Consider the following 144,179-nt stretch of genomic DNA (forward strand, 5'->3'; position numbering starts at 1 on the left):
TTATTCAATTACGTTTTTGGCTTTCCTATCTCTCAGTAACGATCGACCGATTAGATAAACAAGAGAATGAATGAATGGATAAGGAAAAAAAACTTTTTCTCACCACCTTGGCTGAAGCCACCGGCAACTATTGCTTGGACAACCCCTCAGGAGACTCTGTTAAGGCCATGGCTGCCTATAGATCATTTCCCCATAGCCACTAGAGGGCTCCTTCTAAGCTAATAAATCAGGCCATGTCCCACTTAGTCTCTCCTGTGTCTCTGACGGGATCTGTCCCCTCTGGTCCCCATCCCTTCACCCCTCGTGCCACTCCTGGATTGCACCTCAGGGCCTTTGCACTGCCTGTCTCCTTCTTCAAACAGACTTCACCCCCCCATTCCAAGCGTCCCCCAAACCCTGCTCAGTTACATGGCCATCCTGAGCCCTCTGTTCAAAACCCAGCTGTCCACTCCCTCCTCCCCTCCCCCCTTCCCCCTGCTTACCCCCAGCACCCCTCCCATCCTAACATGCAATAACATGCAGCAAATCCCCCTCCTATGGGATCCAGAGAAGTGGAGGTTTTGGGGGGTGTTCATGACAGACCCTCCTGGTTCCGAGAACACTCTGCACCATGCAGTAGACACTGTCGGTAATGTGTGGTGAATGAACGACTAAGGGACTTTCCAAAGCTGGTTTCTTCATATGTTTAGAGTTTAATTAACTAATTAGTTGTGCTGGGAATGGGTCCCAGGGCCTCATACACTCCAGGCCTGACTAAGTTGCTCAGGTTGGTCTTGAACTCACTTCGTCAGCCGAGCAGGGATTTCACAGTGGGCCTTTGCAGCTGGGTCACAAGAATGGGAACGGCCAGCCTGCACAGGACCTTGGCAGACCTCAGGACAAACTCACCAGACAGCAGGCCACTATTGTGCCTTAAAGAATGAATAGATGGTTTTTCAGGAATGCCTCCAAAGTTCTCTTCAGGGTCTGTGAGACCTTGGAATAGGATTCACAACTGGGTTCCATCACTTACTTGATTCCTGTGCTTCAGGCATATCAATAAGCGAGCAGAGGGGGCCACACCTAAGTAAACAGCAGATAAGCAATAAAGAAGTAAAGCGCTGAGCTTCAAGCCAGACTCACAGTAAGCACCCTATTACAGTAGCCGGAATCAGTGTGGTCAAATGACCACAGGACCCACTTTTTCTGATCCACATGATAGCCCAGGGCTCCCCCAGGAGCACATTGCTAGCTGCTAGGGAGATTTTCCCCATGTGAGCAAAGATGAATACACCCTATATGTTGGCCATCCTAGTCAGAAATAAGTGAGCTCTGGGGCCCAGGCGCTACCTGTCAGCGGGTTGTCTTCACCTTCCCCAAATACCTTTCACTTGTCTTTTCTTCCTTTGCTCACCCTCCTTTCCAGTGCTCACCGTCCTCCCTTCCGACACTCACCCTCCTCCTTTTTGACACCTCATCTCTGCTTCAGCAGCAGGCTGACCCTCCGCAGGCATCAATAGGACCTTCCTCATCCAGCAGGGTCAGTTAACATCAGTTGAAGCACTTAGTAAGTCCTGTGTGCTCAAACTCCTTTTAGAAGCTTCCATGGCTTTGTATATGTTGACTCTGGCCCCTCACAGTGTTACCTTTCTTCCTCTGCCCTAATCCACTATGAAACAAGGTCTCACTCTGTAGACCAGGCTGGCTTCAAATGCAGAGATCTGCCTGCCTCTGCCTCCCGAATGCTGGAATTAAAAGCGTGCACACTCCAAGGCTCTCCTAGCATTTGAGTGTGCTGCCCCCCACTACTCAAGCACTGGCTTACCTCTTCTTTTGAGGTCCTGTCTCATGGGGTCCCCTGACAGCCTTTCTGCCCCAGTCTCCAGCCTTGGCTCTCTGCTCAGAGCTTCCTCGGGGCTGTCAACTGAAACACCTAGCCACAGCTCTCTCCTGGATACTCCATCTTGTCTCTCTCCCAGGGTTCCGGAGCAAGCAGGAAACAAGCCTTGGGCTCTTCATTATGGCTCAGCATCCGGAGTCACAGAACGTCAGATCCATCGGTACTCACAACTGTGGTCCATGTTCAAGTGAGCACAGCACACCCCCAACTGCTCCTCCATATGTCCATCCTCTCTGCAATCTGGGGGAGTGCTGAGGCAGAAGGATTGCCTATTCGGGGCCATCCTGGGCTACACAGTGAGTGCCCTGCCTCAGAACAGATAAATAGATACGTATTTTTTAAAATGGCCTCCGCTTTGAAAATACAGGGTGGCCCAGACACTGTCACCCCTTCCCCGTTTCTCTTCTGTAAGAATGGAGCTGTCCACGAATGAATGCCCCTGGGTTCCTGGAGAAGAAGGAGGGTGTGCGTACAGTTGGCCCTGCTACTTGCACTCCAGAAACTACTCAGATCACAGATAAGCTGGTGGCGTCAGTACCCGGTTGTCACTCAATAATTGTTTCTTCGATGTGTGAACGTCTCCGGAATGGTACGATGCAGAATCCAACCCCCTGGCTCCATGTGACCCACGAACTTGGCTTGGCAACCAGTGCCCTCCTTGAACCACCTCCCAGAGTAGGGTCTTGCGCTTGCGCAGTAGATACTTTCCCTAACGAGCTGGCTTCCTGGGCCCCGCCAGAGTCTTGGTCTTGTCTTTTCTTCTGGACACCAAGCAACGTGTGAGGAGCGGTTGCCCTTGATGATAAATTTGTTGACCCTCCCAAGCTGGGATGGACTTTGGCCGGCTTGAGGCTGTCTGTGGATGAGGCCTGGGAAGCGGGGTTCTGGACTCAGCCCACCCCACCTGTCTGCAGCCACCTCCTCCGTGAGGCAGAAAGTGTTTTCTTTCTTCACCCAAACAAATCTTTATATCGATTCCCACACCTCCACCTCCTGCCGCAGCCCATAGGCGTCAAGAGTACCTGAGTGTGCTAACTTTACCCACAAACTCCAGTGTGACTGCCATTGTCACCAGCTGCTGCAGTAGGGACCAGGCATCCTGGCCCGAGCACCTTCTGGGCTCTGGAGACAGGCCACAGACTAACCCCATTCTCACAGACAAACCTCATTCTCTTCTAGGATCCATTTGAGAGAGAGGTGAGTCATTTATACTTCAGCACTGTTTGAGCACCTACTGTGTACCAAGTCAAACCCAGGCTGGGGAGATGCCTCGGTGTTAAAGGTTTTACTATGTAGGTTGAGGACCTGAGTTCAAATCCTCCAGATGCCACATAAGTGCCAGGTGGGTGTGGCACCTCACCTGAAATTTCAGCCTGGGGGGAGGTGCTGGTGGAGACAGGGGACCCCTGAGAGGGCTGGGCAGCAAGACTAACGATTTCCTCAAGCCTTAGGTTTGAGAGACTCTGCCTCCATGAATAAGGCGGAGAAGCAATGAGGGACGTAGCCACATACACATGGGAAAATAAAAAAGGAAACTAAAGTCAAGTCACATTGGTTCATCCAAGTAACACAGGATGAACTCCTGGGTTGCCATCAACCCTCAGGAACCACAGGTTCAGCATCTTGTAGACCCAACTGGTACCATATCAAAAGGCTGGAGTGCAGCATGGGTGCCTTCCCAGCATGCCCTGGAAAAAGAAATAAATTAAATAAATAAAATTAACCACACATCCTCCATCTATGTCTCCCACTTTCCCCTATCCTTATTCCCCAGATAATAGAGTGTAGCTGTCTCTATGCACTCACGCTGAGGTGGTGGACACTTCAAACCCAGCACTCCAGAGGGCTCAGGCACAAGGATCAGGAGTTCAAGGTCAGCCTGGTTACATAGCAAGACCCGGTTTCAAAAGAGAAAGAGGGGCATGGGAAAGGACAAGGGGGTACATGAGGTATGGTGAGAGCAGGTTTGCAAATCGTTCTTTCTAATCTGTTTCTGGGTGTGATCACGCATGCACCAGTGCATGAATGGACATGTATACAGGGAGTTATGTGCCTGTGTATGTGTATGCAGAGATCAGGGCGGGACATTAAGTGTCTTTTATCACACTCAACCTATTCCCTCAGGATGGGGTTGCTCACTGAATCAGAAGCTTGCTACTTAAACTGGGCTTTCAAAATCCACCTGTCTCCACATCCGAGTACTGGGGCGGGGGAGGGGCGTCCGCAGGCACATGCACCATGCCAGAATTTTTCTGTGGGTACTGGGGTTTTGAACTTGGCTCTCTTGAAGATTTTCTTCCAGCTCCCTGTTTTATTTCTCAGCTTTTAAACTGTATGCACAACACCCAGAAGCCCCAGAAGCCCCAGAAGATAAAATGAATGAAACCCTCATTTCCATCTTCCAAAGCCTGACAGCCTCATCCCTAGTCAGCAGTATTCACTCCTTCATTCTTCTCCAGAATATTCGAGACTATATAAATAAGAATGGATACACTGTTGCTCAACCCCATCCACGGTTTCTACGCCCACAGAGCCAGCCAATAATAGGACAGGGATATTCATAGCCAGAACTACATCTATACGGGACACATCCAGACTTTTCTTGCTTCTCATTGTACCCTAGACCACACAGGATGATAATATCCCTTTTTATATATTCTATTGAAACAGTGTGCTACATGCATCTCCAGCAGTGTGGTGCATTTCTGTTTTGTTTTACATTCTCTACCGTGGCAAACCTCCCACCCTTTTATACGATTGCATAGTATTCCATCAGGTGGCAATACCAATGTTTATTATCCTGGATCCTCTATCTATAGGCACATGGAACTTTTTTTCTTTTTTAATTGTGAAACATTGTTGGTCGTACCATCCTTTGAAAGACCATGAAACAGAACCCAGCCCTTCTGGAGAGATGAGTGGAAGAGGAGGGGGCCTCTCTCGTCGCTACCCACAAAGCATCATTAAGCCCTGTGCTTCCCCACTCAGCTTTTATTAAATTATCCCAATTTGTCCTTTCAAATAGATGTCTTTTCTTAAGTAGTGATTTACCACAATTAAGCCCCCCAAAATTAAATTAAATGAATTACGCCTCTCAGGTTGGGTGTCTGCAGGACCTGAAGTTAGATGCAGCAAGGGTCTAGATGCTATTAAAAGCGAAGGCAGGGGGGACTGTGTGCTGGGTTAGAAGGGAAAATTCATGGCTCCACTGATACGCCATGATAAATAATTATGAGTTATTAATTTTAAATTACATCTTTAATGCGATGCATGATTTTAATTCCCCTTACAGTATTAATATCGGACTGGCTTTGATTAATTTAAGGCAGAACAGAAAGGTGCCAATTAAGGAAGCTGGTTGGGAGCTTGAAGGTGTTCAGAGCTGTCTCCTGGTACCCCTCGCTGGGGGCCCAAGGTCACTGCTCAAGGGAATCTTCAGATCGTCCCCAGGAACCCAGGCTGGGCCATGTCAAAAAGAATGGGAGATGGATGTTAACCCTTGGTGCATCTTCAGTGGCAGACGGAGAGAAAGGAGGCCTGATCCTTCCGCAGCCAGAGGAAAAGCCACACAGCAGCTAGGTGGTTCCTACAGTGTGCATAAGAAGAACACTTGACTGCAGTTCCTAGTATGATATTCTGAATGCCTTTTTACCAGTAAAGCTTGGTCTAACAAACTACAGAAAGAAAGAAAAAAAAAACAAAAACCCAAGGGATGGGCTCTGAGACAGAGCCCTGCTCTGTAGACCAAGCTGGTCCTCAAACTTGCAGCGGTCCTCCTGCCTCTGCCTCCAAAGTGGTGAGATTACAGGCATGCACCACCAGGACCCACTTTAAAAAGCAATCTGTATCAGCCGGGATGGCCCATACTTGGGAGGTTGAGACAGGAGGATTGTGAATTTGAGATCAACCTGGGTTACAGAATGAGACTGGTGCTCAAGAAGGGAGAGAGGAGAGGGAGGGGGGATGGAAGGAGGGAGGGAAAGAGGGAGTGAGAAGGAAGAGAAAGGGAGACTGAAATCCATGATTTAGCAGCCAGGACTTCTTAGATCGAGGGAAATTTTAAGCAGAAAGAACAGACATAAATAAATAAATAAATAAATAAATAAATAAATAAATAGTCACATAAAGCCTCCTTGTCTTTTTTTTTCTTTTAAAGGTTTGTTTATTTATTTTATGTATATGAGGACCCTTTAGCTGTCTTCAGACACACCAGAAGAGGACATCAGATCCCATTACAGATGGTTATGAGCCACCATGTGGTTGCTGAGAATTGAACTCAGGACCTCTGGAAGAGCAGTCAGTGCTCTTAACCACTGAGACATCTCTCCAGCCCCAAGCCTCCCTGTCTGGCGTGTGAGATTCAACAAGAGAAGCCATAATACTGATGGCAACGGAAGCTAGTGACCCTGGGGTGAACGTCATTCCAGCTCCAAGGGAAAGAATAGCAAGAAATCAATCCATGGTCTCCAGCTAGCTCGGGGGTAACTTTCATGTCAGCTCACGGTCATAGAAGATGCCTCAGGCCACCTGCCGTCAGAGCCTCATTTTAGGTTAATGTTCAACCCAGCCAAGACCTGCTTTCACAGACAGCAAAGCTTGGGTTAAAGTTATTTCTTGGAGTTTTAAGAGTGATCCCGGACCCTGAGAAATTGTTTCCAGGAGAAGTTGGGTGGGAAAAAAAAAAAAAGCCAGTTCTGGAGATGTACTCTACAACTGCAGGGACTGAGGCAGGAGACTTTCTCAGGCTTGCTGACCAGCCAGCCTGGTAGAAAGGTTCGGTGAGATATCCTGCCTCAAAAACAGAGGGAGAAAAGTTGAAGAAGATGCCAGTCACTTACCTCTGGCCCCCACATATGCAAGCATGCGTGCCCGCATGCACACACATACACACACACACACACACACACACACACACACACACGTGAAAATCCATCTCAAACATAGCAGTGGTGGATGCATGGATGCATAGCAGAAGGCGGCATGGGGCCCCGACAACATTCCTGGCTGTGATGATTCCACACAGGGACTGCAGTGGTAAAGATGGAATCACTGGCTCTCCGGCATCACCAGACAGACATCCCAGCCAGGGTTCCACACTCATGAAGCTCACTGAGACCAAGGTGTAATGGGAATGCTGTGCCCTGCCGTGAGAATTACCGTGGCTGCTGAGTGTCAGCGGGCCCCATTCAAGACTTGGCGTTTCTTAAAATAAGACCATAGAGCCTGGGAAACTGCCAGGTTTGGGATTGAAGCTGTGAAGGTGATCACGCTGTGAGGGGGGAAGGGGACGAGAAGGAAAGGACCAGGGCGAAGATAAAGAAGGGAAGGATCTGAAATCAAATTGCAGCTCACAGGAGGCTGAGGCAGGAGAATCTTGAGCAGAGTGAGACCCTGCCTCAAAATGGAACAAAGCAGAGGGAAAGGAGAAGGAGGTGAAAAGTCTGAGTCAATTTCTGCCCATGTCTCCTTTCAGACCCTCTACACATAGAGTTTTGATTTTTTTGTTTTTTAAGATTTACTTATATGTATATGAATGCTCTAGTTGCATATACACCTGCGTGCCAGAAGAGGGCATTAGATTCCACTATAGATGGTTGCAAACCATGTGGTTGACTGGGAATTGAACTTAGGACCTCTAGGAAGAGCAGCCAGTGCTCTTAACCGTTGAGCCATCTCTCCAGCTCCTCCACGCGTACTTCTAATTCTTACAGCAGTGCATTTTAGCTCGTGTCCTCCTGGGTCCTGATGCAAACTGAGGTTCCTGGAGATACAGCAGCTTGTTTGAGGTCAACCAACGCGATGGGGCCATGGAACAGGTCTTTTACAGTCTGATATTCAGAGATGTAGAAAGATTTTTGCATCAGGCCCAAGATCACACAGCCAACTGAATTTAAGGTGAGCTGGGCTGCCATGCCAGTCTTCTGGGACCATAGCTGGGTGTGTTGGTTCTCGGGGCATTCTGGGTGGGACCGTCACCATCAGTCCAGAGAGGGCCCTTCTGGGGCCAAGCAGAGAGAAGTGTGGGCGCTCTGTGGAGCATAGGGCGTGAGACCGTGAGGAGTGGCACATGGACTCTCTAACCCTGGCTCAGCCCAGCCTCCTCTGAGCATGCGCATTCATCATGCTCCCCCCTTCCTTGGGGCTTTGGAAGGCCAGCCAGAAGAAAGACAATCAGGCAAGGCCCCTGGGGTGGATTAGAAAGGCGAGATCTGCCAGGTGGATTGCACAGAGCTGGTTCATGGCCAAAGCTTGCTCCTCTAGAGGAATTAAAACTGGGTTCTAATTCCAAGTGAGAGAAGAGCCAGGGAGGCCAGCTCCCTGAGATAAGCCAACCAGCAGGTGCAAACTCCCTGGTCGAGGGCAGCGAGATTCAACCTAAATGCCCAGGACACAAACACTGCCGGTCCTCAGCTTCTTCCCTGGGCCAGGGTTCAAGGTCTGCCGCTGCAGACTACTGTCCTATATCACGTCTCACTGAAGTTGTGAGAGATGGGCAAAGATCCCATAAGGAGACCTGCTCACCAACGGAGGGAAACCAGACAGCTAGAGGGCTGAACTCGGACTCTAGCTCAGCACAGCTGGCTCCTGGCCCCTCACTAGCCTGACCACAGTGAATTATTTGTGTGTCAGCAAACTCCTGGTTTCCTCCTCCTTTGCTAGATCAGGGCTGAGACCATATCTATTTCACATTTATTTTAAGTCCAGACTCAAGCAGGCAGCGGCAGTAGGGCATGGCGCATTTTTTTGTAGAATAAGTTGGAAGAAAAGATGAGGGAGAGATCGCGTGGGAGGGAAGGATGTAAGATAGATGGATAGATGAATTGTGCAAGGATAGATGAGTAGATGTGTGAATGGAAGAGAGGAAAAGAAACAATGGGTGGATGGCTAGATGGATACATGGATAGATAGGTTGATGGGTGGATATTGGATGGATAGATGGATGGGTAGATGTAGATAGGTGGTTGGGTAGACGAATGGGTAAGTGGGTAGACAGACAAATGGTAAATAGGTAGATGGATGGATATTGATAAGTGGAGGGATGGAAAGTAGGTGGCTGAGGGGTGGATGGGTTGATGCAATAATGGATGGATGTTGGGTGGGTAAGTGGGTAGATGGATGGCTGAATGAATGGGTGAGTGGATAGATGAATAGATGGATGGGTGGGTAGATGGATGGATAGTAGGTGGGATGGATGGATGGATGGATGGATGGATGGATGGATGGATGGAAAGATGGACAAATAGAATAGGTGGACAGATGGATGGTTGGGTGAATGGTGGTGATTGGGTGGGTGGGTAGGTAGATGGATGGTTGGGAGACACATACATATAGAGCAAAGACACGTTAACCAGGCTCCACATGTCCTTGCTCAGATGCTGCCCGTGTGCTCTGAATAAATGGTGACGTATGCAGAGGGAAGATGCTGAGAAAAGGCTCAGAGGCAGGGGTGCAGACACTCCCAGCTTCTAGATCGACTCTAAGATGCACCATGCAGCAATAGACAGGTCAGTTCGTTTCTTGTTGATGTTCTCAGATGGTCCTGCCTCCCTCGTGGGACTCACTGATGCTTCTGCTCTGGATGATCCGGTGACAATGTCAGGCTCCCTGTCATCACAGCAGGCGAAATAACAGCACAGATGCCATCAGCCTCCACATTCTGTTTGGCTCTTAGCTTGGGCACGTGCCTGCTGTGTGGCCCTGGACAACTGTCTTGCTCTCTCTGATCTCAACTGCCAATCTGTCCCTTGGGGAAAACCACATAAGTGCACCTTGCCAGGGATGGCACTGACTGTAAACTGAGCTTATAGGGGGTGCCTTAGCATAGTGCCTAGTACATGGTTGGCACAAGCTGGGCAGTAGTGGCTTTTTGTAACCAGTAGCCCTTCAGCCACACCGGGCAATATGGCAATAGGAGAATAGATTGAGAAGATGGGGTTGGAAAAGACCAAATGAGAACTAGGGAGATGGCTTACTGGGTAAAATGCCATGGGTACCCAAGTTCAAATAGCGGGTGCCTGTAATCTCAGTGCTCATGGGCAAGATGGGAGGTAGAGGCAGGAGAATTCCCAGAAGCTCACTGGCTAGCTAGCCTGGGTACACAGCGGAGAAAAACTAGAGACTTTGTTTCAAAACGGTGAATAACTAGAGACATTGTTTCAAATAAGGCGGACGGGGAGACTGACACGCAAGATTGTCCTCTCATCTCTCATGGGAACATGTAAACACATACCCAGCACAAGCACACATGATTTAAGTGTGTGTGTGTGTGTGTGTGTGTGTGTGTGTGTGTGTGTGTGTGTGTGTTTAAAGAAAATGGCCAAACATAACAAATCGTCAACTGGGAAGGACAGCTGAGCTCAAACTGCCTCGTAAGCCTTAGCTAAGTCATGCTTTCTTTTGTGTGTTGGAAGAGGTCCTACATACAGCTCATATGTATCGGCTATCTGTACTCACGTGTGCTTTCTAACAAACATGTACACACACACACACACACACACACACACAGAGAGAGAGAGAGAGAGAGAGAGAGAGAGAGAGAGAGAGAAACCTCTTTACTCCTCCACCTGGATCTGGGGTCCAACAGGGACTAGTACCATGTAATTGGGTTCAATCTTTGGGTTCACCCACAGACACTAATTGCTTTCCTCCGCTAATCTTTCTTCCGTCTCTGTGAAATGGGAACAGTTGTGGGGACTTTGAAGAGTGACAGGAGGCTGGCATACACTTCATGGATGGAGTGCCTGGCTTGAGAAGCTACTGAATACATGCAGAGTCACACCAGCTACGATCTGTGTGGCATCCTGGGACCCCGTTCTTCCGGGCTCCAGGCTCTGCGTTGGGATTCCCCATAGGAAAGGGCTTTGTGTCCAGGTTGGGCCCTGGGCGCTTGCTGACCATCTGCTGGGGGGAGATTTCTGGTTAACAAGCCTGTAATCTTTGCTCTGATCACAGCTCCCAGCCGCCCTCCCTGGGCTCTCCCAGGGGCTCCAGCCTGTCTTGCTAAGCCCCTGCCACAGCTATGAATAGCTGAACACCTGACCCGCATTTCAATATGCTTGCAAGTAGCCCAGAAGCCAGGCAGCCCAGAAGATGGGGCAACCTCCCTAGCTGGCTGTGGCACCGGCAACGTTTACTTACTCAAATCTTTCACACAACAAACATGTAACGAACATGCCAACTCCATGCCTGGCCAGACTCAGACATGGAAACGTGCTGCTGCTTCTGAATCTCAGGACCTTTCAGGACCCACTGTGGAGACAGTGAAGACATTTGATCCAAACAGCAGTGAGGGCTGGTGAGCTGGCTCAGCGGGTAGAGGCACTTGTGGCCAAGCCTGACCAATCCCTGTGTTCAATCCCTGAACCCCACATAGAAGAGGAAGGAGAGAACCAATTCCTTGCAACCTGCTTGTTGTCCTCGTGTAAGACCCAGTGATCATGAGACTCTATCAAAAGCTCAGATGACATTGAGTAAGAAGTTCAGAAGTGACAAGCAGGGGAATGGGAACTCTGAGAGAAATCCTAGTGGACCTCGGAAGGGACACAAGAGGGCAGGGCAAAGGACCCATAATATTTAGTCTCAGCTGGATCCCACTTAAATTGGATTGCAGAATCTGTGACATTTTGAAGCAATGGAACAGGTTACTGTCCCCAGCAGGAACCTAACATTGTCTATAGGTCACCTCTAATGTGTTGGGGAGGCAGACCTAAGCCTCACTGTCCAAGGATAGGTGTATCAAGTGCATACTTAGCGCATACAGAAGCTGGACACAGATGCACAGAACCACGTGAACCAACCAGCATCCTCATTTCCTCCCTTGCCCCGCCATGGCCCCGCCCAGCCATTGCCCCGCCCTGACCCACCATTGCCCCGCCCCAGTTCAGGGTGACAGTGGCTGTGGGCTTCACAGAGCTGCATGGTGGTGGCTTTAAGCAGTTTCTGATTCTGCCTCATAAAATTTTGGAGAAACATCCTAAGTATCTCCAGGTCTCAGTTTTTCGTTGTTGTTTTGTTTTGGTGAGACAGTGTTTTCCCCCGTGTAGCCCTGGCTGTCCGGTAACTCACTCTGTAGGCCAGGCTGGCCTTAAACTCAAATCTGCCTGCCTCTGCCTCTGCCTCTACCTCTGCCTACCGAGTGCCGGGATTAAAGGTGTGTGCCACCACTCCTAGCTGTGCCTCTCTCTCTCTCTCTCTCTCTCTCTCTCTCTCTCTCTCTCTCTCTCTCTCTCTTTCATCCACAAAATGAGGTACTCACTCTTCTGTATGGTTCTTTAGGACCTCGGAGGCTCCAAACCCAGATTCTCAAGGCCCACAGCCTATGCCCGAACCCAGACAGGAACTCTGATTCCAGATTCCTCTCCTAAAATGAGGCTGCTCCTGAACAGACGTTCCCTGGGGAACTCTGAACAGACTACAGTCTCCTCTGGCCTCAGTTTCCCCATCGGTTGCTTCTAGCTATAAGCAACTCTGAAAAGCAGCCCACTGAGGAGGACATTGCTCTGGCCATCTTTACCCTCTTCCAGGGCAGCCCACAGCACACTGAATCCATTTTTACTCACCATTTTAGGAGTGAATACACAGTGCTTTTCCTTTAACTGGAAGGGGTTCGTTTCCTCTGCATCACTACACTGGCTTTAGTGTCCTCAACCCAAAGCCAGGACAGAAAGTGTTTTGCTGATGTTTCTTTCACTGATGCTCAGATAAAGGCAGGTTAGCTAGGATGGAAGAGATGGCTGTACCCATCTCCTCCTTGCAGACAGGTCACTTGATACAAAGCCGGGACAACTCTCGGGTTCCAGTAGAGTTCTGGAACCCTGAGGAGAACCGGACCTTGCTATAAACTCTTTCCCTATCCTGGCCTGTATCACCCTCACTCTGAGGGTTCCCTTTGTGTGTCCTAAATTAACCACTTTCCTGGTATCCCTGTCCCAGGCCTTTAGGCCCAACCTTCAGAATGATCCTGTATGATTTTACAGATAACAAAGAGTCCCCTTCCTCCATGTCTGCAAGGCACAGAGGAGTGTGTGTGTGTACATTCACAAACACAACACCTGCCTGGTTGATACTGTTAGCATCACTGTTCCCCAACTGGAATTCCAGGCATTTCTTCCTGGTAAAAGGTCGGAGTTGGATTGAGCCTGGGTCACAAAGTCCCTCACCAGCAAGGACACACGTCCTGCCCTTTGGGTGAGGCCATGGGGCACAGGAACAACAGAGGATGGAGAAGGTAAGCAGGAAGCCAAAGGAGGCAGCCATGACATTGGAAAGGGAAGGACTCAGAGCCACCCACACACCGCCTGTATGCTGGGTCTCAGGTGGCTGTCTGCTGGGGCCAGCCTCACCCTCCACTTCAGAGACACTCCAGCCATAATAGGGACATTGAGACCCGTCTTCCTGCAGCTGGGGCCCCCCAGCCACCAAGACAGCCGCGTTGAGCCAAGGACTTCTGCAAAAGGATAGGAGACAGAATGGGCCCTAAAGGTCGCATCCTGGTGGACAGGGCAGGCTTCTAGGAGCAGCAACCTCTCAGAGCCCTGGGCAGGAAGGAGAAACGCAGAAGGCCATTCTCCCTTTGCCTGTGGGTGAGAGGTCTGTGTCCATGAACCCTGCAGGTCCCAGCTGTGCCCCCTCAGAAGTCCTGTGCATGGTTTCCTTTGTCAGTGTCTCCCAGCTTGGAAATAGCCCCTGTCATGTTCCCTGCCCACCGCATGCATGACTATGCAGTAAAGGAGGGTGCCAAGCTACCTGCAGGACATTGGTAAACTGAACACCTACTTTGCGTAGGTACTATTTGACCCAGCAAATATAAAGACTGACAGGTCCCCCGGGTCACTGTGGGTAGAACCCACAGACCATCCCAAGCAAGTCCACAGCTGCTGTGTGTGGGGTACTGATAAGGGATTAACCCTGAAGAGGCAGAGACATCATGGACTTCTTAGACCCAATCAGGGGAGAGACGAGTGAGATGGGTCAGGGGATTAAGGTGTAGCCCTTGACAACCTCAGTTTGACCTCCCCAGATCCCACACGGAGGAAAGAGAGAAACGACTCCCACAAGTTGTCCTCTGGCTTCTACATAGACAGATGGCGTGTAAGCGTGGGAGTGCATGTGTGTGCAAGTGCACAATAAACATTGCAAATAAATTTTTAAAAAATCCAGGAAAGAGAAGCCTAGAGGTACATGCAGAAGAGATAAGAAGTGACCGGTAAAGGCTCAGAAACCTCCTGGCTCTGAGGCCTTGTGGGCTTCAAACTTCAAAAACGTAGAAAACATAGGCTTTGGGCGGCTGCAAAAGCCAGATGAAGCTGGGCACAGCACAAGCCTGAGCCTCCCTCTACTCTGGCTCCCTCCTCTCCAGGAACAGCCTTCTGCGCTCACGCCACTGCCTTCAGTCCATTAAAAGCCTCTTGGAGAAGTCTGGGGGGGGGGGGTGCACACCTTTCATCCCAGCATTCTGGGGGCAGAGGCAGGCAGATCTTTGAGTTCGAGGCCTGCGTGGTCTACAGAGCAAGTTTCAGGGCAGCCAGAGTTACACAGAGAAACCCCGTCTAAAAAAATAAAATAAAAATTTTGGAGAAATGACAGCCAAGATTGACCTCTGATCTCCACATACACACAAGTGCACACACATTTACTTGCACACGCATGAGCGCGCGCGCACACACACACACATGCACAAGCACAAGCTCCCGGCAAAGTTCAAGTACTACTGTTCACTGGCTGGCTTAGGTCACGTGGTTGCCTGGACGCGGCCAGGGAACCTTGTTGTGGTGGATTTCTCCTCTGCTTGTAAAGAAGTGTGGCCAGGAAACAGAGAAGAGGGGGTAACAGGGAGCGGAAAGAGGAAGGCCCACGGGGGAGAGACTGTACCCCTGAAACTTGGTGGCTCCTAAGTAGAACTTGGGTCAGAGCATAGCTATGCAGTGGGTTTGATCCAGCCTGAGCCACAAGTATCTAAATAAATGAATAGGAAAACCAGACTGGTGGGATAAGGAATAAAGGCAACTCCCCCACCCCCACCCCCGCCGCCCCCGGAGCCTGGTGACTCGAGTTCTAGCCCCAGGACTCTCACAAATGTCCTCTGACTTCCACAACGGCTTTGTAAGCACGAACATAAATAAACGTCATTTTCTAAAAAGGGAAATCTTCACCTCGCTACATTTAAGATATTGTTTCAACACATCATCTAAAAACTGTGCAAATAACCTATTTTTACATTCTTTTAATTTACTCCACTCTGGGAGCCAGCCTTTGATTATACCCCTGCCACCCCAGTCCTGAAACACATCTTGTCCTGCGTGACAAGTGGCTGTCCTGGGCCCTCAGATTACATAGGCACCAGTTATATTGTGATGTACTGACTGGAGAAGATACTCAGAAATGCAAAGTGCCAGGCTGAGCCCAGGCTGTCCAAAGCAAGCCCCCACTGAGCTCCATCCCAAGGGACTGTGCTGTCTGGGACACACTGGTCCAGACCAGCCCTGTCTTAGGAACATTCCACGGTGATGGAGTTTATCATGGATGTGGATAAATCTCCAGCCACTCGTGCCCCCCACAGCACTGGATATAGTAGTGTGTGTGTGTGTGTGTGTGTGTGTGTGTGTGTGTGTATGGTGTGTATGTGGGTATGTATGTGTGGTGTATGTGTATGTGTGTGTGTGGTGTGTATATGTATGTGTGTGTGGTGTGTGTGTGTGTGTGGTGTATATGTATGTGTGTGTGGTGTGTGTGTGGTGTGTGGTGTGTGTATGGTGTGTATATGTATGTGTGTGTATATATTGTGTGGGATGTGTATATGTATGTATGTGTGTGGTGTGTGTGTGTGGTGTGTATATGTATGTGTGTGTGTATATTGTGTGGGGTGTGTATATGTATGTATGTGTGTGGGGGGTGTGGGGTGTGTGTGTATGTGTGGTGTGTATGTATGGTGTGTGTGTGGTGTATATGTATGTGTGTGTGGTGTGTGTGTGGTGTGTATATGTATGTGTGTGTGTATTGTGTGGGATGTGTATATGTATGTATGTGTGTGTGGTGTGTGTGTATGTGTGGTGTGTGTATATGTATGTGTGTGGGGGGGTATGGGGTGTGTGTATGTGGTTTCAACTAGCTAAAATATACTTCTTGGAAAAAACAGGTATCCACCATGTTGGCTATCACTTTCTCTTCTTTTCTCTCTCTCTCTCTTTGTTGTTTGTTTTGTTTCCAAGACTTGTTTTTTTTTATTTGTTTGTTTGTTTGGTTTGTTTTGTTTTGTTTTGTCTTGTTTTGTTTTGTTTTCTGTGTAACAGTCCTGGCTGTACTGGAACTTGCTTTGTAGATCAGGCTGGCCTCAAACTCATCCACTTTGCCTCCTGAGTGCTGGGATTAAAGGTGTGTGCCACCATCGTGGATTTTGTCTAAGGGAAGAGGAACCAAATGCAGATGTATTGAGCACCATGGACAGCCATTTCTGCTTTATGTATTAAGTATTGTTTTTGCTGGTGGGGTAGCGGTGGTGGTGGTGGTGGTGGTGGTGGTGGTGGTGGTGGTGGTGTGTGCATGATGTTCCTGTGGAGATTTGAGAACCTCTTTGTGACGTGGGTTCCCTCTCCACATCTGTGAGTGTTCTAGAACAGAGCCCAGACTCCAGGCTTGTGTGGCAAGTGTTTTTACCTGCCTAGCCAGCTTATCTCATTTTTTTTAAAAAAATGTGTGTGCACATGTATGTGTTCTTATGTATATGGTTGTCTTCCCTGGGTTTCTTATTGCTGTGATAAAACACCATAACCAAAAGTAATTCGGGAAGGAAAGGCTTTATCTGGCTTTATGGTTCCATGTCCCTGTCCATCATGGAAGGAGGAAGTCAGGGCAGGAAGTCAGGGTAGGAACCTGGAGACAGGAACTGACACAGAAGGCAGGAGGAACAAGCCAGTCTCCCTTCATCACGTCCTCTGCCTCAGTTTCTGCTTTGAGTTTCTGCTCTACCTTCCCTGTCAGATGGGCTGGGACCTGGCAGCTGTAAGCGGAATAAACCTTTTCCCTAGGTTGATTTTGGTCCTGATGTTTTATCACAGCGATAAAAGCCTTAACTAAGACAATGGGTGTAGTTGTGTGTCGGGTGCCTTGATATGGAGGCCAGAGGACTATCTCAGGTGTCAACCTCAGGAGCACCGCTCATCTTCCTTGAGACATGGTCTCTCATTAGCCTGGAGCTAATGAGAGTTAGGCTAGGCTGGCAGCCAGTCCCTTACCTCCAGCACAGCGACTACATTGCAAGATGCCACCACGCCTGCTGTATCCAACTCAGGCTTGAGTTGTGACTTTGGAGTCACTTCCAAGACAGAACGGTATAAATAGTGACAGTCCCCACGCTATCTGTGAGGTCCATTTGTGAGCTTGGACTTTCACCTATTCTGACCACATAACGAACGTCTCAATGAGGAGATGCTGTAACCTGTATTTTACAAAAGGAAGGCCTGAGAGGCTCAGAGACGTGCTGACGCTTGTCAGGGGTCACATAAACCATACATACACAGTGGTCAAACACAGCAGTATCCCCAGGCTAGGCAGTAATAGACCTGATGTAAAGACGAGGCTCTATCTGGACCCTGGCTTTGGGGGGTTGGGGGTGGGGGAGTGTTTGAGGAGGAATGAGGAAGAAGCCACTACCCGGCTTGGAGATGCTCCTTGGAAACATGGGAACCACCAAACTTCCTTTTTCTGTGTGGAGGGGGTCCCTGTCTGTCCTTCGATTGGGCAGTGGCAGATGCCAGGCACACACCGAAGCCTCAGGGGTCTTACAGTTAGTTCTGCAGCAGTGTTGGATTGGCTGCAGCTGCAGGCACATGGAGACGTGAGTGGCTTCCTGAACAGCGAGTGAGCGGGATGTGTGGCCAGCTCTAGCCAAGGAAGCCCGAGGAAGCGCTCGTCCTTGTGCCTCGGTCTCAGGCCTCCGCTGTGCGCTTGTATTTAACGCCTCGCTCCATTTCCGAGCGAGCTTGGGTGCTGTGGGTTTGTTTGTCTAGCGACAGAAGGCAGCCTCCCAGGGAAGGGCCCTCCCTCAGCCCCCTCCATGCTCACACAGTCGGCCTAATGCTGCGTGGCGGGGCGCGCGCTGATTAGGAAGCAAGCTGAGTGTCTCCTGGCACCACCCATCGGATCAGGCTCTCCCCTGCCACGCGCAGCCAGCCTGAATCCCAAACTGGTAGACTCGGGGTGCTTCGCCCCACAGCGAAGAGCGCCCGAGCCAACCTCACAGAAAACGAATCTCTGAGAAAAAGAAGCCATTTCCTGTTTCCCAAACACCACGCGCGGCTAATTCAGTCCATGCGGGAACCTGTGAGACACGCATCACGGCTGGGGAGTCATCTCCTCAGAGTGCTAGTATTAAAAGCGTAAGGATTCGAGTTCGATCCCCAAGACCCACACAAAGAGTGGTTCATGGAGATACTATAGCATCCTAGCCCCAGCCCTGAAGAGGCAGAGACAGGAGGATATCTTGGGCTCACTAACCAGCCAGACTAGCCTATTTGGTGAGCTCTAGGTCTGTGAGAGACCTTCTCTCAGAGTAGGTGAACAAGTCTCTGATGGGGTCCCCTCCCACCTCCCCAAGCATGTGTACACAAAGGTACCTGCACACCTTTAAAAAAAATCTACCCAGTACGTTAAAAATAATCAGAATTAAAAACGGGAAAAAAAAATCAAACAGACTCCATCATATGCCAAGCTACATAAGAGCAGCTGAATCTCTGGGAGTGTCTTTAACCGAAGGATCCACATTACAGGTGCCTAGGAGAGGCAGGATTTGAATACAGCACTGCCTAGCAAACACAAAACAATGTAAAAATCCTGCTGTTGAGAGACAAAGGGACTCGGGGCTGTTAACTTCACATCTACAATGTCTTTGTCATGAGACTTTAAGGACCTCTTGGCCTCAGTTTCCTAATCTGTAGAATGGCGATGACAAGGCCAAGTTTACATGAACAGAGCAGAGTTGAGATGAGACAGTAGGTGGACAGGAAGCGGGGGGTGGGGGGGGACACGGGAGGAATCACAAATAGCTGGTGCTTGATGTGAGTCCATACCACAGAAGTCTCTTTCTGGTTAAGTCTCTAGAACCTAGTGTCTGGAAGCCAAAGGACTCTGTTCTCAAAGTGGGCAATGAACATATGTCTCTCTGGATATAGTTAGTCCATTTTAGAGACAGGCAAACTGATGCTCTGGCCAGTTTGTTGGCCCACTGCCAACAGCATAAAGATGGTGTGAAGAAAATACATTGTGGGATCTCTCTCTCTCTCTCTCTCTCTCTCTCTCTCTCTCTCTCTCTCACACACACACACACACACACACACACACACACAGCTGCTACTGTTCCTGATGCCAGTGTTGTCACAATGTCCTTGCCCAACTGCTGGGGCCAACCATCACCATGGCAACCGCCAAAGGCCAGCTGGCCTCAGGTGCAAGGATGGGCTGTGGCCACCTTGAGCCCTGGCCCTGGTGCCCTCCTTGACCGTGCATGATGATGTATCCAACCTGGTGGCCTTCGCAGGTGGATGGAGCTGGGTGGATGCTGGGTCCTTCCCTGAAGACAGACCCTAAGGTGTCCCCCCCCCCCATTCTCCTGCCCTGAAGGTGTGATGCCCTCAGGGTCTGAGGTCTCTGGTGAAGCAGGACTGCAGACCCCATTCCTTGCAAGCCAGCCAGTGAGAGCGCGGGCTGGAACAGCTTAGCAGCCGGCTCTGTGCTGCAAATATTAATTATCTGCTAACGACTCTCCAGGCAGTCATTAGACTCTGCTGCTGGCAGCTGTTCCCCAAACCTACCAGAGGCAGCACGAGGTGGAAGGAGCTGCCTGCGTCCATCCGGAGGGGTGGAAAGGACCCTGTGAGAAGGCATGAGGCTGGGCAGGAATGGGATGGGGAGCAGCTTCAGGAGTGAGTGATGGCCACTCTCTTCAAGAGAGAGTTAAGGAACAGAGCGTGGAGCAGGCTGGGTACTGGGGGAGAATCCAGACAGGCAGGAGGAGCGCAAAGCCTACAGATGCCAAATCTTTGAGTCTAGCACATCATGTACACTTATTGACCACTTTTGGTGTACCTCAATGACAGGGAATGCCAGTGGAGGCCTCTACCCTGCATATCTATTGTACCCTTCACTTATGAAGGCACAGCTGCCTCTACCCAATGACTGATGACTGTGACTCCTGCCCTACATCTGAAGATGCTGTCTGGTCCCTGGTCGCTGGTCACAGCTCCGCAGATACTAGGCTAGGGATGGAGCCAGGGATTCAAGGTCAAGGCCTCAGGATCTCCCCACTTCATCTGTTCCCACTGTGACTGAAGCAATGTCACTTTGCACAACAGTTGTCCTCGTGATCTACCAGTGAGAGAATGGGCTAGCTTTTTCCTCAGGCTCCCCATGAGGACAGATGAGCTTGAAGGGGAAGGGCATCTCCAGGAAACATATGAATGTCTGATGTATCAGGTGTAATGCAGTGGCCAAGGTTCTGCTGGCTGCCCCCAACCCCCAACCCACCCCAATTGTCCCTGAGAGGAAGACTAAAGAGTCCACAAGAATACCTTGCTCCACCAAAGGGTCTGGGAGGTCAAGGCAGAGGGGTATTGTAGAGTGTGGCTGGAGTTGGTGAAAACAGAGACCACCAGGCTAGGGACATCTCACGTGACCATCAGTGCTAGATATAGTGGCACATGCTTGTAACCCAGTACTCAGGAGGCTGAGACAAGAGGATCATGAGTTCAAGGTCTCAGGGGCACAAGGGTCAAAGAGAGTGAGAAGGAGCTGGAAGCAGACTGTTTTCTTTGTGGGGTGTGTTTAAAAGTGTCTAAACTGTGTGTGTAAAGACTCCCATGCCTTAGGGTGTGTATGTTACACTTCTGTGTGCCCCTGAGGGTGGGCATGAACTTCATGAGCTTCAGTCTAATTTTAGTACAGTCACAAGGCCATGGAGCCACCACCCCGATAAGTTGTACATACTCCATTTTGCCTTCTCAAGATGATGCTTGTTCTCCTCTGCCACCACTCTGGACACCTGGCCCCATCACCCAAATTACTGGCTACCCAAAATCTGCTTCACGGGTTTCCTCATCTAGGTCAGGGGAACCACACAACTCATCCTTTGTATCTGGTTCTCTCACTCAAGTCCTTACAATGACTTATCATGAAGCAGGGACTGGTCCTTTATTCCTCGTGTGGCTGTATAATATTCCCCTGAATGGACATACCACATTTTTTATTTACCCATTCCTCAGTGGATAGATAAATATATAACTTTTTTATTTGATTTCTTGCATTTGCTGTTAGGCCACTGGAACTCATATATGCTGTATTCTGTTCAAGGATTTTCAGTCCAGCACAATAGTCCTCGTTACCCATAACCTATGTCGCCATTTTGAGTGGTTTCCTTCTCAGAATAAAGCAGCCAGGGTTATTCATCTGGTAACTGTTTCCACTGGGCGAGTCCCTGTGTGGAGTTATTATAAGTGAGTCCCCCTGTGTTTGTTTAGTCGTTTTTTAAATAGAGAGCTGGCAGGGCTCCAGGGAGAGCACTGCCCACTGCATCTTTTGTAAATGTAACATCATCTCTTTCTTGCCTTGTGTTTAGTTACTCTGTTACTTTCTCTTTATGGAACCAGGATGTTCTGTGTAATGTTAATCCTAAAACTCTTTTAAAATGGTATGCTTAGTTCTGTCCCCAACCCCCTTGCATGTTAGGCCAGCTCTCTACCCATTAGCAACAGACCAGACTTCAAAACAGTGTTTTTGGGTGGGGAATAAAAAAGAAGTTAGTTCAAGGAATATTTTCAGCAGATAATAAATAATCAGGCAATCCAAGCTCTGGTCGTCTTGGCTCATTGAGTCTAGCCAGGTTGGAGTCTGAATGAGGTGGTGGGTGTGTACACAGGACTCCAGGACAAATTCTGAGGGTAGTGACTGCTAGGTGAGAGATGGGGGTGAATGAGAAACAGACCCAAGGAACTAAGGCTCGGCTCCAGTGGTAGAGTGCCAACCTACTGTGTGCTGGTGACACCTGAAATCCTTGGGAGAAAAAGGCAGGAAAATTAAGAGTTTAAAGTCACCTGGGCCACATAGAAGTTCAAAGAGGGAGAAAGGGAATACGGGGGAGGGAGGGATAAAGGAGTCACATTAAGGAGTTCTTAAGCCACCAGCAAAACTTTGACTTCACAATAGAGGACGTGGTTTTTATCCTACCATGGGATTCCCAAGCCTGGTGACCTTGAACAAGTTCTTATTTTCTTTGTGCCTCTGTTTCTTCATGCACACCAGGAGGGTCCTCCTATGGGCCCGTGCAAGCATTCCTTTTCTATTTTTATTATTTAATTCAAAATTATAAGAAAATTTATGTCAGAAAATGGTCTTCTTACCTAGTGGACGATATTCGTTGTGGTGCTGGGCTTCCTAAGGACAGCCTCAAACAAATACATATTGTATGCTGGGCACATGCCCTCATGCATCCCCTAGCTCTGCCCCATCTCCCAAGAGCCTCCTGTAGTCTCTGGGATGGTTTTGTTTGTGTTTTCTGGCCATCTATACAAACATGAGTTAATTTTCTTTGTCTAGTTATCTCCAGGTGCCTCCATCTTCCTGTAAATGACCCTGCTTTGTTTCTTATGACAGCAAAAGTCTTTTGTGTCTATCAACCATATTTTCTTACCCGCTCCTCTGTTGTCAGGCAGCTAGGTTAGCTTTGTAATGTTGTAACATTGTTCTTGTGAATTGTGTCTCAGTAACCATTGATGAGCAGAATGTCTGTGATTGGCTAGTCTGGACAATTTGGAGGCCTTATGTAAATACCCAGATATGGTACTGGCTGGGACATGTGATGGATCTATTTTCAGTTATAAAAGGAATCTCTGTGCTGATTCCTATGCAGTCTGGACTCACAGCCACCAGCATTGTTTAAGAGTCCTCCTTCCTACACACACACACACACACATACACACACACACACACACACACACACACACACAAGCATTTCTTATATTTTTTCAAAACATTTTTCATCTACTTATTTTATTTTATGTTTATTACATGGTTTTTCTGCATGTATGCTCTGCACCACATGTGTGCAGTGTCAGTGGAAGCCAGAAGAGGGTGTCAGATTCCCTAGAACTGGAGTTAGAGAAGGTTGTGAGCTGCTGTGCGGGTGCTGGGAATTGAACCTGGGACCTTTGGAAGAATAGCCAGTGCTCTTAACCACTGAGCCGTCTCTCCAGCCCCTGTAGTCCATTCTTTTTGTTCTTTCCTGTAAATTTTATAAGCCAGGGTCTCACTCTGCAGTCCAAACTCACCTTGGGCCGCTCTATTGCCTGGCCCTCCTAGTGTTGGGCTGAAGAGGAACATGCCACACTCGGCCATATGGGCTTCTGCTCACATACCCACAATAGATATCTGGGATGAGAGGTGCACAGTAGGCCTTCAGCACAGCCCAGGGATGACTGAGATTACAAGTCCCCTCTGGCCAGCCCTTCTCAGAGACATCCCCAGCAGCCAGTTGAGTCCCTGTCTCTTCTGGCAGAGAGTGGCTGGGAGGTGTGGCCAGTGAGTAGCTAGCTGCTAACCAGAGAAATGAACGAGGCAGGTCTATGCTGACATAAATCTCGGGGAGAGAACATTTAGAGGCTCTATACTTGGGCTGGCTATCATTTAAATTGCCAGCCTGCTGCCTCTCGGCCCACATTCTCTTATTAGCGTGTTTCTGAAGCTCAGGCCTTAATTTGCACATCACTGCAGACTTTGCCCACTGTGCCTGCCCACCCATTTGCAGATCCTCCACCCCTGGCTCAGCAGCACCAGGCCTGGGGTCTGGGCACCAGAGCAATACACAGACAGGTGCAGCCCTGTAAGAGCAGAGTGCAGAGAAAGCCTGTCAGTCATGCCTGCTTCCCTCTCTGCCCTCTGCAGGGCTGTTTTCCAAACAGAGCCCAGAATGACCCAGAGCTATGAATCACACCAACTTTGATCCCTCCTCTGGGTCCTAGTTAATGCTGGTTAAAAGCTTAACTCGGGGCTGCGGAGATAGCTCCATCAGTAACATAATTGCACATAAGCATGAGGGCTTCATTTAAATCCCCATACCCCACTCCACCTGCCAGCTGTGGCCCAGCCTTGTCCACCTTCCTGGATCTATCTCAATAAGTTCCTCATGCCGCAGGACCTTGGCACATGCTACAGCCTCTTCCTGTCTTTTTCTTCTCCCAGTGTTTGCCTGATGGACTCACTCACCTGCCTCAAAATTGTGGTTTTGTTTGTTTATTCTTTTTTTTTTTTTTAAGGTCTCACCTAAAACCCATCCCCATTCCCCACCATACCTTTTGAGCTCCTATGTTCCTGAATCCCATTCTTCGGTGTTGACAGGAGGGCACAGGTCACCTTGGACTCTCTGACAAACGGAGAAGTCAAGGCTCAGAGATAGGACTTCCTGAACCACACACTCATGTAAAAATAAATAAATAAATAAATAAATCTGGTTTTTTTTTTTTCCTCCCAGCCACGTAGTTCCCAACAGCAAGGACCCTGAGACTAATTATTTATTATTAAATACCTAGGCCAAAGCTTTGGCTCACTCCCTACTAGCTCGTAACTTATTTAGCCATTAAAACTATTCTATATCTACCATTTGGTTAGTTGACTCTCCCTCCATCCCAGCCTGCATCTTCCTCCATGTCTCCTCAGCATCTCCCTGAGTTCATCTACATGCTAATTTACACCTGTCTCCTTGATCCACCCTCTCCTCTCTGTCCACGTCTCTCTTATATTCTTACTAGTTTCTTAGAATCCTGTTTTTTCCTACCAGTGTCCCACCTATTTCCTGCCTCAGTTCATTGGCCATGGGCTTTTCTATTAACTGGTAGTGCTTATAAAATGATTCTACACACTCCTATTCTGTCTAGAGGTAGCATCTGCTGTCCACCCCAGAGCCTTTGCACAGGCTGTTCCCTGCCTAGTGTATCCCTTGTCCTACTTCCTTATAAACTCTTTGATGGAGCTCAGATCGTGACTGCTTTCAAAAGCCCTATGTGTGAAAGGCTTAATACCCATGTCTACAGGAAGGAAGTATATCTCTTGGGACCTAGGAACTATCAGAAAGAAGTTATTCCACAGGGGTATTGCCTTTGAAGGGGCTCTTCAGACCCTGACATTTTCTTCCTCCGTTTGCTTGTTATCCCACTAGGTGTTCCTGACATACTCAGCTGTCACAGTCCAGAAGTATCAGAACCATTGAAGGCTGAAATCATGAACTAAAATAACCTTCCCTCTCTTTAAGTTGAAAAGCTCGGGTAATTTGTTACAGCAACACAAAAAGCTGCTTGACACACTCTTAACCTCCACACACATCTCTTTTTAATATCCCTTCCTCAAAAGAATCCATTGCTCCCCATCTAAAGTATATATATATATATATATATATATATATATATATATATACTTATATATAATATATATTATATATTAATATATAATATATTAATATATATTAATATATAATATATAATATATTAATATATATTATATATAATATATATTTATATATTAATATATATTAATATATATATATTACAGTCTCATGTAACCCAAGCCAGACTTAGACTCACTACGTAGCCAAAGATATTCTTGAATGCCTGATCCTTCTGCCTTTATCTTTAAAGTGCTGGGATTTCTACTGTACACTTGATTTTATGATACCAATGATCCTTGAATGCCGGACAATCTAACCCTGAGCCACAGCCCCAGATCTCTATCTTCTGGAGGTTCTTAGCCTATCTCCTTTCCTTTATTTCTTTTTTATTAAATATTTATTTATTTCATGTATGCGAGGACACTGTTACTGTCTTTATTCACACCAGAAGAGGGCATCAGATCCCATTACAGATGGTTGTGAGCCACCATGTGGTTGCTGGGAATTGAACTCAGGACCTCTGGAAGAGCCTTCAGTGCTCTTAACCGCTGAGCCATCTCTCCAGCTCCACCTATCTCCTTTTGAATATAAAAATGTGAGGAAGTGGGCTTGCTCGAGGATGGTTTGCCAGAGGTGGGCGGGTGCTCCCTGGTGAGGCACAGAAGAAACCATTGTAGGGTGTTTGGGGAGAAGATGGTATCTTTAGATGTCTGGGTTTACTGTACCACTGGGATACAATTGTGGAAGCAGCCTGGGGACAGGGATGTTGGGCCATTTGTCTACAACTCCGCCCTCCTCCCAGCTGCCATTGGTTATAAGCTGCTCCTAGAATACAAACTTAGGGATAGTTCTGAGGTCAAGCTTATACCGGTGATGATTGTCAGCTCCCAGGAGAGGGGAACAGGTGTTAGAGGTAAGGTGCTCTCAGTAAGTCTAAGAACTGCCCACCCTTTGAACTTTGTCCAGTGAGGACAAAGCACTATGTGGTCACTGATGTCTCAGTCCCAGCTTCTTGAGCTCATGGCTATTTACACCGTGTGTCAACCAACAAACTGCTTAGTAACTTGGATCATGGGTCCAGCTCTGACCTCTGAAAGAGACCAAGAAACCTGTGACCTGTTCGCTGCTCATCAGTCCCTGGACCAGCAACTTCAGCTGGGGAACCCCAGAGCAACCCAGAGTGACAGACACATTCCATAGGTGCTATACAGAAGCCCAAAGAGTTGAAGTTATTTTCCTGAGGATGCCCAGCTAGTAAGAGATGGTGCTGAGATCTGAACCCAAAGCTCATGCCCTTCCTCCCACATCAGCACCCGGTCCCCAGAACCTCTCTTACATCTATATGACAGCACTGTCTCATCCCAGAAGTGCAGCTCTGCCCTAATCAAATGTATCTTCAGGTGAGAAAACCAAAGATCTGTGGATCCATGATCAAAGAGTGGAAGCCAGACGCAGGCGTTAGACAGTCAGTCACCATCCTGGAAGCCCACCTCAGCTACTGCCCCTCCATCAGCCCTCAGGAGAGCAGCAGCCAGAAGATAGACCAGAAGTGGTAGGTGCTATATCTTATTGAGAAGTACAAACGGGGGGGGGGGCGCTTTGGCATAACTCAAATTCACTCCCCCATCTCACAGCTAGAAAGACTGAGGCACAGCTAAGTGGCAGAGCTAGGATTCCAACCCAGAGCAGCAAGATCCCAGAATGGAGCTCCATCAAGGTATCCGAGCTTGGTTGCCTCCGGTTGGTGAGGAGGCTTTCTTCCTCACAGACATGCCAGGCCAGGACTGACAGCTCCAGTCATGGGTGCTTGCTCCCAGGAGTATCCCAAGGTCCAGATCCAGGGCCCCTGCAGCTTGGACTTTTCAGAGCCCTGAAGCTCCTGTCTGGACTTCCTGGAGCAAGCTATTCTCTGTTTAACACCACCGTTCTACAGAAGCGAGGACCTGGGCTGATCCCTTGGTATCCAGGCACAAAGGCAAAGAAATAGACTGAGACCAAATCAACATATAAGCCAAGTGAGATCAGACTTTCCCTGTGGAAGACGCATGCCCAGCTGGAGAGAGTGGGCTTCCCTATGGAAGTGTGTTACAGCAGTCTGCAGCGAGGGACGGGGGGGGGGGGGGGGGGGGGGGAACCTAAGTGTAGCCCAAGAGGTTCACAGCATGGGGTGGGGGAAGCTGTAGAACCTACATCCACCCCAGAGACTATTCTACAAGGAATCTGACATCCCACTAAGTCTGTGTTCATAAGTCACAACCAATCACTCCACTTTCCCCCCAGATGTCAGGTGCTCACGTGCCAAGGATTCAGACTGGGAAACTGAGTCATACCCAATAAGGCTTTTGCCCAATGAGATCCACTGAATGGTAGCTGAGATCCATCCCTCCCACAGATCCATCTGGAGACCTGCACCCCACTACCCAGATGGGGTGCAAAATAGCAGGAAAGGAGTTGGGTGGGCCCACAGAGGTCAGGCATGGAGGTGGAGCCTGGTCCAAGTCGCCCCCTGTGTGCCTGCTGTCCTGATGCAGCTCCCGGTTCAGGGCCAAGGCTTTGTGGAGTCTTATCTTTACCCTCACGATTTCTTCTCTCTGAGCATTGAAGTTCAAAATCCTCTCTTCGCCTCTCTGATGGGCGGTTTCCGTGTCACCACCATATCGCTGTTTAACATGTGCTGCTAAGAACTGGGGACAGTGGCCGGTGGTGCCTGCAGATTAGCTATTCCCACGGAGAAGTGATTTATCGCGAAGATCCTCCCCCCACCCCACCCCCAGAACACATTCATCAGAAATTAAAGCTGGAGGAGGAGGGAGGGTGTCATGGTGATGGGGAGGGAGGTGAAGAAGGGTGAGGAGACAGGAAGGTGGGAGAGGGAGGGGCCAGGTGGTGTGGGAAGGGAAAATAGTGGGGACTTGGGATCTGGAGAAAGCAAACGGGGTGGGGGCTGGTGAGTGGAAAGGGAGAATATAGGCTGGGACGGGGTGGGGGGAGGAAAAGAATGGAGGGAAAAGGAAAGGGGGAGAAGAGAGGAGAGAGGAGGAGAAAATACCGAAGGTGGAAAAGAGTCGAAGAGTCAGAAGATGAAAGACCCGGGGAGAGGTCATGGGGGAGGGAGAGGGGGGCGACCCTGGAGGCGCGGGGCGGGGGGGGGGGCGTAGAGAGGCGGGGGCGGGGAGAGAAGCGGAAGAGAGAGATTGCAAAAGAAAAAAAAAACCAAAAGAGCTTAAAAATAAAAAACAAGAAAGGCACACAAGGCTGTGAACATGGGAGCAGAGAGGAGAGAGAGGAACCCACAAGTGTGGGAACCTCAATGCCTGCGCCCCCCAGGTGCGCCCATGCCAGACCCCAAACCCAAGTCCTCTGTCCTCCCCCAAGGACTCTTTCCAGGGGAAGAGAAGACAGCCTGCTACTTTGGCTTGCTGTCTCCTTTGAGCAGGTTCATGCAGATACATGTATGCACTGCTCTAAACGGAAATATATCCATATAAATCTCTGGCTCCGTCCCGCAGGCCCTGGAGATGCGCAGTACTGGAGCAGAGGTGACAGCGATAAGCAGATTAGAGCGGGTTGGTTCATTTGTTGTAAGATGCTCCGGGAGGGGGGTTTTGTTCTCAGAAGACCAACCGGAAGGTTATCTAAATAGGCTACGTCTGAACTAACCCAGAGCCGCCCCCCGCTGGGACATTAATGGTACAAAGAGCGAAAGACAGGAGGCGGACATGAGTTACAATGATTATTTGATTATCTTGGGCTTTAACAAACCCAGCCAGTTCGTCTGAGTGTGAAAAATTAACTGTTCTCACAGTGGCAAATTTCACAGCGTTCTGAGTCTCTCTCTCTCTCTCTCTCTCTCTCTCTCTCTCTCTCTCTCTCTCTCTCTCTCTCTCTCTCTCTCTCTCTCTCTCCAGAGAGGCGGAGGGCCGTGGGCGAGGGTGAGGGGTGATAAGGATGCCCCAGTTTCTCTTGGATGGGGACCCATTGACGGGGTCCTCTGGATTGAGGAAATCACCCACACAATTTAGGGTCCCTTCAAAGAAGGTTCTGGATCAACAGTTTAAAATGTAAACATAGACTGGCGTCCATAACGAGGGCCTAGCCCTCTGCAGCTGAAACAATTTTCTTTCTTAAAGCGAGACGTGGTAGCCTGAAATCCTAGCATTTGCAAGAAGCAGGACGATTGCTGGGAGTTTGAGGCCAGCCTGGGCTCTAGATCAATAGCCAGTAACGAAGTGTGTGTGTGTGTGTGTGTGTGTGTGTGTGTGTGTGTGTGTGTGTGTGTGTGTGCTCGTGCCTAGGTGCACGTGCGTGTTCAGGTACACGTCCCCGTGTGTGCGCATGTGCGTGGATGTCGGAGGTCAACCTTGAAAGTTGTTTCTCAGGCATCACCCCCCTTTTCCTTTATAAGACAAGGTCTCTTGCTGGAGCTGAGTTAGCTGCCGCCTTAAGGCTGGCTGGCCACAGAGCTCCTGAGATCGGCAAGCCTCTGCTTCGCCAGCGCTAACCCACACCGTCTACAGGGGCTTGGGGTAAAGCTGCAATTCTTATCTTATACAGTAGACTGTTGATGAAACTTCTCCCTGCCCCAATAAAAATTATATGTACATCTGAAGAATTTATCTTCTTTATCGGGAGTCTGCGGGGGTGGGGGGTGGGAGTGCGGTGTGCACATGGGTGCAGATCACTACAGAATCCAGTAGGGGGCGTTGGATTCTCTGGACCTGGCGTTACAAGGGGGTTGTGACCCATCAGTGTGGGAAGAGGGAACCGAACCCAGTTCCCAACAAAAGCAGTAAGTTCTTTTAACCACTGAGCCATCTCTTTAGCTCCCCCCACCCCCCAATATCGATTCCTTTGTTTATGGTCCAGGCCATTTCTGCTTAGACCTGCATTAGCCAATAGGGCTGCCCTCTGCCTCACTGGACTGCATGGTGCCGGGCACTCTGTTTTTGGGCTTCAAACTACTAAACACCTAGAGTATCTCAAAGACTTAAAAAGGAAAAAGACTAAACTAGATTATGGTTTTTCTAGCTCTGAGACGGAGGCAAATGAGACGATATACTGGTTATTCAGAGAAAAAGAATGCTATTAATTTGGAGATTTAGAGATGGCTCAGATAGTAAAGTGTTAACCTGGGCTTAATTTCCAGAACACAGTTTTAAAAACAAAAATATATTTAAAAAAAAAAAAGCCAGGCATGGTGTCCTGAACCTATAATCCCAGCTCTGGGGAGGCAGACTCTGAGGCAGGTGTCTGCCCGACAACTCAGTTGGCCAGTTGATCCAAGAGACACTGTCTCAAAAATATCAAAGGTAGATGGTTTCTGATTCTCCCTAGATGCATGTACACACACACAAAGTTAATTTCACCTGTGTGAACTCTCTCTGTAGACCAGGCTGGCCTTGAACACACAGAAATCCAGCTGCCTCTGCCTCCCACGTGATGAGATAAAAGGTGTGTGCCACCATCACCAAGCTCATCTGAGTCTTTTTAAGGCCACGGGTACCAGCTCATGTTAACCTCCATGTGCAGCTGTTAGTTCTCTAGCGCCATCGAAAGCCACAGTGGGCACAGAAGGCTTGGTGACAGGATGTTTCACTAAGGGTTTCCTGGGGGCCAACCATGTGCTTTCAGTCAGTGTTAGAATTCTGCTTGAGGTACGATTGACCGGTCCCTGCATTGACCACCAGGGAAACTGAGGCTAGGCAGGTGAAGAAATCTGCCCCAGGTCCCTCCTGCTGATGGCATTTGTATCCACAAGGCCTGGCTCCTAGCTGCAGTTGTCATGAGAGACTACCACGTGTCCCTAAGTCATCAGAGAACAGGTATTCTGGCCCACTCCTGCAGCTCCATCATATGCATCTGAACCGGACACAGGGGACACTGAGGAACATGAGATGACTCGTCTGTAATGACATATGCAAGCTCTGTATGGGTTTCCTGTGTCTCAGGAGAAAACTGGAAAGGCTTCCTGGAGGAAAGAACATCGCAACAGTCTTGAGGAAAGAAGAGAGAGCTCTGGGAAGGGTGTGGAGCCAGAACACAGTTTATACCTCTCTTTTAATCATGCAGATGTCACCTCAGTGCCCCACTCCACATACCCTCAGAGTAACTGACATCCGACCCACCCCGGAAGTTTTGTGGGTGGCCAGTAAAAACCTGGATCCTGGAGCTGGGTTCAAGTTCTGTCCCTGCCATGCAGACTCTCAGATCCTCAGTGATCTCTGTAGAATGGGTACTCATCTTACTTCCTTACTGTGTGGTGCTGGGGGTGGAGCCCACAGTCCCCTGAGTGTCCTGGATCTGCCTGTGTAGACCAGGCTGGCCTCAAACTCAGAGAACAGCCTGCCTCTGCTCCCTGAGTGCTGGGATTAAAGATATGTGTTACCATGTCCAACCTTATTTTAAGGGAGGATCTCACTAAGTTTCCCAGGCTGACCTTGAACCTTCCTACCTTAGGCATCTGAGTAACTGAGATTATAGGCTTAAACTACCAGTCTTGGATTGTTTCTCCCTCCCTCCCTCCCTCCCTCCCTCCATTCTTTCCTTCCTCCCTTTATCTCCCTCCTCTCTCTCTCCTTCTCTTCCTATTCCTGCTTCTCTTCCTCTCTCCCCTTTCTCTCCTCTCTCTCCTCTCTCTCTCCCTCTCTCCCTATTCCTGCTTCCCTTCTTCTCTCCCCTTTCTCTCCTCTCTCCTCTCCTCTTTCTCCTCTCTCCTCTCCCCTCTCCCCTCTCCCCTCTCCCCTCTCCCCTCTCCCCTCTCGCCTCTCTCCTCTCTCCTCTCTCCTCTCTCCTCTCTCCTCTCTCCTCTCTCCTCTCTCCTCTCTCCTCTCTCCTCTCTCTCTCCTCTCTCCTCTCTCTCCTCTCTCTCTCCTCTCTCTCTCCTCTCTCTCCCTCTCTCCCTATTCCTGCTTCTCTTCCTCTCTCCCCTTTCTCCTCTTCTCTCTTCTCTCCTCTTCTTCCTCTCTCTCTCTCTCTCTCTCTCTCTCTCTCTCTCTCTCTCTCTCTCTCTCTCTCTCTCTCTCTTGCCCAGGCTGTCCTCACATCTCCATACCTTCTTCCTGCCTCAGCCTCCCGAAAGCCAAGCTTGTAGACCTGCACCACCAAGCCTAGCTAAAATAGTAGAATTTGACCCCTTTCCCTGGGCAGTGCTGGGATCCAGAAGGACACTTCCTTTGCTTTCCTCACAGTGAAAATGTTAAATGGGGTGTCAGTAGAGGCTGCTGAGCTCCTTCACAGGAGCCACCACAGACAGAAGGGGGTGCTTGTGTCTCCCTCCACCTTCCACCTTCTGTGAGCTGGTCTCCAGCTTGAGCTCATGGCCCAGACCCCACCCATCCCTGGAGAGCCAGGCAAGGAGCCTACTCAAGGCCGCTTGTCACATCAAGGACATCAAATATCAACTCAGCCTAAGCCACTGGTGCTGCTTGCTTCTCCTGACACAGAGATCGGAGGACAAAGCGCCTGGGATTCTCCAGAGCCACTGTCTCTGTCCTGCCTCTGCGATGCGCTCCCCCCACTCTGTCCCTTCCCATCCCCTGCTTCCTTTTATGTCCCCCACCCCCACCCCACCTCCTCTCCCCCCACCCACATCTCCTCTCTTCTTTCTCCTTCCTTGTTATTTTATCTCAACTTGCCACAAATCTGTCCCTCCACAAAGCAGCTGCCATCTTTGTTCTGGGCCATTATGTGTGGCAGTGCTGCCCGAGTGGGGCCGCCGGGCAGACAATCACCGGCTAATAGAGTGTCTGTGAGCTATTGTGGAGTGTGTCCGTGCTGATCCATCACCCGCTGCCTGACACCTTGCGCGGGCAAGCCACGGAAAGCCGGCCAGGCCACTCCTGGCATCTCCATTCTGACCCTGCGCACACAGGTCAGGGACTTGGGACAGGGGACACAGATGGGCCGCAGGCTCATTCTCGGGTACCCAAGGATCAGAGTTTCGATTTCACTGACCGCCCATCCACTCCAGCCTTAACAGGGAAGTGGGTTTATTCTACGATGTTTTAAAGGTGGGAAACAGAGGCTCCGAGAAGAAGTCATTTGCCTCAGCTCACACAGGGAAGTGGAAGGCATCAGTGCGGCTGAAATGCAGTTTTGTCTGCTCTGAAGCCCCCGAAGCGCCATGCACTGATGTTTCCAGAAACTGCTACTGCATATCTGGGACGCAGGACGATGTCCCACATAAAAGCGGAGAGAGTCGCTGTGGAAGTTAGATCATAGCCCTGTCTCCACCCTGGATTTTATGGATTCTTATGGAGTTTCTGGTGAAATGGGGAAAGCAGGGAGAACAGAAAAGAACCATTAGAACGGGAAGGGAGAGAGCGAGCACAGTGGCTACAGACACTCACAGAAGCCGCGGGAACAAGGCCAGCTCCCTTAGCTCCGCCCCTCCAGCTGCCACGGCCTAGGTTAAGCTGCTTCCCCTGTCTGTGACTCAGTTTCCCTGTGGTGATAAGTCGAGGTTATCCTGATAAGAGGGCTCACTGGGAAGGCTCAGTGCATCATGGGATGATGGGAGGGGCTCCACTTATTTTTTTTATTCCCAAGGTTGCCCAAGGTTCGTTTCCACTGGGCCAACTCCCGCCCCCCCCCTCCACACACACACTCCCAACAGAGCAAGAGGGCTATTTCAAAGATCAAAATCAGGCCCATCAAGGGGGTCCTCTGACCTCTCCACTTTACACATGAGAGAAATTAGGCTCCAAGATACCAAGTCCTTCCTTCAGAGTGAAGGTTCTCGGGTAACACCTCAAAGCAAAGCTGCCCTGTTATAGACTCTCCTAGAAGTCTGAGATGGGACATTCCTCCACAGCCACAGAGGAAATCCCCTCACCCTACCTTCTGGTGTTTTCACCAGGTCCTCTCCCCCAAGCCACAAGGATCAGCAAGGCCAGGTGTTATCTGTCTGCCAGCCAACTCCTAATCATCCTGCAGAGCCCAACTGAGATGTCTCCACCCCTAGGAACAACTCCATCTTGGGCCATTCTTTCTACGTTAGGGCCTCTGGACAGAAGCCCTTCTGGATTTCTTATCTGTTTGTTTTCAGTACAGCTCCTTGAGTAGCTCAGGCTGGCGCATAATCCTTCAGTCTCCCAAGTGCTAGGATCACAGGCATACGTCACCGTCACCGTCACCACACTTGGCTCTCCTGGAGTTCCTGTTAAGATCTATTGAGATGTATATACAATATAAATTCAGTATGCCAGGGATTTGTGTATGGCAGACATGACTCCGGGATGTCCCATGGACACCGACACCCAGGACGTGAGCAATGTGCTTACCCCGAACCAATGCATGTCCTCTTGCACACATTAAACATCCCTGGATCTTTCCACATCTGGGCCAGATCGAGTGGTGTACCCAGGTCACTGCCTTGTTCAGAGGAACTGTGGTTTAAAAGCCCTGACCCAGTCAGTGTGCACACACAACTGCCCCTGGATATTTTCCACGCTCCTGGTTGAACTTGCAGGCAGAGAACCCGCCAATATAGAAGCATGACATCCAATGACAGAAACCACAGCAGCTGCCCTCCATGGGGACCTGCCTGCTTGGTGCCAGGTGATGGCAATGCCAACTGCAGCAGTTGTCAATCACAGGGGCCCCGCCCACCATCCTCACGCTGCCTGGCAGCAGCAGGCTTAGTAGAGACGGTGCATTTCTCAGATAGGACAAGTGGTTTAGACAGAAGCCGGGCTGTCCAAGGAGAGGCGAAGGCAGGAAAGGAGCCATAGGGTAGGTGCACCATCCAACCAAGGGCCTCCCAAAGTGCTGGCCGGCTCCTCTCTTCAGCTCTCTTCCTTTATTCTCCAAAGACTCAGCTGCTCCCCCGCCCTCCCCCCACACACACCTGAGCCCAGCACACTTTGGTCCTGAGTGTGGTGGAGGGCACCGTGGAAGCCTGTCCAGGAAAGGCAGGAAGGATGTCTGGTGTCATTTCTAAGGCCAGCTCCTGTGAGGGTAGAGGGGACACAGGAGGCATGCAGCTCCAGTGAGATGCAAGGATCTCTGGGGACAGCAGAGGGGGCTGAAAGGCAGGCCTGGAGGGGGTGGGGTGCTGAAGAACAGACCGGCAGGGAGGTCCAACATGACCTGGGGTGATGGAGAGAAGGAGGGGACCCAGTAAGGGTCATGAGAGAGAGGCTCGCTGGATAGGAAGTGAAGGAGGGGAGAGAAACAGCTCAAGAATGGGCAGGTGTGTGTGTGTGTGTGTGTGTGTGTGTACAGATGTGACAGACATAGGAACTTTCCTTATTGCTCAGTTCCAAGAAACACACTAGCCAGACTCTGACCCAGTGGACTTCAAACACATCACACGCACGCGCGCGCGCGCGCACATACACACACACACACACACACACATTCATATACCCTTCACAACCCCAGCCCAGAGTTGCGGTGACTTTTGTGGGGAGCAGCTAGCTCCACTAGGAGCCGAGACCCAGAAGTAATTAACAAAGGAACCTCGATTTCCCCTACCCCCTCGCCCCGTGTTTACTGATCTCTGTGCGCGCACACGAGGTGAGCCGGGCTGAATGGCTGATTTCCCAGAGGCTTTAGCTCCGGCTTGCTGCAAAGTTGTGAACAAAATGACTGGCCATGCATTGAACTGGCTTACACAGCTCTCCATATGGAAATGAAGATAATCCAGGCCGAGCTTTGTGTCTGGGCTAAGGCAGGGGAGCCGGGAGGGGAGCAGGGAGGGAGGAGGTGAGGCTCCGCGGCCTTTCAGGATGATGTTCGGGCTCGCAAAGGATTGGGGGGGGGGAGTGCGGAGGTGGAAATTCAGCTAGATTTTGTTGGTCAAACACTTAGGAAGATGTCTTCCTCCTCCCCCACCCACCTCCTCTCTCCCCCACAAGCCCAGCACCGGCCACCCGGTCTCAGGACCTCAGTGCGATGTAAGGCTTGCTTGGGGTAGGAAGGTTTTAGGCAGCAGTACAAAAGAGGAGGGATTATGGGTAAGGTCAGAGGGCGCAGGGATTAGAGATATGAGGTTTTAAGAGGGCAAGGCTCCAAGAATGCTTCCCGTTTCTATGAAGCTTGTGTTAATTGATGGGGGGGTATCTCTCCCTGCCGCACCCCTCCCTCCATGCTGCGCTCCTCCCTCAATCTCTTCTCCACGCTTGGAATTCTGCCGCCCCTGACATCCGCGCGCACCTCTCATTCTCTTATTTGTTTTTACCATGGCTTTCCTGGGTGTGAAAGACAGCAGAGTGAGAAAGAAAAATGTCAAGCCAGGGAGCCTGGGTGTGATATGGACTCTGGGTTCAAATTGCGTCCCTTACACACACACACACACACACACACACACACACACACACACTTAGAGGACTTGATCAGTCTCTCTAAACCTTACCTTTCTAATCTGTAAAATGGAAATAAGATATTAACGCAGCTACTTGGTGGTGTTGGTTGTTAGCTTACAGGCGATTTCCCTAGGCTCCTCCCAGGGACCTAGCAAAAGCTTACATCCTTATCTGAGCATATGTCACTGTTGCGTCATCACCATGTGCAGGCAGTGGATAAAAGGACCGCTCGCCACCCCAGTTCTCTCTGGTCCCACGTGTTCCCGCCCCCTTCCCCCACCCCCACCCCACCCCGTCTGACCCATCCTCTTCTCTGCCCTCATGGATCTACCCCTTCCCTCGGCCCTCACTCCCCTCCCTTCCCCCAAATAAACCCCCTTTATACCCCCAGATGTGTTTCATGGCGTAACTTCTCAGGGGGACACCTTGGCATGGGCCCACCAGGTGCCCCCTCGCCACATCATATTTCATAGCATTGGTGGGGTTTTTTGTTGTTGTTGTTGTTGTTGTTGTTGTTTTGTTTTGTTTTGTCTCAGGAAGAGGTAAGGATGCTAAGAGATGCCCCAGAGTGAGTAAGAGATCCCCCAGGCAGCACAGCAAGGTAGGAAGAGGAGAAACTTGACCCCCAGAGAAGTGCAGAAGCCTCTTGACAAGAAGCCAAACCACCACCTATTTGTACTTTTTAAAGATTTGTTATGTACTCTCTCTCTCTCTCTCTCTCTCTCTCTCTCTCTCTCTCTCTCTCTGTGTGTGTGTGTGTGTGTGTGTGTGTAAGGGTGTGTGCATGTGATTGCAATTGCTCACAGCAGCCAGAAGGAGGCATCAGACCTCTGGAACTAGATGGACAGGCAGTACCCGATGTGGGTGCTGGGAACTAAACTTGCATCTTCTCACCAAGCACCCTTAACAACTGACCTTAGTGCCAGCCTCCGTTTGCATTTTGAGTGCTAGGTGGAGGAGGGACACAGGAGCTTGGCTGGGTGGCAGGAGGCAAGCTCTGGGGCCAGGTGACAGCCGTGCCAACCTCCCACCTCTTCAAAGAGCTCCAAGACCAGAATCCAAGGTGCATCTGCCAGGGCCAAGTAAACTTGAACAAATCAGTTAACCTCTATGGACCTCAGTTACTCTGTCTGTAAAATGGGGACTTGAGTAACTGAGCAGTCACAGAATTAAATGAGCCTGCATATGTAAAGAGCCCACTGATGGCTAAAAAGAAAAGCTTTAGTGGTGACAAGATCCAGCAAGATAAAGAAGTTAAAACAACAAGGTTCACGGGGAGAATAACAACTGAGAAGCTACTTATCTGACACAATCCACTTCTATACCCCTAATTTCTCAGAATCCCCCAAGGCCCCCATCTCCCTGCCATCTCCATCTCCGTGTGGTTAGATAGATCTCATTAAAATGAAAACTTGAAGGTTTCAACATCCAGGTCTGGGGCAGTTTCTAGCCCTTCCTCCCTTGCACTTAACTAAGCTGATGTCTTCAGGTTTTGAGCCAATTAAACAGAAACAAAAGCCTTTGCTTCCTGGTAAAATATTTTGTTGCCAATGTTCTCCTTGCTACTGTCATTTGCCCTAGAAACATCTGTTGTGACAGGAAAGTGATGTCATGATGACTGATCTTCAAGCAGGGCCCCTTGATGACCTCACTGAGCTGGGATGCCTCAGTGGTTAGCACCCGGCAAGAGAAATGAGCCTTCCCTGTCTTAACCACGAGGTCATTGGACTATTTGTTACACAGCATGAACCTGCCTGTACTGACTGTTACAACCCAGTCAATCCTGCCCAAAGGCTGCAATCAGAAGCATTCCCTGGTCTTGTCCCACCACAACACTGCTGAACAATCAGCTCTGGAGGCTACAAGAGCTTTCTCTATCTCTAGACCCTCAAACTCCTATCAGAATCCAGCACAAAGCAGAGGCTCACGCCCCGCCCCCCCCCCCCCCATGCTGGGAAATTCTAGAATTCTAGAAAGAACCCCAGAGGAGCCTCCTCCTCTCTGAGGCTCACTCATACTCATGAGTGACAAGCCAGACGCAAAAGGAAATGAATGACAGCAAATGTGAGACATCCCAGAGAACGCATCCTCTTCTGCTAATGAAGGGACATGTCACTCTAACCAACAGCCACCGTCTCTAAACGCAAAGATTCCTCGCTGGTAAGCACAATGAGACCCTTGAAAACTGTGAGCGTGTCTTGATTATTTTTTTTTTTTTAAAGAAGAATGAAGAAAATAATTATTCGATTCTAAAGGGTTTGCTCGGTGGCATTGTTCTTCGGGAGATGGTTGCCTCTTGAATTCCTTTGTTTTCTTCTCTCTCTCTCTCTCTCTCTCTCTCTCTCTCTCTCTTGAGTATTGTTCAGGGGCTAAAACTGTATTTTGTACTAACTGCTTCATTTGTGTGAGACATTCATCAGTCCCCTCAATTGGAAAAGCTAAGAATGTGTCCTTCTTAAATTTCCTAAGATGCTCTTGGGTCAGTGGGGAAACTGAGTGCTGGCTTGGGGTCCCAATAGCAGAGAGCTGGAGACCCAGGAGACTGACAGGGCAGTAGGAAGTTTCCAGAAAAATGAGCCTCACTGCCCAGCCAAGGAGCAGCCTGCTGGGTCAGCTCGTTGATCCACACCCAGCAAATCTGGCTTCCTGGGAAGCCACTTTCAGAATTCTCCTGCATGGAACCTGAGCAGGTCCCATCCCTCACAAGGAACACGGGACAACCACAAGTGACACTGTGTGACTTCCTGGTTGGGCCTTCTTTGCCTGGTTGTACTCCTTGAAACCTGTCCTGTCTGAGGACTCTGGTTCTCTTGCTAGAGAAACCACCACATGGAGAAAGAGCCAAGATTCTGTGTGGGAAGTGGGGGCTATGGGTACCAAACCATCCCTGCCATGGAGCATCCCAGCTGAGGTGCTAGCCTTCTCTGTTGCTATGTGAATCTTCCTAGCATCCTGAAGAGGAGAGGAGAGGAGAGGAGAGGAGAGGACAGGACAGGACAGGACAGGACAGGACAAGAGAGGACAGGAGAGGCAAGCCCTCCTGTTGGCCTCAGCTCCAGGTGGAGCTTACAAACCTGGGAACTGTTGAGGTGTTTCAAGCTGGGGCTGAGCTGCTGATCACAGGACATGGAAATGACCACAGCTGGGGGATCATGCTCACCACAGGTATGTACATACATGTGGAGGCTGGAGGAAAACCTGGGTGTCATCCCATGATTTCTATTCACCTTTTTGCATGTGTGTGCGTGTGCGTGTGCGTGTGCGTGTGCGTGTGCGTGTGCATGTGTACATGCATGTGTGTATGCTATGGCATAAAAGCAGATGTCAGAAGAGAATTTGGGGCAGGGCAGGCAGTCAGCTCTCTCCTTCCACCATGTGGGTCCTGGGGCTGGAACTCAGGTTATCAGGCATGGTAGCAAGCACTGTTACCCACTGAGCCATCTCCTGGGCCCTTACTTAGAATTTGGGACCTGGGTTTTTGAAGCTTGGTGAATATTTCAGGCCAGATCGTCACCCTGACTCAGCTCCTTCCCTCAGAAACCATGAGGATGACTGTTTAGCTGCACAGTATTTACATTGCCATTCGCCAGGCTTTGATGACTCAAACTCTCAAGGGTCCCTGTTATTACCTTGGGATATCCCGTCTTGATTCATTTTTACTCCTTATAATTCGATTTCAAGATCCTAAGTACAGCTGGCTTTCTCTTTATGCCACTGTCTGGCCATTGGCCCTGGCTGTCTTATTCTCCGATACAGGCAGATTTGAGAACAAGCTCTTGTAGACCCAGAGCCCGGGGTCCACTTGAGTTGGTCAGAATCTGTGGCCCATGGGCCCCAAATCCCTAGAAATCTCAAATCCATACATGACTTAGTCCCTGGGATTGAAGACCTTTGATCTTCCATCCTACCTAGCCAAAGAGACTTTGATTGGCAGAGGCAGAGGTAGGCCAGTCATGAGGAGTTCTTAAATCAGACCCCTGTAGCTGGAGTGTATGAATCCATAATCCCTAGCACAGGCTGGAGTGTGTGATACATCACCATCCATAACGGTAATGCAGCACCATATATCAGCCGCCTGTAATAAATAGCAGATCATCCGCTTATCATATTTTATAATATATGGTGACATCGGTTCCCAACATCATATTTTAAGTGATTGACACTCGAGCATCTCCCCCTGAGAGGAGCATCCTCAGGTGTGTTTGTCTAAAAAGTGCCGTGACTCTTGTTCAAAGATGAAGAGTTTCCCACAAGTCCCTGAGGCTGGGCTGGCCGGCACAATAGGCTCTGCGGTGAGAGTCTCAGTTTCAGCTAGACACTTGCAAAAGGAGCAGTGAGAGATGCAGACCCTGGGCTAGCTCCAGCTGACTCCATCTGATCTGGAAACAGATTCCTGTGTGAGGAATGAGGCTGAAGTCATGGTTCCTGTTCACTGGACGGCCTAGCAGGCCCGAGGCCCTGGTTCTATTCCCAGTGCTCCTGAAACCAGCATGGTGGATGGTGTGCTCACCCATCATGGTCACTCTAGAGGGGACTCAGGAGCTAAAGGTCAGCCTCAACTACATAGTGAAGCCAGCCTGGGCTACACAATATAGCCTCAAAGAAAGTGTTCTCCTGTGAGACTAGAGCCTGCCCCCCCCCTTGTGCTCTGTGTGGCCCACAGCATCAGAAATGTGCACAAGAATTGTGTGAGTATAAACGCATGTGCATGGAGATTTGTGAACCTCTCACAGGCAGGGGCACACACACTTTGAAGGGAGGATCTTGGGATCCCCTGGATTCATTTGTACTGGGTACCTACTGCACATTTCCACTCTGCTGTTTAGCTAGTAACATTTTAACACTCTCTCTCCCCTTCCCTCCTCTTCCCTCCTTCCCTCTCTCTCTCCCTCTCTCCCTCCCTCTTTCCTTCCCTCTCTCCCTCCCTCTCTCTTTCCCTCCTTCCCTCTCTCCCTCTTCCCTTTCCTCCTTCCCTCTCTCCTTCCCTCCCTCCCTCCGTCTCTCCTTCCCTCTCTCCCTCCCTCTCTCTTTCCCTCCTTCCCTCCTCTCCCTCCTTCCCTCCCTCTCTCCTTCCCTCTCTCCCTCCCTCTCTCTTTTCCTCCTTCCCTCCCTCTCTCCCTCCCTCCCACTCTCTTGCTATATTACCCAGAGACTGGGCTCAACCTTACAATCCTCGTGCCTCAGCCTCTCGAGTACTAGGATAACATGACCTGAGTCACTTTTTAATTCTGTTCATGTTTTTTAACATCTTGGTGCTTAAACCCATCTTCAAAAAGAAGAAGAAGGAGACGAAGGAGGAAGAGGAGGAGGAGGAGGAGAATATATTTACAGGCATCAAATAAACAAACATAAATAAATAACCACCTCTGCTCCTGAGATCTGAGCCTCAGCAGCATCGACTCTTGAGCTGGATAATTCATTTCTTTCATGCAAAGCTAGAATAAAATACGGGTCTTGCACAGGCCAAGCAAGACAGGCCCCTGTGCTGTGCACTGTGGGAGGATCAGTGACATCTCTGGTCTCTACTCGCTTCAGGCCATTAGCATCTCCTTCCCTCAACCAAAAACTGGCTGGGCCATTGCCACTGTCCTCTGGGTGGGATGTGTCAAAAATGGCCCCAGGATTCACATCTATTGTTTAAAAGCCAAGGATGGACAACAGGTTTGTACTGGTTTTCCCTGTAGGCACACATCATCAAACTGGGTGGAGCCGCAGTCCATCACCTCCCCCCCCACTGCCATGTGCCTTGTATGTACTGGTGGCTAAGCACATGTGTGCAAGGTGTACGTGTGTGTGCCCACAGTAATTCTTTTATCTTTCCCTCACACCCTGGGCATTATGGGCATTCATCAAAATAATTGACGCGGATGAAATTAGCACTTCTGCTATGTCGGCCAGATAAACTTTGGTGAATATTGATTCCACACAAAGAAAATGACATGTGCTTGGCTCTAACCCTTTATCTGGCCAGGCCAGGGAATGAGCCAGAAGGGGGACAGGGCTGGCCGCCTCTGGTGGAGATGCGGCCTCAAGACTTACTTTTATCTCCGCCTGAACCAGAGAACACGCTCAGATAAGAAACCGGAGGGAGAGAGCGCTGTGGAGATCTGCAGAAGTCCTGGGATCGGGCAGTCCTGGGGGACCAGGAAGGAAGCTGGTGCATTCAGAAGAGGGGGGCGGGGCAGAATGGAAGACAGCAGGCTGGTGTTGGGGGTGGGGCCAGTGAAGAGGCTGTGTGGGACACCGGGTCTCAGCCCGGTTTCTGCGAACAAGTAAGATAAGCAGCCAGACCAACTTGCCGGGGGCTGCACACATTCCCAGGATATGAGGGTTTGGATGTTATAACCAGACAGCCCAGATGAGCCCGGGAGGCCATTCATGTCTTAGCCTCGTGGCCTTGGGCAGCAGAGCCTGACTTCCCTGTAGGAATGACAGAGGTGAGGTGCCCCCCCAGCCTGGGCAAAGGGAGGTGAAAGCCCCCACTAGAACATCCAAGTAGTTCAACAACAGTTCTGGATCAAAGCTTCCATTTCCCAGAATTCCTCTCTGCTCACCCCTAGCCCCAGGCTCTCCTAAAATGTAGCAGCACTGGCTTGGTTAGCTTGGACACACAGGCCTCCTCCTCTCAGGCTGTTGTTTGGGAGCAGCATCAGTACCAGATGTCTGGTTAAAGGAAAACTGATTTATGGTCCTCAGGGTCCCAAATTCTCTTCCCCTGGCAGCTGACTGTGTTGTGGGTATGTCCATCCTATGTGATGTTCTGGGTTCCATCCCCAGTCACGCACAAAGTAGGCACAGTGGTACATGCCTGTGATGCCAGTGCTTAGGCAGTGGGTGCAGGAGGATCAAGAGTTTGAGGTCATCCTGGGCTACTTGAGGCCAGCCTGGGCTACATGAGACCCTATCTCAAACAGACTGGGGTACCCAGAAAGTGGATAAAGGTGCTTGCCACCAAGCATGACAGTATCAAGTCAAGCCCCAGGCCTCACATAGTGGAAGCACAACCAACCTCTAAAGGTTAAAAACAAGAACAAAACAGTTGGTCCAGGCCTTTAATCCCAGCACTCAAGAGGCAGAGGCAGGTGGATCTCAGAGTTCGAAGCCAGCCTGGTCTACAGAGTGAGTGTCAGAGCTACATAGAAAAACCCAAACCAGAAAGTAGTGGAGCATGCCTTTAATCCCAGCACTTGGGAGGCAGAGGCAGGTGGATTTGTGAGTTCGAGGCCAGCCTGGTCTACAGAGTGGTTCCAGGACATAGCCAGAGCTATACAGAGAAACCCTGTCAAAAAAAAAAAAGAAAGAAAGAAAGAAAAGAAAAAGAAAAGAAAAGAAAGAAAAACCCTGTCTCAGGTATAGGGGTGGGATAGGTGGTTTTCAGAGGGGAAACCAGGAAGAGGGATAAAACATTTGAAATATAAATAAATAAAATAACCAATAAAAAAAAGAAAAGAAATAGAAAAACTCTGTCTTGGAAACAAGCAAACAAAGATAGACAAATAGTAACACCAAGAAACACTTAAAACCTGGAGCGCACCTGGCCCTGGGCAAGTGTTTGCCACTTGCATGGAATCAGAGCCACTGGGCTGACTGATGGCAAAGAGTATTCATGACCATGTGAATCCATCATTCACAATGGGGGGGGGGCATACTTGGGACAATGTCACCTTCTCTCAGCTTCACTCCCTGATTGCCCCAGTCCCCAGAGAACTCTGGTTGTGAAGGCCCAAAATGCCAAAAGCCCAGCTTCTTCCAAAAGAAAAGGGGAATAAGAGGGTGGATGCACCCAACCTCCCTCACTCCTCCTCACGCCGCCATCCAAGGCCATGCGCAAGGCTCCATGGGGACAGGATGACGACACCATGAACCCTGACAGTCATAGGAGCCTTTCATTACCATGGTGATATTCTAGAGTCAGGAGCCCAGCACAGGGCTAGAGCACTTGCCTGGCACGCACAGGGCCACGTCCAGGTGACCCAGCAGGAATGCCTTCATTCCTCTAGGAGTTTCTTCCCCTACACAATACAGACTCCATCCCTGTCTCTCTGAGGATTGGGAGGGCTGACAAGCATACAGGGAGATGAGCTAAGTACTCACAGGGGTGGGGTGGGCACTGGGCAGAGCTGCTCAGAGGTAGGACTCAGCACCCTCTGCAAACAGGGAGACATGGTTAGCTGTGTCTAGCACTGCCCTGGCCTGACCAGGTCTTAGATTTGAGAGTCAGAGGCCCCCACGCCTTCTTCACTCCTATCCAGCACCCCCAGGTCAGAGAAGCCAGCTGTGAGAATAACCAGAAGCTCTCTGCCTGCCCCTGCCTTCTGGCAGTTGCTGGCAGTGGCTCCACCCCCTTGGCCATTTCCGTCTTGGTACCAGTACCTCGAGTCCCAGTGGGGGGCCGTGGGGCTGCAGCTAATTGCAAATTGCTTCTCAGAACTCCCCCGCTGTTCGGCTAAATTCACCGGAACTAATGTGTCCCGAAACAAATTTCACAGAAGAGCAGGGCAATTACATGATATTTAGCTCTCCTTCCACGTCCCCCACCCAAGGCTTGAGCCAGGGCGGAGGGGACAGAGTTGGGGGTGGGGGGTGGGGGTCAGACTGCTGTTTCTTCCCACCTTTGAACCCTACACATCCAACTCTGTTCTCTGTCCCTTCTACTCTCAGATCTTATCACCCCACCCCGGCTAACTGAGTCCCCCTCCTTACCACTAACAACTTCATCCCTGGATTTAAAAGCCAGTTTAATATCAGCGACATAAGAAATCACTGGCTCTGTACCCAAGTTCAAATACCAGCTCTGACCCTTCTCAGCTGTGTGTTCTCAGTCAACTCACTGGACCTCTCTGGGACATTGTTCCCTGATTCCTGAAATGAGGGTGTTGGCTACCTCGAAGAAGAGACAGAAAGACAGAGCTGATATATTCCTTGTGAGGGTCTAGCACGTAGTAGGCCCTCAGCACTTCAGCACATAGTAGGCCCTCGGTAAGCATTGAACACCTTCAATACCCACCTTGATGTGGTCTTTTCAAGTTCAGGGGAACCTGCACCCAGGGTGATCTCCCAAAGCAAAAAGCCAAGACGCCTCCCCGCACCCCCTTCATGTCTGTTACTCACCATCCCCACCCCTACTGCAGCGGGAACTGATGCTCCTCCAGTCAGCATTTCCCAGAAGGCAGTGCGAGAACAAGCCCTTTCACTTTCTTAGTTGACGACCAGCTTTCTAACATAGTTTTTTCACGATGGGCAGACTCAGACCTGCACTTGGCCAGCCCATGGGTTGGTTTCACTATGGCTGGTGGGGAAACCAGCCCTTTGCCTTCTGTACAAGGAAGCATGCCAGCCTGCAAGCAGGGGGTGGGGGTGGGGAGCAAGGAGACTCCCCTGCAGGAGGTTCACCTGATTTCATTTTCTACTTTCTCACCCACCTACAAAAACACTTATAAGAATCCAAACACCAAGGTCAAGGGTTAAATAAGACATGCCCCCCCCCCCAAACTCTCCAATGCAAGAACAGAAAAATCCAAGAGGGAATGGGAGAAGCCCAGCACCCCACCGTGTGTAGTCTCTGGGAGGGAGGTAGGTCAGAAGTCAAAGAACCAAACCAAAAGCAGGGAGCCAAGTCAAAGCACAGTTGGGATAAGAAAGATATGAGAGAGACAGTCTGGGGGTCCTAGACACCTACTAAAGGGGCCACCCTGAGAAGTGAACCTTGGGGTTATGACCAATCACTCCTGCTGGGACCAGCCCGTGCAAAGGCCCTGAGGTGGAGAGGCTGAAGTGAAGCATCTTGGGAGTGGTGCTAAAGGAGCTTGGCAAGGTTGGGGTTCTGAGGGCTAGGGGCCCTTTTGAGGTCAAATACAGAGAAGGGGAGGGAAGAGGGACCAGAGGCTGTCAGGGAAGCTGGTGTGCAGAGTGGCAATGGGGTGGGGGCGGACAAGGCCTACAGTGTTGAAGACATGTGACCCAGCATGGCCAGTCTTGGACCATGCCATCACTATTGGCTGCTGCTCACAGAGAGAACAGAGAGTCAATGGAGATGTCCATCCCAAACACAAACCCCAGAGCACAGCGTGTGTGCAGCTCATCATTTCAGGGGGCATTTGTGGGTGGTCTTTGCTACATTATGACTTCTTCTTCTTCTTCTTCTTCTTCTTCTTCTTCTTCTTCTTCTTCTTCTTCTTCCTCTTCCTCTTCCTCTTCCTCTTCCTCCTCCTCCTCCTCCTCCTCCTCCTCCTCCTCCTCCTCTTCTTCTTCTTCCTCTTCTTCTCCCTCTTCCTCCTCCTTTTCTTCTTCTTCTTCCTCCTCCTCTTCTTCTCCCTCTTCTTCTTCTCCCTCTTCCTCCTCTTCCCCCTCTTCCTCCTCTTCCTCCTCTTCCTCCTCTTCCTCTTCTTCTTCTTCTTCCTCCTCCTCCTCCTCCTCTCTTCTCATTCTTTATTCCTCTGGTTTCACCTCCTATCACTAGATAGGAGAGAAAAGAGAGAGGAGAGAGGAGAGAGAGAGAGAGAGAGAGAGAGAGAGAGAGAGAGAGAGAGATCTGTGAATCTGATTTCTTCTTATTGCTTCTTTCAACCCCCCTGAACTACCAACCACCAACCCTGCCTCGCAGAGGCCCTAGCATTTATACACCCTCTGAAAAGTTCCCAGAATTCCAAATATCACACAATTGTAGACAACCATCTGCAGCTGGCAAAACCAAGCCCCTGCTAGAGCACGAGGCAAATCATAGTCAGCTACTGTGGACAGTCTGAAGCAGGCCTACATCCCCCACACCTGGGGTTAAAATGAAAACATGTTCTTATGATATTTCTGTGCGGTTGGGTTTTTTGTTGTTGTTGTTGTTTTTGTTTTTGTTTTTTTTTGTAATAAACCAAAAATTCCAGAAATCTCAAAACTTGTCACCACAAGCTTTAGCTCCAAACTCATCCTCTTCATGAGTGTGGCCTCACTGTCATCCCTCGGGGTTGCTAAAGGGAGTCAGGCATAGCAGAGAGTACCCATGCGGGCAGGGCCTCTGTGTCCCACTGATGAACCAGGAACGGGAGATACATAAAGTAAGCGTGGGCAGCTACAATTCCACCTCCCAGTGTGCCAAGCAGCATGCCCAGGATATCTTTAGAAATTTCCATTTTATGCCCAGGAAGGAAGGGGTGAAGTAAAGGAGAAGAGGAGAGGGAGAGAGAGACAGAGAGGAAAGGAAAAGGAGAGAAGAAAGGAGAGAAAGGGCTACAGGAGATAAACTGGCTCCCCCATGCACCCTCAAGGCTCCACCTCTAAATCATGAAGGTCCTGAAGACAGAGGCCATCTAAGAACAGGCCACAAAGTCCCTGGCACTCCCAAATCCATTGTTAGCCAGGCACCGTGTTGTCACCAGTGTCCCCAAAGTCTCAGGGGGAACGGCGACTTCCCTCACAGCGCCCCCTCCCCATGAATCTGTGCACAGATGAGTGAGCTTCCTGTCTCCCACGACCCCACCTGCCCTTGGCTAAATGAATGCAGTGTCAGCCCAGATCATGCCACAGTCATAAAGATGATATATATGTAAAAAAAAAAAAAAAAAAAAAAAAAAAAAAAAAGTGGGATGTCACAGGGTGGGGATGGGGGCGGGGTGGGGGGTGAGAAGGTGATTGTAGAAACAGGGGCGGAGCTGGCTGCTTGCTTCTTATCTCCCCCCAGCAGGCCTGGCTAGGGGGCCTTCTGGAAGGGAGAGACCTGCCAGACCCTCCCTACCCCCACCCCAGTGTAGCTGTAGCAGAAGGCTCCAGGCGACCCACGTAGCTGAGTATAGAGTGGGTGGTGCTGGAGCCAACCAGGGGACAGGACAGCCAGGGAGTCATTTCTAGCTGAGGCGAGTGTTCAGGGATGCAGAAAAAGGGTCCCTATCTTCCTAGAGGGACCACAGACAGCAGAGATAGTAGAGGAGGGGGGATATACTGGTCCTGGGATGCTGAAAGCCACACTGAACAGCGGTGTGAGGTATGCGAATATGAACTCAAAGGCAGGGAAAGCCAGTGGTCCTGGCCTGTGCCAGAAACGACGGCAAGACAAGCAAGACAGGACCCCCCAAACTCCCCACGGGATCCCCACATGGCCCATGGGGCAAACCTTCACCTTCTACCCATAATGCGTTGCTCACACTGACCCCAGCTGAGGGAGCAGGAAAACAGAAAGGTCACTGGGGAATGGCTCTGAAGAGCCTGGGTCTGGAATCCACTGACAGGCTTTGGATGGCCAATAAGCACCCAAGACCTGTCTGGCTCGATCGCCTCAGCTGTGCCTCAGTTTCCCTAGTATGAAGTGAGAGTATTATTAGCCACCTCTTAGAATGGCATGAGAAAACGCATAAGGAGGGTGACCCAGGCCCTGAGATAGGTGTGAGGGTACTGTGTGAACTGAGGGGCAGGGGAATCTTGGCTCTTCCCACAAGGCTTTTGGGGGTGGTACAAGAAGAGGAGAGAGAGAGAGAGAGAGAGAGAGAGAGAGAGAGAGAGAGAAAGGTCCTTCAGGTTTCAGAGAGCTGGAGTAGAGCCTGGTGGGTTCTCCTGAGCTGGGTCATCACCTGAGAAGACACCATCCTGCCTGTGCCCCACTGCGGGATGTGATATTTGTTAAAGGGATGGTATAGGAACCTTCCAGCCACCAAGCCACCCACAAAGACAGCCACAGGCCCTGGAGTCAGAAGAACCCTAAGTGACCGCATGTGCACACACATGTGTGTCTGTGTGTGCATGCATCTCCTCCACACTCAGGAGCACACGCCTTAAAGGATAGCAATCGTTGACAGACGTGAAAGTAGAGGCCAAGAGGCAGGATCACAGAGGCAGGGATGGGGGCAAAGTGACGGAGAGATCCCTAGTGACAAGAGACAGAAGCAGAGGGAAGCTGAGCTGGGAAGAGGGAGACAGAGTCAACGGGGGAGGGGGTGGGGGACAGAAGACAGAACCGGTAAAGGAGGCAAAAAGAGCCATCGTGAGCAGAGGAGACCCCGAGTGCCTGGACCTTTGTACACCCTCCCAGAGCCTCTTCCCAGCACCCCTGCACTGTCTTGCAACTCACCTATGTCCCTGGACCCCACTATTACCCCTGCACCCCATCTCTACCCTTAACCCCACCCCTGCACCCCACTCCTACCCCTATGCCCACCTTGTGTCCCCGCACCCTGTCGTGCACCCCCGCTCCCCCGCTTCTACCCCCACCCTCACTGTCCCCTCTTGAAAGTCCACCCCCCACCCCCCACATCCTTGCCAACACGGCAGGGTGTTCTGGCGCCTTTGTGGCCGCCCTGAAGTGCGCGGCGACAAAGGCCGGGTGACAGGGTTAATTCGCGCGCGGCGGTGGGAGCGGCGCGGCGGGGACAATGCGGCGTCTTTGAGCGCGCGGCCTTTGTGCCCGTGTGAACAGCGAAATCTGTTCCTGCGCCCGGCGGGCGGGGCTGCGCAGTTTAACCCCCTCCCGGCCTCCGCGCGCGCGAGCGCGGCCTTGAACCCGGGCTGCGAGGGAGGTGAGAGGGGCAGCGACCGGTCAAAGTTCTGTCCAGGGGCCTCCGACCCGCAAGCTGACCCGGACAAAACCTTGGCCTTCCATCAGCCTCCCTTCCGAGGAGAATCAGGCTGCATGGCCACATGTGACCATTTCAGCAGCCTGGGGGGGGGGTCTGCTGTACCCCCAAGTGACCAGTCTCGGAGGTCACACTGCCTTTTCACTCAACCAAGCGACACAGGGTCAGCTGTGCATCCTTCAGGCAAGGCCTTACCCTCTCTGGTGTGCAGAGCCCACGGTTAGCAGGGTCTGTGTACATGGGAAATATCAACGCATCGCAGACCAGGCTGGGCCCTTCACTCTTGACTGGGACTAATCTTCCATTTGAACATTTACAGAAGTTTGTACCAAACATATATTGAACCCCATTATTTTTCTAATGACTCTTTGTTCACCTGTACACAGTGAACTCTTGCAAAGAGTCTGCTTCCAGAAGCTTCTGGGCTGGACCCTGACTGCTGCAGGCATCTTTTATCATTTTACACACACACACACACACACACACACACACCCCACATGCACACCCCCTCTGACCCTGGGGAGTCCCTAGCAGGAAGTTTCTATTGAGACTCTAGTCATAGATGCAACTTCGTGGGAGAAAAAGATCTCCCTGGATGCTGTCACCCCACTTGGACACCCTTATCCCTCCTGACCAGGTCCTTAGTGAGTGGGGTGGGGGAGGGGTCAGAACCAATATGGAGGAGAGCTCAGGGAAGGGTGGACAGCGCCTGTATGGCTGAGCTATTGCTTTTGTTGGGATTTGTGATCCCTTTTGCTTCTGGTGGGAAAGACTCGGAGGATCTTTCTAGAACAGTGGAGGAGGGACTCGAACCCCAGGGAAGCTAACCGGCAGCCTTTGGAGTTGCCCTGCCCTCTAAGATGTCGTAGAGGTTCTGGATCCCCTCTCGAGGAAAAGAACCACCCACTCAAAGGTTTGATTGGAAACTTCGGGTGACTTGGACCATTGTGTCCCATCACTCATAAACACGAGGACAGGAAGCAGTAGGAAGGCACTGAGCTAGAAGTCAGAACTGGGCTAGCCTGAGACTCATAACATCAAGTCACAGGTCCCCTTTGGTGAGATTTTTTTTTTTCCCATCAGGCGCTTGGCTTTAACTTCTCCAGGCAAAGGTCCCCACTGTTGAAAACCTGGCTCACACCAGGACGGCGTCTCCGTGGGTGTGAACCTTGTCTGGGTGACCTTCGCGTGTCCGACACACCACCATCCACGACACAGGTGTCCGCGGAACACATGCTGATTGATCCGCATTTCCCTGTCTCTCATCCTAGGACTTTGCGCTTCGGTTTTTATATTGTTTGTTTTTATGACCTGGGATCCCGTGTATCCAGGCTTGACCTTGAACTTCTAAATCTCCTGCCTCTGCCCCAAGCAGTACCGGGATCACCCGTGGGCACCACCATAGCCTGTTCCTCGCCACGCCGGGGATGAAAGCCAGGGCTTCACGCAGGCTGGGCGGTACTTTGCCAACTGAGCCACACCCAAGCCTTCACCTTTCACCGACCGGAAGTTGGAAAACCCTTTCCGGTAAGAAAGTCAAAACTAAGTTTCTGAACCCCTCCCACACCGTTCACGCTTCTCCGAGCTGAGGGACACGGAGTCTGGAAAACTCCAGAATTTCAAGAGGAAGCAGCCGGGCCGGGCGGAGCCCACGGGGACCCCACGTACAGGGTCCGCACAGATGGAGTGGCTCTGGGCTGGGGGCAAGGGGCAGATGCAACCATTCCCTCGGTCTCAGCTGCCCTCTCAGCTCCCTATTGTCTCCCACCCCCTCCCTCCCCAGCGCCCTTCTGTCATCTCTGTGCGCCCCAGACTCCAGAGGGAGCCCGGGCGGACGAGGGTCCTCTCAGGCCTCCTTGTGTCGGGCCAACTGGGAAGGCAGGTGGGGGGTGCGGCGGGAGGGGGTGCTGCATGAGGGCAGGAAGGAGGGAGGTGGAGAGGCCAGGAGCGGGGGGGGGGGGGTGTCAGAGTCTATAAATCACGGCCCACTGCGCTCCTGTTTAACACACTTCTCCAACGAGTTGTCAGCGAAACCGTTAATTAATTAGGTAATCCCGCAATGAAGTGGGTTCTAAATGGCTCCCCCCCTCCTAGCCTCCCATTTAGATAATTGCTGCAGAGGGATCTTTTGTGAGAGTCATTTTTTTTTCCAACAGGGATGGGCCTGGAACGGGAGGGAGATGAATTTAAAGGCGGGGTCAGTGTGCTCTTCCTGAGTGGTCTGTGAACGGAGACCTTTGGGGTAATGCCTGTGTTTTTTTTTTTTTTTTTTTTGGTTTTTGTCCGAGACGGGCTTTCATGTAGCTCAGGCTGGCCTCAAACTAACTATATAGCTGAGGATCATCCTCCAGCCTCAGTCTCCCCAGTGCCGGGTGGGTAGGGTGGGTACTAGGATTAGTAGTGTTGCCAAATCCAGCCCAAGAGCCCTTACCTCCCCCCAACTCTTTTTAAAGGTAAAAAATTGGAGCAGTGTTGTTGCTGGGGATGAGACAAGGAAGGCCAGGTAGTGTGACTGAGTTCTGGTGTTTGAGAACTAGGATGGCTTGTGAGTCTACGGATGTCTTCCCGGCAGGGTAATTATATTACCCTGGGGGTGATGGTGGCGATGATGGTGATGGTGGTGATGATAGTGATGATAATGGTGATGTTGATGATGATGGTGATGATGGTGGTGGTGGTGGTAATGATGATGATGGTGATGATGATGTCGTCCCTAACTAGCCCTTAGCCATTGTCAAGTCTATGTAACATCAACGGGACTGCCTCCACCTATCCTGACGAGCCAAGCGAGGGCGCTGCCCAGAATGGACAGTCAGAGTCTGTTTCCCAGCACAAACTCCGTCCCTAGATGCAATAGATTATTAGTAAGGTATAGACCTGTGACCCTAGTCAGGACACAGTACCAGAAGCCGTGGCTTCTCGATGGCATTGGAATCATCAAGAAAGACATGCTCTCGCTTCCTGGGTCATAAAGCAGCTATGAGACCCGTTGCAAGTTCCTGGGAGCGGGATCGCCATCAGGGAAGCCACAGAACCACATAGAGATGACATTAAAAAGCTCCTGTATACAGCTACACCTGATGGCCTCATACACTTCGAGATCTTCTCCCTTTACCTAAGTTTTTATTGGTGTGATATTTGCTACTTACTGGTCACCAGCTACCCTTCATTGTCTTCTTCCATCAGGATATCGATTTAGCTGAGAGACCTATCCAGGCTTCTCTGTAGCAGTAAGTGGTTGTACCATGTGGTCAGAGGCAATGACCCTAGGGACAGTGGTTTTTCCTTTTGCCCCCTCTGCCTGCATTGCATATCCTTCCTCCTCTCTATTTCTTGTTAATGTGGGAAGATCTCCCATCTGATTTATGTGTCTGACTCTGCAATGCCATTACTTGCAGCCAAATGCAGTCCTGAGAGACAGAATGAAGGTCCCCACATTTGCCACAGAGACCTCCCCATCTGGTGTGTGCCCCCTCTGAGAGATGGGAGGACCATCGGAAAGAGAAAATGGAGAGAGAGCAGCTTCAGACAGCCCCCTATATTACAAGATACACACACACACACACACACACACACACACACACACAACGTGTTCCCTCATCTCCATTTCCTAGCAAAGACAACAAGTAAGCAGACCATATATTGTACAGAGATGCAAACAAAACTGAGTTTTTAGCAAGCTCTGCTCCAGGTAGTATTTCAAGATGGAAAGAGATGCGGACAACACCTATCATATCTCCAGCCATACCCGGTCCCTGAGCCCACAGTTAAGAAACCTGCCAGTTACAGCACTCCCTGGTCCTGTGTCCGAGTCTCTCAGAGACCCATCATGGAGCTGGAGAGATGGCTACGCGGTTAGGACCTCTTGCTGCATTCTGTTCCCAGCATGCACAGCAGGCAGCTCACAGTCTCCTGTAACCACAGCTTCAGGATATCCAGCGCCCCCTCTGGCCTCTATGGGTAACTGCACTCATGTACACACACACACACACAAATAAAATATGCGCACATAGTTAAAAATAAATCTTTAAAAAAATAATAATGCCAGTCTGGGCATGGTGGTACCCACTTTTAATCCCAGAACTCAGGATGCAGGACAGGTGGACCTCTGTGAGTTAAAGGCCATCCTGTTCTACATAGTGAGTTCCAGGACAGCCAGAAAAACAAATAATAGAGTGAAATTCTGTCTCAAAAACAGTAGTGGTAGCAGCAGCGGTGGTGGTGTGGTGGTGGTGGTAGTGGTAGTAGTAGTAATACTTTAAAAATACAGAATTCTAAGTTGAGACATACCTGTAATCTCAGAATTGGGGAGGCTGAGGCAGAAGAATTTCTTTGAATTTGGAGCCAGCTTGGGGCTACATTGAAAGATTCCATCTTTAAACAAACAAACAAACAAAAAAAAGAAACAAACCCGAGTTGGGAGGGGGGATAAGAATTATAAAAAAATCTACAACATTAGACCTGGAGATTCTAGAATCATCACTTTATAAGACTCCAGATCCGTGGACTTACAGAATTGAAAATGTCCTTAAAAATGGAACCCGCGAAGCCCAGTAGCCGCCAGTTTGCAGACTCATGAAATGTTAACAGATGTACTGAGTAAAACCTTAGAATAAAAAAACTTCCAGCATACGAAGCTAAATAATTGATATGCATTAGATGTCGGGTAACAGATCATTGAAGTTTTAGAGTTATATAAGGTTGTGGGAATACAGAATATCAAATTAATAAATCTTAGGATAAAATACAAAGTGTGAGCATTGCTGGTTTTTAAAAACTTTAGAATGACAGAGATCAGGATAGCCCAGCCTTGTGCCTCAGGCCTGTAATGCCAACACTGGGGAGGCCAAAGCAGGAGGATTACAAATCCAAGGTCAACCTGGGCTACAGAGTGAATCCAGGTCTAACCTGGGCCATTTCTTGAGACTTTATCTGAAAGTGAAAAATGCCAAACGAGAGCTGGGGCTCTGACTCAGGGGCGAAGCGCTTGCTTAGCATGCTCAAGGCCCTAGGTCAGTGTCAAACACCCTAAGGTGTTAAGAGTTCTTGGACTTAAGAGCAGCCAAAGGCAACAGGTTCTTCTCCAGTGACTGGCAAGAGGCTCTGAGCAACTCAGGCAGCTGTGGGGACCCAGACTAGGGACTCTATACTGAGAGCAAATAAATGTACTTTTAAGCAGAATCACCAAAAGAAGGAAAAGACAGTGTGTAATTTCCCAAATAGCAAGGTGATGGCCATGATTTCTGTCTGCCCTACAGAGATGGGGGGAGGAACCCCCACACAGAATGTGCTCTTAAAGTTGCCAGAGTGAAAACTGAAATGGCAACAGTTACTTCATCTGTACAAATTACAATAAATGTAAATGGTTTAAATGTATCCCAAAAAGAGCGACTAAGGGGTTGGTTCTGGGGGGGTCGGAAGCTTGGGGGGGGAGGGTAAAAGTATTTTCTATAAAGCATTAAGACATGAGTTTAGGGGCTGGGGAGATGGCTCAGCGGTTAAGAGCACTGACTGACTGGTCTTCCAGAGGTCCTGAGTTTAATTCCCAGCAACCACGTGGTGGCTCACAACCATCTGTAGCACGATCTGATGCCCTCTTGTGGTGTGCCGGAAGACAGAGGCAGTGTACTCATATAATCTAAAAAAAAAAAAAAAAAAGCCATACATGGCAGTAAATGCCTGTATCCTGCTGCTGAGGTGGGATGAAGACAGAAGAATTTCCCCCCCCCCCAAAAAAAAGAATGGCTGGGGAGGTAAGAGCTCCTACTGCTCTTGCAGAGGGCCTGAGTTTGGTTCCCAGCACCTACATGGAGGCTCACAGCCATCTGTAACTTCAGTCCCAGGGTTCTGATGCCTCTTCTGGCTTTTATGAACCTGCATGCATGAATACTCCTGAACACACAGGCATACAAACATATACACATAAAATAACAACAACAACAAAACCTACAGTAGAGGTAGCTGAGCAGGCAAAGGTGCTTGCCTCAAAGCCTGGTACCCAGAGGGGGAACCCGAATGATGGAAAGAGAGAAGCAGTTTCTGCATGTCGTGCTTTGAGCACCACAAGTGTACTGTGGCATACACGGCCACTCACACACATGTAGTAATAACAACAACAACAACAACAATAATAATGATAACCTTAAATAAGAAAGGGTGCCATAAAGAAGGGTGCCTAGTGTTTATGGGTGGGTGAGCATACTTGCACACACATAGAATGAATGAATGAATGAATGAATGAATGAATGAGTTTTTCTAAAAGATCAGAGTTCTTGAATCAGATAAAATATAACATTGTTGACAAGAAATTTAAAAAAGCGTTAGGGTCAAAAAGGCAGGGGGATACTAACAACAACAACAAAAACTCAGGCTGATGTAGCCATATTTATAACATACACAGTAGAATCTAAAGAGAAAGACACTAGAAACATAAGGTGCCCGATAGATGTTTGTTGATTGATTGTTGTCAGCTTTGGATAATAACTCAGTCTATACTCAAGTTAGACATTTTGCTGCTATGGATAGGCTTAACAATCTCCTCACCTCCCACAAGTCTCTTCATTAACTGGTGCTCAACAATTCAGATGGGCTGGATGGTGATGTCCATGAATCCTCCTGCCTCTGCAGGAGATGCATGCCCCCACCATGCCCCTCCTTTTTACATATCAAACTCAGGTCCCCATGTGGACTTTAACACTGAGCCATCTCTTCAGCCTGGCATGAGGAGGTACTACGTGTGTCCTAGTTGTGAAAGAAAAGTCTGATCTCAGGGTCTGGATCACAGGATTTTACTTATGAGATGTCCTAGAACATACAAAGGCATAAAGACCATGAGAAAACCTCAAGCCTCAGTATGGCCTCAGGGCTCAGGCTGAGAGCTAACTCAAGCAGTAAAATTATTATTTTAGTACAATAAAATTATTCCATAGGATGCTAGGCTGGTGGCTAAAAGACACTGTGGCTAGGCAAAACCTGTGGAACTTTCTAGAACAAAACAGGGTCCCAGTGCACCCATGTTTTAAAGTTATTAGGGGTTAGGGGATGCATAAAGTGACAAAGTAATCCCTGTTAGATGTGTTTGAAACAACGCTGGAGGGCCTGGGGGGCGGGGGGACATGGCAGCCAAGTGACTTTGGATGTAAATGACATTCATGATGGCTGAAGGGACTCCCCATAAGCATAATCTTGTTTGATAATCGTGTTTCCCACAAGGGCATCAGGGATTGTTCTGAAGCTACTCTGTGGTGTACGGAGATTTAACAATAAAGGGAGAGGCAGATGGTGGGAGTCCGGGTCTCACCGCTGGGGGAAGGTTTCCCATAGCCCAGGCAAGAAGGCCAGAGAGACCCACACAACTAATGCCTCAGAGTCAGGGGCACCAGTGAGAACCCACAGTCAACTCAAACCAACAGAGCATGGAGAAAGTCACACAGCAGTTACTACAGAATGAGGAAAGACACACGCGTGGGTGGAGCCCTGCCATAGAGCTTTTGCCCAGAATCTATCCATGAGGAACTGGGTGATCTCAATGGTGTAATGTGTGCCTAGTATGCATGACATCCTGGTGTCTGCATGAAAATACAGATAGAAGATTATAGATAGATAATAGATAGATCAGTAGATAGATAGATAGATGACAGATACATAGATAGATACATAGATACATAAATAATAACATAGATCCATAAGTACATAGAGCGATAATCTATATATAGGTAGATAGAAGATAGATGATGATAGATAGATAGATGATAAATATATACACAGATGCATAAATACATAGACAGATGATTTATATATAGGTAGATAGAAGATAGATGATAGATAGACAGATGACAGATGGATTATGGGTATATAGAGGGTTGATGAATGGATGGACAGACAGATAGATACACAAATATATAGATACACAGACAGATGATAGATAGATAACAGATGGAATATAGGTGTACAAAGGGTTGATAGATGCATAGACAGATCATTGATAAATATGTAGATAAAAGACAAATCATAGATAATAGACAGACAGACAGACAGATGCTAGATAGATGTGGTCACACATAAAAACAAAGCATTGCTTGCCGTGGTGGTGCACACTTTTAACCTTCTCCCACCCCAGCACTCTTCAGGTAGAGGCAGGCAGATGGACCTTTGTGAGTTTGAGGCCAGACTTGGCTACACAGTGAAACCCTGCCCCACCCAAGACCCAGAAACACAGTAGAGACCCCTGTGTGTGCAAAGAGTTGATATTCGCGAACATTCCCCTGATCCGACAGTGAGGACGAGCTTTCTGCGTTATTAATTTACTTGCTCAGATTCTTTGGCCAGTGGGCTTTCTCTCAGGTGGACCTCGTGTCCTTTTGCCATCTCTGTTCTAACGTAACAAGAGGTTATGGGTTCATCTTGGGTATTTCCATTCCTAATCTGGCACCACCGACACACTCAGGAGACCCGACTTGGGTTCTTACCCAAGCTACAAGTTAAATGTCCATTTATATTGACACAAGGAAATGGTTGATCAAAAAGATTGGCTCAAGAGAGAGAACTGGGCAGCCCCTCATTCAGAGTCCTCAAGAACTGATAGCTTTGGGCTGTTCCCCCAGGAAGTGGATCTAAACACCCTAATCCTACAGCTGGGGGGGGGGGGGCGTGCGGAGCAGGAGTGAAGCCAGTAATTTCCATTCCCAGAATGCAGTGCAGGTCCAGGGACGCAGCTTAAGTGCTGAAGTGCTCATCAAGCATGCGCAAAGTCCTGACTTTGCTCTCCAGCGCCTTATGTGTATTGCATCTGTAATCCCACACCCCAGAAGGTGGAAGCAGGAAGATAGACATCCAAGACCATCCTTAGACACATAAGGTGTTCGAGGCCAGCCTCAGCTCCATGAGATCCCGTCTCAAAGGGGGATAGGGGGCGCTGCACCATGGAAAGGGGAAGGTAGGTTTACAGTGGAGATTACTCAGGAAATAAACTTTCAGTCAGACGCTCACTGTTGGTTCCAGCAGTTGTAAGACAAGGGTGTGGTTGGTGTTGGATGGTTAGGATGTGAGGCAGGAGCATCCTGTATTGTGGTCTCTATCCAAACCCACCACCCTACTCTGATCGTGGAGAAAACCCAAGGCGTGAGAACAAAGTGTGGTTTCATAACAGTGGACCGTGTTGACATGAGAGTTAAAGGCGGGGATGCTAGTGCGAATCTGGGGCCCTCTGTTCTATCTTTATGATGATTCAGTGCACGCACAACTCTTCTGACCGGAAACCTTTTTTTAAAGAAACAGAATGAATTTACAAAGGTCCTTCCTTTCCGAGTCAGTAACTAGGGTGATGTCTTTCGCAGCCATAGTATACAGATAGGAGCTGGAGGGCCGGAGAGACACCTCGGCTGTTAAGAGTAATTATGCTTGCAGAGAATCCAGTTCCTAGCGCCCACATGGAGGCTCATAACTACTGAGACCTACACAGCCTGGATCCTGGAACCCTGACTAGGGGCAATAAGGAAATGAAGAAAGAACTGACATGGACAGAAAATTCAAGTCACACCCTGATGGAATGACCTCCAGGACCTGGAACCTCAGCCAGTTTATTATGTCCAACATGGGAAAGGTTGGCTACTCTCCATAGGAGGCATCTATAGTTGAGCCATCTCAGGCTGCAAACATTAAGGAGAAGGCTTGAGTTGTTAGTGTTTGTTCACATTGATCGATCTTTGGTAAACATCCCCATACTTGGACAGAACAAGGCTTCGCTTTGCTAATTTGCCAAGGGTCAGAGGCTTGAGGATCCTACACAGATCCATGTCCGGGCTAAGAATGCACATTTACGGAGTCATTCACTAAGGCTTCCTCTATACCCTACAAGGTAACAATCTGTAATTCCAGTTCTGAGGAATCTGGCGCCCTCTTCTGGCCTCCATAGGCAACTGCATGCATGTGGTACACATAAACTCACAGAGGCGCACACACAGACACATAAACTAGACAGATCAGTCTTTATAAAGAAGCTGAGAGCATGGAGAGACACGACGGTGCTCTAGGTTCTGTCTGTGAAACACTTGCCACCAAAGCATGAGGAGCTGTGTTTGAACTCACATTTTTAAAATGTTGGTATGTACATTGCAAGATGGAGAGAGGCCCTGGGGCTCACTGGGCAGCCAGCCTGGCCTACCCTGTCTCAGGAAAACAAGGGGGATGGCTTCCTGAGGAAAGACACCCATGGTGACCTCTGGTCTCCACACAAATGCATACACGCATCTGTGTATACACGTGTGTAAGTAACAATATGCACAAACCCACGGCCACACATTGGAATTCTTTCATTCACATAAAGCTTTAACAAGTACCAACTCCCACCTAGTGACATAAAGACCCGTGGCCATGTTGGAATGGGGAGGGGCAGATTTCTGAGAGAGATTCACAGAGGGGTCTTTAGTGGGGTCTGGGTGTGGTGGCAATCTCCACTGTGGCCCTGGCTCCACTGTTGATTAGAGACAAAAATTGCCTTGGAAAATCTGCTTTTTCAACCAGACATGGGTACAGAGTGACGGCATTTGGGGCTGTGCCCCTGGGGACATGGGAAGGTGGCCTGGACCAGAGAATGGGAAGCTGAGAAGCTGAGAAGCTGGGAGCCAGCCTTCTCTGGTTCTGATTGGCTCTGGGAGCCAGTGGTGGCTAATTCCTCCTCCCTGGGGGATCCTGGGAAAGCAGGCCTCATTAGTTGAGGCCTGGCCCCGTGGAACTTCATGTTTCTTAAGAATTAATGGGGTGTCCCCAGAGTAAGAGTGGAGGGGTATCCCTCCAAGTCAGCCCCCTGCCATGCTCATGGGCAGTCGGGGGGAGCAGGCCACCGCCTGAGCGCCCAGAGGGAGGGACTGAGCAAGCTAATGGGCCTTGCCAGCCTCCCGCAGGCCTCAGGATTCTGCCACAGACCAGAGAGGAAGGAGCTAGCACTACTGAGTGTCCTGGGCTCTTTCTAACACAGCCCGGAACTCAGACATCCCAAGAGGTATGGTACCCTATAAGGGGTCATCATGTGGATATATATCCAAGATTGGGGAGCCACTACTTTCTTGAGGACACCTTCTGAGAGAGGTCTCCTTGGCACATCTCCAACTATAAAATTGTCTTCTTCTGATCCATGGTTTCCAGTTCCAAAAGTAGTCAAGGGATGGATAACGGCCATACCACCTGGCCCACATGTGTCTGTCGTACCTGAGTGTGATGTCTCTGAGCTGCACCTCTGTCTCCACTAAATCCTGGGAGTGAGCAGCTCTTGGCATCCAGTAGGTGTTCAATAGTTGTTTGATGCATGGACAGGTTAGAGGTTGGGTCCTGAAAGCCAGCTCAGTGTGTTTATTTCCACCTTGCTGCCTACCTTCCCACCTCTAAGAGCCTTAGCTCCTGGGCCAGCCCCTCCCAGGGTACCACTGAAGGGAAACAGAATCACACAATTTTGCCAACCCCAATCCGTCCAGAGCTTTGCTCAGTCAGAAGGTTCACACACTGCACTGGCTCACAAGGCCCCACACACATCCTTCCACCCCTGCCTAGTCTGCAGCTGCTCCTTCTCTGCTCATCTCACTGTGAGGAACTGAGGGGGGGGTTGTGTTGCTCCTTAAACACCCCTAAGCATGCTCCTGCCTCAGAACGCTTTCCTCTGCTTGCACACCACTTCCATACTGCCTTAAGACCCTCAGGCTCCCTCCCATTTCTTCTCTGAAAACACCTTACACAAACCAGTACAGCCTTGACAAAATTGTGTGTGTGTGTGTGCGCACAAGCATGTGTACTGTGTGCATATGTATTGTATGTGTGAGTGTGTATACACTTATGAGTATACTGCATGTGTATATGTATATATGTGTATGTGTGTACTGTGTGCATGGATGTGTATGCACTTACGAGTATACTACATGCGTGTATATGGGTATGTGTGCATGTATACTGTGCATGTTACTGTGTGCATGTGAACTATGTGTGTATTTACTGTGTGCATGTGTACTGTGTGCATGAGTGTATATACACTTATGAGTATAGTTCACATGTGTATATATGTGTGTGCATGTGAACTATGTGTTTATTTACTGTGTGCATGTGTACTGTGTGTGTGAGTGTGTATATACTTATGAGTACAGTGCATGTGTGTGTATATAACTGTGTGTATGTGTGTGTGTGTGTAGGTCAGAGGGCACCCTGAGATGTTGTTTCTCAAGAGGGTTCCATCTTTTGTTTTTGAGACAGAATCTCTCATGTGTCTAAAGCTCACCACACAGGCTGAGCTGGCTGTCAGGGGTTCTGCCTCACCAGTACTAGGATATAGGCATGCTCCATAAGGCTTGGTTCTTTTGTTTGTTTTAATGTTGGTGCTGGGAATCGAACTTGGGTCCTCATGCATATGTGGCAAGCACTTTACCAACTGAGCTATGTCTCTAGCTCTTATGTAATTTTTTTAAAAGTTATTCTTAGTGTGTGTGTCTGTGTGTGTGTGTGTGTGTGTGTGCGCACGCACACACACAGTGGGGTAGAGGAATGTATAGAAACCAGAGGACAACTCTTTGGTTCTTCTCTCAGTTGTATTCTGGTTGCAAAGGTCAAAACCAGTCCAGTCTGAGGCACAAGGACCTTCACCCATGAGCCATCTCGCTGGCCAGTGTCAGCATTTTAAATAAATACAAGGCCTGTGGCAGTACCACAGAGATCCTATGGCACTTGAGCTGATGAGAGAAGGGGTTTACTCTTCTGTGCCCCATCTTCCTGGAGTCTGGGCTCCCAGAGGCCCTTTTGAACATCCTCGCTCAAAGCACGACCTATTATCCCCCACCTCAGCTGGCTTGTCAGTTAATCTGCTGCCTGCTTCTGTACGTAAGCTCCAGGGGAACCATGCTCACGTAGGAGGCAGGGCCACACCACAGCCTTCCCACAGCCTGCCCTGCCTGACTCAAGCCATAGGCGAGCTAATGAAAGAAGGGAGGTATGATGTCACACTGGAACAGCCGTGATACCCAGAGCCCAGAAGGTAGATGCAGCAGAGACCAGCAGATCATCCAAGGCTGTGAGATAGACTAAAGGCCCTGCCTGGCACTGGAGCATGCTGGCCAAAGCCAAGAATGCCTCTGTCTTTCTCCTAGATCTTCCCAGGCCTTGGTGTGGGGAGGAGGTTCCAGCTGCCAAGGGAGCCGCTGAACATACTTTGCTCTGGAGACTCCCGGCAAGCAGGGAAGGGAATTAGTGTTGTTTGCTCAGCAAATACGGTAAGGTGGGGAAGTGGTCGTTAGGCTTTAACACATGTGGTGTCTGTTGGCAAATACTCCAGCCAACCAGGCCTGTGGATGGGGTGGCTGGGGCCAAATGGATGAGAGAAGGTAGACAAAAATGCCAATTCACGTCCCAGGATGGGATGGGGGAGGGAACGGGATGCAAGGCTCACGGATACCTACTGTCTAACACAGCCTGGAAGTCTGGCAGGACCCTCTAGTTCTCTCCCCATCCAAGGTAGCTTGAGGTCCAGATATCCCTAGTGTGTCAGACATACAGACTACCCCAAAGCCAAGCTTTACCCATTTCTTTGCTGTTTGAAAGTGGATAGATCACATGATGTCTCCAGGCCATGCTCCAGCATACACAAGTAACCCAATTGCCCAATAGTCTGGAGCATATGCCCCCAGAGCTGCTAACTTTCCTGCATCCCAGTTTCTCCAAAGTGGGGACAACAACATGGCCACATTTGGGGTGCTGTCTTTCCCTCTTACATAATTGTTTTAAGTGGAGCAGCAAGGAAGATCGGACATACGCACACAGATGTTTATGTTTCCCCTTCCTTCCTTCCTTCCTTCCTTCCTTCCTTCCTTCCTTCCTTCCTTCCTTCCTGTGAGGGTCTCGCTGTCCATCCTTGGCCCATTTATATTTTATGTCCTTCATTGGGCAATCTGTAAGTTGTAGGTCTGGGTGACTCAACCCCAGGATTTCTGTGAGTATTTCCTAACTACAAGGGCCACAAGGAGCCAACATACAGCTTTCAAGGACATTGACATCTCTCTCATTTGTTGTTCACAGACACTGCAGATGTTTTTAAAAATTAATTAATCAATTTATTTATTTATGTCTCTCTGTATATATATATATATCGTGTGTGTGTGTGTGTGTGTGTGTGTGTGTGTGTGGTACCCACAAAGTCCAGAAGAGGGCGTTGGATCCCCCAGAGCTTGAGTTATAGACAGTTGTGAGCACCTGATAGGAGTCTGGAGAATCAAAGCCGGATTCTCTGAAAGAACAGCAGATGCTATGAGGCAACTCCTCAAAGGAGGTTTCCTCTTCCTGGATGACTGTACTTTGTGCCATGTTGATAAAAACTAACCAGCATAGATGACAACAGCAGGTAGTGGCTCTTTTGTTCTTCAGGAATCATGGGACCTTCTTCTATGGGCCTCAGTTCACCTCCATCTTTAAATGCACCCCAGGCCACTGCACACTAAGGTGAAAGGGGAAACCCTCAGATGACCCTGGGAGGCTTCATGGATACATGAGACCAGGCTCACTCTAGCTATAGAGGACTCTTCAGAGGGGCTGCCCGAAATTGCTCTGAGATGGAGCAGCCACCTCAGGGGGTCAGCTTTGAATGGCTCTGCACAGTTGCAGTAGGCAGGGGGTGAGTGAGGCTGTGAGCTCACTCTACCTTCTTCTGGAATCTCCTCCAGCTTTAGAGTCACATGATCCTGGAATAGAGACACACCCCTTCCCAGGACAGGAAGCAACACCATCCCATTAGAACCCCACTAAACCTGCACTATACCCAGTGCTCTTGTGCCTTACCGACACCCACCCCCACAGGAACACCCAACAGCAGGTGCCTAGAGAGATCCCTCCCAGACCCCACCTTCTCCATGCCCACCCCTCAGGATGCACCCTGCTCCAAGTCAAGCCCAAGTTCTCTGAACAACACGTTGTTCAGTTTTCTTAAACTCCTGGCTCAGATTCCTTTTAGAATGTTTTCTCATGGGCTGGAGAGATGGCTCAGCAGTTTAGAGCACTGACTGCTCCTCCAGAGGTCCCGAGTTCAGTTCCCAGCAACCACATGGTGGCTTACAACCCATCTGTAATGGGATCTAATGGCCCCTTCTGGTGTGTTCTGAAGACAGCTACAGTGTACGCATATAGAGAAAAAAAAAGATGAATAAAAAAAAATTTCACTGAAAAAAAATGTTTTCTCATTTATCTGTATACTCAGATCAGTTTCTTGAATGTCTATGATGGACCCAGAAGTGTGTCTGTGTGGCTGTTACAGCTCAGGATGAACCCCACCCCCTCACCCCCGACTGGGAAGATAATGTCCTGCCTGGGGTAGGAGCTGATCAAACCCAATAGCAACAATACCAAGACATTGGGGAAAGCACACAGGTCAGCAGGCCATTCTTTGATCCACGATGAGACTCACAGGACATGTACATGACAGCAGAAAACCACCTTGAGCCAGCCTGGATATTGACAAAGGCCAGTAAAGAAAAGACTGGTGACTCGGTTTCCCAGTCTGTCAATGGGATGCAGTACCTGGATCTTCACAAGCCTGACCCACCATGTCTCAGTCTCTAGCCACTCTGTGCTCAACTATCTGGTGCCAGTTGAAAATCTCCTGGTTCTCTAGTCTCTGCTCTCCAAATCCCTGCCCCACTCCCCTGGCTGTGTGTTTAAATATTTCCAAACTTGGATTATTGATGAGGCTGCGAGAAGAACAAGGACTTGGTTTTTGTTAATTTTTTTTTTTTAAATTAAGCATTTACTGAGCACCTGGGCCAAGCATTTTGCTTGGAGTAAGTTCCATTAACACCCCAAACACAGAGCAAAACCTTCTTCTTCCCTGGAAACGTAGACATTTACCAAGTGCCTACTGCATACCAGACATGGAATGTGTTGCACCCATTCTGGAGAACCCATAAGCAGAATTTCAAATAAACTTAACAAGCCGGGTGGGAGGCAGCACCCTTTGCCTTGTAGATGCCCAGCCTTAACGGGGGTGGGGGGGGTCAGAGCTGGGACCGTGAACAAGCAGCTCTGAGCCTTAGTTTGTCTTATAGTTGGAGAGAATGCTCTGTCTCCTTTTTTTGAACAGCTGTGAGGAGTCTGGGGTGGATGACAAATGCAGATGGTGGTTACAAAAAAAGGAGCTGAAAGTCCTCTTATTTGTCCCAATAAATGGGATATTGTGCATACACCACAGACCCAAAGGGTAGGAGGAATGCAGAAAATGCCATCTCTGCTCTCCCCAGCCCAGAGATCCTGTGTGTGTGTGTGTGTGTGTGTGTGCTCTCCCCAGCCCAGAGATCCTGTGTGTGTGTGTGTGTGTGTGTGCTCTCCCCAGCCCAGAGATCCTGTGTGTGTGTGTGTGTGTCTGTGTGTCTGTGTGCTCTCCCCAGCCCAGAGATCCTGTGTGTGTATGTGTGTGCTCTCCCCAGCCCAGAGATCCTGTCTGTGTGTGTGTGTGTGTGTGTGTGTGTGTGTGTGTGTGTGTGTCAGGGGCATCTCCCAAGATCACTTCTAGGCTGGACCTATGCCAGCAACAAATCCCCTAGGGAATCTGGGCAGCCACACCTGATCCATATTATGGGGTTTGGCATTTGGCCATGGTTGGCCCCTAGTGTCCCAGAGAAAGTCTTGGATGGGCCTTTCTCTGGTACCAGCAGGGGGTGGCCAAGGCTTCCAAAACTGAGGTACTTACACCATGGCTGAAGGTACCATTCAGGCCGCCTAGAGCCAAGTCCTGCTTCCCATTTTTCAGTGTTCCACTCTGCCTCCCCCCGCCCCCTTCCTCCCTATCTGCCTCTTAGACATCAGTCTTCTCCTGGCAACCATCACTGTTGTGCCTGGTTAGACTGCATTCTTGTAAACAGAATCATATATGTGTTGGGTTTGTTTGATTATTTTTAAATATAGACCTATGGTTTGTGCTGGGAGGTTCTGCGTACCTATGGTATCAGTCTGCCGTCATTACTGTAGATGTACAGCCTCTGTAGTATGCCCCTCCAATTCTTCTTGACTATCAAGCAAGGAGCATTATGGGAACCGCAGGGTGGAATCTGACAGCTCTGTGATTGAGATTATTTTTTTAGGGCATTGTTGGGTACACACAAACATTTCACTTCCTAAAGATGTTCGTGGTGGCTTCAGATGCATGGTACTCTCTGTCCTCCGGTCCAGAAGTTCACTTAGGTGAGGGATCTTTGCTTTATTTAAGAGATATCTTGTGGCTGGACAGCAAACACAGCACAGAAAATGATGAACTCATCCCACAGCAACCAGGAGGGGGCAGAACCCACAGGAGCTCCTAAACCATCCCCCCATCGCCCCCCAGCCCAAACCCAGCCTTGAAGTTTAGAACGGTTAGACACTGCCCCTGCTAAATTCTCACAACCCCCTTTGATGGACTCTAATGACCTCATCATCTCATGCCCCATCCTCCCACATACTCACACACAGGCACACACACATGCATACACACACTCACATACATGCATACACACTCACACACACTCACGTACATGCACACACCATCACACACACTCATGTGCATGCACACACTCATGTACATGCACACACTCACACACACTCACGTACATGCACACACAGTCACACACTTATGTGCATGCACACACTCATGTACATGCACACATACACACACATGTACATGCACACACAGCCACACACACTCATGTGCATGCACACACTCACGTACATGCACACACTGCATCCTGTGGTCTGAAAAGGAGGTAGCAGTTCTTCGGCCCAAGAATGACTTCCCATAATTGGGGCTCCTGGTTGCGATTTCTCTGTCTTCTATTTTATCCGAAAAATGCCTGGCAGTAATTGCCCATCCTCGGACATGGAGAGGAGCCTCTCTTTTTCTCGTTCATACTCCCAATTGGACTATTACTGCCCTGGCCTGCTTTCCCTTAAATAGACCCTGCTCAATTTGTAGGCATTTTCTAGAAGAGAAGATTCATCTCTCAGGACTGTGTAGAAGAACAGGAAATAGCCAGACTTTGTCTGGGGATGGAAGGCAGTGTGATAGTCTTCTCTCTCTCTCTCTCTCTCTCTCTCTCTCTCTCTCTCTCTCTCTCTCCCTCTTAAAGAAATTAAAAACCTGGCCAATCTATTTGTTCCCATTTCATAGAGGGAGAAATCAAGGTTAGTGATTGTTCTAATCAGAAAAACAGGACTTAGTGTGGCAAGAGGTTCAGATATTCAGCAGTAGGTAGGGTTGACAAGACTCAGCCGGGAAGAGCATTTGCTGCCAAGCCTGACAACCTGAGTTCAATTCCCAGGGACCCACATGGTGAATGGAGAGAACCAACTCCCACAAGTTTTCCTTTGATCACTACTTATGTGTCATAGCCTGCATCTGTTCACCACACATACACACACACAAATAAATGAAATAATTATAAAATGATGGAAGGATATATTATAAATAGTATCAAGATGATATTGGGGGGGAGATTATATTTGGGAATCCAGTAACATTTGCAAGTACTGGAGGGGCTCAGAAGAGACCAGCAGAGACCACAGGCATTCCTAGAAATCCCTGGTGCTGCCTAGCAATGGGGTAAGGGGTTTGTTCACCAATTTATTCTTTACAGAATGGGACGGAAAGGAGCAGAATCCAGGGAGGTGGTCACTCAGGGCAGAGAAAGCAATGCTTCTACCCTGGGGAACTATTTCCCAGTTCCATGAGATTTTTACAAGCCAGTCTGAACATGACATAAAATACATTCCATTGCTGGGGGTGTGCTGGTGCCATGCTTGACATTCTAACTCGAAGAGGCTGAGGCAGGAGGATTGGAGTGAGTCTGAAGCCAGCCTAGACTACAATGTGAGAATTTATCTAAATGAAACCAAATAATATTCACAATAGCGATGTACATTTATTTGATATCTAGTGTCTACTAGTTTTGAAATATGAAATCTTTTTTCCTTTTTTGCAGTTTTGTGTTTTCTGCCAGGTCCCCCAAATTTTAGATTTTTCATTCATTCATCCATCCATCCATTTATCCATCAATCCATTCATCCATTCATCCATTCATCCATCCATCCATTCCATCCATCCATCCATCCATCCATCCATCCATCCATCCATCCATCCATCCATGTGTATGGTCATGTAAGCCATGGCCACATGGTAGGACATGGCTACATCATAGTAGGAAAACTTGCAGAAGTCTCTTCTCTCTTTCCACCGTTTTGATCCCAGAGATCAAACTCAGATCAGCACACTTGGCAGCAAGCACCTTTGCTGACTGAACCAACCACCTTGCTGCCCAAGTCAACATCTTTGATGGGTGCTCACAGTCCCAAGTGGGACCCCAGGCTCAGTGAATGATCCAGCCAGGATGCTGACCAGGAGCGTCCTTAGTTGCATTTGGAACATCTGAGTCAAGACAGAGGCCCCAATGCCTCCCCTGCTGGATGCCTCCCTGGCCTTTCATGGAAGCTGACAAAGCCCACACCCAGTGGTAACATCTCTATCTCCTGTCACGAGGCGCCTGTCACTCGGCCACCTTCACACCTGCCTTTTCCCTCCCCACCCACGCGCCACCTCTACAAAGCCACCTTAGGGCTGATCAAAAGAGGGTGCTGCCTTAAGTCAGCAACCTCCCCAAGGCTGTCGGGAATGGGGGGGGGGGAGTGGCTGCTCCCCAGGAAGGCCACTGTCCTCCTCTTCCCCTCCCCCTCCGGATTCTCCGCAGCCTCCCGGATCATCGCTGAAAGGAATACTTTGCAGCGTTGTTGGGTCTTTGTTGGGGCGGAGGAGGGCGCAGCATAAAGGGGCTGAGAGAGTGAACTGGGGGGCGCAGGGCGGGAGGGGAAGAGGACGGATTCTCTGTGTCTAAAGGGGAATTAAAGTGCTTTTACCGGAGTGAAGAAATCAGATGAAGAATGGGCTGAGAACAAAAGGCGAAAGTCTGCGCGCAAGGCCGGCTGAATAGGCTCCGATCCCCTTAAGTTTGTAAACCCCCTCCCCATCCCTAAGCCTCCCTTCCTCGCTGCTGCCAAGAACAAACGCGGGGGAGGAAAAACAGAGCAGGGGAGGGGGAAGGGGACGGCAGGACCAGGGCCCAAAACCCCTAAAATAAAAGGTAATCCCTCGGGCACTCTGCCCTCCTGGACCCTACCGGGGGTCTGATTAAAGGTCCCACATGAAGCCACCCTTCCATTCACATGCAAGGAGCAGGATTTACAAGAAAAGAGGCAGCGAAGAATAGGCAGACAGGAGAAAAGGGGAATTATTTGTGTCCCGTAACGCTTGTTAAGCGCTCTTCTTTGAGTGCACCAGACAAGACAAGGCTCAGAACTGGAAGAGAAATCCAGGGCACACACCCCCTCCACCCTCCCCCTCCAGCGCGCCACCCCCCCCCCCCCCAGCTCGAGCAAACCCAACCACCCAATGCAGACTGGGGGCCAACCACACACATCAGGAGTGCCCGCACATACATGCCCAAGCCCGAGGACACATGCAAGGGGCTGTGAGCAAGGCTATAGACTCAGAAGAGAACTGTAATTAACCTCGGGTCCCCTGGCTGACAGTGATCTAATCAAACCAGCCTTTCACATCCTCTCTGTGCCCTTAGCTGGGTGGCCGAGGTGGTGTAGGGGGATGTGGCCTCTGGGGATGGATGGTGGAGTGTGTAGCCCATCTCTTATGTAAGATGCCTCCCTGGCTCCTGCCTCAGGACCTTTTCACATGCCAGGCCTTGGAGTAGGGTGCTGTTCCCACCCCTTTGGCAGAGTTGGTTTGTAGCTCAGATGGGAGACAGCGAAGCCTTTCCTGTCTGGTCCCTCCTCTCTCTTAAACCACCGCACCTTGATCCCGACACTCCAAAGCCCTCCAGACCCAGCAATTTACAGTTAATGGGATGTTACAGTTTATGTGTGACACACTGTAAGGTTCCTAAGATATAAATAAATGTATGGCCATGGGTGTGAATGCATTAGGGAGGTGTGAAGGAAGGTGACATTTATTTCTTGTTGAAATTGTTCAAGATTCGTCTGATCAACCACACGATGGGAAAGGACAGTGGCAGCTTCTGCCGGAGGAAGTGAATCACTAAAGTCGGGTCTCTGGAGGCTGAACCTGCATCTTCATTCCCAATGTGCAATTTGGGTCTGCTCTATCATGAGGTAAACAGCCTCTACCTTGGGCTCTGGTTGCTGGCTGCTGAGATCCTTAACCAGTATCCCCTTCTCCTGGAAGCCATGATGGATTGAAACTCTCCGAGACTGTGAGCCCAAACCTTTCCCCTCTCAAGGTATTTCCATCAGGCGTTTTGTCAGAGCAATTTGAGGTTAACGTAGACAGCCAATATAAAAGATATTTACAGGACATATTGTACCTCATTCATTTACTTATTTCTTTGATTTAGAGCTTCTGGGCACCACGCATGCCCGTAAGCTCACTTCCACTGGCCTCCATCTCGAGTGTGTACGTCATTTAATACTAAGCTCAAGCAATTATCTTAAATCTGGAGTAGTTTTGACTGATTCTAAAACTATGTAAAGTCAGCCCAGGAAGCAAAAAATGCAAAAGATCTCAGTCAGGCTGCTCACGGGAGCACCTCAGCCAGTGTTCCCCACTCTGGTTGCTTGTTTTAGAAACTCATGTGATAATTGTGGCCATCTTTACTGCCTGGGTGGTTAGTTTCTCTAATTTCTTTTAATATTTATCGTGTGTGTGTGTGTGTGTGTGTGTGTGTGTGTGTGTGTGTGTGTGTGTGTGTGTGGTGGGAGAGTACCACACACTATGTGACACACTGTTAAGGCCCAGGGAGTGGCGCTATTTGGAGGTGTGGCCCTGTTGGAGTGGGTGTGGCCTTGTTGGAGTAGGTGTGTCATTGTGGGCGTGGGCTTTAAGACCCTCCTCCTAGCCTCCTGGAAGCCAGTCTTCCACTAACACCCTTCAGAGGAAGATGTAGAACTCTCAGCTCCTCCTGCACCATGCTCTGGCATTGACAAAACCAAAAGAGGTCAGTAGTTCCTGCTGGAGCTGGAGCTGGTTGTGAGCCCCCATGTGGTGCTGGGACCTGAACTGAGCCAAGTCTCCAAATTTCTCTAGCCTTAAGTCTTCATCAGTCCACCACCAGTGGGCTCACCTCCAGACTCGTGCCTTCCCCTTACCTCCACAGTGCTACCCCAGAGCAACCCTCCCTGGAGCTTGCTTAGACAGGCACAACGGCCTCCAGCCACGACACCCTTCAGTGATCAGGTCTGTCTTCCACAACCCAGATCAGCCATCTCTTGGCTTTAAGACTTCTGGTAGATTCTCACTGTCTCCCAGAGACTGACATCTGCCTTCCCGCTCCCCGGGGCATTTCCTACCTGGTGCCCTTCGTACAGCATCGCCCACTGTTGTGGTGGCTGCTCGCCTAGTTAACCCTTCCTGCAGATCAGTCAGTGCTGAGACAGGCGCCGACCATCACACACAGACACAGGCTCACACACTTATACACGCACACCATTGATTTCGAGGAGGAAATTTTCGAAGTTGTAAGATCTCTTAGACACTTTAACTACCTCCTGACTCTCGGGGTCTTCCGCAAAGGACAAAAAAAAAGGGGAGGGGGCTGGAGGAGACACCTGGGTGCCTTGAAGAGAGAGAGGTAGGAGCCTTGCAAGGCGATCCCGCGCACGCATGCGCATGCATGCACACCTCAATTATACCTCGGCAAGCTGAGCGGAGGAAAAGCTGGATTGATTCGAAGATAACAATTAGGGAAGGACTCTAATTCCTGCTGTGATTGCGACACTCGGTTTATTTTTAATTTGTATCCATAATAAAAATAATAATTACAAGGGCTGGCAAATTGTAGCTTTAGCTGAGAAATTAGATTGACGCCGCCCACCTTCCTCTCCATCAGGAACGCAGCCTCCTCTCCCTCCCTGCAGCTCTCCTACTCTGGAGCCACAGACCTCACTTTAAATATAGAGACTCATTAGTGAAGGGGTGGGGGGGCGACTGAACTTTCTTTAGGCTCCCGTGGGTGGGGCAGGATGCTAAGTACATTCCTGGAGACTGGTGCATTTGGCCCTCAGGGTGGCCTCTGAAGAGAGAACCCCAGCTTCTTCTTTATGGAGGGAGGTAGGACAGCTGAGGGCGCCCAGCTGGTAGTTCACTGGACTCTGTCTGAGGCAAGGTTCAGGGGCCAGATTCATTCCTCAAAGTCCTCTGGAGTTTGTGTTTGGCTTTCTTAGCCAGAGTGCACACTCTGTCCCACTGTAACCCAGAGTGGGACTCAGAGCCTATGGACAAGGGTACACCCAGACTCAGGTTTGGAGTCCCTGTCTGTTGGGGACCAATGAAGAAGAGATTAACCCAGACTGGGGACTGTGGTGGAGGAGGAAAAAGAAGGTGGGGGCGGGAGTGGGGGAGAAAAAAACGAGAACAAAGATGCAAACAAATCCAAGCCCTTTCTCTGGAATGCTCTGCCAGGATCATGTGTTTGGACATGTTCAGTTTGAGGCTGTCCATCCATGCAGTCTTCCGTGGGAGTGTGTCCATGTGTGCCCATGAACTCTGTGACAGTTTGTATATGCTTGGCCCAGAGAGTGGCACTATTAGAAGGTGTGGCCCTGTTGGAGTGGGCGTGGCCTCGTTGGAGTGGGCGTGGCCTTGTTGGAGTGGGCGTGTCGCTGTGGGTATGGGCTTTAAGACCCTTATCCTAGCTGCCTGAAAGTCAGTCTTCCACTAGCAGCCTGAGGATGAAGATGTAGAACTCACACTCCTCCTGCACCATGCCTGCCTGGACTCTGCCATATTCCCGCCTTTATGATAATAGACTGAACCTCTGAACCTGTAACCCAGCCCCTTTTAAATGTTGTCCTTATAAGAGCTGCCTTGTTCATGGTGTCTGTTCACAGCAGTAAACCCTAACTAAGACAAGGTCCTTGGGTATATGTGCATGTGGAGGACAGAGAAGGACAAACATTGGTGTCTGCCTCTGTCTCTCCCCCCCTTTATATTTTTGAGACAGGGTCTCTCACAGAACGTGAAACTCCGATGACTTCCCAGGCTCCCACCATTGTAAGGCTTTCAAACCCATAACCAACAAAGCTGGACTAAGATTCCAGATGATCTGAGTGACTCAGAATTCCCATCCTGAGGGTAAGAAAGAAGAACTCCATTCAAACAGGCAGGACATTGGAAAAATGAGCCCAGATGTCCCAGGGTGGCTTGCAACCACTTGAGAACCTTTAAGATGGCTCAGCTCACCAGGCAGTGGTGGTGTATGACTTTAATCCCAACACTCGGGAGGCAGAGGCAAGCGGATCTCTGAGTTCAAGGCCAGCCTGGTCTACAGAGTGAGTTCCAAGACAGTTGGGGCTACACAGATAAACCCTGTCTCAGAGAAAGGGGGTGTTCCGTTCAGTTTTCAGCACAGATATTCAGACCCTCAAGATCAGAATTAAGGTTTGAGAAGATACCACGGTTCCCTCTGCTGCCTAACTTGATCCCTAGTGCAGCAGTTATAACTTTGTTCCTGATTGTGGCTCCCAGTCCCATCATCCTTCATCTGACACAGGAGGGTCTGCCCTGAATCCCATCCCTTCAGACACAAGGTGACTGAGGTGACTGAGCTACATATGCCTTCCTATGAAGCTATGAAGAAGGAGAAGAGGAAGAGGAAGAGGAAGAGGAAGAGGAAGAGGAAGAAGAAGAAGAAGAAGAAGAAGAAGAAGAAGAAGAAGAAGAAGAAGAAGAAGAAGACGAAAGAGGGGGAGGGGGAGGGGGAGGGGGAGGGGGAGGGGAGGGGGGAGGGGGAGACAGACTGTGTGTCCTCCAGGAACTTCAGCATAGAAATGATATCAGAGCCCAGCTGCCACCCCAGATCCAAGCTCCAGGTCAAGGAAAAAGTCACTTAGCCAACCAGAGTGGAAAGTCCACAAGTATCCCTGAAGAAGGAAGAGAGATCTCAAGGTCCAACTCTGAGATTAATCCTTTCTACCCCAACATTGCCAAGACCAAGTTAAGGAGTCAAAAGATAGGGCTGGTCTTGTGTTTAGTTGAATGTGAATGACTGACAGGAGTCCACGGAGGGCAGGTAAGAAAGCAGTAGAGACAGAGCAGGTGTTTGAGATCTAGAAAGACTCAGTGTGGATGCTACCTGCCATCTTGGGCAGGTGCATGTGGATGACAGGGAAGTCCTTTCTCACGGTCAGTTCCTGCCTACCATCTCTCCAAATGCATACTTCCTGCTCACCCAGTCACCTCTCCAATGCTGGCCTTTCTCTCTCTTTATGTGGAGAGGGATTTCTTGATTACCACACCATTGGGTGAGCTCCGCTGAGCCATTAAATTACCATTTCTGGAGCCTAGAGAGACTCAGTGATTGAAAGCATTGGTTGCTCTTCCAGAGAACCTAGGTTTGATTCCCAGCACCTACATAGTGGCTCACAACTACCTATAAATCCAATTACAGGGCATTTGATGAACTTTTCTGGCATCCTCTGGCTTGAGACACATGTAGTGTACACACAAACACCACATATACATTAAATACGCATCTTTTTTTAAAATGCTATTTCTGTGGGTCAAACCCTAGCCCCAATCAAAAGCAAATAAATGCCCTGCACCTCCTCCCTCGGGCTTTGCAGGAACAAGATGTGGAACCTTAATTTTAGAAAGACAATCTGGGAGGCAGGTCAGTGGTGGCGCATGCCTTTGATACCAGCAATCAGAGGCAGAGGCAGGCAGATCTGCCAGGCCTATGGAGCAAGTTCTAGGACAACCAGGGCTACAAAAAAAAAAAAAAAAAAAAAAAAAAAGAGGAGAAGAAGGAAGGAAGGAAGGAAGGAAGGAAGGAAGGAAGGAAGGAAGAGAAAGAGACAGTTTGGGGTTGGGAGACTGAGAAGATGCTCTGCCCTTCATGTATGAGCATGAGAAACAGATCACCCAGAACCCCTGTTTTTTAAATCAGGTGGGGAGAGGGGCAGATTATAATCCTTGGGTTTGAGAGACAGTAACAGGAAGATTCCTGGAGCTCTCTGGCCGCTGGTCTAGATAAACTAGCGAACTGCAGATTCAGTGAGAGACCCTATCTTAAAAAAACAAGAACAGAAACCACTAAGCCAGGTGTGGTGATACAGGCCTTCAATCCTAGCAGAGGGAGGCAGAGGCAGGTGGATCTCTGTGAGTTCAAGGCCAGCCTGGTGCACATGATGGATTCCAGGTTAACCAAAGCTACACAATGAGACCCTGTCTCAAAATAAAATGAATAATGATAATTGGAGACAGATTGAGGAAGATGGACTTCTGGCTTCTCCATGTGAGTACACATGTGTACACACACACAAACACACACACACACACACACACACAACTAGACAGGGCATGAATGGGGAAGGGTAAGGACTTGCCACATAAATTAATGCTGCCCAGAGTGGATCTCTGTGCTCTGTTCTCAAGGCAGAGGCTAGAGACTCAGCCATTTTCAAGGAGGGGGAAAATGTGTGTGTGTGTGTGTGTGTGTGTGTGTGTGTGTGTGTGTGTGTGTAGTATACACATACATACATATATACACATATAGATACATAGTAGATGATAGATAGATAGATAGATAGATAGATAGATAGATATCTCCTTAGTGACAGAATGGCTTAAGTTACACATGCCATTCTCTTCTGGGCTAATGATGTTATTACCTGTGGCCCCTTGTAACTGCTGCCTGGAAAGAGGGCACAGAAGCTGGGTTGGGGATGAGGAGGCAGATGCTGGCTGTCTCAGACTCCAACTTCTTCACAGACTCCAAAGCAGATTGGTGGGGCAGCTCTCTCCCCTGTTGTGGCAAAACACAAAACATTAATTAAAAATAATCGCCACTCCTTCCCCCAGAATTAAAGAGTGTGATGCACGGGTTCGTTTTTTAAGAAAGGCAATTTGACGCCAATAAATCACAATTATAAAAACTTCATTGCGGTGGAGAGCAAGCTCTCTGCCATTGTCCTAATTACACACTGCAGGGATAATGAACGTTAATGATTTAACGTGCAATAATTACAATTGAAAAATAAAACAGTAATCGCCATCGTTATTGTTATCAATAAGACAGCTATTTTGGCAGGGCTAATCTCCACTTGAGTCTGAGATGAAATTTTAGAGCTCTCTCTCTCTCTCTCTCTCTCTCTCTCTCTCTCTCTCTCTCTCTCTCTCCCTCCCATCTTTGTTAATACAAGAGACATATGGTGTGAAGCAGGTGTCTCACCCCTACTCAGTGGTCAAAGTTGAAGGTTGAAATCCAAGACTTCTCCTCACCTACTTCCCAAATACCTTCTCACAGAGAGAGAGAGAGAGAGAGAGAGAGAGAGAGAGAGAGAGAGACTATCTTCATATTCCTACTGGGCATCCAGAACCAGGATGACTAAGCAAGGCGGGCAGTGCCCACTGCCTTGGATAGGAACATAAAACGAAGATCCCTCTCGCCCACCTCCTTCAGGATGGTGTCTTGACCGAAGTCACTCTTGAGCTCGCAAGTGAAACCATCCATAGCTCTCTACTGGGGGAGGGGGGTAAAGAAGACACCCAGGTTTCTCAGCCTCAACTTTCCTGTGAGATAGGAAAATGGAGCCTCGGCTTGAGTCAGGGTCCCACCATGAGCTGAGAGACTTTGATGGAATCTTTCCACACTCCTGTCCCTTGCTCCCACCACAGTTCATGAAGTTTGAAGTGGAGGCCACCTCGGTGTTTCATGGGTTTAAGTGTGTGTGTGTGGGGGGGGGATATAACCAAAGACCTCAAAAAATGCTTCTCAATGAACCAAGACCTTCAAGAGAGCTGGTCCCCCCCACTGCTGACATCAAACACAACCCTAGCCAGCCTCCTCAGTCAACTGGCTCTACCATCTTCCCTGCCACACAGCTCACTGTGAGCAGTGCCTCCCCCCACCCCCACCCCACCCCCACCCTCATCCCTGCTCCCAGGCAAGCCACACTCCCGCCTTCAATATATCCAGAATTCCAACATCGTGTTCTTCACAAATTGTCATTTTCTGCCCCATGCTAGGGTTCTTCATGTCTGTGCTCTAAACGTTATGAGCCCTCAGAAAGAATTTGATATGGCACCCCAGCATAACTCTCAATGTAGAGGCTAGGGATGTGGCTCAGTGTGGCTAGGGATGTGGTTTGAGTACCTGCCTGGCTTTGCACATGCCCCATGGTTCTATTCCCCAACACTACATAAAACAGGGGAGTTATAGTTCTTGTTTTCAATCTCAGTACTCAGAGAGTAGAAGAAGGAGGATCAGGAGTCCAAGGTCATCCTTGGCTACATGAAGAGTAAGAGAGAGGACATCCTGGGCTCCCAAAAAGAATGCAAAGGTCCTTGCAATTTCCAAGTCCTTTAAAAATTATATGTATTTGTTCATTTTGTGTAAATAAACATGTATCTGTGCAGATATGGGCAAGTTACAATGAGCCTGCAAAACTCAGAGGATAACTGTGGAATTGGTCTGTCCTTCCACCTTGCAGGTCCTAAGGATGGAGCTTGGGTCATTAGGCTTGATGGCTATCTTAGGGTTTTACTGCTGTGAACAGACACCATGACCAAGGCAACTCTTATAAGGATGACATTAAATTGGGGCTTATTTACAGGTTCAGAGGTTCAGCCCATTATCATCAAGGTGGGAGCATGGCAGCATCCAGGCAGGCATGGTGCAGGAGGAGCTGAGAGTTCTACATCTTCAGGCTGCTAGTGGAACACTGACTTCCAGGAAGCTAGGATGAGGGTCTTAAAGCCCACGCCCACAGTACCACACCTACTCTAACAAGGCCACACCCACTCCAACGAGGCCACACCCACTCCAGCAGGGCCACACCTACTCCAACAAGGACATGCCTACTCTGTCAAGGCCACACCCTCTAATAGTGTCAGTCCCTAGGCCAACCATATTCAAACTATGACAGTGGCTAGTGCTTTTATCTGCTAAAGCATCTTGCCAGTCCTACCTTTTAAAATTCAACATCCACAAGTACTGCACCCGGAGAATAGAATGGTTGGAAAATACACACAGTGAACAGAAGAGAACTATGAGCCAGCCAGCCACACACACACACACACACACACACACACACACACACACACACACACTTCTCTGAGCCTCTGCCTCATCTAAGCTGTCCACTGGTGGTGTCTTATTTCACTCTGACACCCACCTACACGGTGAGTGTAAGCTGTTTCTGCCACACATGAGGAAACAGAAGCCCAGTGATTCACAGACAACCTAGCTGGCATGAGGCCAAGCCTGGATCCCACACAGGTGCCTGGCCTGCAGCCACAGCCGCCAACCTTTGTCTTTCTGCAGATGTATAGCCACGACAGTTTCCCACGTTGTTAAACTATCTCAGTAGATCTCACGGCCATACATCGCCGGTACAGACTACCACTAGCTTCTCCCGCTCCTACCATTGGACATTTTGCTTGTGTGTAATTACTCACTGTAATATACAGTCTTTGAGGACCATTAATGTTTATCAACCTCTGCCCACATCTTGGATAATTCCTAGGGATGCTTTCTAAGGAGGAAGATGCCAGAGGTGGAGGACGTGGGACCTCTAGTCACCTGCATCCTTGAGGTGCAGTTGATGAATAATGAAGACTAAGAGGTTATGGGTCCTTGTATCAGCTTGTTCTGACCCATGATGGGGAGCTCTGAGATCAAAGAGGTTCCATGGGGCAATAGGTGTTTCTAGAAAGCCCAGCTTCATCCCCCTGTGTTTCCAACCCCAGACCACCAGATTCTGCTCTCTGTCACTTTAGCTGTGACTTTTCAAGTATCCAAAGAGTCGTGCCATTTAAACAACTCTTCCTTCCTTCTTTAAAATATATCTTTATTTATGTCTACATGTGTATGCATTCCACATGTGTGTAGAACCCAATGAGGTCAAAATAGGACATTAGATTCCCTGGAACTGGAGTTATAGATGGTTGTGAGCTTCCAGGTGGTTGCTGGGAACCAAACTCAGGCCCTCTGCAAGAGCAGGCAGTTCTCCTAACCACCGAGCCATCTCTCCAGGCCTCTTCCTGACTCCATTCACATCCATGCTGTTGTGTGTCCGGGATCCACTCCTTTTGATGGCTGAGCTCACACCATGTGTGTGCCACACCCATTCATTCGTGGATGGGTATTTGAGTTACAATGACTTGTCTTGTTACTGAATTGGGAGAGCTTTTTATATTTTGTAGCTATACTAGCCACAATAGAGCAGTTGAGAAGGCAGCCAGTGAGCCTCTCAGCTCACACAATGAATCTAATCACTACGCTTGATGTCCTTCTTCGGGATTGTGTCTCCACAGGACTTGGTGCTGCAAGGCATTTGAAAGGGTCTGTATGTTTACCTGAACAGACACAAATAAAATATAAATGTGAGTGGATAAAATTAACATGATATAACACACATAAGATAGTAACATGGTAATCATCCCGAGATAAACTCTAGATTCTATGTATGAAAGAAAACATGCTGTTTGTGACTTTGTTTTACCCAGTGTCACAGTCTTCAGTTCTATCCATTTTTCTTGTAATGACTTAATTTCTTTCTTTTCAGTATTAGAAATTTCTTAATTTCTAATACTGTGTGGTTTGTGTGTAGTGGTATGTGTAAATGCACAAATATACATACATATATAACGTATTGATATATATTAGTCAAGCCATATAATCTACATAGGTGCCATAAGACAAATACAGAAAATTTGATATATACTATCAGTACATATTAATATATAATATTACATTAATATATATTAGTTAAGTCATAGAGTCAATGCAGTCAGTGCCATAGAGTCAGTGCCATAAACAGATACAGAAAATGTGATGTATATGTATACATATATATCTGTATGTACATTTTCTGTATCTGTTAATGACACTTGCTTGATTCTATGATTTAACATATATATATGTGTGTGTAATATTATATATTAATATATACTGCTAATATATATCACAATTTCTGTATCTGTTTTATGGCACCTATGTAGATTCTATGATGACTACTGTGAATAATGCAGCAATAAATATGGGTATCTAGGACCTGGAGCCACAGCTCAGTGGATGAAAGTACTTGCTATGCAAGCATGAGAACCTCACTTCAAATTCTCAGCATCCACATAAAAACTGGGCACATCTATTTGTGCTTTGTGCCTGTGTCTGCAGCATTTCCGAGTGGAGACGGGGAATGACAGGGGGTTAGTGACCAGCCCTTAGCAGAACGAGGCAGCTAGAGGCTCAGCGGAACCTTATTTCAAATATAAGGTAGAGTGACGGAGGAAGAGCCTGCAGTGTTCTCCTCTGGTTTCCACACGTAAGAGCACAGGTACATGAATGCAAAGGCTCACACAGGCACATGCTCACACGCAAACATGGGTACAGAGACAGACACCACGCCTACACAGACACACACAAGCACACACACAGAGGCACACACCACACTTATACAGACAGACTCACACATGCACACACAGACACACACACACATGCATGTGCCCAGAGACAGATGCCCCCGACACACAGACACACACTTTCACACATGCATACACAGACACATACACACACACACACACACACACACACACACACTCCCGCACATGCACTCACTTGAACACACAGATACATGCTCACACACATGCACATGGAGACAGACACACACACACATGCACACAGACACACAGACATGTGCATGCACCCAGAGACAGATGCCCATGCATACAGACACACACACACACACACACGTGTGCACTCATACACACACGGATGGACACACAAGCATACACGCAGACACAAAGAACTAGTTAAGTCACCAATTCCTCAGCCTCAAACCAAGATTCTGATCTGAGGGATCTTTGAGGGATTGGGATGTCCCGTGGAGATGCTCAGTGGTTCTGTTGTAAGTGACACAGGACTGCCTTAATTTCTATGATGCTCTTTGCCGATGCCACTGGCCCTGGTCTCAGCCACACCCTGGGCTCTGGCAGAGCCCTACAGTCTCTGATAGTGACTGGTGGGCTAGGGAGGCCATGCTCTCATTTTTCAAGACCAGGTCTCCCAGAGAACCTGCTGTGGCACCTTAGACCAAGGCCATTACAATGTCCCTGCCAGTCTGAGACTTATTATCACACGCTCCTAGAAGCGAAGCCCTGGGACCAAGCACCTCACAAATCAGCTCCATTAAGCCTTATAATAAAGACAAATGGAGACAATCTGTGTCTCGTGTAGCCCAGGCTGGCCCCAAACTCAATGTGCAGCTAAGAATGATCTGGCCTTCCCACCTCCAAATGAGATTATATGTGTGCACCACCACGCCCAGTTTATTCAGTGCTATAGGGATCAAGCCCAAGGCATCATGCATGCCAGGCAAGCCATCCCCGGCCCATGTATTTTTCAGTGCCCAAGTTACAGCTGGAGAAACTGAGGTTCTGAAAGGTTCAGATGTTTTCCAGAGTCACTCAGATAGGATGATCCAGGCTCAGCTTCCTCCAAGCCCAGGAAACAGTGCCAAGTCTGATTATAGATTAGCTGAGATGCTCTGAGAGAGGAAACCAGATGAAGCACCTCGAAGGACCTGGAGCAGATAAAAATAGCCAGGAATGGGCGTGGAGGTGAGCCAGGCCAGCGCTCCTAATTTACGGCTCCCAAGACTGTGAAGATGTGGACTAAAAGGCAGGTGAGGACAATGTAATTAAAGAATTAAAAGGTAATTTCCAGGGACAGAGCTCGCCAGGGCTCAAGATGGGTAATTGGCAGTGCAGTTCAGGTACAGCCTACACTGCAGCCTAAGCTGCCTCTTCCTCCTCCTCCCCTCCCTCCTCCTTTCCCTTCTTCCTTTCCTCTTCCTTCTCCCTTGCTTCCTCCTTTTCCTCCTCCTCCCTTCCCTCTTCTTCTTCCTTCTCCTTCCCCTCCTCTTCTTCCTCCTTCTATTCCTCTTCCTCCCCTCTTCCCCCTCTTGCTCTACCCTCCTCTTCCTCCCCTTCCTCCTCCTCCCTCTTTAGCTTGCTCATTCATCCCTTTTCCTCTCCTCCATTTATTCCCTCAGATTTCCTCCTCCCTTTCTCCCCTTTTCCCTCTACTCAGGGACTGGTCTTTTACCCCCAGAGGAGACAGTGTCTGAATTATTGCCACATATCTACCATCCTCATTCCTGCAGGCCTCCTTGTGGGGTGGGGTTGAATCCTGACAATGGTGCAGGCCCCCAGCCACCAGCCACCAGCCACCAGCCACCAGCCACCAGCCACCAGCCACCAGCCACCAGCCACCAGCCACCAGCCACCAGCCTCCTGTAACTTGCACAGAGGCCTGAATCTGTCCTCAGGAAGGATGCAGGGAATGAGCAAGTGAGCAGGAAGGTGGGTTTTTGATAGATGTTTGACTGGGTGGTTACAGAGATGACTCTGGAGCTGAATGGTAATTGTGTGGGTGTGTGAATGAGTGGGTAGAGAGGCGGGCAATGGATGTGTGGATGAACAGCGGTAGATAAATAAAGGACTGGCTAACAGGTATAGGCTAGAGCAGTGACATTTGCTATAGAGAGCTGGAAATGAATGGTTGGGGTGCAGTGAAAATATAAAGGCATATGTAGGCAAGGGAGCAGGTAGCGGATGGGAGATAATTCAATGGATGGATGGATGCAAATGTGGGTTGCTGGGCGGGTACATAGCTGGTGGCTAGGAAGGAAGACATTGATGGATGCTGGGTGGATGTGTACATGGATGGATGGATGGATGGATGGATAGATGATGGATGGATGGATGGATGGATGGATGGATGGGTGGATGGAAGATGGATGGGTGGGTGAATGAGTGGATGGATGATGGATGAATGGATGGATAGATGATGGATTGATTGATGGATGCATGGATGGATGGATGGATGGATAGATGATGGATTGATTGATGGATGCATGCATGGATGGATGGATGGATGTGTGGATGCATGGATAGATGGATGGATGGATGGATGGATGCATGGATGGATGTGTGGATGCATGCGATAGATGGATGGATGGATGGATGGATGCATGGATGGATGCATGGATGGATGGATGAGTGGATGGGTGATGGATGGGTGGGTGGATGATAAATGGGTAGGTGGATGGATGCATGGATGAATGCATGAATAGATGGATGGATGGGTGCACAGATGGGTAGATGGGTGGATAAGTGCACAGATGGGTGGATGGATGGGTGGGTGCACAGATGCATGCATGAATGTATCGACACATGAGTAGCTGAGTGTATGCATAGGTGGACTGGTGCATGGTAGAGCAGCTGGGCGTGTGCTAGGTGTGGGTGGGTGGATGATGGGATGAAAGCACAGATGTGGGTATGCAGAAGTGAGAAAAGCATCTGGAGAGAGAGTGGACGGGGCAGAGACACAGGGAAGATTGGAAAGGCAAATGCAAACACAGCCATAGGACCCCACGGCTCCCAACACATCTCACAGCTCTGGGCTCACAAGAACCAAGCAGACTCTTTCTTAACCTGTGACCTCTCTTCCAAAAGGCCCCACCCTGACATCTTCACCTCTTCACACTCTTTGTCCCTCACACAGCTGCGCCCATGTGAAGCTTCCCTGGTCCTGTCCACCGGGACACTATCGCATAGGACCTCCAATGCCATGGAAGGGCATCATACTGATTTGATTAACAAGTGAATCAAGCTCAAGTCTCTTCAATGCATCTGAACCAGCTCCTGCCAGAGCCTGCCCAGGACAGAGAAAGGATTACCCACCCCCCTTGTCTCCTGTCTCTCAGCACACACGGATAAGTGTAAAATGGCATTGATCGTTGATCATTAGGGAGGTGGTCCTATTTGGCAGGATAGCGTTCCATCATTAAGGAGGTGGTCATATTAGGCATGGTAGCCATCCATTTCTGTCCAGTGCTCCTTCTGTAGGGTCTCGTCTCTCCCTTCTGAGGGGAAGGAACAGGCCAGGAGACAGTCCCTATGCACCCCTTATTCGGCTTTCCTCCCTGCCCCCTAGTTCTAACCTAAGAAATCAGGTTGCAACCGGCCACAAGCAGGGATAGCCCTTTTGTTGTCAGATAGAGAGGTGATGGGGGGAGGGTGTGTGCTGAGGGATTAGGGGAGAGCCCGGAGGCAATTCCTTTCTTATTGGGGCTCAGTGGGGAGGGGTGCTGGGGCAGGATTTTCACCTGCTCAGAGCCTGCTCCAAGCTGCCTCCCACCTGCTGGGCAGGCCCCAAACCAGTTTGCAGGGTCTGTGGGGGTGGTTACCCATCACACCTGGGCCAAAGGACAGAGGGGATAGGGGAGAGGAGAGAATAAAAGGGGGACAAGATCTTTAATAAAATATAGGTGCTCCATACACTGCACATAACCACAAATGCACAGATGTGAAGACGTGTTTAAGTGGGTGTGCATGAGGGCTATGCCCACTCATGCCCATGCACGCCCACGCAGGAGGCCGTCTCTCACCCATTCATAGTTCCATGAATGATCAGTCAAACACACACACACACACACACACACACACATACACACATATACACATACACACACACACTCACCGTGCCACCTCATTTGGCTTTCTCTCGAACGGATGGTTCAGCAATACAAAGCTTGTTTAGCCTTCAAGGAGCCCAGGTTTCCATCCCCAGTGTGGGTGTGCCACCTGTAATCCCAGAACTGGAGAGGTGAAAGCAGAGGGTTGGGAGTTCAAGGTCATTGTCCACTATGTAAGGCCAGCCTGGACAGGGGACTTTGTCTCAAAACACACAAACAAGGGCTGCGTGTTAGCTCAGTAGAATGCTTGCCAGTGTGTTGGAGGCCCTGGGTTTCATCCCCAGACCTAACAATTCTAACTCTTGCTTTTCCAAACCAGGGGACTGTGTGCTGTTGCTATGAAGGATTCAAGGTACACAGGTGCCTCTCCTTCCCCATCTCACCCAGACACATTGTGGTCCCTTACATTTATCATCGATAACTTTATCTAATCACGGAGCACATGACACTTTGGGCAACTTTCCCAAAGTCCCATTCTCATCCAGCAGTCTCAAGAAATGGACAGCCTTATGCTTCTGCATTCACTTGGTCTGTCTTCCCACCCCAGGGCTTCTGACCCTAGGGCTGGATGCTTCTCTATCTGAGGAAGGAGCTGTGCTGTGATGGCAGGATTCTTGCAGCTATACTGGGCTCCACGCACCAGATTCCAGTAGCACAATGCTCACCCCAACTGGGACAACCAGTACCAGGCTTCCTCAAGACTTCCTTGGACAAAGGCAAAAGGGCAGATGCCCAAGGCTGGGAGCCTCACTCCTGTCCCCTCTCCCTCCCTCCACTGTCTGGCCCTGTCCCCTTTCTCTCCCTGTCCCTTCTCTCTCCCTCTACTCTCTCCCTGTCACCTTGCTCTCTTCTTCCATTGGCTGGCCCTCTCTCCTCTCTCTCCTTCCACTGGCCCCGTCCCCTCTCTCTCCCTGTCTCCCTTCTTTCCCTGCTCCCCTTTCTCTCCCTCCACTGGCTGACCTTTCTCTGTGATGAAGCCCTGGAGAGCTCCATCCTGATCCATTCAGATTCATAGCAGCTGCTATGCTGAGCTGTGTTATGCTGTGCTGTGCTATAGGCTTCTGCTGTGTGGGAAAACCTCCATCCACTTTGGGGCCTTCGCATCATTCCCCAGCTCTGTTTCCTATAAACAGAGCGAGTGGAGATGGCATTACCTGGAACACAGGTGGGAGCTTGTCTGGAGACTCGGTCCTCCATCTGTCAGCCCCTGCTTCCACATTTAAAGTCCATCTGTGCCTGGACTCACTCAGGGCCCTGAATAGCAGCCGATGACCTCCTGAACCTAGTCCAGCTTCTCACAGAAGGAATGCTGGGAGCCAGGACAAACGGATTCCCAATCCACTTGTAGCCCATTTCTTTTTAAAAATTGCATACATTTATCTTAATAAATAAATAGATCTTGGGTGTGTGTGTGTGTGTGTGTGTGTGTGTGTGTGTGTGTGTGTGTGAAGGAGACACATATTTGGAGGTCAGAAGGTAACTCTCAGAAGCCGTTTCATTCCTTTTGCCATGTGAGCTTTAGGGATAAAACTCGAGCCTTCAGGCTTGGTGGCAAGAGCCCTTTCCAGGTACCTCATCCTGGTACCTTTCTCTGTGCCGGACTTCTTTCTTTTGTAAGGTGTTCATCACGATAGCTGGAGATAATTCAGGACTTGCCACAGCATCATCCATGGAACAGAACAGCAGCTAGGGAAGAAGGTATGATTCTACCTTTGTTTCTCAACTGGGGAAATGAAGACACAGAGAAGTTAAGCGTCTTGCTCAAGGTCACACAGCTATTAAGTGGCAGAGCTGGGATTTGAACCCAGATTTACCTGGTTCTGTAGCCCATGTACATGCAATAGGTCAGGCCTTGCCATCATCGAGACAGCCAATATTGTAATCATCAGATAGTAGTCCCCCCTGAAGGCAGGGACTGCAAGAGAGGCGCACCTCACGGAACTTATTTGTTTGTTAACTTGTGTGAGGACCGCAGCTGGGGGCTCCTGGGAAAGCTGGGTGATGTGACCACTCTGGTCAGGGAAAGCCCTCCTAGTGGGCGTGTCACGAATTGAGACCTCAGTCTTGAAAACCCTGTTCAGTAGTCCAGATCTTCTAAAATGAGGCTAGAGCAAGTCTAGAAGTTTCTAGAAACAGGAAGAGCTTGGGGTTGGGTGACTGGAGAGCTCAGTGGAAATTTTAGGGCCTTTCTCATGCTGGCCCCGCCTCTTCAGCTCCCATCACTTTGCCCAGCCTCTGATGTCTGCTCCAGGAAAGAAGTGGGCCAGCAAAGGAGACAAGAGCGTACCTGCTCTCCCAGAGGACCACAGCCTGTGACCTAGAAAGGTGGCTTCCCGCCTCACTCCCAGGTCCAGCCTTCAAATCAGAGTAAGAGGGAATTCCTAGTTTTATCATTTCCTGGGAACCCAAGTCACTGGCCTCAAAAGAAATTGTCGCCACTGAGTGGAGACCATATTCCTGTTTACAAGGGAAGGGGACCCCCCCTCCCCAGATCTCTAAGAACCTATCCATGCAGAGCCAGTGGCCTCTTCCCTTTCAAGAGATAAACGGTGTGAAGGATGCTGGGAATTCAAGATAGGTACTGTGTGCTCTTGGGCCACTAGCAGAGCCTCTCTGAACCTCTGCTTCATTGCCCAGCACATGACAGGGGTGTTGAGTAATAACTCTCGCCTTGTCCATGTGACACAAGAACCTTTCAGCCCACACTAATTTCCCGTTTTCCTTAGGGACTAATTTTTCAGCCCAGGGAAGCTGGCTTTGGCACTTTTGATGAGGGCTGGCCTGAGTCCGCGAAGGGCTTGTTAAAATCTGCCTAGCCTTGATTGCCTGCCAGGGCGAGATCCTTCCTCACGTCTCCTTCTGGGGCACTGATCCCAGGCCCTTGCTCTTGTCTTTGCAGGGTTCCCACTGTTCCTCTGCACTTCTGAGTCACAGCTCCCTGACCCAGGTCACCAATCAGGGAGACAGGGAGAGAGCAAGGATGACCTCAGGGCTCTCTGGGACTCAGGGCTGGGTGAGGGGCTGTCATGTGGATACTTCTTCCTCGCTCCTTCTAGAGATGGAGTGAGGGCTTTCACACTTGTCTAAGCTGATTCCAAGTGTGTGATCACTCTCTCCAGGTGTCAGAGTGGCTGAGAGACTTGTGATACGCCTGGTTCCTAATTACCTCCCTCCCTGTGTTCCCTCCCCTCCCAGCTCTTCTCAGAGCCACTACCACCTCCATTACCTCAGGCTGCCAGGTCTGTCCTGCTCTATCTACAGAGGACAGACAAGGCAGGAAGTTCAGAGAGACCAGGTTGCCTCACACTGGCTTACTAACCTCACAGAGGCCTGGTCACCACACATAGGCCTGGTCACCTCACAGAGGACTGGTCACCTCACATAGGCCTGGTCACTTCACAGAGGACTGGTCACCTCACATAGGCCTGGTTACCTCATAGAGGGACTGGTCACCTCACAGAGGACTGGTCACCTCACATAGGCCTGGTTACCTCATAGAGGGACTGGTCACCTCACAGAGGACTGGTCACCTTACAGAGGCCTGGTCACCTTGGAGAGGCCTGACCATCTCACAGAGCCCTGGTCACCTCACAGAGGACTGGTCACCTTACAAAGGCCTAGACACCTTACAGAGTCCTGACCATCTCACATAGGCCTGATCATCTGACAGAAGCCTAGTCACCTCATAGAGGATCAATTACCTCACAGAGGCCTGGATACCTCACATAGGCCTAATCATCTAACAGAGGCCTGGTCACCTCAGAGAGGACTGATCACCTCACAGAGGCCTGGATATCTCATTCACAGAGGCCTGGTCACCTCACAGGGGACTGGTCACCTCACAGGGAATTAGTCACCTCATAGAGGTCTGGTCACCTCACAGAGGCCTGGCTACCTCATAGAGGCCTTGTTACCTCACAGAGACCTGGATATCTCACAGAGGCCTGGATACTTCACATAGGCCTAATCATCTCACAGTGGTCTGGTTACCTTACAGAGGACTGGTCACCTCACAGAGGACTGGTCACCTCACAGAGGACTAGTCACTTCACAGAAGATTGGTCAACTCACAGAGGACTGGTTACCTCACAGAAACTGAGTAACATCACAGAGGACTAACCACCTCACAGAGGACTGGTTACCTCACAGAGGCTTGGACACCTCCCATGCCTAGATATATATAAAGTGGTCAGAGGCCTGCCCTTTACAAATGGCTTATCCCAGGAATGCAGATACACTTTTGGCCTAAGCAGCAGCACTAATCACTGCTTTAAAAAAAAAAAAAATGGCCCGCCCACCCACACCCCTGTTAACAAAGAATTCAAAAGACATCCTGGTTCAGAGACAGGAAAACAGACCCTCTTCAGAAGATGTGGAGTCAAGGTAATGAGGGTGAGGGACAAGGGAACAGATGCAAGAGAGAACAGATTCCTGATTTGTGGGAAAGCCCAGCCTTGCAGGACAACCCCTGTAGGGGTGCCTCTAAGCCAGTGGTCCTCAACCTTCCTAATACTGTGACCCTTTAATACACTTCCTCATGTCGTTGTGACCCCCTAACCACAAAATTATTTTCTGTGTGACATCATAACTGCAATTGTGTTACTGTTAGGAACTGTAATTTAAATATCTGCCCTCTTCTGGTCTCTATGGGTACTGCACACACATGGTGCATTTATTCCCCACACAGACACACATGTTTTTTAAAAATTAAAGCCCATACTTAGTTAGATTACTCCTCTGTGAGCTCTTCTTCTCATATGCTCGTGAAAATTATGTCATTCATTCATTCTCCACAGTTCCCCCCAAAATATCCCCCTTCTTGCTCCTGATTGGAGGTATTTACAGCTGCATCCTGTTTACTGAACTAAGTTGCAGGCACCTGGAACCAGAGATTGGGTACTGATATTTATTCAGCAGTGACACTCCAACATGGTAGAACCAGTCAGTAACAACACATGGTAGAACCATCTCCAAATCCCTATCCGAGCACTATATGCCCTTTTCCAAGTTCTTGGATTTTTCTGAACTAAATATAACAATGGAAAGCATAGTAGGACTGACTGGAGATTCACACTTAGAAAACCACTCTGCACAGAACAACGGACACTATTGGGTTGACTCGTCTGTTCTGCCCAGCAGCAGCACCCAACTCCTTCATGAACAAACTCTGCCTTGCAAGCATCCCTCCAGTGGCTCTGGTTCATTTCAAGACACAAGAGTAGAGAGAAACAAGGAGTTAGAACCAGGCCCAGGTCTCCAAGGTCGATGGTGTCTGAAGGTAGAGTGTGCAAGAACAGGGTGCCCAAGGCAGAATCGAGTTTACTGGGGACACATCACATTCCCAGCCCATTGCTGCCCTGATGGAAGAGCCAGCCTGACAGCCTCCCCTTGGAAAGGGAGGCCCACCTCAGGCTGTGCCGGAGACAATGCCTGTCTCCTTTCTAGCTCATGAATGGATGCACTCCAGGCTGTTGTCATAGCTCCTTCAGGCTCCCCTACTGCTGAGTAGGAATGGTGACAGGAGCTGCCAGAGTGGGGCCACTCTGGGGTCAGATAGAACATTCAGACCAAAATTGCTGAGCAGAATGTCTGGTTAATCCTAAGCTCTCTGTTGATTCTGACACCCTCCCAAATGTACACACATACAGACACACACATACACACACACACACATACACACAGAGAGACACAAACACACACAGACACAATATACACAAAGACTCATAAACACAAATACATGCACACACAGACACTCACAGACATACACCTACACATAAACACACACATATACACAGACACAGTATACACACACACACATACACATAAACACACATACACACAAGCACAGCATACACGTACACACACATACACATAAACACATACAGACACAATATACACATACACACACATACACATAAACACACACATACACAAAAACACACATACACATAAACACACATACATACACACAGACACAATATACACATACACATATACACATAAACATACATAAATACACACACAGACACACATATACACATAAACACATACATACACGCAGACACATAGATGCAATATATACATACACACATATGCATAAACATACACATACATAAAACACACATGCACATACATACACATAAACACACACATACACAAAACACACATGCACATACATACACATAAACACACACATACACACACACGCTTATCCCACAGATGAGACACTTAAGCCCAGGGAGAAATGATAAGTGTCATGGCACACACTGCCGATATCAGCTCTTTCTGCTACACAGCCAATTTCATCGTGTGATATCTTATGTTCCTGCCAGCTCTGGAGTGTAGAGAGAATCTCTTATAAGCATCACCTGTCAATAAAAAAGCTGATGGCCAATAAGGTGAGGCAGGAGATAGGAGGTGGGACACTGGCAGAAAGAGAGAGGATTTGGGGAAATAGTAAGAGGTAAAAAAAAAGAGACGCAGGGAGATGAGATGGGAGATGGACTGGGGAAAAAGACATAAACTAGCAGGTAGATGAATTCAGAGAGATGCTGAGAGAGACACCAAGATAGACACTGAGGAGCAGGTCAGGACTGAAGTAGAGGTAACTAATCAAGTGGTAGACATATAAACACTTAGCCTTAGAGTTGTCATTCCAGAAGCTGGGGCTGGGAAAGAAAAAACAGAACTTAATCTTTTTTTTTTTTTTTTTAATAGATGGCACCTAACATGAGGCACCACCTACAGGCTTTGATTTTTTTCCAAAACCTACTTTATTTAGGGTTTTTGTTTGTTTGTTTGTTTTGGCTTTTCGAGACAGGATTTCTCTGTATAGCCCTGGCTGTCCTGGAACTCACTCTGTAGACCAGGCTGGCCTCGAACTCAGAAATCCGCCTGCCTCTGCCTCCCAAGTGCTGGGATTAAAGGCGTGCGCCACCACCGCCCAGCTTATTTAGGGTTCTTAAGGGCTTCAACGTCCCTTCTAGCCCACTGACAGGAGGTAGTGGAAGAAGATGGTTAATAGGACAAGGAGGATGTAGACCTGTTTAGAAGTAGTTTTTTGGGGGCGATTCCAACCTTCATTGTCAGGATATCAGCAGTCCAGTCCAATAGGCAAACATCAAATATGAATCAGTAGCAGCTGCTCGATCCAGAAGAAACCCGCGCGTCTCTGCCAAATCAACATGAGTCTGCAGAAACAGCCAGAAGCAGCTGGAATAAGAAGAGAAGGTCTTTGGTGCTTTTCTGTCTACGGAGTCAAGATCACCAAAGACTAGCAAAGCATTGTCAGCGAACGAACGTGAGAGCATCATCACTGTCTGTTGGGTTACACTTACACTGTTTCCAAACATCATGTTTCCTCTCAAGTGTCTGCTTCAGCAAAACATCCTCTCATAAGACAGCTTCCAGAAGAACATCACATGACACAACTGAGTCTCCACAGAAACCAGAAATTCCCACTTCACTGGAAACCTGAGAACCTGAGAAGTTTTCACGAAGGTGAAGATAAAGATTCTGGAGGCTTCTCCAGCTGCTACTGAGCCCACACGAGACTGGACTACAGTTGCTGGAATGGATCAAAATCAACATGGTGTGTGTGGGGGGGGGGTCGGTCCCTACATAATGGGGGATGTGTTGCAGGTTTGGTCCCCAGAGCGGTGTGGTGTTAGGTTGGTGTGGAACCCTTAAAATGTGGAGCTGACTGAGACAGTGTTGTTGGGTTCCAGAGAAACCTGCAAAGAGACTGGTAGCCCCAGGAAGTTATTATAAGAACAAGCCAGCCTCTCTGCACTTTCCTGCTTAAGCTTCTCCCCTATATACTCTCCCATTGCCAGGCAGTGAGGCTGGGGGAATGACTGAGGGTTCCTCTATACTGTGCTAAGTGTTTTTACCCTTCCTACGTTGTAAGATAGCAAGTCTCTGGTGTTTTGTCACAGCATCGGAAGCTGAATTAATATAAGGCAATTCATCTACTCTGGGTACCTCTGTGTCTTATTCCAAGAGAGGTACAAGGAACTTTGGGACCCCATGCTTAGCTAACGACATCGATGGTCTAAACCCCCACAAAAATCACATTTAAAAAATGCAATTTGCTTCTTTTAACAAGGTAGACCATTGTTTGTTGGTGTGACAAGTAAATTCGGTAAAGGGAAGAATTAGGAAACAGCATAGACCCACTGAGACAACCCAGTTGGCTTGGAGGGATCTAGGGATCAGGGAAGAGAAACAACAGAGGAATATCAATCCTGCCACCTCTGGCTGAGAGCGGAACACAGAAATATGTTATATGAAGGGATTCAATAATACCCGAATTTACATTGCTCTCCACTCAGGAATAATGGAGTGGGGGCGGGGCATTCTTTGGGTCTTGGCCAATGGGAGAGGTCAGGAGGATTGATTGGCAAGAGAGTTCCAGAGCAGGACTCTAGCTAGCGAGACCACCTGCCTAGATTGGGGACCTTCCAACCTTCATCCAGGATGGAGTCCTTGCCAGCAAGGCAAGCGCTATCTCCCCAGGGCCGTGAGAGGCAAGTGTCACTGTTTCCCTCCAGGAAGCAGAGGTGGTATCCAGGAGCATGGGGACAGGTAACAGGCTTACCTGCCCCTGGTGCCACACTTACTGTTCATCAGAAACAGTATGAATGCATTCTCTCTCATAAAAGAAATTAAGTGTAAATATAAAGGCATGGTGCTTCAGAAGGGCCAACTGTGTCGGGGCACATGTCAGCCGTGCAGCCAGCATTTGTGGACCAACAGCCATTTGAGAACAATGGACTCACTTAGACCCTCATTAAAAAGAATATATGTGTGTATGGACATAGTCTTTCTTACTTATTTCTTTCACTTCCGGTCCTACCATTCATGGGCAAACACTTAGCGGCTGTCTGCAGAGACTGCTGTGTGGGGGCTGTTTGTTTTGTTTTGGTAATTTGGGTCAATTTATGACAGACTTCTGAAAGAACTGCGTGGGACTAAGAGGCTCATGATGTGGAATTATGGTTTGTAACGGAGCAGCCTTTCTCTGTTGTTTTCCTGGGGTCAAGACAGCCTCAGGGCCAACAGGATGCCTCTGTAGGTAAAGGCGCTTGCCACCAAGCCTGATGATCTGAGTTCGATTCCCAGATCCCACAGGTTGGAAGGAGAGAACTGACTCCAGAAGGTTGCTCTCTGATCTCTGTGTACACACACACACACACACAAATATGATTAAAATGTTATTTTAAGAAATTTCAAGACAGAGTTTCATATAGGCCAGGCCATCCTGGAACTTGCTATGTAACTGAGGGTCACCTTGAACTCCTGATCTTCCTGTGTCTGTGGGACCTGTACCTCACACATGCTAGGCAAACACTTCCAGAGAGGTACACTCTGACTCCATGTGCTTAAAGGCGGGTGTGTTTTCCACCTCTGTGTAACAATGCTCTAAGAAGTCTCTATGAGAACTTGGTCACCCTGCCTCCCTCCCCACTCAGACATGTGGCTAAGGTGGCGGATGGGAGGGAAGCTGCTGGTTATTAACTAAGCATCACCCACAGTCCTAGGTCTCAGGATATCTCCCTCCCCATCATCAGCCCCCACACTGTTTGTATTGGAGAGCTGGAGGGGAGGGTGATGGGGTGGGTTGGAGGAGGGCGGGCACAGGAATAGGGAGAGGGATGATGTATGGGGAAGGTGAGAGCCCAAGACAGGGAAACTGTCAGGAAAGGGTGTGGGGAGTGAAGATGGGGATGTGGGAGAGGGAGATGTGGGTGCTTCAGTTTCCTCCTCCCTGGAAGGATGCATTAAGATGAATCTGCTCAGGTGCAGGCCTACTGTGTGCTGCACCTACTATGTTGGGCTCAGGCTCAGAGCCACATGCTGCTTCTGGGAGAAATTGCTCCCAAAGGGGATGTGTGAACTTCAGTCACTATGAGTGAATCCAGGGTTGGGGGGTGTGTGCATGGAGATGGGGTCCCAAGCCCTGGGGGAGGTGGGGTCAAGGGGCAAAAAGAAAAGACAGAGATGAAAGCAAGGTGGAGGAGGGAGAGAAGCCAGAGCTCTAGAGGGCCTGCATGCCTGGGGATGGGGACCGGAAAGAAGATGATGGAGGTGGGAAAGAAACTGACAAATTGGCAGCCAAAAGGTGCTCTAGGGGCTGCAAAGATGGGTGGTGGAGACAGGGAGGCCCAGCCAGAAACAGGGGTGGGCCCGGCTTCTGCCTCTGGTATCTTAGAACCTCCTTGGCTCTGCCAACTTGGTCACATTTCTATCTTCCTTCCTTGCTGGGGTCTAGATCCTCAAAGCTTACCACACTCCCCACTATCTCAAGGGTCACACTTCGACCAGCTACCGTCTCCCTGCCTGGGTCCCATCCTTCCACACCCATCAAAGTTCCTGCTCACCCTCCCTCCCTAAACAAGAGAATTGCAGCCAGTTCCCTGATTGCTGCATGAAGACACCCCAGTTGCCCAGAAAGAAAAATGGCATAGGTAGGGGGAACAGCTGATTCCAGGAGCAGTGCAGGGTGACCCAGAAGCTGCAGGCAGGGAGACCCAGACCCAGAAGGCCAGCTTAGCTGAAGCTCAGGAGTTCAGCATGTCTGAAACACACTTCTGGGCTCCCCTCTTGTGGGTGGTAGGCCCTCTTTTCAAAGCACCACCACATACATCCGACCCTCCACCTCGCTACCATCAGCCCTCAGCCCTCATTCTAAATAGAATCTGGGTTCTCCACCAGGGACAAAGCAGAGTCTCCTGGGGTGGGAGATGAGGAAGCCTGGGCAAGCAGGTTTGAACCTGAACCTGAAAATACATCCAGGAGGCCCAGGCACAAAGGAGGAAGAGGCATCCTACGGTGAGGGGTTTGAAGGGACCTCCTGATTCAGGCTCTCTGCTGCCTCTCAACTCCCCTCCTCTCTGGAAATCCACCAGTTGGGACTGAGGAAGAAGCTGAGGGTTAGGGAGGAAGGGTATCCACTGCAGATCACACAGCAGGAAACCCACCGCTCTTCATTCAGTCATCACTCACTCCAAACCCTGCCCATCTTTCTCCTGTCTCAGAAGCTCCTTCCAAGTCACATTTCTCCCACCTCCTTGCCCAGAGCCTTTGCCCTCACCCTTTTGAGTCTATGGGTGGCACTTCCTAGATTGTAAATGCCTCACTCTGCCACCTGCCAGTCCTTTCCCTCCTTTCCCTCATGGTCTCTCTCTCTCTCTCTCTCTCTCTCTCTCTCTCTCTCTCTCTCTCTCATGTCTCAGTCTCTCTCCCTTTCTTTGTATCCACCTCTCTTTGTCTCTCTTCCTGTTCCTCTCTCCCCAGCTATCCCCACCCCAATCACATTCTGACCCCTGAACCTCTGTGCCTTCCTTCCCCCCTTCTCCTGACTCTCCATGGCTTCCATCTCCTCCTCTCTCCTCCCTCCAAGTTTCAACTCCCTTCCCTCCCTTTCTCCTGTCACACAAGCTCTCACTCTATACACACTCTCGCTTCCAGACACATACGTGTGCAAGCTATCACACACTCACACACCTGGGGGCACATCTCACCCTCATGCAGTTGCATACATCCCACCTCATCAGTGAACCTTCCCCACCCCCATCCTGACCCCCACCCCATGCCAGTGGTGCCTGTCCACACTCTGGAAGAAGACAGGACAAGGAGGTGTGTGAGGAGGGGCAGGGGTGTGTGGGGAGGAGCAGAGGAAAGCAGGAAGGGAAGTGGGCTCCTCTCCACGCTGGCCCAGTGCTCTAAGCAGTGACCAGATATTATTTTAATAAACTCAGCACATCTTGCCCTCACACCAGCTGCCGCACGCCTCACCCATCCTGTGAATCTCGTTTATTTCTCGTTAACAAAATCACCTGTTTGTCAAATAGGGACAGCTCGGTGAGACATTAAATTGTGGTGATGTCGAGGCGGGGTGGTGGGGGTGGGGCTTGGGGACTGCTTGCAGGTGGCAGGGAGGGTGGTGGGGAGAGGAAAGGAAACAGAAGGTGGAGGTGACCAGAGTTCTAACTATAGTCTGCCCATGGAGCTAGAGGCTCCACCCCCACCCCTACAGCTCTGCAGTAGCCACGGAGAACAGGGCAAGGCTGGGCTCAGCTTGAAATGGAGACTGAGTTAGGGACACCAGGAACTTGGCTACCCACTCTTGGAGGAGATCTCTACAACTGTGGAGTTGTACCCTGCCGTGCATTGTTGTCTCAACAAGAAGGAGAGGATTCTCATCTCCATGAAGCCCAGGAGCCCTGGAGTTGGCAGGCTTGGGTCTGAATCCCTGCTAGGCTCCTCTGTGCAAGCTGAGGCCAGCCTCTTCCTCTTCTCTGAGCCTCTTTCTTGCAGCTCTGATGTGAGGATTCTGTCTACAGCTTGGCAGAGTTTGCTAGTTGATTCTTCAGGGAGATGGGATGCTTACAACACTCCACCTGCTGCCTGGACAGGAAAAATGACCCACTCCACCATGTGACTACTATTGTCTTCATCCAAGTTGGAAAGAGGGCTATGATGTCCCCACAATCTCTCATGCTGTCATTGCCCCGGGGTGCCTTCTTGACACACCTGCCTCTGCTCTCAGGGTTAACCGTAGTCACTGACTTTCTTCTGTTCCAAACTGAGCTCAGTGAGGTAAGATTCCCTGGTGCTTGGCTCATCTCAAGGACAAAATCTTTTAAGACCTGCTTGTTTAGATTGGTGGCCCTCAGTAGTAGAGCCTAGCATCTTCCAGCATTGGGGGGTGGGGGGAAAGACAGTGAGCTGGAGAGATGGCTCAGTGGTTAAGAGCACTGTTGCTCTTCCAGAGGGCTTGGGTTCAATTCCCATCCCCCATGTGGCAGATCACAGCTGACTGTAACCAGTTCCAGGACATCTGACACCTATACACAGATGTAACTATGCAAACAAAACACCAATGCACATAAAATAAAAATAAAATTTAAAAAATAAACACCAGATAGATAGATACATAGATACATAGATAGATACATAGATAGATACATGGATAGATACATAGTTACATAGATACATAGAAACAAAGATAGATGATGGATAGATAGATACATAGGTAGACAAATGATAGATACATAGATACAGATACATAGGTAGATACATAGATAGATACATAGGTAGATACATAGACACATAGATAAATAAGTAGATAGACAGATACAACACATAGATAAATAAGTAGACAGATACATAGAGAGATGATAAATGGATAGATAGATAGATAATATATAGACAAGTGATAGATGATAGATGGATATTAGTAGATAATAGATAGATGATATATAGACAGATGATATATAGAGAATGATATATAGATAGACAATAAATTGATAGAATAGATAGATAGATAGATAGATAGATGATATATAGATATTAAATAGATGATAGATAATTAATAGATAAATAATAGGTAGAAAGATGATAGATGGATGGATAGACAGATGATAGATAATAGATGGATGGATGAACAGATAGGCAGACAGACAGACAAATAGATGAATGGATGGAATAGCTGCTGGAGTCACACGGGCTCAGCCTCTACTGCAACCTCCCCACCCCACCCCCCATATCAAGTTAAGCCTCTTCAGGAAGCATTGTACGTTTAGGGCACTGTTCAGCAAGGTGTCAGAGCTGCTATGCCCGTCACCTAGAGTCCCCATGGGAGACATCTTGCAGAGTTTCAGGACAAAACTACAAGCAGGAGCTAACAAGGGTGCAGTTTGCCGGCCTCTCACAGGCTAAGGGGGCACTTGCTTCCTTTTACTTTGCCCTCCTTTGTGTGCACATTTAGTTCTCGGCAGCTTTACCACATGGGCAGAGTCATGTGACCAGCAGTCAGGAGACAGAATATTGTAGCAATGATTCTCCTGGCTTTCAAAGCCACACCTCCATTCCACACTATATCTCCATAGCCTTCTTCCCAGCCAACCGGTGGGCAATTTGCCATCCGTGTGCCATGGCTGAAAACCAAACGCCAAGAGACTTCTCTCTTTTACATTCTCTCTGTCCAGACCTCACGATCCCCTGTGTGACTCTGAGCAAAGCCCCCGCCTCTTGGGATCTCTCTCCATTCCCTGATGTATACAGTGGAGCTTCAGTGTTGCCGGGGTGATTAGATGAGGTAGTGCTACCAAGAGCTTCTGAGAAGCTGGGGAGAGATCCTGGGGTCACCCCAGCAGCTCCCAAACACCTGGGAGCCTGAGATGCTCATGGCTGCATTCTTTATAATCAAACAGTGACCCACAGGGATACAGTTCATAAAACTCAAGCCAGAACACCCTTGGAATAGCACAGCTTTTAAAACGAATGCTGCATGGCAAAGAAAGATATCCATACTGTGTATTGGATGTTTCACTCTCTTGGTTTGGTTCTGGCTGCACTGGGGATGGAATCAGAGCCTTCTGCATGCCAGGAAAGTGTATACATGCTCTAGCACCCGGTCCATTTTATCAACCTTATGTAATTTATTATCATTGTATGTGACATGGGGAGGGGCACCCGTGTAGGGCTCAGAGGACAAGACTTTGACTTCTCGCCCTAGGGATCAAACTCCAACCCTCAGTCAGGCCTATGAAGCAAACTGTTCTACCCACTGAGCCATCTTATCAGTCCCGAGCCCATTCTTCTTAGCTTTATAATGAAAACTAAATACATGAGTACCGTTACACACAAGTTGTAAGTGTGCAAAATGAAGTCTGGGGTCCCTTGTTGCCTATGCCGGCTGCTGTCACACGGCTTCTCAGAAGGATTCCTGGTGATGGCTTCGTGTGTCTGTTAGAAAAGTGTGTGTGTGTCTGTGTGTGTGTTTTGTGTGTGCACGTGTGTGGGCATGTGTGTAGGCATGTGTGTGCCTGTGTGCATGTGCATGTGTGTGAGCGTGTGTGTTGTTTGTGCATGTGTGGGTGTGTGTGTTTAGGCATATGTGTGCTTGTGTGTATGTGCATGTGTGTGCATGTATGTTTGCATTTGTGTGTGGGTATATGTGTGTATATGCTGTGTGTGTGTATGCATGTGTGTGGGCATGTCTGTGTGCATGTGTGTGTGTGTGAGCATGTGTGTGTTGTGTGGGCATGTGTGGGCATGTGTGGGCATGTGTGTTTAGGCATATGTGTGCTTGTGTGTATGTGCATGTGTGTGCATGTATGTTTGCATGCCTGTGTGGGCATATGTGTGTATATGTGTGCATGTGTGTGCGTATGTGTGTGGACATGTGTGTGAGCATGTCTGTGTGCATGTGTGTGCATGTGTGTGTGTGAGCATGTGTGTGTGTGAGCATGTGTGTATTGTGTGTGCATGTGTGGACATGTGTGTTTAGGCATGTGTGTGTACATGTGTGTGTGCATGTATGTTTGCATGCGTGTGTGGGCATATGTGTATGTATGTGTGTGTATGTGTGTGCATTTGTGTGTGTGCATACTGATACACAGTGTGTCATACTATCTATATACCAACAGGCAACTTTTCTCACTCTTGGATGTACATGCTAGGTTGCTAAACGAGACTCTAACTACTTATAAAACAGTGAGCAGCATGTGATACTGTCTATGTAGATGGGAGAAAGTTCCATCTCTGAAACAAATAAGGACAAGATTTTGGTAGCCAGTGGGAATAGGAGGGGGGGCTGAAAAACCAAAGTGGGATCTTCTATAATGTAGCACAGTGGTTCTCAACCTTCTTCATGATGACCCTTTAGGACAATTCCTCATGTTGTGGTGACCCACGACCATAAAAACGATTTCGTTGCTACTTCGAAACCATAGCTTTGCCACTGTTATGGATTGTAATGTAAATATCTGGTGTGTAGGACAGGTGATATGTGTGACCCACAGGTTGAGAACCACTGCTGTCTAGTCTATAGACTAGAGTCTATACTAGAAAGCAGAGTATCCTCTCTCTCTCTCTCTCTCTCTCTCTCTCTCTCTCTCTCTCTCTCTCCCATCCATAAATAGGACTACCAGCGGCAGCTCCCAAGGGGGATATCCTGTGATCTCTAAAGAAATGTTTTTTCGCAGTGGGTGCTGGTGGCATCTGGCGAGCAGAGGTGGAGGTGTAGCTTGGGCCCCACAGCACAGAACTCAATAATCGTCATCCTAGCCAGTCAGGTGGTGGAGGCAGAAGACTCACAAGTTCAAGGCAACATAGCCAGGGCCTGTCTCAAGAAGCAAGGAATTGGTTCAAATTTTCCAAATACCAAAGGCAAAAACACTTTGGCTAATACCTGCGTTCTCTCTCCGGGCTGGAGGTTCTTATCACCGACATGACTTGCCATCGGTAGATCACATGATCACGATCACTGTGAAAAGCTGACAGGGTCTCTTAAGCCAAGTTGGCCTTAAACTCACCACAGGATGACCTTGAATGTCTGATCTTTCCGCCTCTGCCTCCCATGGGCCACAATCGCAGGAGCCAATGCTGAGGATTGAACCCAGGGCTCCGCGCAGGCGCAGCAAGCACTCTTAACCAATTAGAAAATATCCCCAGCCTAAAGTTGAACTTTTTTTTCCCCTCACACCTCCAGGATGTGATCCATTTTCTGACCCTGAACTCATGAGAAGCCACTGGTCCAATTCACTATTCAGGTGAGCACACAGCTGTCCACACACGTCCCCGGGGGGGGGGGGGGTTGTGTTCACTTCTCCTGCCCAAGGCCAGTGGCAGCAGGGTCCGAGGTGGGTAAGCAGACTCACGGTGTGCTGCTGGCCTGGCGAGGAGCCGCCGCCGGGGGGCTGACCAGCTGGCCAGGCCCTGAGTGAGGGCCCAGCTGCCCAGCTTGGAGCTCTGGCCCTTACTGTCTTCCCCGGCTGCTCCAGGAGCAGGAATTAACAAGAAGGCGGTCTGCGCACCTCCCGGGCTCATTAGCCCCTAGGTCTCTTTCTCCGCCAAAAGCTAGACTTCTGCTTGTGGCCTCACGCTCCACTGCTGGGCCTGTGATTGTGGCCAGCCGTTCTCCTGCGTCCCACCGGGGGCCACTCCTCCCCATCTGCTCCCCACTCACAACCCTGTGCCTTTGTCTTTTGCTTCTCCGCCCCCCCCCCCCCGCGCCTCCCTCCCCCTGCCCCTCTTGACTCCTGTCATCTCTTCACTAGACCCTGCCGGCTCCTTTGAGCTGCCGAGTCAGACCCCGGGTCCCAAATCTCTCCTGTCCCTCCTCTAAAAGGGGGAGGGGAAAAGGAACACCCAGAAGATTTCTACACACAGGACCAAAAACGAGACCTTTGTCATAGTCCTACAGATGTGAAAACTGAGGCCCAGACAAGAAAAGACTTACCTGAAAACACATTGGAGAAGGGCTGGAGATGAGGCGCTGTGGATAAAGAACTTGCCTGGGTTTAATCCTCAACACCGCATCAACTAGGTGTGGTAGTGCATGCCTGTAATCCCAACACTTACATGGGCCAGCCTGGGCTACATGAGACATAGGCCAGCCTGGGCTACACGATCACGTTAGAGAATCACTAGTCAACTTGTATAAGACGTTCCCATTTGGTTCCACACCCTGCCACTCTGCCTCGACCCTGGGAATACCACACAAGCAAGATTTCCCTGATGGACATAAAGAATGCAGCGACCTCAGGAACAGGGCTGGTTCGAGACCAGAGGTACCCACTTGATCCATTGTGGGCCTGTTCCCTCTCAGCCTATCTCAGGCCCCAGGCCCCTGTCCTGGGAAAGGGGGGGACTTTCTGTCTAGACCTTGAATCACAGGTTGGGCAGTGAATATTTTTGCTGCGTCCAGCCTTGTAGTCTCTGCTGCACAAGTTCCGCCCTGCCTTCAAGATGTGTAAGTGAATGGGCCCGTAGTTAAATTTGGCCCTCCAGGGTCCACTGGCTACCTCCTCTCTTAGTTGTCTTCACTTGGGGCTGTCTCCAGGCCAGCAGGAAGCACGCTGGGCTGGGTCTGCTTTCCTTGTGGGCTCTTCTCTTTAGCTGGGCAGCCCCAGTGACTTCCTTTTGTCAGCATTGAATAACAGGATCCTGCCTTCAGATCTGAGGCCCAAGGCACACCAGCCCGAGTCTGCTCTAGATGACGACCCTTAGTGACCTATTTAGACCTATTTAGTGACCTACTGACGTATTTAGAGACTCACCAGATAAACGCCTCTCCCCTCTGCATCCCAGGCTGTGCAGAATTACTCTGTAGCCTCCTGAAATATCAGGGCTCTGTGATAAAGCCTTGAAATGAGAACCCACTGGATAGCTGCTTTTCTTGTTTTTTCTTTTTCTTTCTTTCTTTCTTTTTTTTTTTTTTTTTTTTTTTTTTTTTTTTTTTTTTTTTTTGCTTTATGCCTCAGTTTCCCCAGGGATAACAGGAGGTTCCTGGGCTCCCTTAAGGCTGAGGGCAGCATCCATTGGATGGTTCATTCGCTTGCAGAGAGAGGTAGGAATAGCCACCTTTTATACCTGCAAAGCACAGTTCCTGAATACAAGCTCTGGATACTAGGGTACCACTGGACCGGGCATCAGCCATCAGGAAGCCCATCATACTCCCCTGTAGCTGAAAACCTCACGAACTCTCTGAATCTCTATTGCCTCTTTTGAGACAGGAGTAACTATGTCTTCAGCCACTGTTCATGAAACCCCCAGCGCAGCCTAGAACTGTGACAGACAAACAGCAAACCATTTGCACAGTCATCATGTCACTTACCAAAATACTCCCGGTGGGAAGCTGAGAAGACACACATTTTTGTTCCCATTTAACAGATGACTCTCACAAGGTATACCTAGTGAAAGGCATGCTGCCCAGAGCCCCAGCCTGAGGCCCTGTTGCCCATGGGCTGTATCAGCAGCTTGTGAAGAGACTCAGCTACCAGGACTCCCAAGCCTCAGGAAAGGCTCTTGCTGGAGGAAGATGCTGCCTCAGGCTTTGTGCATCTATGGGGACTTGCTCATGCTGGGGACATGGACCAGGCTCCTGAAAGTTAGGTCATCAGCACCCACAATCCAGCCCTACTACTTGTTAGAAGACTTCATGAGAGAATACAACCCATGAAGGCAACTGCTGATGCAGGTCCATCTCAGGGACTGTTTGCAGGGGAAGAGGTCTTGTGTGCCTAGATCTGAGTCTGAACTCTTATACATGCAGCAGGCTGTGTATATATCCTAAGGTGCTGGACCTATTACATCCTCATTGGCTTTCATATGGAGAGAGTAAGGACTCAAATCCAAAGGAAAATATCTTCACTGAATCTGTCATCCTTGCCAGAGCTGCAGTGAGCAGGAAGGCTTAGCTCTGAAGAACCCCAACTTTATGGCTGTTGAGATGTACAAAGCTGACCCCCACCCCACCCCCAACCCCCAAGCTTAGGGTTCACTAGGTTTGGGGATGCTTGAGAATTTGCATTTTCAAATACTAGGAGACCGAGTTGCTGCTGGCACAGGAACTGCACATCGAGGGATTGGCTGAGGGCTAGGTCATCTGCTTTTAAACACTGACAGAACCTGCTGCGTGCGGTGTGAACTCGGACAAGTTACCAAGCCTCTCTGAGCCTCCCTTTCCATCGGGTAGGAAATGGATAGACAAAGAAGGTTCTACTCCGTAGGAATGGAAGCTCCGAAGTGGAGACGCTCCCTGCCACAGACAAATGGCCACAATGTGAAGCCTGTGTTTACAATGGCCACGCACCTGCCAGGTATCACAAAAGCTTTACTTCATTATAACCTACATGAATGATGACAACTGCTGTGTTATCTTTAACCATGGCTGCCTATTGCTCTCAGCCTCCCTGTCTTGTTGTGGGAAGGCCCCCACCTCTACACCATCCATCTATCTATCTATCTATCTATCTATCTATCTATCTATCTATCTATCTATTTTGGACAAGATCTCATTATGCAGCCCTAACTGGCTTTGCCATGGAACTTGCTATGTAGACCAGGCTCGTCTCAAACTCACATTGATACACCTGCTTCAATCTTCTGAGTGCCGAAATTAAAGGCATGAATTACCATGTCCAGCATCTTCTCCTGTTTTTTGGAGAGAAACAAACTGAGACATGACCTCGCCAGAGGTCAGATGCCCAGCCTATGCTCCACCCTTCCCTTGGCTTTTTATCCTAGTCCCTACACAATCTCTCCTCCCAGAGCTTTGATGGCCTCTCTGGACAGACATCACCCCCAAACAAGGAGAGAATAAAGAGCTTCCCGTCCACACCAGAAGAAAAACAAACCCCCACCACCCTCCACTGCCCGCGAAGGCAATGATAGATCTATGTTATTGCTGGCGTTGAAATCGCTACCAAGGGAAATAGATCAAGGTACACTTTGCTGGTGAGAGCTCTCCCGATGTCACAGACAGAGCTGCAGGAAAAAGATTTTCTCTTTCCAGGCTTCCCTGCCTCCCCTGAATACTCCAGGTGGCTGGGTGGGCTCAAAAGGGCATTGAGGTAGGCGTCCCAGGATGGAGGAGACCTGATAGGGCTGTGGCTTGGGGATGGATGCTGTTGTTAGGTTTGTCTTCCCCCCTCCCATTCTCCAGCTCCGTTTCTTCCTTTGGGAAAGACAAAAAACAACAAAAGATGTCATCTTCCCCTTGCTTGCAATGATGGAGAAGGGGCCCCATCACAGGTGAGGAAGATCCAAACCCAAATGTCACTTATTGGGGTTATATTTGGAACGGGTCTGGAAGTCAACCATCCATCCCATATCCTCTGGGGCCATTTTGGTTCAAAACTCTTGGCTCTGCTCTTTCTGTAAAGGGTCAGTGTGGAACCTCTGTGGCTCGAAGCTCGGGATATCAGGATATGGAAAGGGGCTTCTGTTGCTAGACTCTGCTCCCGAGTCAGTAGACCCAAGGTGGATTGCTGGCTTTGCCTAATGCTTGGACTGAGGCTGTAGGAGTCTGGCCGCTGCAGAGGCTGATCACACAGCCTCTCTTTCCAGCATCACATCAGGAAGAAAGGGGGACAAGGGGCTTTGCACAATTTAAAGACACACACACACACACACACACACACACACACGCACATGCACGCACGCAAATGTCACCCACTAAGTGACCACTGGGCAAGTCTTAAAAGCTGATATGAGTCTCAGTTTTTCATCTGTGAGAGTAGGTCATCTTGCCTATGGCCAAACGGTTAAAGTAGATTAAATGACAATAATGGTAATCACACCCATTAAAAGCCTGGAAGAGTCGTGAGAGCTGGACTGGGCAGCCGCCGTTTTGATTTTATGTGGATTGGTTCATTATCTTTGCCAGAAGTTTCCAAGAGCTGGCAAGGCAGTTCAGTTGGTAGAGAGCTTGCCTGTGTGCATAAAGCTCTGGGTTCAAGACCCAGCATGGGATAGCCCAGCAATGTGGATCATGCCTGTCATCCCAGCACTCTGGAGGTGGGGACAGTCAGGTTTAAAAGTTCAAGTCCAGCCTCTGCTACACAGCAAGTTTGAAAGCAGCCTGGGCTACATGAGACTGTGTGTGTGTGTGTGTGTGTGTGTGTGTGTGTGTGTGTGTCCCAGACATTCAGAGGGACTACCATTGCTCATATTTTACAGAAGCAGAGGCACAGAGAGGTTATGCCTCAGTGCCAGGTGAATGGATGCAGAGCAGAACCTCAAACGAGGCAGATGGCTGCACCGTGCTTCCTTCCCCAGGATCCTGCAAGCTGCTGCACAGTCCTGCAAGGTCCTCCATTCCTCCCTGCTTTGTTACATTGCTCCCTTGCCACGCCCACCGTGCCCTTGTTGGGGACCTGATCAAACCCACTTTAAGTCCAGATGGCCCTAAAGACCAATGCTTGCCATTGTACCACCGGACACTCAGGTACTTGACAGAGAGGCTTTTGCCATCTCTGCTTCATAAAGGACTCATTTCCAGTCATTGGGGGCTGGGAACAGGGTCATATCTATCCTCAGGAGCTGCCATGAGTCACCAGGGCCTTAGGGAAGATGGCCAGTGGACCTCCCAATCAAAACCTCTGCTTTAGGACTTCTGCTTTGGGGCCAAAACTTCTAGCTAACCCCCAACCCCAGCTCTATCTTGGGCTCCTTCATTTTGTGCTCAAATAAAAGCTTTCTTGATGCACCCCCACCCCCGGGTAAACTGCAGGCTCTTCTCTGGAAAAGGAAAAGAAAAAAACCAGTTTGGCGCACCTGCCAGAGGCCCTAAGTCCACCCAGCTGTGCACCTACTTGCTCTCTGTTCCATACCTCCCCTGAAGGCCAGTATTCCATCTTGCAGAAGGAATCTTACATTTAGCCAGAATCCAACCCTGGCTTCTTGGGGTCAGACAAGCATGTGGTTTGGGTACCTTAGTGGCTATCCAGGTAAGAATGTGCCAGAACCTGCAGACACTTTGAGATTGCCCTTGGCAGTGGGAAGCAGTCTGACAGACAGACTTTTCTGGCCATGGCTGCTAAGCAGAAAGACAAGAAATGGGCCATTTTGGCCACACAGGAAAAGGCCTAGCAGAACTCAGGCAGTGGTTGTAGGCAGCCTGGTCCATAGGCAGGAAGAACTCCCAGAAATACAGAACACCCTTCCTGCTAAGAAATGAAGGATGCATGTGTATAAACAGGGATGATGTTGTCTGCTATGGGATAGATGGATGATGAATAGAAAGAAGGAAGGAAGGAAGGAAGGAAGGAAGGAAGGAAGGAAGGAAGGATAGATGCATAGATGGATGGATGTTTGCATAGATGGATGGATAATGGATGGATGGATGGATGGATGGATGGATGGATGGTTGCATAGATGGATAGATGGATGGATGATTGATGGATGGGTGCATGCATGCATGCATGAATGGATGGATGGATAGATGGGTGGGTAGATGGATGAATGCAGAGATGGATGGATAATAGAAGGATGGACAGATGGGTGGACATCCTGGGTACCAGACACTGGGCTGGGCTCTGAAGACTTAGAAATGATTTAAATGGCTAACAAGTTTATGCCAACAGGAAGGCACAGGCACATGCTCACACACACCTAATCACAGTGAAATCTCCCAGTTTGTATACCCACACTTTCCTTTATAATCGGCTGTGAATGTCTTCTGTGGTGTTTTTCTGAGTTTCCCCACAGCTTTCATTCTAAAGACCTTCCATTAGAATGTACTGCAGCCATGGCAACAGTTCATATACAAGCTATCCAACATGGCAACCCATATTCACACTATCCAACATGGCAACCTACATCCAGGCTACCCAATATGGCAGCCCACTTTCGGGCTATGCAATATGGTAGATCATATTCAGGCTACCCAATATGGCAGCCATAGTGCTGTAGGGGCAGCTGAGATGTGTGGCTAGTGAAAAGGAGGGAAGAGCATTTGGCTTTTTTTTTTTTTTTTTTTTTTTGGACAGAACAACCTTACCTTTTTTGCCCAGTGCCTGAACTCCACAGTAGGGGTGGTGGTTGGCGTGAAGAGCCCTCCACAAACCACAGTCTTCCTACAACAATGGCTAATACATTTCCTGAACGCCAGGCACCAATAGTTTGATTTAACCCTTTTAAACAGTGTTGCTTCTCGGTCCATTTTCAAGGTGAAGAAGTGGTACCTCAGGAGCATTCAGTGACTTTGTTCAAATCTCCGAGAATATGTGCCTGGGTTTGTCCAAGCTCCCTCTTTTACCCCACAATCGTGTGCCCAGGTTGGTTTTTACAGCACCTGCCGAACCAGCCTTAGGATCCAGAGAGGACACCTTTGAGCTTTTTATCCATCTTCTGCGGACTCGTCAACCACTCCGTTCCACTGATTCTACTACTGTTGGTCTAGACACTGTGGAGGCAGAAGGACAAGGACCTGAGGCAGGCAGGGATGCTCCCGGAGGCACGGCTTGCCTATTTGGGGCTGGCAGAAGGCAGCAAACAATCCCTCACAATGCATCCAGACAAGAGCCTAGAGAAGAGTCACGTCCCCTCCTGTCACCCCGCCTAGCCCTGTCCACCTGAGCCCTCAACTCCTCCCTCACAAAGAAGTCTGCAGGGCCCTCCCTGACGCATCGCACCCTGCTCAGAAGCGAGGGACAGGAGCCCCTGCCTTTCAGCCCTTGCTGAGTTCAGATAAATCTCTCCCTCCTCTCCCCGCGCCTCTGAAAGTGCCCAGTCTAGCTAGGGTTTCTCCCACTTATGCGGCTCATGAATATTTAACAGCATCTGCCGTGGAGGCGATAAAGCCCTACCAATCCTTGACAAATATGTCCTAATCTTTTCAATTTCGGGGTGCAAATATGCCTTCTGAGTCCTGTTTGTCACCTAGATTAATGGCCCAGGGTCCCATAATCCTTTGGTGCTAATTCAAGTGGTGGCTGGCCGGCGTGTGCCTGCCAGAGGGGGCATGCTGGGAAACACACACACACACACACACAAACACATGTACACACACACACCACATGATGGAGTAATTAGTCAAGGGAAGACTTGTAGTGAGTGTGTGTGTGTTTGTCCACATGCACATGTTATATGTATGGTGTGCCTGTGTTTGTCTCTGCTCTGTATTCACAAGCATTTAGGTGTATGTAAGAGTTGTGCATTCCCCATGTCCATCTATGTATTCTGTGTGTGTGTGAGTCCATACATGCGAGCCTGGCTGTAAAAGGTAGATGCTATGTTCCTGTCTCCCTCAGTAGGAGGAGGGAGGGAGCTGATGAACCAGTAGTGCATTTCATCTGATTTCTTCCTCCTGTGTGGGTGCTGATGAAGAGAAAATATGATGGTGGTCACTGGTAGAGGAGACAGAAGGGACTATTATCTACAGGGAAGATTCCCATGAAATATGTTTAGCATGTGTCTGAAAAGCAACCTCCATACTCCAAGCCCTTGGGGGGAGGGGCATGTTAGTTTCAAAGGTTGAGTCTTTAGCCCTATGAGAGGCATCAGGTCAGAGGTCTGTGTGAAATGTGGATTTTACAGAGAGGAAGCAAAACTGATTTGTATGTGTGCAGTTTTCTTCGTGTCTTTGTATACGAGTGTGCAGTTTGAAGACCTTCCAACATGGGTCTAGTATCGACACAATCCACCGGAATCTGGTTGACATGCTTTGCAGACCATCAAGCTCCATCCCAACCCCCACTTCCTCCCTATCTCTTGCCCCACCCCACCTCTCTCCCACTTCTCTCACCAAACCTTTAATTTAATATGTCACCAAAAGCACTGGATGGAGTCCATATGGATCTGGCCTCCATTATTCTTAGCACCTCGATTCCTTCTTCTCCAGGTCTGTTCTCAGAAGCCCTGTGGAAGCTGAGGACGAAGGGCTATCACTGGAAGAGATCTTTTCCTCTTCATCTCCTGTCAGTAAGATCTGCCCCACTCACCTGTGTGGAATGGGGCAACTTTGTGCGGATGGAGATAAGAAGAATGAGGTCCCGAGTGTAAAACGCTGAGAGCCAAACCAGAGACTAATGTAGAAATGTCTACCTCACAGCATGAGATGCTTCCTCCATGGCAAACAGAACTCTGTTCAGACACGCAGACCCGTCACCAGACAGAAGGGTGCTGTGCACAGGTGACCTTTGTAGTAACGTGTTAGTATCTGCCTAGGTGCCCAACCTAGACATGGCACTTACTCCCAACCAGTCAGAGCTGAGGATAGTGACATAGAGAAGAGAGCCTGGTACCCTGAGACCTGAAATAAGACATACTAAAGACTAAGGTGGGAAGAAATAGGAGGTCATGTGAGAAAATGAGGGCTACATTCATGTTTGCCAGGAAGCAGTGCTTTGTGAACAAATGGGCTAGCTACATCCAAGCATACTGCATAAAGCACTATGGGAGGGAAGGAACACTCAATGGCTGGCAGAATTGGCTCCAGCATCAAAGGAAGCTACATTTGAGTCCTATCTAAGACCTCAAGCAAGCCACCTCCTTTCTCTGTAGCTCCTCGTCCCAGGATACAGCTGATAACCATAGGATGTTGTCAGGATCACACGCCATTACAGATATCACACCACTTGGCAAAAGATGTCACTGGTGTTATTGTCAAAATCATTCTCTTCTGTACTCACTGTGACTGGGTGGAGTGCCACATCACTCTCTATTCTGTGAGACAGAATTTCAAGAGTTAGTGATGGTTTGAGGAGACAACACTTCTACTGTGACACAGTCAGTGGGGAAAGCAACCTCAAACTTAGGCTCCCGATAGGAAGGTCAATTCTAGCTGAGGGAGCCATCTCACAATTAAACACAAGACCATAGTTCTCAGAATACGGAGACTTTTCTTGGAAACGCTCCCTAAAGGAATTCTGGTTTGTGCCCTCAAAATAAACAGATCCTTCTCTTTACAGTTATCCTCAGATCTGTGAGCCAAAGGAGGACAAAAAGTGACTATGACCCTGCTGAGAACTGAGAGAAGTCATCTTGTCATGAAGTCAGAGGGATGTGTAGTAGCAGCTTGAAAATTCTCACTCCCGGTGTGTGTATGTGCCTCAAAATCTTTTGATAAGAAAAACCCTCCCCCACTTCCATCAGAGGAATTTATGAAAACCAGTCCATAAGTCTTCGAGGATTCCTGTTCTTCCATTTCAGTGTCCTCACAAAGAAAGGAGATTCTGTCCATCTTTGTCTTCTGTAAACTGTGAGGAAAAACAACATTCCCAGCTTTTCACTAATGCTAGTGATTTTTCAACCAGCATTCACTCCTCTCTTGTAAATTCCAACCAGATCTATCTATAGCCAAATACAACCTCTGTATTTACTTGTTGCTGTTGTTGTTATGTATTTACTTATTAAAGAACAACCACCAAAACTAAAAAAATTCAATGGGATACTCAGCAATCCTTGCCTTTTAAGAACATAAAAATGAACATGAGAAAGAAACCCAGAACATTTAAGCAACTTGATTATCACCAAAGGCAGCCATAGAGTAAAAATCGAGTAATGGTAGCAGTCAACTTCCAAGATGGCCACTTTAAGATGGTTACTTCCAATATGGCTAATTCCACTATGGCTGGCTCCAACATGGCTGCCTCCAACATGGCTACCATTGACATAGTCCCCACAGTTCTCTCAGAGTGGTATGGACCTAGTAATTCATTTCAACTTTATAAACTGCGGTAAAAAAATGGGTTTCATTCCAAGATTTAATTGAAACCAAAAAACTATTGTTTCTATCTGTTCTCTATTTCCTTACTTTAGGATTCAAGCTGCAGATTATGGGCAATTCTAGATCCGTGGGGCAAGAAACCATTGTTCCCAGCCCTAAACTAGTGAAAGCCTCCACTAACAGCAACATGAGCAAAATGGAAGCAAGACACTCCTAGCTGACCCTCGACATGACTTTTATACTGGCTGACACTGGTTGGAGCCCCTGACAATCTTTGATCCAGAGGCCCCAACTAAACTACTTGCAGATTTATGGCTCACAAAGGTTGTGAGAGAATAGATATTTATTTAAAGCTACTACATGTATGGTAACCTGTTGTACAATGATAGAGCACAGACTGCTATGGTTCAGATCCTACTTCTGCCATTCCCATCTGTATAAACATGTACAAATCATGCTTTGCTTGGTGACTCATTATCTGTGAAGGGAAAATAATAGGACTTACCATGGGATTATGATAAGGGTCAAATATTTGAATTGATATAACATTTGGTATGCAGAGAACATTCTACAGGAGTTGGTATCACCAAGACCATTATCTCTGGAAGCCTCAGAAAACTCAGATGATTCAAGAGGACAGATTTTCCATCAAAACCTGGAGAGCATGGGACAGATGTGCTGCCTGTACTCTACCTCTATGTAGGCCTACCTTATGCCTCCGAAGTTGACGACTTCATTGCCCAGCTGCTGGTACAATGGAAAGACTGGATTTTTAAGGCACCAACTTCATCAATGGGTTAACCCATTAAGCAGATGATTAATATCTTGGGCCTTGTAGAAGAAATTAGATCTCTCTTTTCTCTTGAGAGCTGAGCATATCCTATTCTGTCAAATCTTTCTCTGATTCATCCCTTTTTCTGCCCCTCAATTAGGCATCACTTTCAAACATGGCTATTTTCGTCTACAAACTAACTTTACCTTCATTGTTTGGGGTTAAAGGTGTATACTAAGGGCCTGTCTGTATTCCAGCCAGAGTAGCCATGTTGCCGGATTTTGTTTGACATTTAAGATATTTGTTTTATAATATTAACAAGGCTGCAATGAGTATTAAGAAGTGTATGTCCATATTAATGCCTCTTTTGTCAAGAGGCAGTCTGCTTCCTCACACCTTGGGTTTAGCCTTGACTTGCTTACACTCACAGAAAGGACATCATGATCCAGGTGTGGTGGTGCACACCTGAAATCCCAGCGTTCAGGAGACAGAACCAGTACGATCAGGAGTTCAAGGTCACCTTCAGTTACATAGTGAGTTTGAGGCCAGCCTGGGCTACATGAGACCCAGTCTCAAGGCCTATAAAAAAAAAAAAGAAGACAAACAGATGCCATAAAATTTTCAGGCCCAGATTATAAGAAGACTAACAATTTTCACCTGTTTTTTTTTTTTCTATTTGAAACCAAATCCCACACAAGAATCTGATTTCCCAGAAGCCACCATGTTGTTAGGAAGCCCCACCCACCTATGTGGAGACATTGAGAGCTGTCTAACCCCCAACCCATGAGTGAGGCTTTCCTGATCTCTCCACGGTGGGCTGGACACACAAACACAGCTCCAGACTGAACTACAGTGTACATTACAGAGTGGATACAACTACTCATGAAAGAAAGGCGAATTACAACGTACATGTGACTCCCACACAATTATTAAAACCCTCAAGTGTCCCCTGTCATGCTTCAGCGGCCGGAGTAAACTTCCTAAAAGGGACTGTTGGGGGTACTGTAGATGGGGCTGCACCCCACAGGAGCCTGACTGAGGGAAAGTCACGAACCAGTCAGGGTTATCAAAAAGGAAGAAAATTCATCCTAGAAGGGTAAAATGTAGCAAGTTCAACGGAAAACTGACAAAGAAGAGGTAAAAGAGCCCACTGGATATATTATGGGTAAGGGAGGGACTCTGGAGGCCCCACCCCTCCCTGGGGAGCTAGTGGCACTTGGTGTGGGACTCATTGTCTTCGGTGGTATAGCCACAGTAAGTTGCCCTAAGTGAACCCAGTGGGCCACAAAAAATAAACCAAGGTGTGAACATGGGAGAGACGTGTTGGGGGAACGAGGGGTTCAGCAGGAGAGGGTGAGAGATGAGAGGGAAAAGTGGGGGTGAGAGGATCGAAAAATGCTGTAGATGTACAAAGTTGTCAAAGAATAATAAATACAGTTGTATTTAAAAGAAGAAAGGAAGGGAGATGGAGAGAAAGAAGGAGGGAGGGAGAAAGGAAGGGAGGGAGGAAAAGAGAGGGAGGGAGGGAAGCTGGAAGGGAGAGAGAGAGGGAGGGAGGGAGGAAAAGAGAGAGAGTAAGGGAAGGTGGAAGGGGAGAGAGAGAGAGAGAGAGAGAGAGAGAGAGAGAGAGAGAGAGAGGAGAGAGAGAAAGAGAGACTAGGTATAATGGCACAAGCCTTTAATCCCAGCACCCAGGAGGTAGAGACAGACATATCTCTGTGAGTTTGTGGCCATCCTGATCTACATAGTGAGTTTGAGGGCATCTGGGGCAACCTAGTGAGACCCTGTCTCAGAGAGAGAGAAAGAGAGAGAGAGAGAGAGAGAGAGAGAGAGAGAGAGAGAGCAGGAAAAGTTGGGGTACTGGTACCAGCCATGCTGCAGAATCAAGGAGCCAAAAGGAGAAATCCCCGCAACCCACCCCGCACATGGAAACTAACCTCAGGCACCAAGGGAATCTGGGAAAACACAGGATCAGCAGCTCAGAGGCCAGAGCAGGGTAGAGGAGGGCGGAGACCAAGTGGTCTCAACAATCAGTCAGTTCCCAGGTCCATCTGTGGAACCCTCCCTGGCAAATTCTAAAGAAGCCATCCCTCAGGGGCGGGCAGGCCTTATCTCCAGATCCTGCTGGAGCAGCCTGCTCTTAATCTTTTCACTACATAACCCTCCCTGGGACTCCCTCGCTGCGAGACCCCAGGAGTCCCCAAACAGTGGGTTTGTCCTCTACTTGGATTGCAGGGCTTTGTGTCCATGTGCAGCTACCAAGGACTGCTGCCCTGAGGGTGGAGAAGCTCGCATAAGAAAACAACCGCTCCCCTCCTCCCCTCTATCCTCTCCTCTGTTTCAAAGCAAGCAGTTCCTGGCTCCTGGCATGGTAAAAGAAACAAAAGCTGCAGGCTCTTGCCCCATCTTTGAAGGAGGGAAAAACAGGACAATTAAGAGAGCTGAGCTCTTCTGTGCCCACCACTCCTTAGGTACTGGACTTGAAGCCTAGGCCTCCTGAGCAAACAGCTCCTTCTCCCTAGAAGGGATCAAATGTGCTAAACCTCCAAAAGTCTCAGAAGACCAAAAGTCTCATTAAATCTCTATCAGGAAAGAGGGAATAAGGCTCAGAGAGGTTAAGTCACTACCCAGTGACACACAGCTAGAACATGGCAAAGTCAGGCCTAAAACTCCATGTTGGTCTTGATGAACGTTAGCTGCCTCCAGTTTCCTGACTCTTGGTCCCTCCTCTGTGTCCCTTGCCCCCTCCTCTGTGTCCCTTGTCCCCTCCTCTGTGTCCCTTGCCTAGCTTTCCACAGGCCCCACCACCCACCTAGATTTGGGCTAACGAGAGAAGAGAGCTAATATTTAATGAGTCCTGAGGATGTGGCAGGAGCTGTTCTCAGTCCCCAAACTCTCCCAGGCCTCAGCACCCCCTGACCTCCCCACCCCGCCCCCGTGAGAGGGGGACACACAGAGCTGACTTGATGGGGGGAATAGGTATAGGAACAGAGATGACAGTCTTCCCTGCAAGGTCTCCCTGCGTTCTTTCTTGGACTCTGTCAAGGTAAAGTGTTATTTTTGTTTGGCGAATGAGAGAGATTAGATTTTCTAAGTTCTACACGAAGCTAGTAGCAATGTCAGGGCTTGAAGCTGTGTCTGATGGATCCCAGAAATAGAGTTTTTAACCAGAGGAATGAGTACCCTAGCTTGAAATACAGAGAAGGCATCCACCCATCCATCCACCCATCCATTTACCCATCCACCCATCCACCTATCTATCCATCCAACCCTCCATCCACCCACCCATCATCTACCATCTATCCATACACCTCCTCATCCACTTACCTACTAATCCATCTATCCGTCTATTGGTCCACCCATTCGTCAACTTATCCATCTACACTTTTATCCATCTATCCATCAATACATTTATCCATCTATACATTTATACAACTTATCCATCTATACATTTATCCATCTATCCATCAATCGATCCACGCATCTATACATCTACCATCTACCTACTCATCTGTCCATCCGTCCACTAATCTACCCACCTATCCATCTTTCCATTCCTCCATCCATCTGATTATCCATCTAGGCAATGTTTGCTGAACACTGCTGGGCCTGGCATTCTCTGGCACTAAGAGCGCTACCCATCAACAAGGAGACGTTCTCAGCCTTCTAAAGCTGGTGGTCTGTGGAGGAGAGATGGGTAGGAATCAAGCCAACACATAAAGTATTGAATTATAATAAACACCTTGGTGGAGAAAAACAGATGCCAGGGGATCAGAGTGAGCAGGGAGGGATGGACCTAAAGGGTAGCCTGGACGTCTCCATACCTGGAGCCAGAGGTCTGTGACCCAACAGACAGAGCAGGGAGAGGCCCACACGGCAAAGTGCTAAAAGACGAGAAAGGAGGAGGCCATCAGAAGGAGTGAGCTGGCACTGAGAGACAGAGAGGTGGGCAGAGCCAGGTCTGTCAAGGAGTTTGTGAATTGAGGTCAAATTTTGCTGTTATTTCTAGTGGCGTGGAGAGCCCTTGGAGGACTATGGCTTTGCCACACAGATGATAAGCTGGAAGCTCTCTCTGAGTTTGGCAAGACTCACATGAGAGACAAAGAGGTGGTGACCATGTGCGTAGGCAGATGACTGTAGCCGGATTCCTGCAGAGCCCTGACTGCTGGCCATTGCCTGTAGCACGTCTGTTCAGCCACCCTTCAACCATGGATGTAGCATGTTTCTCTCACTAAGCACAGTGAGGAGTGACCAAATGTCACATAGCTTTCCTGATCTTGCACATACAAGGGCCGTGATACTTGCCTTTAGAAAAAATATATCTATTATTCTTGCTACAAATTCCTCCTCCCATTCAGCAAATGGTTGTTGATCATCTGTGGTATTCCAGGTATCATGGAGACAGATAGACAAAGCCTGATAAGGTTGACAAACAGGAGGGAGGGACAGGACCACAGGCAATAAGAAATTATGATCTTTGTGACAAGATGTGTTGGCTTATGCATGAAATGAAAAATGAGGGTCAGGGAATCTTCATTTTTTTCTGGAGTCTTGGGAAGATGCCAAGCAAAGGAATAGGAGGGCAAAGATCCTGAGGCAAAAAGGTTTTGGGCTTTCTTGAGGTGTATTAGTCAGCTCATGCTGAATAACAAATTACCCCGGAACGTGTGGAGGGAGTCAGAGCTCACATTTAGGGATCTGTTTTGTGAGGTAGGGTCTCTCAGTGAACTTGGAGTTCATTGGCTAGGCTGGCTGGCCAGTGAGCTCCAGGGAGGGATCTGATTCCCCTCCCCTCCAGTATTGGGGCTACAGACGTGAGCCATGTCTGAGTTCTGGAGTTTCATGTGGATGTTTGGGGGTCATGATTCATTCTTTTGCAGTAGACTGAGCCATCTCCCCAGTGTAACCCATCACTTTGTAAACACATTCTCCCAGGTTGTCCTCATTCAAGGATGGAGCCGGCTGACATTAATATATATCTCTGTGACTACAATCCCCACCATCCTCTGTTGCAGAGTGGCTCTGCCCTGTATCCAATTCCTGCCTCACTTCTCCTTGGACTCCATGTTCATCTCAAAAGGGAGATACTACCTCCCCGACATGACTGTAAATCAGATGCTAAATTCTGAGGCAGAGAGGGACCCCCCTACCCATCTCCCAGGAGACTTTTCCAGAGAGGGTGTGGGGTGGGTGAGGTCAGCTGACAATCCTGAGAAAAGCACCCCGTCTTCTTCAGGCTCCATATCCATAGAGATTCAAAGGACTTCCCTTAATCTACTCCTTCCCATTGGCCAGCATTCTTCTCTGGAGCTTGCACACAACCTGTGGGTCATGCTGCATGCTGAAGCTCTCTTCACACAGAACAAATCTCCACATGCCAACTTCTCCCAGCCTCTCCCAGTCCTGGCTAGCCTCATACCTCCCTCTGTCCTCCTGAGATCCTTCCCTTTCCCAAGCCCATCCTCCTCCCCCTTCCCAGCCCTCCATCCCCACCCCATCCATCTTCTCCCTCCTCCCCCCACCAGGCCTCCTTTGCTCCCTGACAGCTGCAGTTGGAGAAAGACGGATGAAAATGACACCCCAGCGCTGGCGTGACCGCCACTTGGTGATGCATTGGGAATCATCTCTGGCTTTCTGCAGGAGCCATACAGATGAGGTGGTGACCTCTTTGCACACAGGGTCAAGGACAGTGGAAGGGCAGAGGGCAGGATGGAGAGAGTAACCTGAGCCAACTCATATTGTCCTCTCTCCTTGCCAACGTTCAGCAGGGAATGAAGGGAGAGCTCAGTCCCCTCTGGACGCTACATCTGCCACCAAAGAGGACAGTGAAAGAGAGGGGAAGCAAAGGAGTGTTTAGGACATACAACAGAGACAGGTCATCAAAAGCCCCGTGCCTCCGTTTCCCCACTTGTGAAAAGAGAACAGTAAACCTGTTGAGTCACAGATGTCACTGAGCCCAGCATACCTGCCACAAGCTAAGCTGTCAGCACAAGGCAGGGCCTGGATTAGTTAGATATGGAGCCACAGGAGGCTCCTGGGTTGAAGGCTTCATCCCCAACACCACAGGGTTCAGAAGTGGAACCAGGGAAGTGATGGGGTCAATGCCCCATAACCTCACTGGAGTATTGAGCTATGTAGATTCATACCTGAACATGTTACTAAAGGAACATACACAACTGGAGGATCTCTCTCTCTCTCTCTCTATCTCTATCTCTCTCTCTCTCTCTCTCTCTCTCTGCCTCTCTGATGTAAGCACCCCTCAGGAATGGAGGCAACTGCTGGGACCACTGAGACCATGAGCCCATAAACTTTCCCTCCCTTGAGTTACTTTTTCTAGGAATTTTGTCAGGGTCACAAAGGGCTGGCTCCTGTCCATGCTATGATATATCCTATTCATGTCAACAAGTCAGGCGGCTGCTCACAGCGGGTGGAACAAAACCAAAGTACCCGGGGAGTCTTCAGGTGGATAGAACCTGCCTGGGTCTCAGATGGATGCTGGTGTGGGGATCAGCAAGGATTTCTTTTCCTCACATGATATCCTGGCAAGGCTAGAGGTCATGAGAATGAAGGAGCCCTGGAACTTTGATGTCAGCCAGCCAGTCTGACATATCCTAGCCACATACCTGGCTTAGTCTCAGCCGGCCACACTGGATAGAACCCAGCCAGAGTGAATTTGGATCACAGATTGCCATGTAAACTCTCTGAACCTGTTTCCTCCTCTGAAGTAACAACTAGAATAGTATCTAGTTACAATGTGACTGAATTTCATTCATCTGTTTGCTCACTTGTGCAACAGTATTTGTTGAGTGTCTACTCAAAGCTTACTGCTTCCACCAGCAATTTCGCATCCCTCTTTGGACCAGCTCTCTGCCTCCGTGGACTCTTTGTATTTCATCTTTTCATTCTATCTCACCTTCCCTGGGATCCCCTCAAACTCCCCATGGGACCCCTGATCTAATCCCTGAACCTTCTGGACTCAAACAGAACAGGGATCCTTCCCATGGTTTTTCTGGGGCTGGGACTTGTCACCACACAGATGTTTCTCCGTTTATGGAAGATCACTATCTGATAACCCATCCCAAGTTAGACGTATCATAAGTCAAAAATGTGTTGCATGTGCTGATGCAATGAAGCAGGAGACACTGGCGAGTGAGACTTCCTCCCTCGGGGGTGACTGAAAGCTGGGCACACTGGATAGAACCCAGCCAGTGTACTGGTGAGTGGATTGGGACCAGAAACGGCTATATGAAAGTTATGGTGTTTGGGGCAGCTTGTTACCCATCACTAGCTGACTGATACAGCAGGCTAGGCAAGAACAGTTGAAGATTTAATGGACTCACAGTATGGACTGAAGTAAATAAATGGTTTTAGCCCCTCTGGGCCTCCTTAGACCCATGTGTCAAGAAGGGACAACACTTTCTTCATAGAATTGCCATGAGTCCCCCTTCCTCTTCCACATCTGTACAAGGACTGGGATGAGAGCTTATTCCCATCTGCCCAGTGTAGACACTGATTCCATCAGTTCTGGAAAGCTGAGGAAAGGTAGTTAGATGAAGCTAGAAATCTGGGTTCAAATCCCTCCTCTGCCACTTACTTCTGTATGACCCACACAACCTCCAAACGCTTTGATTTCTGCACCTGTGAGAGAGGAGTAAAAGGGCCTCTGGTCCCCAGTGTTAGGACATGGATGGCGTAGCATCTGTCAGCTTGGGAAGTTAGTTCTCTCTCCCTGGGAGCAGCAGCAACATGGAGACTGAGCTCTTTAAAGTGAACGGGCCCCATCCCAGTTTCAGTTCCTTGTATCCATGGTTCTGGAGTCAGGCTGCCTGTCAGAATCTGGCTTTCCTGGGATGTCCTCACGCAAACGTTAGCACTTCTGAAATCCAGGCTGTTTTCTGTGAGCCACGGAGCATGAGATTAATTGCTAAGCTGTATGAGGGTGGATGGTCCGAGATGAAGGGGAGAGAGAGAGAGGAGATGAACAGAGATGGAAGGGGGAAAAGAGGAGAGGACAGAGGAGAAAAAGAAGGGGAAGAAGGGAATGAGGAAGGGAGGGAAAAACAGAGAGGGAAGGAAGAGGGAGGGAGAGAGAGAAAAGGCACATGGTCTCAGACACACATCTCAAAACTTCTCAGGAGCATGGGACATTGTGACTTTATTGCCTACAGAAGCCAGGACGGCTTCATTGAGAAGAAACAAGAGACATGCCTTCCTCCTGGGACATCCAACTTGAGCCACAGGCACAAGGTCATTGAGGCCCCGACCGACCCCATGTGTGATGAGGGACCTCCAGCAACCTGCCAATAGCAGGACCAGCGCTCTGCTTGTCTGTGTCATGGCTGTGACCACTGCCAGGCTCTGGGCAGCGGCCAGGGTCAAGGTTTGCCAAAGAGGACCGTGAGGATGAAAAACTCGGTGGTAAGAAAATGCTGCCAGCACCGGAAGCCCGCACCGGAAGTCAAGCGGCAGGGCACCGGTCTTTTGAGGAACCCCATTTGAGAACAGAATTCTCTATCCTGAACTTGCATCGGGGGTATCCTGGAGGGCTTGGAAGAACCCATAGTGTAGGATCCACGCCCAGAGCACCAAGCCTATAGTACAGACCCCTGTGGTCACCAGCCCGAACACACCCTTGGGACCCTGACTCTGTGTTCCCATGTTTTGCCCTGACCCCAGTGTCAGGCCCAGAATGCCATAAATGTGCTCACTTCCCTCACCATGGCCCAGCCCAGCTCCCACAGGCCTGCAGCCATCGTCATCCCTACAGTGTCACTTCTGTCTGGTTCTGGGTTGGCACAGCAAGAAGAAGCAAATGATGAATGTACTAAATAAAGCTCAGTTCCTTAAACTTCCTCAGTCGGCACTGACAATCATAAAATCAAAGTATCTATCGGTCAAGGGCCGGCGAGATGGCTCAGTTAGTAAAGAGGCTTGCAACCAAACCTGACAGCCTGAGTTCAATCCCTGGGACTCACACGGTAGAAGGAGAGACCCAACTCCAGCAGGTTGACCTCTGACCTCCAACATATACTGTAGCACACGTTACACACGCGTGCATACACATGCAAATAAATAAATATGCGTAAAACAAATCAAAATACGTACATTAATCAACTCTGAAAAGCATTAAAGATGTTCCAGGATGCCCTGCAGTGTCACATATTCAGGCGAGATTTGATGCGTTGTGTAAACATTAAACGGCACTTTTTATCTCATTAGTATGCAAATTTGCTTTCATCGTTAATAAATGGTAAGATTGTATGTAAACCAAATAATTGGTTTCAAATAAATCTCTTTGTTTAGCATGTATGTGTGTGTTTGCCTGTGTGTGTGTGTATTTGTGTGTGTGTGTGATGTTCATATGGGGTACCAGATTGTCCATACCACATGTGTGGAGGTCAGAGGATAACCTCAGATCTCAGTCCTCACCTCTTATCTTGTCTCTCCTATGTTTTCCACCTTAATAGTTTTCATTTTCAAATTACATTTACATTTTTTATTCGTAGAGTCTATCATGGCTCATGTGTGGAAGTCAGACAAGAACTTGGGAATCAGTTCTCTCCCTCCACCATGTGGGTCTCAGGATTTGAACCCGGGTCATTATGCTTGCCGCAAGCCCCTTTACCTGCTGAGCCATCTCACCTGCCCTTCACATTGTTCTGGAGGCAGGGTCTTCTTTCTGTTCATTACAGAGTCTTAAAGGCTAGCTGGTCCTCTAGGCACCAGTGATCTTATGGCCTCTACCTCCCATCCAGCCACCGGAACATTGGGATTACAGATGGGCTACCTTGCCTGATATCACATGGGTTCTGGGGATTTGAACCCAGCTTCTTACACTTACACCATAAGATTTTTTTTGTTGTTGTTTTGTTTTTCAAGACAAGGTTTCTCTGTGAAGCCCTGGCTGTCCTGGAACTCACTCTGTAGACCAGGTTGGCCTCCAACTCAGAAATCCGTCTGCCTCTGCCTCCCAAGTGCTGAGATTAAAAGCATGCGCCACCACTGCCCGGCTCACCATAAGATTTTTATCCACTGAGCCATCTCTCCAGCCCCTCACATAGATAGCTTTATGGTTTATTAACTATTTCATTTGTGTATCTAGTACACACACATACCTGGACTCATGTAAAAAAAATATTTAGACAAAATTGATCTGAGTGGAAATCTGTCCTGAAACTCACTATGTCGACCAGGCTGGCCTTGAACCTGCCTCCCAAATGCTGGGATTAAAGGCATGCACCACCACTGCAGGGCACAAAAAAAAATATATGGACAAATTTACCTCTATGGTTTTTATTTGTTTGCTTGTTTTAGTTTGGTTTTTTGGTTTTGGATTTTGTTTCTCTGTGTAGCTCTGACCGTCCTGGAACTCACTCTGTAAACCAGGCTGGCCTCAAACTCAGAGATTAGCCTGCCTCTGCATCCCAAGCTGGGTAGGTGGAAGTGTAAGAAACCTCAACCTAAAGGACAAAGACAGAAGGAGGTGCAAACCCTGGGGTCCTGGTACCAAGACTCTGGTCCTCTTCTGGAATTCTATATAAATTATCTTCTGCTGTGTGGCAAGCCGAGCACCACATAACACATTATATCTCCACATTTTAAAACAATTTGCTTATTTTTATTGTATATGCTTTGGTGTTTTGCCTGCCCGTGTGTGTCTGTGTGAAGGTGTCAGATCCCCCTGAACTGGAGTTACATACATGTGTGCTCTGTGGTGTGGGTGCTGAGAATTGAACCCAAGTCCTCTTGTAGGGCAGCCAGGTCTCTTAACCGCTGAGCCATCTCTCCTGCTTCTGATCTCTACATTTCTATGGCTTTGAACATGAGAGACAATTGGCTCCGGGCACCTCATGAAGTCACCATTGACATGATAGAAGCTTGGCAAGCCCAGATCTGCTGGCACAGGCTGCTGGCTGGAGGTCCTGGCTTCCCAGGGTTCTGTCCCCATAGCCTGGCAGCTGGCTTCTGCAGAGAGGCCAGTCCCAGGGACCCAGGCAGAAGCTAACACACACTATTCTGCTGGTCACAGAGGAATCCCCAGACACTATGATGTAGGAGTCACTCTGGCCATCCTGGCCTCAAACAGATGGCAACCCCTCCCTGGTCTCAGCTCCACCCTCTGAAACATGGGGGAAGGAGCTACTGAAGACTTCACAGTTACAGATAGTCCTATCACAGGTGATACGGAATGTCTAGGAGGGGTGCAGTTCAACCCACAGAACTAGGTACACCGTAACTAGGGAGACAGGGTGTAAATGCACTTACCTCACTAGCATGAGGACCCCCAGAAATCATCCAAAAGCTGTAATCCCAGCACTCCTACGAGAGTTGGGAGACAGGAACAGAAGAGTCCTTGGGATCTCATGGGTCAGCAGAAAACAGAGAGACCCTGCCTCAAACAAAGTAGGAAGAAGACCTACATCCAAGGCTCATATACATGAACTCACACACAGGCACACACTACACACGCATACACACTTAGAGCTGGCCAGGCTTACTTCTACCTCAGGACCTTTGAACAGGCTGTGTCCTCTCATGCACCCCTGCCTCAGCTCTTTGGATCAATGCCTCCCTTTCACACTCTATGCTCAGTCCCCTGTCATCTTGCAGAAGCTGTCCCAAACCCACCCTTCTCCAAAAAGCTACCTCTCAACTTTCCAACTGAGATCAGCTCCTCTGGTTGAGGACTTGGTCTGTCATAGTTCCAGCACCCTCTCAGTCCTTGGCACATAATAGCTGCTCAGTAAGTATCCTTTGAGCAAATGAATGAAAACTACACACATAGAGTGTAAGATGTCAGAGTAGGAGAGGGAAAGACCTGTCCATCTCCCGGGCGGCCTCCTTCCCCCATGTGTCCACTCAGGGCATCTGCCTTTCACAAGGGACTCTGACTGTCTTATCAGCTCCTCATCTCCCCTCCACTCTGATGTCAAGCTTGTTAGAAAAGCTGAGTACCCACAGTCACACTGACGCCGGTTTAAAATTATCTGTCACTCAGCCGACTGCCCATCAATTCTCTCACCTGTGGAAGGCGCACAGGCCTGGGGCCCACTCCCCCGCTCTCCTTTGTTTTCAGCAGACATCAATCTTCTCCATTCCTGGCTGGCAAGCCCCACCCTCCACTCTGATGGATGCTTTTATATGGATGCCTCCCACCATCTTCCTTTCATCTGACAGCGGAACCCCACCACACCTCCTCCATCAGGCTGGACCACCACACTGAGGACTGGGTCCCCAGGATGCTGCCTCCCTGCAAGCTCAGGGGCAAGAATATGTCTGACTCTAAGTAGGCTCAAAGAAACTCTCCCATCCCCTACCCTTGAGATAGTAGCATCAGGCTTCCTGTCTATCTGCAGATGTTCCGTGCAGAGGGCACTGCAGTCCCTGCTGAAGAAACTGAAGATCAGAGAGACCAACTGGCTTACCTGATATAGCCCAGCAAGAAGGCTGAGGGTGGGGCTCGGAACAAAGAGAGCTGGGCTGTCCTGTGACAGACTCATGTGCAGATACATGCATGTACAGATACATGGATGGACGGATGCGTGTATGTACAGATACATGTATGTACAGGTACATGTATGTGCGGATGCATGTATATACAAATACTTATGTGTGTGTGGACAAGCATGGGTAGAGACCGGAGGTCAACCTTAGTGTTCCTCCTTAGATGCTGTCCCCCTTGCTTCTTGAGCCATGCTCTCTCATTAACTTGGAGCTCATCAAGTAAGCTATGCTGGCTGAGCCCCTGGGAATTCACCCTTGTCTCTGCTGGGGGGGGGGGCGTCTCTCCACCCTTGGTGCTGGAATAGCAAATGCATGTAGCCACATGAGCCCAGCTTTTTTTGCTTTGGGTTTTGAACCTTGAACCCAGGTCCTCTGGCCTGCAAGGCAAGTGATTTACAAACACAGCCATTTCCCCAGCCCAAGAGAAACATTTTTAAAATCATCTAGACCAGTGGTTCCCACCTCCCTCCAATCCCCAAGCCCTAAAGAACCCTGGGGGAAGAGGTGGTGGAGATCAGAGAGGTCCAAGGCCCTTCATGTGTTAAAAACTAAGTGTGAGGGTCAAAGCTACAGCAAAGATGGCCAGGTGCCTTCCAGGAGCCAAGCTCCTGGGCAAAGGCTTCTGGTGGAGAAGCACCCGTGAAGGATGAGATCTTGGCAAAGTGAGGAAGGAGAAAACAGGCACCGGCTTCGAAGACACGGAGGAGCAGAGATCTGATTCCAAGGAGGACAGGACCTTACTGAGCCAGGGTGGGGACGTCTGGGGGGAAAGGAGACAGCCACCTTCCTGCAGAAGCGCAGGAGCAGCGATTTCCCGAGGTGACAGGGACAGGAGTCGCCTGCTCCGACGTCGCCCATTTGGAATCGCAAAGCAAGCATTTTCCGGCCTTAATGGGGGACCCAACCAATCCGAAAGACACCCTATTTCTCTTTGTCTTTTTCCCTTGCCAAGTCAGCGGGCTGACTGAGCTCCCCCTGGGTGATTAATTTTCCCCTTGACACCCTGGGGAATGAGACATTTGTCCCAAGGGTAGAGAGACAAGGAGGCAGGATTCAGTGTGGCTGAGCATGGAACGGCCGCAGGTGCAGGCCTGGTCTTCCTTCCTTGACAGCCACAGACAGGGATGGTGAGGCTGGGAAACTGCTGGACAGTTTACCCTGCCAGGAAGTTACCAGAAGACAACACCAGAGGCAGAACGAAGGGCTCTGGACCACAAAGCAGGGGACACTGACATCCCTGTGGGAACACAGTAGTCTTGGTGGATGGGACTCAGACTGAGCTAGTTGCTCGCTCCAGAGCTGCTAAGTTCCAAGATAAAGCTAATTAGAAAACAGCTCCTGTAAGGTCATGGGTAGAGCTAAGTGTACTGTCCCTGGGTCTCGCTTTTACTGCGGCCTGCGCATGGCCTGCAGCATCTCTCTGGCTGAATTCCCCCAGGTTCAAATCCTGCAGTGGTCACTTACAGGCTGTGGATTCGGGACAAGTCACTTAACCTCTCTGGCTCCCACCTCCTTACCTCTCCTGTAGCTCCCACACGGCAAGCCAGCTTGATGGCACAGGCCTGTCATTCCTGCTACTCAGGGAGGCTGAGGCAGGAGGATTACAAAATCCAGGCTCACATGGGCTACAGAGTGAGTTCAAGGCCAACCTGAAGAACTTAGGGAGAACCTGTTTCAAATAGAAAGTAAAACAAGATCTGGGGGTGTAGCTTACTGATAGAGAGCTTGCTGGGCATGCCCAAGAACCTAGGTCTAATTCCCAGTACCAGGGATGGAAGAACCATGATGATAATGCTAGCACACCTAGTGAGTGCTTTCTGTCACACCTAGTGTGTGCTTTCTGTCACACCTAGTGTGTGCTTACATGGGCTGAACAGGGTTGGACTCCCTCAGACTTGAGTCTTTGGTTTTTGGTTTTTGAGATAGGGTTTCTCTGTGTAGCCCTGGCTGTCCTGGAACTCACTCTGTAGACCAGGCTGGCCTTGAACTCAGAGATCTGCTTGCTAATGCCTCCCAAGTGCTGAGATAAAAGCCATGAGCCACCACACCTGACTTGAGTCATTTTCAGCTTCCCTGATCCCTCTGACACAACACATTTAATATGTATGATTCAATAGATTCTGTCTTTTAATTTAGTTTGGTTCAGAACCTAGTGTGGTGTCACACAACTCTCATCCCAGTACATGGGAGACTGAGACAGGAGCTGGAGATGGCTCCGTGGTTAAGAACTTCTACTGCCCTTGCAGAGGACCCAGGATCAGTTCAGATCACTCAGGCTAACTCACAAAGACCTGGATCTCCAGCTCCAGGGAATCTGAAGCCCTCTTCTGGCTTCCATGGGTACACATAAACTCACACAGGCACATACAAACACATAAACAAACAAGCAAACAAAAAGAGTTCAAGGCCAGCCTGTGCCACATAATAAGTTCCAGGCCAACATGAGTCACATGAGATCCAGTCTCAAAAAACAAAAAGCAAATAAACTCATTTTAGAAAGATACTTTTGATCTTAAATGAAAAAGTATCCAAATGCCTTAATAAGAGTGTGACAATAAAGGAGACATCACTAAAAGAAATCAGTACTGTAAAAGGGGAGCCAAGCCCAGCTGCCTGCAGGGGTATCCAGACCTGGCTCTACTGCACTGTGAGTAAACTAGGGTTGTAACCAGAGATGATTGGTGCCCAAGGCCAGGCAATACCAACCTGAGTCCTGCACTGGCCGAATTCAAAAAAGAGTCATTCCAGGATCAGGTGACATCCAATGCATGCAGCAGTGAAAACCCTATGGGTAAGCCCTAGGGTCCTTGATCCTGGAATGCTTGGGTGAGCAGATGGACACGGGCTTAGAGAGATAGACAGACTGGTGGAGAGAGGGAGGGAGAGAGGAAGGAAGAGAGGGGTAGTTCCATGGATGGATGAGAGGAATAGGTGAATAATAGATAAATAATGAATGCATGGATGTGTGTGGATGGCTAGATGGATGGATGGATAGATGGATGGATGGATGGATGGAGATAGATGGGTGGGTGGATAAAAAGACAGATGAGTAATAGATGAATGGCAGATGATGAATAGATGGATGGATGATATATGGATATAGGGATGATGGATATGAATGGTGGGTAGATGGATGATAGATGGACAATGGATGGATGGGTGGATGGTTGGATAGATGGATGGATGGTGGATGGATGGATGATGGATGGATGGATGGATGGATGGATGGATGGATGATTAGGTCAGTGGATAGTTGGGTAGGTGAATGATGAATGTCATCCATGAATGTCATGGATGAATGGATGATGGATGGATGGATAGTTGGATAGATGGATGGATGATGGATGGATGGATGGATGGATGAATAGGTCAGTGGATAGGTGGGTGGGTGGGTGGGTGGATAGATGAATGGATGGATGGATAGATGGATAAGTCAGTGGATAGATGGGTGGGTGGGTGGGTGGGTGGATAGATGGGTGGGTGGGTGGGTGGATAGATGAGTGGGTGGGTGGGTGGACGAGTAGGTGGGTAGATATATGGGTGGGTGGATGGATGAATGGGTGGATGGATGGATGGATAGGTTGGTGGATAGATGGGTGGGTGGGTGGGTGGATGAGTAGGTGGGTAGATATATGGGTGGGTGGATGAGTGGATGGATGGATGGATGGATGAATGAATGGATAGATGGATAAAAAGACAGGTGAGTAATAGATGAATGGCAGATGATGAATAGATGGATGGATGATGGATATGAATGATAGGTAGATGGATGATAGATGGACAATGGATGGATGGATGGATGGATGGATGGATGGATAGATGAATGGATGGTGGATGAATGGGTAGATAGATATAGGTGGATAGATGATGGGTGAATGGGTCACTCAGTTGTAGAATTAAATAAACAGATGGCCATTCCTAAGTTTCCCTGACCAGCAGTATGCACTTCTTTCATCTGTCTAACATTTGGGCACCTTGATTCTCTATATTCTTCACACTTCTAGTTAGACCTGTGGGGCTACAAGGTGAGGTGTCAATGGATGTGGTACCCAGGCCCACTCTACCCACTGGGAGCCATCACAGTAAGCTGTCCTTGAACCTTAGAAAGGGGCATCCTCTTTTAAGGTCATGATTTCTCTCAAGAGCATTTTGCCATCTCATCCCAAAGTCCAGAGTCACAGCCACACCCCCAAATTCCAGAACATGTCACCCACACACACCCGTAAGATCGTAGCACCCGCCTTCCTGATGTGTAAAGGACGTGGTTACTGTACACGAGAAACCATCTCGACAAATGTATTCCTTGCATCCGTGAGAAGCAGGATTTGGTCCAACATTTTGTGAGTGAACAGCTGGGGTGTAGAGCTGCCTCTGGTTCACAAGGGGGACCAAGCACTCGAGAGCACAGGAAGCAGAAGCAGAGAGGAAGCCAGGGCCCGCCTCTGCTCAAGCCCTCACAGTCCAAAGCAAACAAACAAGGACAAGGAGAGAACTCGGGAAGCCAGCAGGTTGTGCATCTGCACCTGACACCATGGCAGGGACTCCTCATAGCCTAGGAGCCACCTGGTCTCCATGTTGCAGAGAGCTGTCCCTTTGGTGTGCAGCTGAAGCAGAGGGAGCCTTCGGGTGCTTCTTGGCAGGAGCAGGAAAGATCTGGGACTCATACCTTTAGCCAGCAGAGGCTCCTCTGAAGAGGGGACCAGAGACACATCTTGCTGATGGGGACGACAGGCAGGGATCTATCTGCACATCGCCTGCAGTGTTAGAGTGTTGCATGATTCTTCCTGTTCCTGGCTGGGAAGGCTGGCAGGGTTGGCTGCAAGCCCTGTCCCTGGAATTTGCTGTCTCAATTAGGATCCAGGATGAGTACAACATCTGACAGGGAGATGGAGAGGCACAGAAAGAAGCTGGGATGGAAGACGTCCAGTCAGGCTGGACTCCAAGAAGCAAAGAGCCAACGACAGGACATCAGAAGAGGCCTCAAAGCCCCACATCTTCTCCTGCTAGGGAGCCAGGAGAATGGAACCAAGGCCAGGAGCCCGACCCAGGCTGGGCCAGCTCTGTCCCTCCTACCCAGGTACCAACTCCGGTGGCCACCTACCTTGTGCCTGGGAGAATGCTAAACATTTGAGATACAGTATCTAATCTTCCTGGTAACAGTTGCAAAATAGGCATTCATTCATTTGTTCACGGATTCATTCACTCCCACAAGGATTCCTGAAGTCCATACAAACCCAGGTCCTGTCTTGCATCCTGGGGAGTAAGTGTTCTTCCTAGACTGACACAGCCATCTCCCATTTCGGACTTTCTAATCTACTTAGAAGACGCTGGAAATAGATATAAGTATGGGGGTTGGAGGGAGTCTCTAAAATAGCGGGTGACATTTGAACAGGACAAAGAAGATTAAAATCATATGGATGGGGGAAGGGTGGGCAAGGTCAAGGGAAGGCAATGCAAAGGCCCTGGGGTGGAAACAGCTTCATCACAGGACCGGGGCGGCTAGCTCATGGGAGCCACAGCAGACTGTGGGGATCAGAGCAGGAGATATCAGTCAGCAAGGCTGAGCCTGGCTGTGGGGAGGATCCAAGATATGGAAGGTTTGAATTAAGGGGGTGACATATAACCCGACTGATGCTCACCAAGGCCCCTTCGGCAGGATGCTGGGGGAGTATGTAAACCCAGGGTAGATGCGAATGTCTTAGAACAAGCGAAAAAGATGGTAGCTTGGACCAATGAATACAAACAGAAGAAATATAGGACTTGAATTTCCGTTTAGAGATAAGAGGGGGCGCAAACAAAAACTTAAGAGAGCAACCTGATCTTTCCTCTCTCTCTCTCTCTTCCTCCCTCCTCCTCCCCTCTCCCTCTCCTTGCCTCCTTCTCTGTCTCTGTCTCTGTCTGCCTGTCTGTCTGTCTGTCTGTCTCTCTCTCTCTCTCTCTCTCTCTCTCTCTCTCTGTCTGTGTGTGTGTGTGTGTGTGTGTGTGTGTGTGTGTGTGTGTACACAGGTGACCCCAAATGCCAGAAGAAGGTATCTGATTCCCTTGGAGCTCTTATGATCCATCCTTGTGAGTTCTGAGATCAAATCAGGATTCTCTAGAAGAGCAGCAAAACCAAGTGCTCTTGGTCTCGATCCATCTCTCTAGCCCTCTTAGTTTGTAAGACAGAGTCTCCACTGGACTGGGGCTCACTCGTTAAGGTAGGCTGTCTGGCCAGTGACTCCCAGGGATACTCCTGTCTCTGCCTTCCCAGAGCTGGGTTCCAAGCACACTCCACCATGATTCCTTTCTTCACCTGCTTGCTTGGAACAGAACTCAGGGCTCCCTGCTTGCATAGGAAGTGCTTACCCAGTGACCTTCCCTGCACTTCCTCCCCATAAAGGTTCTCTGTGAGGAATTGTATTGGGCCTTGCGGCCCTCACAGCCTTCTTTCTGTCACAATGCCTTCAGAGCAGCCAACACTGTGTACAAAGGGGGACTGGTGTGTGCCAATAAAACTTTATTTACAAAGACAGGTGGTTGGCCATGAGGGCAATTGTTTGCTGACTTTGGTCTAAAATAAGCTGGGACCATCTAGGTGAGATGGCAGATATTTAGCATTCCAGAGCTTACGTGCCTACGGCAGGAGAATTGTCATGAGTTTGAAAACACCCTGGGCTATATTGCAAGATCAAAAAGCAATGCATAAATAAATAGTTCGGTGTGTAAAAACAGAGACCTTAGCATCCCCACCTAAGCTAGGAGACCCCCCAGCTCTGCCTAGAAACCCATCTTAAACCCTCAGAGAGGCAGGAGTTGAAAGGAGCCCTGCTGGCTGGTGACTGGACCTCGGGAGGTGGGCAATCCTCAGTATCCCGAAGCCATTAGCATCACAGATGTGCGCTGTCGATGCCTCCAGACTGTTGGCACTCTGCGTGGTCCCAGGAGGGAGAATGGAACACAGATGCTCTTCCTAGGCAGAAAACAGGGTGGGAAGCTGGAGGCAGAGTTGGGGCGGGCAGGCTCACCCCAGCCTGTCATTTACATTGAGAAGGTAGCCCTGCCCATCCCTGCTGCAGAGTAGACCTTGCTCGAGTCTGTTTGAGGGTTGTGAGTGTTTTTTCTCTTTAACTTTCTTCTTGAACTTGCCATAAGCACTTCAGCACAGGCTGGGTCTTTGAGCTGTCCCTACCTTTGCTAAGAGGACAGCCTTGCCCGGGTTAAGTCACAGATTCCTTTTCCTTCCCTTCCCCACTCCAAACAGGGTTTCCATGTAGCCCAGGCTGACCTCCAACTCTCTGCATGGTAGAGAGTGACCTTGAACTTCTAGTCCTCCTGCTTCTGCCTCCTGAGTGCTGAGACACTAACTGGTCTATGCCTTGCTAGAGATGGAACCCAGGGATCAGTACTACGCTGGATGAACACGCTACCAACTGATCTATCTATATCCCTAACTTTATTTCTTCTTCCTCTTCTTCTTCTTCTTCTTCTTCTTCTTCTTCTTCTTCTTCTTCTTCTTCTTCTTCTTCTTCTTCTTCTTCTTTTTGCAAAGTCTCACTTTGTAGCCCAGGATGGTGTCAAACTCCCGATCTGATCCTCCTGCCTCAGCCTTTGAAAGCCGGTGTGAGCCTCCAGCATTTGCTTCAGATTCCCTTGACTCAGGCAGTAATCAGGAAGCGGCATCTACCTGGTTTACTGGATGCTTCCCCTGTCCCCCACACTTGTACTGCCTCAGACTCCCTGGGGGAATTCAAAACTCCCAATTGCCAGGCCATCCCCCAGGGACCCACCATAGCCATCCAGGATAGGATTCAGCTGTTGGTCTGTTCCAGACAGTGTGACTGGGACACAGAACCTGGACACTGGGTGGTCCTCTGCTGGGACAGTTTGGCCTGCAGAGGACATTGGTGACGTGTGGACATACTTAGGTGATGACCACTTTGGGTGTGGGGTAGCACCCCCTGGTTAGAGGCGAGGAACCTCACCACCATTTTCCAGTGCACTGCACAGTCTCACAGACACATGCCAAGACAGACCCAAGGAAGGAACTGTCACCTGACAAGACAGGAAAAGACCCAAACAGGCAGCTCTGATGCAAAGGAGTCAATTCAATGCAAAGGACTTATTCCTTGGTGTTAGAGAAACTGGGAGCTCAGGCAGGGACATGGAGGGAACACGGACATTGCTCCATGGTCTCATAAGAGACAGCAGCTGGAGCTGGGTGACTGGAGCCTGACCTAGTGGCTGGCAGCTCTCCAGAAGAGGCTGGTACCACAGAAGATTAACCGTCTAGAAAGCTGTCCTGGTGGGCAGAGGTGGTGTGCTGGGGCTTCTCCATCCTCCCAGCCTGCAGGCAACAGCCTCCGGTACAGGATAGAACTGGAATCGGCAGAGGGCCGGCAACTTCCAGACACAACCTTTCCACTCACATTCTAGAACAGTGGTTCTCAACCTTCTTCATAATGTTGTGGCCCTTTAAAACAGTTCCTCGGCTGGTGAGATGGTTCATCAGTTAAGAGCACTGACTGCTCTTCCAGAGGTCATGAGTTCAAATCCCAGCAACCACATGGTGGCTCACAACCATCAGTAATGAGATCTGATGCCCTCATATGGGTATCTGAAGACAGCTACAGTGTACTTATATATAAGAGTGGGGAGAGGGCAGAGCAAGAGGGAGAAGGGAAGGGAAAAAACAGATCCTCGTGTTGTGGTGACTCCTCCCTCCAACCCCCCACCCCCCGAACAATGACATTATTTTTGTTGCTAGTCCATTAACTGTATTTTTGCCACTGTTATGAACTGTAGGGTAAACATCTGATATTTCTGATGGTCTTAGGTGACCCCTGTGAAATGTCACCACAACCCACATGATAACACTGTAGCCACTGTGCCAGCTGAGATACCATCCCAGCCCAATTTCAGAACCGGGAGAAACAGGCCTGGTGATACAATCAAAACCAATGGAGAAGGTGGTCAGGGCCTCTACTCTCCATAGAGGAGGAGTCAACAGAAACCTCTGTGAAGCTTAGCTGAGAAAAATCATGTGACCATGGAAGCAGAGCATCCCAGACAGAGAAATAGCATGTTCAAAGGCCCTGGGGTGACAGAACCTAGGAGAAGGCAGACTAACAAAAAGGGCCAAGGTCTATGGGTCTCATAGACCCCAGTTCTAATTTAAGAGACACACAGGGTGTGTCTGGGCACAGTGGGACATGTCTCTAATGCTAGCACCTAGGAGATAGGGGAGGCAAGCGGATCAGAAGATGGAGGCTAGCCTTGGCTACATGTTTAAACTGGAGATCAACCTGGATGTCTACAAAAGCTAAAAGAAGCTGTCCAGTCAGGAAAACACTTTCCTCCCTTATGTAATGACCTAAACTACATAGACCCCAGAAGCCACACAAATGGCAGGCAATGATCAGATGGAAGGCAGACATAGGCGGTTTCCCAGGGGTTTGCTGATCAGGTAGGCTACTTGGTGATGGTCCACACCAATAGGGAACCTTGTCTCAAAGAATGCAGAAGGTGCCCAGGAGCCAGCAACTTCTGACCTCCACATATGTACATATGCACACACATGTGAGGAAGGTGGGGGGGGATGAGTCCTGAGCCTCACTTGACCGGTTCCCTGGGTCTCTGAATCTGTTCTCCCTGTGCTACTGAAATGCAGACCACCCTGGATGGATGAAACATATCTTCAATCCACTTGGACTTGTGAATTCTCCAATTCTCTGAGCCCCTCCTCCCCCAAACGAGGGTCCATTATAAGACTGTCAATCCTTCATCTCCCCAAGATTGAATACATATTTCAAACACTAGCCTTCTATCGTAACTTTATAATACAGGCAACATTTTAGTATATAAAAAGAAGAAAGGACAAAAAGCCCTAAAGTGGTTCAATGTCTATGTATTAACATATTAGCTCTATGTTCCCTTCTCCCTCCACATACTCTCCCTGTCCCTCTGAGGACAGCTGGCTGCCCCCACAAGCCCTGGTATCTCTGTCCATCACCACAGTTACCTAGAAAACCATAGGGAGTCAGAGTCAAGAAGGGATCCAGCCCAGCCCTGTGACCATTATCAACAGCACACAGCACAACACGGATGACCTCTGCAGCATTCTGTAATGATGTCCTCTTGGGCAGCTGCCTCTGAATTAGAGTGAGAAATCTGTGGCACAGAGAACTTAAGCAATTCCCCTATGGTCACACAGCACATAGGTGGCAATGACAGGATTCGAACCCTAAGTGGGATTAACTCTTTGTCCACAACTTTTAACTTTTCTACTTTGCTGCTTAGATTTTTTTCCCCTTCCAAGCATGAAGTGGCATTGCTGTGTTGAATCCTTTTGAAGCTACACTGAAGCTACACGTGTCTCCAAGATTTCTATTGTGACTTCATGGAAGTTTTTTTTTTTTTTTTTTCAGGGTATTGGGGGAGGGGCAGCTTGCAAAGGCTGGAGGTAGGAATAGGGTGGGAAGGACAGTTCAAGGTCAGAGGGGAGACAGGTTCAGAGGGGGACCTGAGGATGAATTTAAAAGCCAAACCTTATTTGTGAGATGACTTTTCTTCAAAAGACCCCTTGTTACTGCCCCTGAAGGGAAAGGATAAGATGGTGACACCCTGCCAAACCTCTGTAGATTGTTCTCAGAGGTCAGCTTTCTCTTAGCAAAGTTGTCCTGTATCTTGGCCCCATGATGTGCCAAGTGCAGGCATACAACTGGGAACCAGGCAGATGTCCAGGACACATGTCACCCAAACACATGTGGCCGGTACCCACGGGGTGGGGAAGAACACAGCGCCTAAACAGACTGTATTTTAAGGCACTTGCTCTAACCCCAGATGTGTCAGAGCTGGCTGGACCGAGACTCCTGAACCCTCTGGGACTTCACAGACACTGGAGGAGATTGAAATATACACACAGAATCCCTTCTCACTGAGGCTTGGGTGTGGGTGTTTAAAGCGTGCCCACAGGGGTCAAGCGTGCTCAATGGACAAAGAAGGAAAGGCATACAGGCAAGGCGTAGACTGCAGTGAAGAACCTGGAGTAACAGTTTAAGGCTGGCCGAGCTAGAGCAGGAGGGCAGGGGAGGGCAGAAGGGTCAACTGAGGACAGCCCTTTGGCTGCAGAAGGCCTAGCTCCTTAGCTGGGAGACAGTGTTTAATCTCTCTCTCTTTCTCTCTCTCTCTCTCTCTCTCTCTCTCTCTCTCTCTCTCTCTCTCTCTCTCTTTAGGTTTCATTTGTTCAGTTTGCTTAACTTTGGATCTCAAGTAGTGTAGGCTGACCTCAAACTTACTATGTACCTGAGGCTGGCCTTGAACTCCTTATCCTCCTGCTTCCAGCTTTTAAGTGCTGGGACTCCAGTTACGCACAACCACACCTACCAACATATACATATACACATACACATACACATACACATACACATACACATACACATACACATACACATACACATACACATACTTTATCCCTAGGCTGAGAAACTGAAGACATGAGTCCCTACTGCCTGGGTTAACTGCTGGAACTTTCTAGAATCCCATGGTTAGCTGGACATCCCTTCCTACAGTTCTCTTGTGTCCTTTCATCAGCCTGAAAACCAGCTCCAAACCCAGCAATCTATCCAACTCCTCAGTACAACAGAGCCTCAGTTTCTCCATCCTCCCCATGAGGATGGTGTTTTTTGACTCGTGGAAGAGGTCTGAGAGAGCAAGTGTTCTCTGGGTTCCAGAAGAGCAGACTCGAGGCCAGGCACCAGCCACCCCACCTCTCCCTCCTGAACCATCGGAGAAGGTTAGAAGTAGGTACCAGGAGAGGTGCTGGGCCCTGGCTGGTTCCTTCTTACCCTGCACTGGGTAGTGGAAGGAGACCCAGAGGTGGGGCCAGCAAGCATGGTGTTGAGTCAGGAAGTAGCACCAAGGAGGATAGAGTGGGACATCTTGCCTAGAAAAACTAGGCACACAAAGGCTGCAGCAGACAGCGGGAAGAGCCCAACGCAATCCTTTAAAAAACAGTAACAGCTCAATGACAGATGCCCTCCTTGAGAGAGAGTGGCGCTGGGGCCCTGGCCCTTTTCTTCTAATCACTTAAAGACCCCCAAGAGGACGAAGGGGACTCAGGCACAGACCCCTCCTCCCAACCCTCTCTACGCAGAGGTCTTTAAGAGACTCTGGCTCCTTAAAGAGGGCGCTTAATGGGATGCGGCAGAGCTTCGGGGGTGACACCCTTCTGGTCCCAGACAAGGGTCATGAGAAAGGAATTGGTTCTGGAGACTCAGCACATGAGCTCCCGCCAGCACGGAGAACGCCCGCCCAGCCTCTCCTGCCAGGAGCCCCGCGGCTGGCATGCTCCCTCCCTCCCTCGGCGTATTTATTCTGTGTGTCCCCCCACCCCATTGTCTGGGCCTCCCCCTCCACAGCCACCCCTGCGGCCCGCCCTCCGCCTGCACCCAACCTCCCTCATAATAGCATCCTTTTCACAGAGACAGATTGTCCAGCCTGGGGACGCACCTGAGGACTTGCGCCCCTTAACAAATGGTCTTTTAATTTTCTACCATAAGGGCAGGGGGAGGGGGGCACGGAATCAATCACACATCCATCTTCATCATCGCTGCCGAGGGACTCTTTTTCCTGGCTGACTGCCCCTGGGGAAGATGGGGTGAAAAGAGGAAGGGGGGCAGCCCGTCGGAGGGGCCGTGGGGGAGGGGCAGCTGCGGGGAAGCTAGCGGTCTTATCTCCACCCTGAGCACCTGACCTACAGGGAGAGACCTAAGTCCAATCAGAACAAGCCAGGGAACAAGGTGTTGCTGTGTAGGCAGATGGGGAAACTGAGGCCTGCCTAGTCTTACAGCAGGAATGAGAAAGAAAGCAGCGCACACAAGGCTCCTTGCTGGGTTTAGCGCTCCTTGGAGTCAGATGTTGGTCCCATCCCCCACTTGCCAGCCGTGCCTGGCCAACTCACTCCTTCAGCCTTCTCCTCAAAGTAGACTAAAAAGAAGGGCCACCTCCTAAGGATGTTACAAAGACTGAGTGAGATTGATCAAGGGCATGCTGGGTAGACCCAGGCATTGAGGGAGTCTGGGATACAGGAAAGCTATATGATTCTTGAAGGTCCCTGTAAAACTCACAATAATAATTTCGATGAAGATGTGGAGATGTGGTTTCCTGGAACCTAGGATGCTGGTGTCTGCTTTGAGACCCACTATGCTCTGCACTGTCTTTTCTGCTTCCTTTGGGCATGCCCCCCCCCAAACCGTTAGGTCTTTCTCGGTTCCAGCATCATCTCCCCAGGGGTGGGGGAGGCCTTTCTAGAATAGCTCCCCAAAGTCAAATAGCTCCAGTTTCTTTTTCTCTAGAGCATAGACCATGGCCTATCACTATGTGTATATGTTACATATGTTTGCATGGTATGTATGGTTGTTATGTGTGTAACAAACACATAATAACCTGTCTGGGTAGGTTCTGAAGGCATAGCAGGTGCTGGCTCCTTTACTCTTTATACGATCCAGAAAACGGAGACAGCTGTGTGATATTTCTCAGCTGAAGAGCTAGAGGCTCTAGCTCTTCATAGATAGATCCACGGAAGGGTCTACATTTGATGACACCCAATGATGCCAGATTGTGACTTCTATTCACCATTCCAAGCTAAAAGAACAAGAACTCCTGGAGACATGGCTGGTGACTGGGCAGCAGCAGGGACCATGCCAGAGAGGCTAAAATGTACCACCTGAGCTACACAGACAGTTAAAGCTGGAAAATGATGGGGCAGGGGGTAGGACATGAAAGCAGCAGGAAATGGCTTCCCTTGGCCAAATGCAAGGCATCAGAGGGGTCCTAGGCAAAGACTGCTGTCATCAAGTGAACCTCTGCTGCCATGAGTAAGTGGATGGATGGATGGATGGATGGATGGATGGATGATGGGTGGATGAATGGATGGATGGATGGATGGTTAATTGAATGGATGGATGATGGATGGATGGATGGATGGATGATTGGATGGTTAGATAAATGGATGGGTAGTTGATTGGATGGGTGAATAAATGGATAGATAAATGGATGGGTGTACAGATGGACAGATGGATGCATGGATGGATGGATAGATAGATGGATGGATGGATGCATGGATGCATGGGTAAATGGATGGGTGAATGGATACATGGATGGATGGATAATTTTCCTCTTTACAGAGAAAAACCATCTGATAAACCCAGCAGGAAAGTTGGAGTGAGCAAATATGTTTTTAGGAAATGTAGTCTTGGACCCCAGCAAAATCTCCAAAGGTTATCTCAAAGTCTGAGAGCCACAATGTTTGTGTCACCTCAAAGCATTGCCCCAAAAGGTACTTCTTAATTACAGAAAAGAGTAAAGCTCCCACTGGGAAACCCCAGCAGGCACCAGCTAATCCCTGGCCATGACAGAATCCACAGCTCAGGCCTCCTGGCACTCTGCACAGGGATGAACATGGCATCCAACATGTTAGACAGCTGTACACATCTCACCAGAGTCAGAGTGGCTTCAAACACAATCTCTTTTGTTTTGTTTGGAGACAGGGTCTTGCATAGACCAGGCTGGCCTTGAACTCACAACCACCTAAAAATGACTTTGAACTTCTGATCTTCCACCCTCCACCTCCCAAGTGCTAAGGCTATATAGGTGTGTACACTATATAAAAACACTGGGTTTACATAGAGTTGTGCACACCAGGGGAGCACTCTACCCACTGAACCACAGCCCTGGTTCTAGCTCAGAATGCAGGCATTCTGACAAACATCTTCCTGAGCAGATGGTCTGGAGGCTTGAACCCTGAGAAACTCTGAGATGGAGAGCACCGTTCTGTTCAAAGGAACCTGAAGGTATGTAGCAACAGAATACTCTGCCCAACAGCACACGGGTGTCTGTACCTGCACATACAAGTGTTCAGGGCCCAGTCAGTGCTCTAACTCTAAGCACTAAACTTACCCTTAAGGATGGATTCTGCTGCTGATCCTAACTAGGCACGCGATCATGGCATCATGTCCTCACGCTCTCCTAACTCTGAGCATCCTTCTGGGACTTTATAAAGAAATGTTTTTGTGTTGTGTGATAGGAAACAGGTAGTGAGATCCTCTGGGGTGGATGGAACTGGTAGCTAGATGCTCTCTGCAACTTACTCTCAGAAAAGGTTTAGAAAAACAATAATGAGACCGTGGGGTGCTGGTAGTGCACTCCTTCAATCCCGGCACACGCATTGGAGGCAGAGGCAGGTGGATCTCTGTGAGTTCAAGGCCAGCCTGGTCTACAGAGCAAGTTCCAGGACAGCCAGGGCTACATAGAGAGACTTGTCCTAAAAAATAAATTAATTGATTTTAATTGATTAATTGATTTTTTCAAGTTCTTTGCATAGTGGTGTTTAAAAATTGAAGAAGAAAAGGTAAACTGAGTCTGGCACTATGGGGTCGTCGTGAAGGGAAGTCGGGTCCCAGCCAGCATCCACATCCTAGGACACCCATCTCCCAGCCTCCCTGTCCACCTGCCCAAGGGCCAGCAGAGGACAGTTTTTGACTGTGGGGTTGGTTGTTTTAGAGGTATTGGGTGACAACTGTTTATTATTATACCTCGCTACTAGAACAGTGGCTGGTATACAGTAGGCACTCACTAAATATCTGCTGCACAAATGTATTACAGAGAGCCCACTCCAAGAGGAAGCAACACAAACAGGATAGGAAACTAAGTCCACAGACTCTCCATCTTGAAGTCTCAGGCCTGACTTGAAGAAGAGAATGGGGTTTATAGCTGGGGCCCTTTACCTGGGATAGCACAGAATAAACAAGGCCTAAAGACAGTTGGGGGGGGGGGGCTGGGAGAGGAAAAGGAGAGACAGAGACAGACAGAGGAGAGGGGAAGAGAGACAGAGAGGAGAGAAAGAAGAGAGAGGAAAGAGAGAGACAGAGAGGAAAGAGGCAGAGACAGAGAGGACAGACACAGAGGGGAGAGAGAGAGAAAGAGACAGAGGGGAGAGAGGCACAGAGAGACACAGAGGAGAAAAAGAGAGAGAAGAGAGACAGAGAGGAGAGAGAGGAGAGAGAGGAGAGACAGAGAGGAGAGAGAGACACAGAGGGGAGAGAGAGGAGAGAGACAGAAAGGAGAGAGAGACAGAGAAAAAGAGGGGAGAGAGAGAAAGAGAGAGGAGAGACAGAGAGGAGAGAGAAAGGAGAGAGAGACAGAGGAGAGAGAGAGGAGAGACAGAGGGGGGAGAGGGGAGAGAGACACAGAGGAGAAAGAGAGAGGAAAGAGAGAAACAGAAAGGAGAGAGAGACAGAGGAGAGAGAGAGGAGAGACAGAGACAGAGAGGGGGAGAGGGGAGAGAGACACAGAGGAGAAAGAGAGAGGAAAGAGAGAAACAGAAAGGAGAGACAGAGACAAAGAGGGGAGAGAGACACAGAGGAGAGAGAGAGAGAGAGAGAGAGAGAGAGAGAGAGAGAGAGAGAGAGAGAAGGAAGAAAGGCAAAGGCCTCGGCTGCTCCCCCCCCCCGCCCCCACTCCCTGCCGGGCCCCTCCTCTCTTCCCCTAAATCCATCCCTGAGGGAAGACCGCACTAGGAGCTCGGGGAGTGCCGCCTCAGGGAGGGAACTGAGGGAGAAGGTTAATTAGATGTTTGCATCCAATTTACGTCTTGTTTGTGAACGCTCCATTCTCAGCTGCAGCCCGGGCGGCGCCCTCGCCCTCCATCGCACATCCCCAGGAGTTACCGCAGCTCCAGAGCCAGTCCCCAGGTCAAAACGCTCCATTATCATTTTATCGCCGCCTCTCCCTCCGTAATTATGGAACTGAGCGCTGCCTCCTGGCCTGAGGTTGCTAGAGACCCTTCTCGCCCTCCCAGGACACCACATCTGCAGAGGCAGTCCTAGAGAAGCCCAGGTAGACAGGTGCCCATCCTGTTCAGTTGTTGGAACCACTGGGAAAGTCAGAGATCCTGCAACCCCATAGGCCTGGAGGAGTGAAGACAGAAGCAGCTAAGGCAGCCGGGGGTGAGGGGTGGGGGTGGGGGGGGTGGGGGGGGAAGGGGTCGGTCCCATGGATTCCTGTTTGGCAGATGGACCGGTCTTTGGCCTTGGGGTAAGGTGGGCAGAGGAGGTGAGATCCAGAAGGAAGATCACTAGGATGGACGGACCTAGCACGGGATACATACTAGTTTATACGAACCTGAGAATAAAGCCAGTGTTGGTTTGCTTGTGTAACCCCACGACAGGCATTGGAAATGACAGGAAATGATGAAACCTTACACATAGTAGTGACCATCACCAAAAGGGGGTGGGGGAGGAGAAGGAGGAGAGAGGAGGAGGCAGAAGAGAGAAAGAAGTCTCTAGAATGTGGGACTTTTATGCCTCTTGCCTCCTGAGTCCCCAGCACCTCACAGACCACCCAGAGCGTCCTGAATTTGTGTTTGTTGAGTGAATGAATGAATGAATGAATGGGCAAATGGATGACTAAACAACCTTGAAAATATATTCAATTTGACACTAACCATCCACTGCCAAGTCCCCAGCCCTGCCAGGAAGGCTCTTTCTTCAAAGTAACCCCAGCCAGCTCCCTATCATCCCCAGCTCTCACCCCACACCCCACGGCCAATGGTCCCAGCCAGGGCCGAATGTGGCCTGTCAGTCACCTCAAGTCCGGAAGGCATGGACCAGAGACCAGATGGAGCCTTGTGCCCATTCTGCCTGTCGGGGAGAGCCCCTGCAGGTGGGGGCTGGAGAATGGGGTTATTAACCCCTTCAGTCCTGCCTGTCCTATCTAAGAGGGCTGTGATCTGGGTCAAGTAGTGGGAGCCTTTCCTTCTAGGGAAGTCTATTCTATTTCCTTCTAGGGAAGCCTTTTCTATTTCCTTCTAGGGAAGTCTATTCTATTTCCTTCTAGGGAAGCCTTTTCCTTCTAGGAAGTCTATACCCTAGGAAGAGTATTCTTCTAGCAACATCTGGACCTTACCACTCCTTAGGAGATAAAAATGTGGTTCTGCCTTAGTCTCCAAAGCTCCCCCTCCCTGTCCTCCTTCCCCTCAAAAGAGCTTAAACACAGCTTATTTTCAGGCAGGGAAACTGAGGCCCAGATGGAGAAAAACATGAAGTTTCCAGACAGGTCTGAATCTCCCAAGGTCATGGCCAAGGGTCTTGCATGTCCCCAGTGGTGGCGCCCCCACAATCTAAGGTCCCCTGGTCCTGCTGTGGCTCCCACGCCCAGCCTCTTTCCTTGCTCCGTTCTGAGGAGAAGGAACTTGAGCATAAG

Source organism: Arvicanthis niloticus, chromosome 24 (genome assembly GCF_011762505.2).
Source record: "Arvicanthis niloticus isolate mArvNil1 chromosome 24, mArvNil1.pat.X, whole genome shotgun sequence".
NCBI classification, from domain to species: Eukaryota; Metazoa; Chordata; class Mammalia; order Rodentia; family Muridae; genus Arvicanthis; species Arvicanthis niloticus.